This window comes from Oryza sativa, chromosome 7 (assembly GCF_034140825.1).
Source record: "Oryza sativa Japonica Group chromosome 7, ASM3414082v1".
Classification (NCBI taxonomy): Eukaryota; Viridiplantae; Streptophyta; class Magnoliopsida; order Poales; family Poaceae; genus Oryza; species Oryza sativa.
This window is the reverse complement of record NC_089041.1, coordinates 5,088,674-5,223,203: the sequence shown is the minus strand read 5'-3', so window position 1 is coordinate 5,223,203 and position 134,530 is coordinate 5,088,674. Positions and strand designations below refer to the sequence as shown.

The window sequence follows — 134,530 nt, the reverse complement described above, 5'->3', positions numbered from 1 at the left end:
TCGGAATCTCAAAAAAGGATATCATAAACATAGCTAAACTCGAAAGTACAGAATTAATCAAAACCAATCTCCTCCAACAGACATATGTTTTGCTTTCCAACTACTAAACTTCTTCTCAATTCTTTGTTCAATAAGTTTCCAATCATTGTTACTAAGTTTTCTAAAATGCATTGGAATACCGAGATATTTAACAGGTAAGGAACCTAATTTACAACAAAAAATATTAGAATATTGATCATAATAATCCCCTGCATGACCAAAATAAAATAATTCACTTTTGTGAAAATTAATTTTCAGGCCAGACAGTTTTTCAAAAACAGATAAAGTTAGTTTCAGATTCTTAGCTTGTTGTAAATCATGCTCAAAAAAACAATGATATCATCCACATATTGCAATATTGATAAACCATCATCTACTAAATGAGGGATAACCCCTTTAAGATACCAACATCTTTAGCCCTCTTAGTTAGTAAAGTAAGCATATCAGTCACTATGTCTTAATTAGTAAAGTAAACATATCAGTCACCCTTAGGCTGTGTTCGGATAGTAGGGATGGGAACCCAATCTCCCCGCACGGAAAACGGAGCGGTCCATTAGCGCGTGATTAATTAAGAATCGGCTAATTTCTTTTTAAAAAATGGATTAATTTGAATTTTTTAAGCAACTTTTGTATAGAAACTTTTTACAAAAAATACACCGTTTAGCAGTTTGAAAAGCGTGCGCGCGGAAAACGAGGGAGAGGGGTTGGGAACTTGGAGTTCCAAACACAGCCTTAAGGTTGTGTTCCATAGGATGGATTGGGAACCCATCCCCTCCGTACGGAAAACTGAGCAGTTTATTAATGCGTGATTAATTAAGTATTAGTTATTTTTTAAAAAAATAGATTAATTTGACTTTTTTAAGCAACTTTTGTAAAGAAACTTTTTGTAAAAAACGTACCGTTTGGTAGTTTGAAAAACGTGCGAGCGGAAAATGACAGAGCCTAAGTTTTTGAATGTTACATATATTGGTGATGCAGTTCACTTGAACGAACAGAAAAGGGTGTAATATAAGCTTACATTAATTTACTACATTAAGTGGAATTTGCTTAGGCTTAATCTCAAACAGATCTATCGTCTTCCTGCCTTCTGGTCCTACCTGCTTCGTTCCCTACTTCCGTAGTGCCATTATTAGCAAACAGAAAGAGTCAAACAGAGAGCATCTTTCTTTTTTTTCCTAAAAAAATGAACAATAAAAAAGAAAGAAACAGAGTTGAGTATTGAAACTTAATTTGTTGGTTTATTTTAAGTTTTTCATTGTAATTCATTTTCAGCCTTTGCTTTAAATTACTAACAACACATATATGAGTATAAAAGTTTATAAACAATATTTTTTTTGTTATTAATAAGTTGTTACGGCATAGCGCAATACCAATGTTTATTGCCGAACATCCTATGCCAGTTGGTCAGTTGTTAAAGTTCTACGTGGATAATAGATGTGGGCACATTTACAAATAAAAAAGACTCCAAATTAAATCAATATTTTACTAGGTGGGGAGTGAATGGAACATAGGGAGAGGAGAGATTCTTAGATTTTTTTTATTCACTTATGGTCGATCCTAATCTTATGGTTGTTTTTCTTTTTCAATGTCATAATAGTTATGGTTCACCTTAATGTTATTTTTTACAACGTTATCGTTGTTTTTATAATCAGTATAAGTAACACCCAAAGTAGTCTAGCAACCTATACACCATCTAATAGCTAGTCATGGAGGTTACCCAACCCCTAGCGCCTAATAGCGGAGTACAATTCCGGTCAAAAAAAAAATAGCGGAGTACAATTGCAGGCTACCAATTAGCTATAAGCATATGTAGAGAAGAAAAGAGAAGAGAGAGAAAAAAAGCGGACTTGTAGTTAGCTGTAACACAACACAGACTCTAAAATATTGTGTGCGTATGAAAGGTGTGACCATATGTTAATGGTGTAATATATATTTATAGTTAACTATTGTATGAATGGACTATTAAATTGGTTATATATAATTAGAGCTAGTAGTTGGCTATACTACTCCCTTCATCCCATAATATAAGGGATTTTGGTGGGATGAGACACATCTTAGTACTATGAATTTGGACAGAGAGGTGTCTAGATTCATAATACTAGAATGTGTCACATTCCACTAAAATTCCTTATATCGCCCCATAATATAAGGAATTTTGTTGGGATATGACACATTTTAGTACTACGAATCTGGATAGAGAGGTGTCTAGATTCATATTACTCGTGTCACATCCCACTAAAATCTCTTATATTATGGAACAGAGGGAGTATTAAACTTGCTAACTTAGGCAGCCCCTAACACTTTTGAATAGAGGGAGTAGTTTATAAATTTGTATATTTTAGCACAGGTTGTATTTTAGCACACAGTTTGTAGAACTGATCAGCATTTCTTCTATGTTAGCATGATTTCGTACTTTAATAACTATAGAGTTTTATGCATCTACAAGTCCCTGTTCGAGATTTTGCTCGAGCTCTCACCATCACCTATATTGGTTTTTAATAGTAATAATGATTGCCGTAGCAATTGAATTAGACGAGCCATAGTTGACAACTTGCCATCTAAAATTTAGCGATCAAAAGGGTCAATACTTGTCAAGTTCTCTTTTTGGGTGGGAAAACGGTGAAACAAATTTAGGGAAATTTTGTCTTGCTGAATAGAATTGCACGCACTAATCGTTTAACTCAAATTTATTCTGACAAGAAAAGAGGGGCATTCTTCCTCGTGTGAATCCCCCTTTATGAATAAAATTAGAATTCAAATATTTTAATTCATTTTACCCAAGATTCAAGCCTGCGACATTTGGCTCTAAAAGTTATTGCATATGCAAATGCAATGCACCAGCCAATTTTCGCCGCTGAAAAACCGATTAGTTCAGTGTCCTTCAACACATTTTCTCAGCAACAGTTATGTTAATCACCGGTACACCAATGAATTAGCATTCTCTTTGTTCACAGTTTCAGAGATTTTGGCACAAGATCAGCATCCATCTCGTACACACAGACTTTGCACAGGTAGTAGCAACATAATTAAGTGCGCCAATTAGAGCGTATTCTTCTTGAATTGGCTGTCAACTGAACATTTAACACCCCCAGTTGAATCGAATCACATGGCGTCTTGTCACATCTTGCAACAGTTGTACTCCAGTACGAGTGAAAACTGTAGAGGAGGAGGTTGTACACAGCTGAAGTATAGTAGAAGTGCAGGGAACTACGTGAGACCTGATATGCACTTGCACGTGAGCCAGGGAGAAAAACAAGATTTTGCACGATGCACTTTTCATAATCCCATTGACTTGTAATGTTCCTGAGAAAAAAATCACTGGTTAAGATAGGCGCTTTATAAATCTATTAATTCAAGAATGGATTTCGAGGGCTATTTTGGTTTGAACCCCAATTTCTACCAATGAAATGCAGTACCAAATCTTACAATATGGTAGTGCCAAGATTTTTGCACTACCAAATTTGTTGTAGTAGAATTTGTATTAATAAAAGGTTAATTTGCACTATCAAATACCCCATATTAATTTTAACCTACTAATTAAAATAAAATATTGATAGTGCTAAAATCTTGGCACTACCAAATTTGTTATAGTAGAATTTGTATTAGTGTGAGCAAAATTTAGCATCCAATCAAACATCCATACAATACTGTTGAAGACAATCTTCTTTGCCTTCTCTTAAAAAAAATACTATTGAAGTTGCCAAAAAAATAGTAGGATAAAAAATGGCTTTCATCAAAACATGTCTAAGGCTGAATTGAGTTCTAAGGTGGTGTTTGGGTGGGCTAATCCCTCGTTTACCGTGAGTATGCTTTCTAAATCGCTAAATAGTGTGTTCGTGCAAAAACTTTCCATATAGAGGTTACTTTAAAAAATGACAGAATTTATTTTTCAAGTTTATAATAGTTAATATATAATGAATCATTGTTCATCTCGTTTTTCGTGGCACTAAATAGTTAAGCCTACAACTATTTCAAACCCACAAAATAAATCTAACAATTTGGCAGTTAACCTTACAAAATTTAATAATATATAAATTATTATTGGTTAAAGTCTGAACAATAGAATTGACACCACATGGAGAAAGGATTCCATCTGGTTGGATGTAAATACTTGATGTTTCTAGGATAAGATTCAGCCAAACTTGACCAACAGTTTTATATTAGAACATATTCATACTATCTAATAAGGCAGCGTTCGAGAGGGTGAGAGAGTGAGTTTGTTTGTTTCGTTTTCCGTGCGCACGTTTCCAAACTACTAAACGGTGCGTTTTTTGTAAAAATTTCTATAGGAAAGTTGCTTTAAAAAATCATATTAATTTATTTTTGAAATTTAAAATAGTTAATACTCAATTAATGATGAGCTAATAGCTCACCTCGTTTTGCGTATCTTCCCAATCTCCTCAATCCCCTTCTCCTCAAACACACCCTAAGTGTACCAAACTTCTTCTTAGCTGTGTTCGCTCATCCAAGTTCCCAACAGGAACAGTACGCGTGGAAAACGGAGTGGTCCATTAGCACGTGATTACTTAAGTACTAGCTATTTTTTTAAAAAAAGGATTAATTTATTTTTTTAAGCAACTTTCGTATAGAAACTTTTTGCAAAAAACGCACCGTTTAGCATTTTGAAAAGTATGCGCGTGGAAAACGGGGGAGAGGGGTTGGGAAAAGGGGTGCTGAACACCCCCTTCTTCTGGTTTCAAATAACTGCCACCATTGATCAATATAATTTTATCTTTGACCATCAAATACTTTTAAAATGATTAGACCATGACTTACAAAAGAATTAATGAATATATGTAGGATGTAAAACACTTCGTTAAAAATATAATACTTTTAAGTACTTATATTTTTTCTAAAAAAACGATGAGTGGTCAAAAGTTCAAAGATGAATTGTATCCAGTGACAAGTATTTGAAGACAAAGGCAAATATATGTATACAACTTCTTCTTACTAAGCATATATATAAAAATTATTGGCGAACGGAGTATTAAAATGTAACTAAATTTTATTCTAAATTTTAAGTTTTTTTTACAGTGAGAGTATTTGTTTTAGGTGTTTCCTAAGAAAGATTCATTCTTTTGTATGCACATAGATAAGTATTAGTCCAGATGCATAGTTACAAATGATGCATAATTAGAAATAAAATTATTTTAGGATGGAGGTAAGCACTTGCTAATGCTTTCCATAAATTCATCTGCCGTTACTACCTTCAGCTGAGTCACAAATGAAGAAACTCCTGCTATTACTAATAAGGGCGTTTAAAGTTGGTGTTTTTAGCAGGAAATTTATTGTATGAAATTCAAGAAAGAAGCATCAAATTCACATTTCGAAATGAAACGAAATGCCTCAAAAGGAAAAAGTTTATCGTTTCCTTATGCTGGCATGCATGGCTCCAATTCCTGGGGGCAGACACAATTTCAGTTACAAACATCATCATGGATTAAAAACTGCTTGAGCTATCTATAAAAGGAAGTTATTAAGACAATAATAAACAATTGAACATAATACCAAATTAGAGAGGTTCAGATATCCTTATCTCGAAAGAGTTCAGTGTATCTTTGTCATGTGCATCACGCTACAAAATCCAAAATTTTGTGGGACGAAAAAGTCATATACAAATTATACTTGAAGAAATCGTTTTTTAAATTACTTTAGGGGGTTTACTTCCATAGGAATATACTCTCTTCGTTTTATAATGTAAGTCATTTTAGCATTTCCCACATTCATATCGATGTTAATGAATCTAGATATATATCTATCTATATTCATTAACATCGATATAAATGTGGAAAATGCTAAAATGACTTACATTGTGAAACGGAGGAAGTACTCCACAATCAACATCACACAAGTGCTTCTAAAGTAATTGGTGATAGCTACCAATACATATCAAAATCGGGAAAAAAAATTTGAGTTTACCTATGGTCAAACCACCTCCAAATTGGACCACACCGTCCCCCACCACAGAGGATCCACGTCACCCCCTGAAACAACAGTCAGACTGACACCACCTGGCCCATCTCGATCCACGTGTCCCCCCGCCTCTCTCTCCGCGCCCTCCATGGACCGGGTGTACGAGGACTACCCACTGACACGTGGGCCCCACTTCCGCATCTTCTCCGGAATCCTCATGCACCGAGTCTACGGACGAGTCCGGAAATCCCCCGCTAATTACATTCCTAATTACATTCCCTTCACGCGCTCTGCGCCACCGCAGTAGTAAACAAATTGTGTTTTTTCTTTTTTTTTTTCAAAAAGTAATCTCAACCTTTTGGCCAAAGGAATGTGATTTAGATTATGTTAATTAACGGATTAGGGTGTTAATTAATTACTCGAGGCGCTCCTCTTCTTCCTCTTCTTCCCCCATATCGCCATTGGCCCTCGCCTCCTCCTCCTCCTCCTGCGAAGCCAGTGCACGGCCCACTTCCGCCGCGCCCGCGCCCGCGCGCTGCGTCGGGGTAGGCCTAGGGTGGGAGGCGGCGCAATGCGGAGGCCTTCGTCGGCGTCGGCGTCGGCGGCGGCGGGGGCGTCGTGCCGCCGGCGCGCGATCGAGGTGCTCGCCGCGGTGCTCGTCCTGTACGCGGTGCTCGTGTTCGTCCTCGAGTCGCCGCTCGTGTCGACGTCTCTGTCGGGTGGTGGGGGAGGTGGAGGGGGAGGTGGTGGTGGCGCGAGGTATCTGCGGCTGGCCGGGGGCGGGGTGCGGGCGGCCCCGGCGCGCCCGGCGAAGGAGCCCCGCCTGGCGGCGTCCGCGTCGGTCTCGGGGCCCTCCGCACGAGGGCGGCGCCTCTCGGGGATGGTCTCTGGTCTCGACCTCGGCCTCCTCAACTCGTCCCGCGCCGGCCCGCTCCGCCGCCCGATTGCCGGCGCCGTCGAGACGGGCGCCCGCGTGTTCGCGGAACTCGAGGACCTCGACACCGCCGCCTTCGAGTCGCCGTCCGCCGAGGGGGAGGCGGAGGCGGCCAAGTGCCCGCAGTCGGTCATGCGCTCCGCCGACGAGTTCCATGGGAGGGGCCGCGTGGTGGAGCTCCCGTGCGGGCTGACGCTGGGGTCCCACATCACCGTGGTCGCGACGCCACGGCCGGCGCACGCCGAGGGTGACCCTAAGATCGCCGTGCTGAAGGAGGGGGAGCAGCCGATCATGGTGTCGCAGTTCATGATGGAGCTTCAGGGGCTAAAGACCGTCGACGGCGAGGACCCGCCGCGCATCCTCCACTTCAACCCACGCCTCCGCGGCGACTGGAGCGGCAAGCCGGTGATTGAGCAGAACACCTGCTACCGAATGCAGTGGGGCACCCCGCTCCGCTGTGAGGGCTGGAAGTCCAACTCTGATGAGGAGACCGGTTGGGGACCCCTGCAATTCCATTTTGATTATGTTAGTTCAGGTGAATTCTGTGGAAATTTGTTGATCGAGTGAATAATTTTTTGTGCAGTGGATGGGTTCGTGAAGTGTGAGAACTGGATTCTGAACGCGGATGAACGGTCCAAGGAATCGACGACAACCTGGCTGAACCGGCTGATCGGACAGAAGAAGGAGATGAATTTTGATTGGCCTTATCCTTTTGTGGAGGGCCGATTGTTTGTTCTTACTATCAGCGCTGGGTTGGAGGGGTACCATGTGAACGTCGACGGGCGACATGTGACTTCTTTTCCATACCGTCCTGTAAGTACATTTGTTCCTCCATTTATCTTGTGTCCAAGATCGAAATTGTGGTGAATGACTTGCATAATGAATGATAGAACACTATGATTTACGGTAGTTCAAACATCAGTGCTGGGCAACAGTTGCCTTAAGTTTATTTTTGTTTTGCTTTGGCTCCTGCAGGGATTTGTTCTTGAGGATGCTACAGGTTTAGCATTGAGTGGGGACCTTGATGTGCAATCAGTGTTTGCGGGGTCTTTACCCACAACACACCCAAGCTTTTCACCACAGAGTTACCTGGATATGTCAACTGTTTGGCAGTCGTCTCCTCTGCCTAACGAACCTGTTGACATTTTCATTGGCATCCTGTCATCTGGCAATCATTTTGCTGAGCGTATGGGTGTGAGGAAGACATGGATGTCTGCTGTCAGAAACTCACCAAATGTGGTAGCTCGTTTCTTTGTTGCACTGGTAATTCTTGAGAATTAACTTGATAGATTTCCTTGCTTCATGTCTTCCGTAAACCTGAGCTGATGAACTTTCTTTATTCCAGCATGGCAGAAAGGAAGTGAATGTGGAGTTGAAAAAGGAAGCAGAATTTTTTGGGGACATCGTTTTTGTGCCGTTCCTGGACAACTATGATTTAGTTGTTTTGAAGACTCTTGCAATATGTGAATATGGGGTATGCCAACAATTTTCTTGCTCAAACTGATTCTTATTTAATGATCTATAAACTGTAGCTGTTATTTTCGTATTTTCTGACTGGTTGACTTGTCTGCTCAGGTTCATGTTGTCTCTGCTAGGTATGTAATGAAGTGCGATGATGATACTTTTGTCAGACTTGATTCAATAATAACTGAAGTCAACAAGGTACAAAGTGGCAGAAGCTTCTACATAGGGAATATCAACATCCATCACAGGCCGCTACGCCATGGGAAATGGGCTGTAACTTATGAGGTAAAGCATATGTATTTTGTTTGATGGTGGTTGTTAGATAATATTGCGTATGCACCTTTTGTCATCGTTTCTTCTATTTGCTTGAAGTGAGCAAGCTAATTACTTTAGTCATGAGTGATAGACTCCATTAGAAGAACTTGGTTATGGATATGTACTACTAATGTTACTCTCGAAGTCCAAACATTGTTCACAGTAAAAAAGCTGAAAATATGTGTTTTATGGATGCTTATTATAGTTGCAATTGATATATGCAACTTTTTTTCTCTGTTTTTGCTGTGTGCTGTCTCAGAACTTCCTGTTATGTTTAAAGTTTTGAAGACTGAAACCATGCCTTTGTAGATATCAAAATCTGATTAATAACTTGATTCATTCTTTGCATAAGTTTTTTTTCACTGTTTTATACAAACCAGTGTGAAGAACAATTACTTCCTGCAAGTGATGAAAGGTCCTTTCAAGGTGTACATAATCGAAGATCTGAGATATCAATCTTTGTTGATTATTATTAACATCCTTAGTTATCTGTGTTGTCCAGTAGAATTGTTTTGCAATCAGTTAGGCATTTAGGCTGTCTTGTTTGAGTTTTTTTTTCCCTAGCAACTCTACTAGACTGGATAATTCTCATCTTGCTTATCAACATCGCAGGAGTGGCCGGAGGAGGTCTATCCACCCTATGCAAATGGTCCTGGATATGTTATATCTTCTGATATTGCTGGTGCCATCGTGTCGGAATTCAGAGACCAAAAACTGAGGGTACTATCTTATAGTTTTCTGTAATAAAATTTCCGTCACTCTGCGCATTAACTGTCCTCCTTTTATTAGTACATCAGTAGGGGCCTGCCCTCCTGTTTTCCCCTAAAAAGGAGAATACCTTAACTATCACTTTGAACAGTTGGTTTAGAAACATAAAAAAATATATAGGATGAAAGAGACAATAGATTAACTTCACCAAACGAACTATATATGATTCTTACATGACAATTTAGTAATGAAAAATAAGAACCTTCCCTTATTTGGTATCTTGTTTTCGCACTGGTTTAAACTGGTAGATTGATTACTACATAAGTCTGGCAGAAATTTCCTAATCATAATCCACGTTGAAGAAGAAACTTATTTAATTTATAATTGCTTTCTGTGCAGCTCTTCAAAATGGAAGATGTGAGCATGGGTTTGTGGGTTGAGCAGTTCAACAGAACAAGGCCTGTTGAATTTGTTCACAGTACCAAGTTTTGTCAGTTTGGATGCGTAGATGATTATTATACTGCACATTATCAATCACCAAGGCTGATGTTATGTCTGTGGCAGAAGTTGCTAGATGGAAAACCACAATGTTGCAATATGAGATGACAATAGTTTAACTGGTAGCAATTGAATCATACCGTACTGGCAATCTTCATTTAATCAACAAAAGGGATGGATTTGCTGATGTCCTTCAGTAGCCATTTATCACTAACTATATCTTTGATGGTAAATTAAGACTGCTTGAGACTGACATGTAGAAATTGATTTCCTAGATTACTTGAGAGTAGCCAGCTTAGTTTCAACATTTGATAAGCCAGTGCACTATTACTCTCTTTTCTTAAAAAAAATGGGTACAAGTTTTTAGGTACTGTAGAAATGAATGAGCATCATTCCTGAACATGAAGAAGTGGCAATTCAGTTAAGTTACTTCTACTTCTAATACGACTCACTACAACGTGGCGGTTGTTCACAGCTTATCTGGTGTGGTGAGAGCTTGAAGTATAGGTTGATTTTGTCCTGCAACCTGTCATGTAATTTAGTCGCTACCTGAATGAACTAGTCTTTTTCTCCTTGACTAATCAAATATGTACTCTTAACTCTTCTATTTTTTATGTCTACAACAAAGTATGGTCTGGGAAATTTCATGTGATGCGACATCTTTAAAACTGCAAGCTTTCGCTGTTGCTTTAGTTCTTACATGAAAGTCGTACCTTCACAAATCGAAGGTGCTTATGTAATGGTTTGCTGTTTCTGATGCCTTTAATAAATATACTTTTTTCCACTATATCCTTCATGCGTGCAAATCATTCATCATAGTTTTGTCTAGTAAAAGAAAACCTTGTATTTCGGTTGTTCATGTATTCTAGTTGTCTGCTCGATGAATGTGCTGTTATCATCATAACGATTTCCCTATTGATTTATGTGCAAAATGCTTGCTACTGAACACTTGCGATGAAGGAAATGTTGTATTTTTTTCCCCTTCCCAAACAGCAAGGCTCCTATTGTGAATTTGTGATTGCTGAATAATTGAAAATGCCACTAAGATGTAAAGCTTGTACAGCTACTGTTTATTCATGCGTGGGCAGTGACTGTATTTCTACGAAAGTGCTCTCTGTCTCAGTGGTGGCAATGACACCATGTTTAGAAAGTTGCAAATGCTTTGCTGAGAGAATATTCATCATGGTGTAGCTGGCAAGCATAGTTCACATCTTTTTATGCTCTGATTTGCTGCTTTCTTTACGGGCATGGCACTGGCACGAAGATATGTGTTCTCATGTTCCTACACCTTTTGAGCTTTCCTCCCCTCTCCATGGTTTACGAGGTAAGCAATCTGAACTAATCCATTGTTATACAGTAACATCGATTCTAATGCAGTTTAATGGTTTGTTTGTGCATGCAAAAGCAGGTTTACTGGCTTACTGCTATGTAAAGTTCTTCAGATTATGGTAGCTGATTTGTCTCTTGATTTTGTTTTCAGGAACCTGAGCTATCTGCCAGCTGACCAAGAAATACTTATTTCATCATTAAAAAAACTGACCAAGAAAAAAAAATTACTCCATTGTCTAAAAAAAAATTGACCAGAAGTAGTCAGGTCAACCTCAGCATGTGCTGCAGATGAGGTAGGTTTTTACCAGGTCGACCTGGATAATATATTGTATAACTTGCTGCTCAGAAAGAAAGCTCTGTTGTTGATACGCTGTTCGTTTCAGTAGTTATCGCTGTTGTGTTGGCATTTGTCTTGCCAAAATTCTCTAGTCCCAACTGGGCGTGATGAGCGATTCAACACTCAACAGCTATATTACACTAATGCAGTTGTGATGGTCAGATGGTGTCATTCTTACTTCTTTTTTGTCCATCATCATATGGATTATCGAAATCGTCGCAAAACAAGATGGATTTATCGAAAATAATTGGGATAATATTTGATGCTGCTCTTGTAATATGAGCTAGCGCTTTGTTGGCGAGTTGGACACTTTGGATTGGTCTAAGAGCCATTGTCAGCTATGGCACGTGCATTCTTTTCAGCATCTCGTGTTTTTCTGTCAAAAAAAAAAAAAACTGGAGAATTGGTCCAGAGTGGCATGTATTCCAGACCAAGATTCTGTGGCCGCGTCAAACCAAAATCAACTCTGGAAACCTCCATGATTGGAACCCAACAATTTTGGACGAAACAAAAAAAAGAACTTTAATTCAAAACCAGCAAAGGATTGAGAGAAGGCGAAAAATAAATGGTATCCCGGGAGCAACTGTTCTTGAAAGCTATGGTTCCTTTTGAACTAATGAATTTCGTGGAATTTTTATAGGAATTTCACTGGATAATTACCACAGATTATTTGTTTTGCACCTCTAATAAAGCATTTTCTTAACTTTTCTTAATTAAATTTTTTTTCTTCTACTGCATTGCTTCAACCACTTATCTTAAGCTATATCTTAGATTTATTTGTTAAAATATTCAATTTATGCCTATAAAATAAATAAATAATCCGCGACAATGATCACAGGAATACCATCTCCGGCCTATTTGCCACTCATAGCCAGAGTGAGCAACTGATTGGTAGGCAATCATATGGGATATGGGATAGTGATATAACATATTTCAACTAAAATAGATATTCCTGATTTGGCAATTATGAAATGTTGGGCAACCAAAAGACACAGTACCAAAATACCATTTGAACTAAAATAGATATTCCTGATTTATAGGGCAGACGAAGTACTTACTTGCATCATATAAATTTCATAGAATTTTCATATCAATTGCACACAAAAACAGCTCAATGATTTTGTGCAACATCCCAAATAAACTAGAACTAAAATAAAAGAGTACTGCTATACGTACGACCCAATTGTATAATTCATGTACAACTAAAAACATATAATCATATATCAATAAAAAAAGAGCATGTTCATACGCCCTGCATCCGTTAACAACACTTACCAAAATTTAGTCGCACATGAGTCGGACAGTTGGAACGTATGTATAGCAATTTCCAAAACAAAATTAAAACACCGCGGGAATACAAATACAGCTCTGAGTAGCACCTAAAATCCCGAGTTCAAATCTCTATATGAGCGAATTTCAGGTCGGGTTATTTGCAGGGCTAAGTTCTAAATTTAGTGTCTGAATATAACCGACTGGATGTAGAGGCCGAGTAAAAAAATATCATTCTCTAAAAAAAAATACAGCTCTACTTCTTCTCCTAACCTCCTTTGATCGTTCGTTGGTTTGTTTTTTTTTTCTTTTCTCGCGTACAGCTGGACGCTTCGTTTGCTTCTCCCGTTCCGTCTCTTCTCCTCTCCTCTTCTTCTCCCCTCTCCTCTCTCCACTTCTACTCTCACCTCTCGCTACCAAACACGCGCACACGCAGCCGAGATCGAGAGCGAGCTACTTGCCCTAGCAGCAGCAGCAGCGAGGAGCGCGAGGGGGCGGCGGCGGCGGCGTGCATGGCGGGGGCTCCGTCGAGGTCGCGCGGCGACTTCGACCACCTCATCAAGCTCCTCCTCATCGGCGACAGCGGCAAGTTTTACACCTCCTCCTCCTCCCCGCCTCACAAATCAGAGCTCTGTCCCGTGCTGTTTCGGATTCCTCTATGGCTTTTTAGTTGCTTGCTCGCTCGATTCCTGGTTGTACTGCGCTTTCTCCCTCTCTTCTGCTGATTCGTGTGGTGGTAGTACTAGTACTAGTACTTTTCGCATCTCTTAATGGGTCCGTGGCCGTGGGGGGAGCTCGGGGGAGGAGCAGTACGAGGGGTTCTTGTTGCCGAGGATTTAAGGGATGGGATTTCCGTGTATTGGTTTAATTGTTGGAGTGGTACGTACTACGTAGCAGTAATTGGGAGCTTTCTTGGAGGACTGATTAGCTGCTGATTTGGGTTTTGGTCGGTTGCTAATCTTGTCGGGGAACATTCTCCAATGAGGAGTGAGAACCATGCTAGTATGTGTTGCATCCATAAGTAGCTATGGATAGGGATTTCTGTACCGATTGGAGGTTGGTCATGTCGCAATTGGACAAGGACTTGTGAAGTAATTTGCCGAGATTAGCCTGCGAAAATGTTTCGTAGGTGTGCAATGTCTGTGTGCGATATTGTTCGGATCATAGGTGATTGTGTTGTGGTTGTGCACTCCTCTTTGATCTTCTGTTTATTGCGGTTTTCGTTGAGGCAGTGGGTTCCTGGGGATTTTCACGAATTTTGCTCTCCAGTAGTTTATTAGACTAGGATGATAGTAATTGTTTTGGTTTGATAGGTCGATATAGAAATGGAACAAAATGGGTTATAACTAACATGGGAATCCCCAAAAGGTGCTCTAGTGGTCATAAAAGTTGAGTAGGTCTTAGATTTTCAGCATTTCACCATGGTTGACATATTTTGTTAGTCTAAAATAGGTAGGAATAGAGATTAGGACTTGAAGCTATATTGGAGCCAAAAGTCATTAATTGGAAGGGTCCTTTAAATCCAACTTGTACCAGCTCAGACACCATTACTGTTTCAGACTAGTAGTGAAAATGAATCATCACCTCATCCTCATTTATTTGTTCAGATGCTGAAGTTTTGGCCTTGTTTCACAGTCGTGCCAGAATTGTTCCTCATCCTACTTTACCAAAAGTGCTGAAATTACTCATCATTAAAATAGGACTAGGTGTTTTTAGAAAGAACCTTCATGCTTGTCCAGTCCTTCATTGGATTGAAATTGAAAATTGTTAGTTGATCATCCCTTTGTAGTGATATTGCAATTCCTCAAGGCACATCTGACTATCTGTTATCAAATTTATCGGATGACCACATGATTGATTTGGTATATCTGATGGGTCTCCAACTCCCCATTTTCTCATTGTGGTGTTTGACAGTTTTGTTCTGTCTTTATTATCTTCAGTTCGTGTGATGTCTAGTGGCATTTTCTTTCTCAGATAATTATGTTATCATTCTTATTTGGCACTTATTTGTTTAATGGGTTAATCTGCAGGAGTAGGAAAGAGTTGCTTGCTTCTGAGGTTCTCAGATGACACTTTCACTACAAGTTTTATCACCACCATTGGGTATTCACACAACCATTAATTCTTCTATTTTTGGGCATTCACTTATGGAAGCCAATATTCTAAATATGTTTATTTTTCTTTATGTAAAGCATTGATTTCAAGGTTCGGACAGTTGAGCTTGATGGAAAGCGTGTAAAATTGCAGATTTGGGATACTGCTGGTCAAGAACGTTTCCGGACAATTACAACTGGTATATTTTTCACTTCCTTTTCTGCTAATGACTCACATATGGTAATATGGGGCAAATTATGAAAGGCGACAAATTCCTGATATATGACCTAAGGCTTGAACACTGACAGAAATTTGTCGTCGAAACGAATATGAACATGAACAATTGTCAAACTGATGCAATTTCAACCAAACAATATGATATATTCTTTTAGATTCAAATCTTTATTTTTTTTGGAATAGCACATAAAGTTACCCTTTTCTATGTGCTCCAATGAGGAAGAAATGCATAATAAAAATGTCCCTCTTTGCAAATGTATTTTGCTTGGTTTCTGAAGCTGTAGACATTCAATATGCATATTCATATGCCCAATTTTTATTGGTCATCTGGAAACCTTTAATTGATGACGACATATATAACCTGTGAATTAGAGAATGGGCATTTATATAAGCATGATGGCAGTTTCTCATATATATCCTCATGTACTTACTGAAAATCTGGCACTATAATGACCCGAGCTATTCAGATTTACCCATTGATTGCTAAGCAAGATTTCTGCACCTTATTTGATCCTTTTCCTTTCTGCAGCCTACTATAGAGGTGCTATGGGCATTCTGCTTGTTTATGATGTTACAGACGAGTCATCCTTCAACAGTATCCATCATACTTGTGCATCCCATTTGTTGACAGAGTGCAAATATATATATTTTTTTCTTAACTGATGTGTAGACATTAGAAATTGGATCCGCAACATAGAACAACATGCATCTGATAATGTCAACAAGATTTTGGTGGGCAACAAGGTTGATATGGATACAAAGCGGGTAAATGTTTCAAAAAGTTCCTTAATGTTAGACATTCATGGCGCAGTTTCTTACGCCTATTACAAAATGGTGTTCGGTTAATAGGTGGTGTCCACAGCTCAAGGACAAAAGCTCGCAGATGAGTATGGAATGAAATTTTTTGAGACGGTAAGATTTCATAGTATAAGCAAAGTAAACTTACATGTCAAGTTGCTGTCCAACTTTTTGTCACATAACTAGTTGTATTCCTACTTTCCAAGATGATCAGAGACATGTTTAAATACTATTTTCAGAGTGCAAAAACAAATCAGAACGTGGAGCAGGTATTCTTTACCATTGCAAGGGACATAAAGCAAAGATTGACCGAAACTGTTGCTGCAGCAGCTGAGGTAGATACTCTTGCATTCCGTTCCCATCCCCTGTGCATTATTTGTCACTTGGAGTTCTAACCTGTACATCATTCACGCAGCCCCCAACTATTCAAATCAGTAGGCAAGAACCAGATCAGGCAGCTGCCTCGTCAAGATGGTCAGCCTGCTGTAACACCTGATCAACGCTGCGGCGCACTGCACGGCTTGTCCTGTTCGCAGCTTGCCTATGACAGCAAATTTACCACTCCCATCTTCCGTGTATTCAATGCCAAGATGTATATTTCGCCCAGTTGATATCTAGGTCAAAAGATCTTTTACCTGACCATTCTGGTGTTGTGATTCCTCAATGAGGTGTAAGGGTGTTTGCCTGTGTTCTAGCTCTGTTGTTAGTTCTGAATTATGCTTCAAAACTCTTCTTTTTTAGCTCTGTGTTCGTCAGATAAGCTGATGGATTTGCTCCTGTCATGTAAACAAACCTTCTAAGAGACAGCAGTATCTGATTGTCTGAATTCATGATTGTGCATTACTGAAGATTTGTCCTATTTCCCCCCATGTGCTTCACTCAAGATTCCCAGATTATCTTTGTTTGATTATATGCTAGTACTACTATTATTCGTGAGAAGACTGGAGTATGTTCCGTTGTGAAATTGAAATGGGATTCACGGGAAAAACAAGATTCTGAATTCAAATATGTGGTGGTGTAAGGACAATAACTGACGACAATCAATGTGGTACAGAATCAAATGGAAATAGGACTCACCAGTACCGCTGCAGAGAGCGTACAGAAATGTGATACTACAGTACTACTCGATCCGTAAAAAAAAAAAAAAAAGACAAACCCTGAGTTTTCGTGTCCTACGTTTGACTATCCGTCTTATATAAATTTTTTTTATAATTAGTATTTTCATTGTTATTAGATGATAAAACATAAATAATAATTTATGCGTGACTTATGTTTTTAATTTTTTTAGAGTAAAGTCCATCACCGGTCCTTAAACTTATACCGTTGTGTCATCCCGGTCCCTAAACTCGCAAATCGATCGTTCAGATCCTCAAACTTATTCGACTGTATCATCCCGGTCTCTAAACTTGCAGATCACTTGTTTAGGTCCTCCAACTTATTCAGTTGTGTCACCTCGGTCCATAAACAGGACGGTCTAAAAACTTTATATTAAAAATAATTCATAACCTTTTCATGTGAACTCTAATGATGACAAACTTTATATCAAAATTGTAGCCCTCGACGCAGCCTACAACTTTGTAGTTGAAAAGTTTTTGAATTAAAACTGTTTAGGGTCCCAAAATATTGTTGCATGTTTATAGATTTTGAAATTTTAATTTTAAAATTACATTTTGGGACAAAAAATGACTTAAAATAAAAAAAATCAACTACAAAGTTGTAGATCGCGTCGAGGGTTACAAGTTTGATATAAAGTTTGTCTTTATTAGAGTTCACATGAAAAAGTTATGAATTATTTTAAAATATAAAGTCTTTAGACCGTCCTATTTGACCCAGATGATATTCAAATTCAAGTTTAGAGACCGGGGTGACACAACTGAATAAGTTGAAGGATCTAAATGAGTGATTTGTAAGTTTAGGGACCGGGATGACACAGCGGTACAAGTTTAGGGACCGGTGATGGACTTTACTCTTTTTTTTATATTTTTTTCAAATAAGACGGACGGTTAAACGTTGAACACGGAAACTCAGGTTTATCTTTTTTTTTAGACGGAGGGAGGAGTACACCATGAAGCGGTTCTGGCCCGAATGGCCAAATGATTGAGCTCAATATTGTTCTAAGGCTGTGTTTAGTTCACGCTAAAATTGGAAGTTGGTTGAAATTGGAACGATGTGACGGAAAAGTTAAGTTTGTGTGTGTAGAAAAGTGTTGATGTGATGGAAAAGTTAAAAGTTTGAAGAAGAAGTTTGGAACTAAACTCGGCCTAAATTTCGATAAATCATTCGGAATAATCAGCTAGATTGTAACCATGTGCAGCTAAAAACTGTTCTATCCACAAATCATGCCTAATACTAGTCAGTTATCCCATCATCAAATAACTAACGGATCATTTCTCTACCATCTTAAAAACGAGGTCATCCTCCTTTCGACCTCTTCCCATATCATCCACTCCTTCACACGTACGTAACCACCGTGTTTTATCTTTAATCTATCTACCCAGCCAATCGAGTCTGACCCATTGAACAACATATCAATCACTAATCATATATGGATCTAGTTCGTTGTAAAGCACGAACATGTTACTAATCAAAAGGAACATGATAGTCACCGGATATGGAGGTGCAAAATGGTGGACAAGAAAACTAGAAAACAGATATGTATTGATACTTGGAACATAGGAATTGGGTTAATAAATCAAGAGTGGTTCCTTCGTCCCATGGAGATTTTCCCCTTGAATTTGGGATGCATTTTTTTTCTTCCATTTCATCTTTCATAAATTTCCATTTGAAAAGTAACCGAGCAAAACTGCGAAATAATTTATGGAGGAATAACTGCCAAATTCATTTCATTACAAACGCTAAGACGGGTGAAAAGAAATCCACGACTTCTCATTCATCTGAAATTCCCTGAACTTACCGATCAAACGAAATGATGGTTCTTGTATCACTCTTTTTCTTTAAGAACTTGTGGGTGTGTTTTGGTCATGTATATTGTAGTTAGGTAGAGATCAGGAACACTATCAGTATGTTGTATCAGCTTGATGTAATTAACATACTTCAGGCAAACTTCTATTCCATCTGTTACATATTATAAGGTTTATGTTCGACAACAGCGGATTGGGAGAAAAAAACTCCCTCCTCTGCGCACGTGTTTCCCGAATCGCTAAACAATACGTTTTTAAAAAAAATTTCATAGTAAAGTTACTTAAAAATCATATTAATTATAAATTTAAAGCAAGTATTACATAATTAATCATGTTAATGACTCATTTGTTTTTGCGTATCATCCTAATCTTCTCCTTTTCTCTTGTCATCGCTTTGACTTCTTTTCTAATCAATTTTTTTTAAGTTTGATAAAGTTTATAGAAAAATATAGTAGTATTTTTTGACACAAAACAAACATATTATGCTATATTTAATGAAACTAATTTGACGGTTTAGATGTTGCTAAATTTTTTGTTAGGAAAAAAGTTAAAGCTATTTATAATATAAAACAGAGGAAATTATATATGCCACACTGTTGACAACAAAGAACAAACAAGACGGAAATTCAAATATAAAATTCAGCGGAGCTTAGGCCCCCACCATTAACTTATTGCATCCCATCACTACGCAAAGTTGAATGCACTTTGATTAATGATAATGTCACACCCTAATGTCCGGCCACCGGCCAATTAAAAGGAGATGAAGAGGAATAAAAAGGATGCAATCCCAACTGGCGACAGCCTTCCAAATGGCCCCAGCTAATTAATCAAGAACAAGGATCACCACAACACAAAACCTTCCGATTCTGATTCGCCATGCCATGCCAACATGAATCCAATCAACCATAATCTCAATTTTCTTTTCGCACAATAGTATAGTTAAACCAAATCTAATCATAGCCTCTTTTGATTAATTTAGTGTCTATGATTAATTTATTTCTTTTCATGCCATTATCCTAATATGATCCCATGCATGCTGTTTGTTGTCTGGTGAGAGCTAGCCTGCTGCTGGTGTGTTTTGGCAAAGGCAAATGTGCTGTTGCTAGGGCATTGCCACCCTGTCTCTTAGAGCATTTTGTGGCGTCCTGCTAAGCTGAAAAGGAAGGGGATATATAAAAAACAGACAAACTCATCATGGGCTGGCTAAATGCCATTGCTGGGTTAATAACTTAACAGTACTACATGATAAAAAAAAGAATTAAAATGTTTGTGAATTAGATTGGTGATGTGTCAGAGGCACTTTCTTTTTTGTTTTCATCTGATTTTCATACGATGGTTTAATTTTAAGCAGATTTTCTTTATAGGTATCGAAGAGATTGCAGGAGCTTCTTCTTGTTTTCTTCTCAGAGATGTTTCGCTCAGAGAATTGGATTACAATTTAGCTCAGGGGCACCACCACACCATGTGATGTGCAGCAGTGCAGTTTGAATTTAACGCGGCAGGCCACAAAGACCTTGTTCAGATTGTTGCGTAAATAATCATATCAATGTTCGATAATATCAAATGATATAGTTTTGTGCTATTAAATTTTGGTAGAGTTAGGGTTTTGTTGCCAAAATCAACCTTACCATTTGTTGGTAAAGCTAAATTTTGGACAAGTTGAAAATGTAAAGGTAATGTTTACCTTATCAAATATTGGCATTATTTTATGAGGAGAAGTTTCTAGAATCTTGCTAAATTCTATGGGCATTACCAATATTTGGTAGCAAACCAAATGAAGCCAAATTTTGGCAACTTGCGAAATAATGGTTCAAAATGACAACAATCTGAACGGCCCTTAGATGTATTGGGTTTGAAGCCTCACCAAGTTTTGATACCGTTTTAGTGAAAGTTTCTAGAATTAATTATCAAATCTTGTTAAATTAGTATATTTTTTATTTGTTATCCATTAAATTTTGGTATTGTTAACATTTAGTTAAGTGAAAGTGACAATAAACTGAAAGTGCCCTAAATTAGATTAAAAGGGGGGGGGGGGTCAATTTTAAGGTGGGAGAATATTAAAAGAGACAAATCAAGGGTAGCTGGTAAACAAACTGGAGAAGCACCAGGAAATTACGTGTTTCTTACTACAAGCGAAGCGAGGTCAGCACTCAACTATTTGATCAGACATGTGGCGTTCATGCATGGATGGATCATGGATGGAAGGTGCTAGTGTTGACCGTTGAGTCAATGCGCTACCTTTCTAGAAGGAGAACGGACATGGACGCCTGCATGTGTGGAATGTCCTCGCTAAAACAGCTTATTTTAACAAAATAAAAACTAACTTATAAGTAAAACTTATATATATTACGTAGTGACTTAAAAGCTACTCCCTCTGTCTCATAAAAACTTTATTTTTAGATTTATATGTCCAACGTTTGACCGTCAATTTTATTTTAAAAAAATTATGAAAAAAATATTAACGCATAAAGTACTTTTTATGTTTCTAGAAATAAAAAATATTAATCATAGAAAACTCTTAAATAAAACGAATAGTCAAATGTCATATCCAAAAATTGAAAAATAAAGTCTTTGTGTGATGGAGGAAGTAATGCTGAAAAAAAAACTACGATAAAAATATCTTAAAACCAACATCTAAATTGAGTTCAAAATTTAAAATTTTGACTTTACCTTTGTCTTATTAGGGTAACTAATGAGGCTCGGAAAACACAAATCACTCATCTTTCGACCAACTTTTTTAGAAAAAGAAACTGAATTTTGAACTTTTCGATAAAATTTAGTCGGGTTTAATCGGTTTATCAACAAATTTCGCAGAATCCGATGATATTGCTCGTGAGCGTATTTTGATCCGGTCCCTGGTCTAGGTATACAGTGGAAGAATTTTATTATTATTATTTACAAAACATAACTTTTCAAGAGACGTGGAAGGGGCCGCGCTAACACACGGAGAGAGCCCTCGCGAGATGAGTGAGGCATCATCCATCCGTTCGTTGAGGAGAATGGAGGGCGCAGGGCGGACATGTTTGGTTTGGTACCTTATTGTCCTACTAATTTCTTGGTAACTTTAATAGTAGAAAATACATGTTTGGTTTGCTACTAAATTTTTATCACAATAGTTTAAATTCATTACTCCCTCTTTCCCTAAATGTTTGACGCCGTTGACTTTTTTAAACATGTTTAACCGTTCGTCTTATTCAAAAACTTTTGTGAAATATGTAAAACTATATGCATAAAAGTATATTTAACAATGAATCAAATGATAGGAAAATAATTAATAATTACTTAAATTTTTTTATAAGACGAACAGTTAAACATATTTAAAAAAGTCAATGGCGTCAAATATTTTGGGATGAAGGGAGTACTAACCAGTTTGATAGTGGCCAAACTTGGCAAGGCAAAAATTGACATCAAACCAAACAAACCCGGCGTCTTAACGAAGGAACGCGGCAGCCATGCACCGCCACCACCTGGCGATTGAAACAGGAGAAGGCAAAAAAAAAAAAATCTCTCTCACACACACACACACCACCGCGTGCCCCACCGGCTGCCGTTGCGAGTCCAGTATGTGTGTGTGTACGTGTGATGCGCTGGGTCGATGACCTTCTTTCTTGCTTGCTTCTCCGCGTTGATTACACCACACGTGGGCGCACAGCGCACTCGGCAGTCGGCACCCAGGCCAATACCAGGATTCATCAAACCGTTTTAAAGGCTATGGCCTTGTTTGCATCCTTCGAGCTATTAAATAGCCCTTTAAAATCTTGCTATTTAGAAGTATTAAACGTAGATTACCGATAAAACCGATTCCATAATCCCTAGTCTATTTTGCGAGACGAATCTAATGATGTATATTAATCCATAATTAGCGGCTAATTACTGTAGCAAATTATGGATTAATATAACTCGTTAGATTCGTCTCACAAAATAGCCTAGGGGTTATGAAATGGGTTTTCTCAGTAATCTACGTTTAATACACCTAAATAGTAAGATTTCGGAGGGCTATTTAATATATAGCCCTCCGGATCCAAACAGGGCCTATGTTCCGGAGTACTCCGGTTCTCTAGCATGTAGAACGGAGCAGTGTTTATATGATTAATTAAATATTAGTTAAAATAATTTTTAAAAATAGATTAATATAATCTTTTAAAGTAACTTTTACGTAGAATTTTTTTTAAAAAATACACCGTCAGTTTTAAAAGCTTGCGCGCGAAAAACTAGGAGGGTGAGCTGGAAAATTAGACATAAGAACTCAGCATAAATAGGGTTACCATCACCCTATGATTTGACGTAGGACTATCGTATTGGATAACCCGTACCATATCCAATTTTACTTATCCCCATCACAAAAATATTATCCATACCTAAATTAAGTGGGTATTGCTCAATGGGTTGGATAACCCAATAGATATAAGAGAAGAGACATATGTGGGTTTCACCCGTAGAAATGGATCAAAAATTATACTCCCTCCGTCCCATAATATAAGGGATTTTGACAATTTGCTTGCACTGTTTGATCACTCGTCTTATTCAAAAAAATTATGCAAATATAAAAAAACGAAAAATTGTGCTTAAAGTACTTTGGATAATAAAGTAAGTCAAAAAAATAATTCTATTTTTAAGTAAGATGAATGGTCAAACGGTGCAAGTAAAATGTCAAAATCCCTTATATTAGGGAACGGAAGGAGTACAAAATTGCTCTTAATATATAATAAATCATCCCTCCAAATTTCAGTTAAATTTGATAAGATTTTCTAATGTGAACGCGAGTTTAAAAATTTTAGGTTCAAATTTTACACGCAGCAAATGGGTATGGACGAAGTGGGTAAAATGGATAATACCTTCCCCAAATCTAAAGTTTAAATGGTAAACTTTTTCACCTATACGCTACCCAAATACTACCTCCATCCCAAAATATTTGACGCCGTTGACTTTTTTAAAAATATTTGACCGTTCGTCTTATTTAAAAAATTTAAGTAATTGTTAATTCTTTTTCTACCATTTGATTTATTGTTAAATATACTTTTATGTATACATATAGTTTTACACATATCACAAAAGTTTTTGAATAAAACGAACGGTCAAACATATTTAAAAAAGTCAACAGTGTCAAACATTTAGGAAAGGAGGGAGTATGTGGGTATGGATATGGGGTTGGGTAATGAATGCCCAGTGGAATGCTTAAATTTGTAAGCATGAGGTATACCATGGTTTTAAAAACTGACGAGATTAAGATTACGTACGATGTTGTAAACTCTGTAAACTCTACCCAACACCCATCGCCTCGTACTGTACCACCGGCGTAAAGGACGGATGCCAAAACTTAGAGGCTAGAGAGTAGAGTAGACTAATTATTAAGCCAATAGAATTAACCTTTTTTTTCGTGAGATTTCATTTTCTTGGAAACTTTTATTTAACCTTTTCAAATAAAGTATGATGCCTTTTTAATCGTACGAAATATTCGCTACGAATGCCTCGATACATGTCGAGCAAAGTTGGCAGGAGCGCCTTAATCATCTCCAAAATTATCTTTTAACCTATCTCTCATCTAATTTATGTGAAATTCCAACGACTTATTTAAACGGTCATCGTTGTGTTTTTTTTTCTACTTCTCCATTTTACATATGTATTTCATATAAAATCATGTGTTTATATTTATTTCCGTGTTTAACATATGGTTTCATTTTAAGTAACTTGGAGTACAGCGAGCGAAGAACCCTGTAATTAAATTTTGGGGAAATTCCCAGTTGAATATATATTTCGTTTTAAGTATCTATCTATCACTTTCTTACTTTTACCATGTTTTTGTAAATATCATACGCTAAATTATTTCTCGTTCCGTTCGTCACTTGTCTTCACCCTTCGTCCACGGGTCGAGTCTACTTCATTTAGGTATTACTTCAATGGACCTTTATAGCTACTTGTAGTTAATTAATTAGTTTTCTTCATTAACTTATGGAGTAATATTTTTGCCTAGAGTTAATCAACATGAGTGACGGGTTTGTTAGCTTGGACGTGTACAACCGTACGTGTGATCGACACTACTATAAAGTTGGTTTTTCATGGCGATACCATTTTTTTTTTTTGCTGGCAGTTTTGTGCAAAAACCGCTAGCGAAATTGTAATGAAGGGTGAGGAGCTAAGAACCGCCAGCGAAAATAGATTTTCGCAGGCGGTTGAGCTATATAGTCCGCCAGCGAAAATAGTATATTTTCACTAGCGGCCCTTATAAACAACCGCCAGCAAAAATCATTTTTTCGCTGGCGGTAGTTAAGGAGACCCAACTGAGGAGAGAAATTCCTTATATAAAAATTTCGCACAGGCCGCCTCCCACTCCAACTCCCACCGGTCTTATCTCCTTCCTCCCTCCTCCTCCTACGCCCCTAGCCTCCTCCTCCTTCTCTGCGCTCCTTCCTCCTCCTCCACCTATCGACGTCGGCAACGAAGACCCCGGCGAACTGGCGACGACGACGGCGGCGACCACGACGGGCGGGAGGGGGGCGGCGCGGGTCTCGCGGATCCACCGCCGAGAGGGGCGCAGGCCGTCGATCCCCGGCCGGGAGGGGCGCAGGCGCGGTGGATCTGGCCGCCGGAGGGCCGTGGGCGGCGGATCGGGCCACCGGAGGGCCGCGGGCGGCAAATCGAGCCACCGGAGGGCCGCGGTCCTTCCCCTCCCCTCCAAGCGACGGTGGCTCCGATCTGCGTGGGCGGCGTGGTGGGCGACTCCATGTGCACGTCGATGACGGCGAGCACCTCCCCCCCCCCCCTCTCCGCGGCGTCGGGAGGTGGGCATGCGGCGACGGCGACGGGAGGCGGGTGTGCAGCTACAACAAGAGGCGGGCGTGCGGCGACAGCGATGGGAGGCGGGCGCAGAGCTCCGACGGGAGGAGGGCATGCGGCAACGGCGGCGGGAGGCGGGCCGCGGGCGCTTCTTCTCCTTCTCCTCCTCCCCCTCCCCCTCCCACAGTCTCGCCACCAACACCTCCTCGCCGGCGGCTGGGGTTCCCAGATTCAGTGTCTCCCCCATCGGATCGAGCTCGGCTGCTGCTCGGTCGGCGACGACGACCTCCTTCCTATCTCCTGCCCAGATCGATGGCGCTCCTCTAGCTGCTGTTGATGATGTTTTTTTCCATGTTCTACCATTGTTCAAAATGCTTGTATGCCTGTTCACTTGCATGTTAATTGAATCTAATGAACTCTCTGGGATGAGGATTTGAATCGTTTCCTGGAAATTTGGATGTGGATTTGAATCTAAACATGCTGCAAGTTGGGATTGTGATTGGGGATTTGGGACAAAGATTTGGGATTGTGATTATTTGGCACAATGATTTGGAATTTGTGATACTATTTTGGACCTGGATTTTCATTGTTTTTCGCTCAAAAAAGTTTTCGCTGGCGGGTCTCTTAATATTGCCACCAGAGAAAACCGATTTTCGTTGGTAGCCGTCTTACTGTTGCCGCCAGAGAAAACCCATTTTCGTTGGCGGCCTTCTTAGTATGGCCGCCAGCGAAAACTCATTTTCGCTGGCGGTTGGCTGTCCGCCTGTGCAAATGCATTATTTTTACTGGCCTTTTGTTACTGGCGGCACGCCAACGAAAACCTAATTTGGCCGCTAGCAAAAATCATTTTCCTAGTAGTGCGATGTATGTTAATTAGCACATAATTACATACTTAATTTTGCTAATACTGAGTTAGGAGAGGGACAAGCTAGAGATATGATGCGAGCCATGTACATGGAGAAAGCAACTCATGAAAATTTCAACTTCCAAATTAACTCCAATGCAAACAGAAAATGAATATGAAAAATAGTAGGATATCTTTTATACTCCATATAGCATCGTTTCTAAAAGTCAAGATTTTCGAACAAATGGAGGGAACATTACAAATTCCATTTCTAATCATGAACGCGTGTTTGAGAAAAGCTGGGAACAATCCAATAATTCAGTGTAGCACGTTGATCAACAGGATGACCAAACCGGAAGTCTAACGTTGCCAGTCTCGTGTCAACATTAGATGGTGTAGTGGTGTACTCTTCATAATAGCATTTTTCTTGGGAAATGTTTTCATATACACCATAACTAAAGGGCTCATTTAAAGAAAATCTTGACAACCAACAAATGCCTTACAATACATTTCTTTTATTGAAGAAATCTAGCTACGAATACACTTGCCTTTGGACCAATCTCCTTATTCCAAAATGCTCCCCTTCTCTCGCGTGAATAAATGGTTGTTACTTCAGCGCGTACGACGAAACATGTTATACTCCCCCTACCTAAATATATTGATTTTATTAAATATGTTTGACCATTCGTTTTATTCAAAAACTTTTGTGAAATATGTAAAACTATATGTATACATAAAAGTATATTTAACAATACATTAAATGATAGGAAAATAATTAATAATTACTTAAATTTTTTTAATAAGACAAACGGTCAAATATATTTTAAAAAGTCAATGGTATCAAATATTTAGGGTCGGGTGGAGTATTAGTTTTTCAAAAGTAGAGTAAGATGGAATTATTTACTCATGATCTAATTGCTTAGCTTTAACATATGATCACCAATTCTAAGATTAATGTGGAATTTGGATGATTAAAACTGACCGGATTAAGACTATATATTCCAAGTAACTACAACTATACGTTTGATAACTTATCCTATGCTATCTACGTATTGTATACGGAACTTATTAGTTAGATAAACAATTGTTTGAGTACTCATTGAATATCAAAGCTAAAAATAGAATTCAATAACCTGTAACAAATTATCTGTCTTTAACCGTTATTAATTCCTCCGAGCAGAAAAAGAGACGGTTTCTCCGATAACATGTAAAACCCCATAACATCTACTCCCTCCGTTCCATAATATAAGGCACAACTATTTTTTTTAAATGTTCCATAATATAAGGCATGCATGCATACATATAATTAATTAGGACCTTTTCTCCATTAAATTATTACTTTTTTAAATCCTCCATACTCAAGATCTCTAATTCTATTGGATGCATGCATTATATTTATTAGAGTGATCCAAACTAGGAGATGATAATAATTGTTTCTTGGTCTTTAGGTTAAGGGTGGTTGTGCTTTATATTTTGGAATGGATGGAGTATCTATTTAGTAATTGCTTTAACCAACACAACAACGCTTACCTCCTCCCATTCGAGTCTCCTGTGTCACTCAACGCGCGTCATTGATGTAAAAGGTCGTTTTTTAATGAGTTTGTGACAACTGCAGCTTTAATTCTTCAAGCAGTTGAGTTTTTTTTATCCTGATTTTGAGAAGTTATAGTTGTAAAATTCAGAAAACGAACTCAAGACATCTAGATTCTCAGAAGCTCATATAAAGTGTTGTTTAGAGGAGTTTCTAGCTGCTATATCTTCTCATAAATCCCCATCTCCACTAAATAGTTTTGATTCTTAGAATCTATAGTTACATAGAATTCATAGAATGAATTAGAAGCTTAGAAACTGAAAAATTCATCTTCTCATTCTAAAAGTTGATTACCAACTATCCGTTTCTCATAATCTTAGGAAGTGTTTATATGCAGGGCTGTAAAGTTTTAGCGTGTCACATCGGGTATTATATAGGGTGTCGTATGGGGCGTTCGGACACTAATAAAAAACTAACATCAGTAAACCACGAGATGAATTTATTAAGCCTAATTAATCCGTCACTGGTATATGTTTACTGCAGCATCACATTGTCAAATTACGGAGCAATTATGTTTAAAAGATTCGTCTTGCAAATTAATCATAATTTGTACAATTAGTTATTTTTTAGCCTAGTAGTGCTTAATAATTCATACTGGTGTTCAAACGTTCGATGTGACAGGGTGAAAAATTTTAGAGTGGGATCACCTTAATAAGCTTTAAAAGCGTGCGTGTGGTTGTAGAGCTCACAATTCACATGTGCTGCCATTGCGGAGTTGCGGTGTTTGGTGTTCCACCCGCCGCAGCTCACCACCGCTAGCGCCAGCCTCCCAACACACAACGGTCAGGTCCCCCGATCCCCGTTAAGTCCAATCCCCGACAGGTATTAGTACCACCCCGCATCTCCCCCTCCTCCACTCGAAACGGCTACTTCCTCCCCTTCCTCCCCCTCCACCACCTTCTAGAACCTTCCACGATGCCGCCGCCGCCGCGGAAGCGCCTCGGCCGCGCGGCCCTGCTCCTCGCCGCCGCCGCCTACCTCGCCTTCCTCCTCCTCTTCGAGCTCCCCTCCCTCGACCTCTTCCCCTCCTCCGACGCCGCGGCGGGCGCGGCGATGCCCACCCACCGCCCACGCCGCCGCGAGCTCGAGGCCTCGTCGTCGTCTTCGGCGTTCGCTTCCCCCGTCCTCCGCCGCCCCGCCACGGCGGTGTCTCCCGCGCCGGCTTCTGCTGCTGCCGCGGCGGCTGGGGCGCTCCCGATCTTCTCGTCGCTGCTCCTCCTCCCCCGGCCCAACGCGACGGCCACCCCGTTCGACGGGACCGCCGCGGAGGCGTTCGCCGCGGCGAGGCCGCACCTCGACCACCTCAGGACTGCTGCTGCTGCGGCGGCGGAGGAAGCTTCGTCGTCGTCGACGGCGCCGACGTGCCCGACCTCGATCTCGGTGCACGCGGACGGGTTGCCCGGGGACGGGGTGAGGACGGTGGAGCTGCCGTGCGGGCTCGCGGTGGGGTCGCACGTGACGGTGGTGGCGCGGCCGAGGGCGGCGCGGCCGGAGTACGACCCGAAGATCGCCGAGAGGAAGTCCGGGCAGGAGCCGCTCATGGTGTCGCAGTTCATGGTGGAGCTGGTCGGGACCAAGGCCGTGGACGGGGAGGCCCCGCCCAGGATACTCCACTTCAACCCCAGGATCCGCGGCGACTACTCCGGCAAGCCGGTCATCGAGATGAACAGCTGCTACCGGATGCAGTGGGGGCAGTCGCAGCGCTGCGAGGGCTACGCCTCCCGCCCTGCCGACGAGACAGGTGAGCTCGCAGCGCGGAGATCGAGCTCTTCTGATTCATTCCATTTTACTAATTTCATTCGGTTCGATTTGATTTGATTTGATTTGATTGGATTGGATTCGGATTTGCTTCAATCAGATCGTCTGGTGGTGTGATTCCATGATTGCATTCCGTTAGTTTAGAATCGGCAAATTCGATGTTGATGATCTGGAGTTAGGTGTGAAGGGGGCGGTTTGTTAGTTAGGAAAAATTAGAGGCGTCAACTTCAGTGGTCTAAATTGCGTGGAATAGCTTTGCTTGGTGGAAATTGGCCAGAAAGGTTCAGCCTTTGGCAAGAAATTTCTAGAGAAGGGCTGGGTTTGTTTACCAATTTCTGGAGAATATTTTGATGGTGATTGTGTTTGACCTGAAACCGTGTCTGTTGCCTGAATGTCGAGTTTGACTTGATAACGTGCTGCGGTGTCGGTGGGAAGTGTTAACTTATTATTCTTCTCTTTTTCTTCCTCAATTAGAGGGAGCTCAACGGGTTGATTGCTTAGTTTGGCTTGTAATAGCCTAAACGTCAAATTGGTTGCAATTAATCTAATTTAGCAAATATTGTGGGAGTGTAGAAGCTTCCAACTTGCAAGCATGCTTGATAACAGTAGGTCTATTTTTTGAATGAGCTATACCAGAGTTTGTTCTAAAAAAAGAGAGCTATACGAGAGTTGCAGCGAGCATCTTAAAGCTTGCAGCATCTCATAACTGGGCATTCTTCAAGACAAAGTTGGAACATCATTTTTTGCAGCAGATCTAGTTTCTTGTGATACAGGAAAAAGACTTGTACTTACAATTAAAGTTACACTGAAGATCTCTTCTACTTTAAGAGTGTAGCGACTTTGCTTCATGGTGATGTCTTTGGTCTTTCAGTTGATGGCCAACTTAAGTGTGAGAAATGGATTCGTGACGACGACAAGAAGTCTGAGGAATCGAAGATGAAGTGGTGGGTAAAGCGTCTAATTGGTAGGCCAAAGGATGTGCACATCAGTTGGCCATACCCCTTCGCAGAAGGCAAGCTGTTTGTTTTGACTCTAACAGCTGGTTTGGAAGGTTACCATGTCAATGTTGATGGGCGGCATGTTACTTCCTTTCCTTATCGCACTGTAGGTTTTTCTTAAAGCATCAAAAAGTCATTCAGTTGCATGAGTTCTTGAGCACCATCCTGAGATCTCCATAACTAATTTTGCCCAACTAATGGTCTCTGCAGGGTTACACTCTTGAGGATGCAACCGGCTTATCTCTGAATGGAGACATCGATATCGAATCCATTTTTGCTAGTTCCCTGCCCAATTCGCATCCTAGTTTTGCCCCAGAGAGATACCTTGAAATGTCTGAACAGTGGAGGGCACCACCACTACCAACTGAGCCTGTTGAGCTTTTTATTGGTATTCTTTCAGCAGCCAGCCATTTTGCTGAGCGGATGGCTGTACGGAAGTCGTGGATGATGTATACAAGGAAATCGACTAATATAGTAGCTCGGTTCTTTGTGGCTCTGGTAACTATCGATTGACTTAATGGTTTTACTACTCTTTTGAGTAAATTCATAATCTAACCAATTAAAGTAAATTTACAGAATGGGAAAAAGGAGGTTAATGCAGAGCTGAAAAGGGAAGCAGAGTTCTTTCAAGACATTGTTATAGTTCCTTTCATGGATAGCTATGACCTTGTTGTTTTGAAGACCATTGCTATTGCTGAGTATGGGGTAAGTGAATTGAACATGTAGGACTGTTTTGTTATTAGACATTAGCTGCTATCCCATCTCACATGCTTCTCTGCGTTCCAATTTATCCATATTTATGCTCATTTAATTTGGTCTGTTTATGCAGGTGCGAGTCATACCCGCAAAATACATCATGAAATGTGATGATGATACATTTGTTAGAATTGACTCAGTACTGGATCAAGTGAAGAAAGTTCGAAGTGATAAGAGTGTGTACGTAGGAAGCATGAACTACTTCCATAGGCCACTAAGATCTGGCAAGTGGGCTGTAACTTATGAGGTAAATTGTTCTTTCCCTTATTTTAAAGCAACTACTATGAATATCACATTAGACAAGTGCAACTTGAAAGGATATTGTGTTGTGAAACATGCAATACCCTATTTGCCTTGCAGTTGTGTTTTCATATGCTTGCTAGCCAATCATTAGATATTCACCAACTAGCACATGTTGTTCTTATTTTCTCTTCTTCTTTTGATGAAATCGTCGACATGCATACCATTGTTCATGTTTCCCCTTTTATATGACTATGAACCATTAGCCGTGCCACTAAATTATATTCAAATATATAGTATCTTCACATATTTAAAATCCATGTTAGCTTGGCCCTTTGAACAAGGCAAACATGCCGGTTGTTCAAATTGTACATATCTCATGAAAAAGCTGGCGCTCAATCTTCTGCACTGTCCTTAGCTGTCAGCTTTTAGCATAAGAAATGGATGAGACCTCTTCTTGTCATCATATTGGATAGCTTCTTTTATTTTTGCAATAGTAATATTCTAATGTTGCAATGATAACTCCTCTTGGCAGGCATCATATTAGATAGTTTTTTTTTTTGGCAATTGTAATATTCTAATGTTGCAATTCTGATTCTATTTTCAGGAATGGCCAGAGGAGGCATATCCAAATTATGCCAATGGACCTGGCTATGTAATTTCAGCCGATATTGCACGCTACATTGTATCTGAATTTGACAATCAGACACTTCGGGTAAGCATCAACTGGACCTAGTATGTCCTACCGTACATCCTGCTGTAACTTGAACTAAACTGTAGTGTATTTCTGTTTCAGCTATTTAAGATGGAAGATGTAAACATGGGCATGTGGGTCGAGAAGTTCAACAACACGCTTCGGCCGGTCGAATACCGGCACGATGTCAGGTTCTACCAGTCTGGCTGCTTCGACGGCTACTTCACGGCTCACTATCAGTCCCCTCAGCACATGATCTGCCTCTGGAGAAAACTGCAGTCCGGAAGCTCACGGTGCTGCAACGTGAGATGACAATGGCAGCAAAAATTAGCCGTATTTTGGAGCAAATAGAGACGATGTTAACTCGTAAGCTCAGCTCGCTGTTGGAACACCAGAAAATCATCAGCATTCAGCGATGCTGACGGTTCGGAGGAGCGCTCATCTTCTGGACTGGACCTGATATATGATTCGTTCATTCTTTTGGTCGGTGGCTCCGTTTCAAGCTGCTGATTTCTGACACCTGATCAATGATGTTCTTGCCTTCTTGGGGATTCTTTCGCCTGTTGATATTTATACTCGCGTCAAATTTATTTGACCTAGGAATTTTTGAGGCTGGTGGTGGTGGTGGTGGCGGCGGTGGTATGCCGGCGGCATGTTTTGTGTATAAAAAGGATTTTATGAGTTTTACTGTTTGTGAGTATATATTCGGTGGACTCCTATTGGCTGACACTCTTACCATTACTGTTTTTATGAGTTATTTTTAGCTGGGGAGTGTTATTAGAGAGATCCTTTTGAACGGGCAGTACATTCGTGAGGGAATTCAATATATAAAAATATAATTTATGCTTAAAATACTCTTAATAATAAAATAAATCATGACAGAATAAATCATATACATGTAATTTATTTAAATATGATGAATGGTAAAACTTAATTAAAAAAAATCAATGGCATTAAACATTTAAGAGATGAGGGAGATGAGGGAGTATGTTTGATGAATGTAGTCCCTATGCTTAATTCATTGCTATGTCAAAATACGTCCAATTTTTTTTATTATGACAGCAAGTTGTAACCCTTTCTATTATTTAATAAAGAGTAAATTGCACTTATGGTACAACAACTTGACATGTGAGTGTGATATAGTAGAGAATTGAATGTCTGGGTGCAACAACTTAACAAGTAGCGCGTTATAGCATAAGAACTTTGACAATTTAGTATTTTGGTGCATCAACTTGGCTAAGTATATGCTAGGTAAATTTTTTTCACCATGTCAATATGCTATGTAATCCTACGGATATTATCATATTACCTTATAATATTGAATTTAATCTTTAAGAATTATACTGCACATACAATTTACATCCAATTACCTTTTAATTTTTTTTTATTTTCTTCACCTTCTCAAATATCAATCGAAATATAATAATTTCTACATCAGTTTAATTGACTTTTAGGAAAAAAAATATAAATATGCTTATACAAATACACTACTGTATATTGTCAAAGTACTTAAAAATTGAATCTATATAAAAAATGCTCTAAATAATTAAGTTGCCGCATAACTTGTTAATTTATTGTATCAAAATTATAGCTATCTTGCAAGTTGTCGTATTTATATGATCACTTATAAAGTTATTGTACTAAATTACATCTACATATCAAGTTTTTGCACTAGAACACTCATTTCTTAAGTTTTTGCACTAAATTGCACCCACCTGCTAAGTTGATGTACCGTGGGTACAATTTACTCTAAAGAATAAATCTATTCTGTTTCGATAAAAAGAAACTCCTATTCTGAGTTGTTTCAGAATTCTGTTTGTTGATATCAATTGAATCTTTTTATATTTTATTCTCTCCCCAAAATTTTTTTTTGTATAGTTTAGCCGAATTTAACTTCAGTGGAATGGATTTTCCAAAAAGGTTCAACGGAAGGGAGTGAAAAATAACGAAGCAGCACGCATGGTATCATATGATGAGTTGCACTACTCTTCTCAGTTCAGACTTCGGACTGCATATAACATGGACTGGGCTGGACAACATACTCGGCTTGGTAGCTCACTTGGCTTGTGAACAGCTCGGCTCGTTGAGAAATGCTAACAAGCTGAGCAAGGATTGATTTTTTTTATTTTAAATTTTATTTATTAAAATATTAAAAACACAAATTTTTTAAAAAAGGTTTACAAATCTACACCCTAACTCTCCTTGAGAGGGCTTTTTTAAAAACGCACTTCCAGAGAGCATTTTTTATAACGTGCACACATGCATTGGTGTGGTCCAACGGTTGCGTAAATATTTTACAGATGACCCTTGCAACTCTCTAGGAGGGCGGCAAGGGGTCCGCCTGTAAATGGCCAACCACGATTGTTTTGCAGGTGGCTCTCTTTATAACCCTTTGGGAGGGCAGCACCGCGGCAAGGAGGTTGCCTGCAAAATGACCGGCGACCCTCCATGTGGCCATTAGAATACACTAACGGACGTGTGCCACGTCACAAAAACATCCTCAGGAAGGGTGGCATTAGGGGTGTAGATTTGTAAAACTTTTAAAAAATATATTTTAAAAATATTTTAATAAATAAATTTAAAAATTTAAAATTCAGATTTAGCTCGGTGGCTATAACGAGCTAGCTCGCAAACTGTTGACGAGCCCAATGAGCCAGAGAAACATTAGGGGAATAAGTTCACTTTCGGCCTCTCTATTTGTCGCCCAGTTCGATTTTCATCCCTAGACCACAAAATTGGGTACGACCCGTCCCCCAACTTACGAAAACCGGGCAAACGAGATCCCTCGGCGGTTTTGGCTGACGTGGCGCCTATGTGGCTTGTTTGACTAGGTCTCCATCCCACGTGGCATTGATGTGGCGCTTACGTGGCAATTATATCTCGAAAAAATAATAAAAACCGTGGGCCCACCGGTCAGCTACACACAGAAGAATAATTTAAAAATAGTGGGGCCCACGTGGGCCCACATGTCAGCGACAAAAAAATAAATATGGGCCCCACAGATCATCCCACGTGGCGGGATCTCCGCGGGCGCACCACCCCGCTCCAGCACCAGCACGCGGCCGCCGCCAGGACCGGCCAGCGTTGCGGCGAGCGGGCACCCGCCATAGGGGAGCCATTGGGGAGCTGGAGTGGGCACCCGCCGTGCTGCCCCCTGAGGAGTGGACCAACCTCACCGCCGCTGTCGCGCACGAGGGCTCCGGCTTCTACGTCCTCGCCGTCCTCCGCCGTGAGCGCCGCGGCGGTCGCTCCTGCCGTTCTCTGCCATGAGCGCACGCGACGATGGTGGTGGAGGTGGGTTACGGTGGAGGGTGTGTGCCGCTCCCTCCTCTCCCGCCGGCGCCGCTCCCTCCTCTCCCACCACTGACGCCGCCGCACGTCGCTCCCTCTTCTCCCGCCGGCGGCCATCGGGGAGAAGGGCGGCGGACGGCTAGGCGAGCTCCCTAGCCTACCGGTGAGCGCGCGTGTGCCGTTCCTTTTTCTCCTGCTGCTAGCTATCAGGGAGGAGGGCGGCGGACAGCTAAGCGAGCTCCCTGGCCTACCGGCAAGCACGTGGAAGAGAGAGATGGCTGGCGGCCACTCTTCTCCATTTCTACCGCCGTCGTTGTCGCCGGCCGCATCCCCTCCCCCCAACGCAAGAAAGATGAAGAGGGGAGAAGGGAGAGAGGAAGCAGAAGAGGAGGGGTGAGTTAGACTGACATGTGGGCCCACATGGGCCCCGCTATTTTTAAATTATTCTTTTGTGGGTAGCTGACAGGTGGGCCCACAGTTTTTATTATTTTTTCGAGATATAATTGCCATGTAAGCGCCACGTCAATGCCACCTGGGACGGAGAACTGTTCAAACAAGCCACGTAGGCGACACGTCAGCCAAAACCATCGAGGGACCTCGTTTGCCCGATTTTCATAAGTTGGGGGACGGGTCGTACTTGGTTTTACGGTCAAGAGACGAAAATCAGAGTAGGCGACAAATAAAGGAACCCAAAGTGAACTTATTCCAACAGTAGGAGTCCAGGACCAGGGCCCAAGCAAGAAAAGCCCATTAGTGAGGTGGAGTCAGGTCAGCCGAGCAGCCCCTTTCAAATCAGCTTTGTTTGTCCTTATGCCTTTGATATTTATATACTTGTATTTAATGAACTAATGCTAATTTTTAAACTCTTTCTATAGGAGGTAGATGATGAAAATCATTGAGTTTGTGGAGTTCCCACATTGTGTTGTGGCAAGCAGCTAGTAATTCTGTGATGGTCTTGATGCTGAGGAGGATGGTGTTGTCTTCAACTCTTGGTGTTGCTTGATGGAAGGGAGATGTTACTTGCTTGTTTTGGTGTTGAAGTTGGCAACTTGGCATGTAACTTGTGTGATTCTATGATGGTCTGATGGACCTGAAGTTCTGGATTGTAATATAGTACTATCTAATCTAGTTGCATGGCAACTTGCATTGTGGCATATTTGCATGGACCATGGACATGTTATTATGTTAACCATGGACTTGAAGTTTTCCCTATTACATATTGGATGGACATGTAATCTGCGCACAAATGTTGATATGGCTGACGAGCTAAAGGAGCTGGCTGCTGAGCCGAGCCGAGCTAACTCGATATCCACCACCCCTATATATGATCAAATGCATGCTAACTGCTAATGACTGTTTGAGTGGTACATATTCAGTTAAGCGCTCATTCTGTTGAGGGAATAGTAACATTTTTCTAATATTAATCAATTAGTAACGTCCAATTAAGCACAGCAGCGTAGAATTGTTGATAAGGAAACTCTGGTTTTGTTTTTGTGTGTGTAGGTGGGTACGGAGTAACTAATAAATGGAGGCCCAAATGATCCATTTGATGGATTGAGATCTGCCTGTAGCCTACCATTTCAAGCCCATTGCACGTGAGAGTTCTGACCACTTAATTGTTTGATTTCTATCCTCATACGACGCCTCCAACTGAAAGTAAAAGTTTACTTCACAAATTGTGCCAGCCATTTGGTTCATCTCCTCCTGCGTGGCAACCACAAATATGCAAGCCTCCTTCGTCACCGACAGTACATCTTCAGAGAGAATCTGAGTTTTCATGGTTTTGTCATGGAAGCCTCAACCTCCAAGCGGAGGCCCTTTTGAGTATACTTCCTTGCGTTTTCATCTGCAGTTACTCTTGGTTTTTTCGTCACCATTGCAGCCATGGATCTAGCTTGCTATCTTGTGGAGAAGAGAAGGACTTGATTGAATTTTCTAGTTTCTTAGGAGTCCTTCCTAGCAAATTTCAGGAGCTTATGTTAATTTGGCTATCTTCGTGGGGCCCTTTTGCAAAACTGGTTGTACTTGCAATTGATTTTCCGCTGGGGATAAGTCATGTGATATGTACTTAGTTATCTATAATCAATAAAATGCATGAGTTTTTTTTTAAAAAAAATGTTCTCCTTAATAGTTAAAAAGTTAAACGGTTCATTCTGCCTCCTTCGTGATTTTCTACGCTGATTTTATCTTACATGATATCGTTGGCTTTATCCACTTTTCATGGACAGAGCAGAAATATAAGGCCCATCTATTAATGAGCCCTTCGTTCTCTTCCATTTCCATTTCCATCTCCCTCTCTTCTCCCTCCAGCAAAATCCTGCTAATACCGACCTCCACCACCGCATCGGGGCTAGAGACAAGGCCGACCGTTGGCTTACGACGTGCACCCATGGCTCCTTAGCTCACGTAGCGGTGGGACACAAGAGCAAGACAAGTACATTGACCTCGTCCACCCACATATGGACTCAACGACGTTGAACTCACGAAGCGATCTTGGCGTTGTCTGCCACCTCTCCTTCTCGAGCTCTGGCAGATCGATGTTGTGAGAGAGGAGTGAGGATGAGGGAGAGCATGATACGTGGGCCAATACGATATTTTTAATTTTGCTAGGAGACTTAGGCTTTAGTTCTTTTTTCCAACTCGAAACTTCAACTTCCTCAATTTCCGTTAGCACGCTTTTTAAACTGTTAAATACTCCCTCCATTTCAAATTGATCATCATATAATTTTTTTGAAAATATTCCTAAATGATCATAATATTTGTGTTCACTCATTAAGTCTATTCGTTATTTGTGCATTGGGGTAAATGAGCATTGATGTATACATCCATACACACAAGTGTTTTGATTTGCTATTGGCTAAGAAATAGTGGGGATTGTGCATGTATCAAGTTTATTGCTAAAGTAAATGTAGCATGAGAGAGTTATTATATTTTTTTGGTCTTGTGCGCTCATGTAATATGAAGATCAATTAGGAATGGAGGGAGTAATGTGTTTTTTTGCAAAAAATTTCCATATAGAAATTATTTAAAAATCAAATAAATTTATTTTTCATGTTTATAATAATTACTCCCTCCGTCCCATAATATAAGAGATTTTGAGTTTTTGCTTTTAACGTTTGACCACTCGTCTTATTCAAAATTTTTTGAAATTATTATTTATTTTATTTGTGACTTACTTTATTATCTACAGTATTTAAAGCATAACTTTTTGTTTTTTACATTTGCAAAAAAAAAATTGAATAAGACGAGTGGTCAAACGTTGCAAGCAAAAACTTAAAATCCCTTATATTGTGGGACGGAGGGAGTAATACTTTATACTAATGAGCTTTCTCGTTCTGTGCTCGCTAAACATCTCTCTCCAAAAGGTGAGAACGAATGCAACCATATGTGGTCATATATACTTTTTATTTTTTAAAGTAAATTTCACAAAACTATAGAAATATTAACCAAATTATCTCAAAACTATATATTTAAAATATTGTATCACAAAACTAAGTTTTTTTTAACATTAAATATACCACAAAACTATAAATTTAGTAACAAAGTTATCACAAAACTATGGGTTTAGCACTAATTTAATTAGAAAAATTGGACGTTTATAACTCAATCATACTATTAGTGCTAAACATTTAAACCCTAAAGATGTGATTTTTATGATAATTTTATTATTAAATCTTTAGTTTTGTGATACTTAGCCTTAAATTTGTAGTCTTGTGATAAATCTATTGTTAAATATGTAGTTTTATAATACATCAACTTAAATATATAGTTTTGTGATAATTTGATCAAAGTATTCGTAGTTTTGTGAAATTTACTTTTTTTTTTAGCTAGAATGCCACATAGCCGTTACGTTACATAAAAGACCAGATTAAAGTGTCACTTAGATATCACATATAACAAAACCACCATCTCAAAAGTATACAAGGAGATAAATTAATCCGATTTTACCAGTTGTGGAAGCCTTTATAGCCGATAGTACGGTTTGTGAACGTGGATCAAACTAACCACATAGTTTAAGGACGCAAAATAAACCTTTTCCAACGGGAAACTCTCTGATACATCGATGGAACACGCAGTTGAGACTTCAGGGACATATGAAGGAGTTCACCGGAGGTCCCTCAACTTAACAACGAGATTTTTTTAAAGATCCCTTAAACATAAAATCAGAAATGTGTACCCCTAAACTCACACAAACCATGCACTCAAGATTCTATGGTAGTATATATGGGTGGTTTCGCTGACGTGGCTCCTAGTCAGCAAAAAAATTAAAGAGTAAATTGCATCTCCGGTACACGAACTTGTTAGGTGAGTGCAATTCAGTGTACAAACTTGTAAAATGCTCGTTTTGGTACATGAACTTGTCTGCTGCGTGCGGAGGAAGGCGAAAAGGATACTACATAGCTAATCTTATTGATTTAGGGGTTGATTAGGATACTAGTAAACATATATCTGAGAAGGTTGATATTGACATACACCTCTTCAATGAAAAATAGAATAGGATATAGTGATAGTATAAAAAGTTTAAAAAAACTGAGCAATAATATAAGGGTTAGAAATGTATGAAAGTCATCATTTCCATGATAAAGGATACAATTGAGACCAAAATTATAAATATTGCATGTCTTATGCATACTCACTACACGTATGCATGTCACATCCTAATCAACATCAGCTTATTTTGGTCCTTGTTCGCATGAACTAGACAAGTTCATGTAATGAAACAAGTATTTTATAAATTTATGTACTAAATTGCACCTACCTAACAAATTTGTGTACCACCAATGCAATTTACTCAAAATTAAAAAAAGTACATAACGCCCACATGTCAGCTGCACATATTTTTTTTCTTCTCTTTTCTTCTCTTTTCTCTCTTCTCTCTTCTCTTCTTCAAGCCGGCGGTGGGCGAGCGCCGCGGCGGAGCGCTGCTGCAGAGCAGCAGGGAGCGAGTGCGGCAGCGAAGCGGTGGCGGGCTGCGGGCGGAGCACACGGCGGACGAGCGCGACGGCGGCGAGGAGGCTCGCACGACGACATCGGGCGTCACTGAGATGCGCGCAGCTATGGAGTCGGCAAGCTCGTCGGCTGGTGCGGCCTTCCCGCGGCAGATCGGGCACGAGGCGTGGGACGAGAGCCACATGTCGATGCACTCCTGGTGGAGCTGCCTCACCATCTCCCCCTCGTCGACAGCGCTGAGGCAAACCGCGCACTCGACCGACGCCGCCGTGTCCGAGATCTCGCCGTTGTCATGGGCTCGCACGTACGGGAACGACGGGAGGCACGCGATGGTGGCGGCGTCTAGGCCGAACCTCGGCGGCGTCGGCCGCTGCTGCTCCTGCTCCATGACAAGTGGACGATCACGCCGACGACGGGCAATGCGGAGAGCTCGAGAGCAGATGAAGATGGTGATGAGGAAGAAGCTCAGGGCGAATGACACGGCCAAGGCGCCGAACAACATCGTGGTGCTGTAGCATCCGGAGGCGCCCGCCGCCGAGCTCACCTGCTGTCCGCTCCGCCCGTAGCCCACCGCCGCATCACTGTCGCACTTGTCCACTGCTACTCTGCCGCCGCGGCGCTCGCCCGCCGCCGGCCTGAAGAAGAGAAGAGAGAAGAGAGAAAAGAGAAGAAAAAAATAGGTGCAGCTGATATGTGGGCCCCATATATTTTTTTTAATTCTTTTTGCTAACTAGATTCCACGTCAGCAAAACCACACATATATACTGCCATAGGACCTTGAGTGCACAGTTTGTGTGAGTTTAAGGGTACAAATTTTTGGTTTTATGGTTAATGGACCTCAAAAAATCTCGTTGTTAAGTTGAGGGACCTCCGGTGAACTTATTCCACATATAAATACATTCCATAACATGCATATGACCTTCCACAATACTTCAAATCTAGGCATTTCTTTCGATTGAAGAAATTTTAAAGGATTTTCCTTAGGAAATAAACTAATTTATATCAAATTTATGTAAAATTCATGCGGTTTAAAGGATTTGAAAATGGAGCTCTCAACTCAAATAAACAAACCATTTTCTAAAGAAAAAAAGAAAAAAAATGAGCATATGAACAAACTCATGCAAAATTGATGCTCTTAACACAAATTAGACAATCGCAAAAAAAGAAAAACACACAAATTAGGCGATCTACTCCGGTCATCAGGTCAATGCCCCTGATGCCAACGCAAAGTCCACGAACCAGTTAAAATCCACAAATTTCACTGCCTCCATGTCAGTAGAAAAAAAGGATAAAAGAAAGCTTCGAGTCAACTCCCTTTATCCTGCTTTGTTTCCTTAAGTTTCCGCCATGCGAGCCTAAAACCATACGCATATGTATATAACCTTCCAACCTAAATTCAAATCTAGATCTTCGGCCGAGTTTAGTTCCAAACTTTTTCTTCAAACTTCCAGCTTTTTCATCACATCAAAACTTTCTTACACACACAAACTTTCAACTTTTCCATTACATCGTTTCAATTTCAACCAAACTTCTAATTTTAGCGTGAACTAGACACACCCTTCTTTAGATTGGAGAAACTTTATGGGACTTTCGAACAAATTAGACTAATTTATATGAAATTTATGTAAAATTCATGCATTTTAAAGGAGGAAAAAAGTCAGCATAGGAACAAACTCATGTAAAATCGATACTCCTAACACAAATTAGACAATCTACTCCGGTCAACGCATGTCAGTAGAAAGAGGATTAAAAGCTTGGAGTCAACCCCCTTTACCCCGCCCGTTTCCTCTTGTTTCCGCCATGCCGTGGGCTCAAACCGCCGGCGCCGCCGCGCGCCGGCGACCAAAACCACCGGAAAAAGAAAGTCAGAAAAAAAAAGTAAGGCTCAAATCCACCGTCGCCGCGCGCCACCACCCCGCGGGCGCCTCCGTCTCCGGATTTCACCCGGTATAAATCTATGACCGAGCCGACGCGAGCTTTCTTGCGTGTTGTAGCTGGAGTGTTCGAAGGAATTACTGGCTGGCACGCACGCGCGCACGGGCATGGTGGCGGTGGTGATGATGGCGATGAGGAAGAGGATGCGCGGCGCGCTGCTGGCGCTCGCGCTGCTGCTCACCGCGACGGCCGTCGTGCCGCTGCTCCTCCTCGGAGAGGCCGGGGACGACGGCGTCGGGGCCGTCGCCGCCGCGCCGCCGTTCAACGCGTCCCGCGTCAGGGCGGTGTCGTGGAGGCCCAGGGTCTTCGTCTACAAGGGGTTCCTCTCCGACGACGAGTGCGACCACCTCGTCAAGCTGGTCAGCACCTGCTGCAATCATAGATGCCACCACCATGGCTGAATCCTATCTGCGTCTCGATTGATTGGTGTGTGTGGTTGGAGCAGGGGAAGAGGAAGATGCAGAGGTCGATGGTGGCGGACAACAAGTCCGGCAAGAGCGTCATGAGCGAGGTGCGGACCAGCTCCGGCATGTTCCTCGACAAGCGCCAGGTACTACATTTTTGGCTATATATCTGGACGCCATAAATGCTTATATTTTAGGACAAAGGCAATAGTATGTCTTTTGCTACAAATGACAATGATCTTTTAGATATTGTGTTGTACCATGTTCATATAGTTTGTGGGAAATTAGTATTTTTGGTGGCCACAAATTGCCATATTAATTGGGTTACAAACAATTTTTGAAAAGAATTTAAAATGGTTGCACAATTGCAGCGAAAACCGATAATGCATTTGTATTGTGGGGAGACAAGTCTGCCAGATTAACAGCTACAGTTGCAGTGAATTGATTTCTAGTTAATCTTCACGAGTTACTACTGCTTAAAAGATAGTATTTGAACTGAACAAAAAACTATTTTTTTTGTGTGAAATTCACTGTTAAATGGACCTCATCATTGCAACTAGGTTCTGACTTGCTGACATCTCTCCTGCACACAACGGTCCATTTCCCTGCATTTCTTCTCCAACTTTTGTCTCTAAATTCATCCCATCCAATCGCAATTACTGGCAACTGTTCAGATCAACATGTTCACAGGATCAATGCAATTCCTGTTGCGATGCAATGCCGCAATTACTGAACACATTTAGATCACCATCAGTGGTCTGCTGTACTAATACTGAACCTGGGTATCCGGCAACCGGTGAACATACAGGCCGGCGTCAGTTACTGGACCACTGGCTCTCCTCTGAGCAGCAGTTACTAAGGATGCAGATATCAGTAGCATCCATCCATCCATCTATTGCTGCAGGAACTGATACTTTCTGGCTTAGCTAGCATTAGCAATTGGAATAGTAGGGACCAGATTTGGTAGTAACAGTAGTTAGGAGATTTGGTAATAACAATGGTTTGATATGCAGTAATTTGTTTTGTTGCTTGCTCTCGTACTTTCTAATGGATTCTGTCATTCTGGGGTGTAATGTAATGGAAATGCGTTTCTTGTTTTGTGAAGGATCCAGTGGTGAGCAGGATTGAAAAAAGAATTGCAGCATGGACCTTTCTTCCTGAAGGTAACTCTTCTGGGCTTCCTCAGATTGTCTCATTGTTTGGTTCTATTGATTGTTCAAGTAGCAAGGTTTTCCAAGTTAATGTTACTGCTATTTTTTTTCATCAGAAAATGCTGAGAACATTCAGATACTCCGATACGAGCATGGGCAGAAGTATGAGCCGCACTTTGATTATTTCCATGACAAGGTCAATCAAGCACTGGGAGGCCACCGTTACGCGACGGTGCTCATGTATTTGTCCACTGTCGAGAAGGGAGGCGAGACTGTGTTCCCCAATGCTGAGGTAAATTTCAAATATCACGTCCTTCACTTTTCCAAATCCAAATGATGTATGAGTTTTTGTAACATTGCTGGTGCTAATCAATTTAGGGGTGGGAAAATCAGCCCAAGGATGACACTTTCTCTGAATGTGCACAAAAAGGATTGGCAGGTAATGGTTACCTTTTGAAGTGTTTTAAATGTGACACCTCTCTAGGCTCTAGTTTCTCTTCAAAAACTGAAACATAACACACTTGGAATATAACCAGGCTAGTTTAATTGCAGTGAAACCAGTTAAAGGCGACACGGTGCTCTTCTTTAGCCTTCATATCGATGGCGTACCGGACCCGCTCAGCCTCCATGGGAGCTGCCCAGTGATAGAAGGTGAAAAATGGTCTGCACCAAAGTGGATCCGTATCAGGTCCTATGAGCATCCTCCTGTCTCAAAGGTGACAGAAGGATGCTCCGACAACAGTGCACGTTGCGCGAAATGGGCTGAAGCTGGAGAATGCGAGAAGAACCCGGTATACATGGTAGGTGCCGAGGGTTTGCCCGGCAATTGTCGGAAGAGTTGTGGCGTTTGTGATTCCTAGGATGTGTTTATTTTCCTAAATCTGATGTTTGTGTCACTTGCTGAACACTTGATTTGTACATACTTAGAGCATTTTCAGATGAAATAGGTAGCATTTGAATTTTCAGACAGTGAACAGTAGCATACTATTTCTTCAAAAACAACGGCTTACATCCTTTGCACATGGTTTTGAAATCTCAAGTTTACTTCTAGTGGAGGTGAAGACTGTGAAGTAAGTTTTGGTATTTTACTGATGCAGAAATGGAATCTGTCCTTCTGGCAACAATGCTACTGCCTGTTCCACTTTAATTTTGTTGGCTTGCATAACAGTGGATTTCAGTACAGCAGTGTGTCAGGCTGTCTCAAAAATAACAAACTCCTTTGGCCCTTTCCACAATATAGAAGTTCTATGGTCTTTATCTCCTGCATCAGCCTGGCTTTTAGACAAGGAAACTTTGTTTGTTGCTACCTCAAAACATGTTTCTAATCCACAGAGAACAAGTTTAGATCCTAACAAAAGTTTTGTTCTACTGCATGCGAAAAATCGTCGAATTAGTGTACATTTTCAACAGTAGACTGAAAATGTCCTTGCAACGATCATGTAATCCATGTAGGGCTTATGAGAACAGTGTGATCCATGTAGTCACAATCTAATAATAAGGACAGTGACATATCACCTGAAAGTGGTAGATGTGTGTATTTCTTCAGGGTGCTTCACACTTTGAAGGATCTGCTTTTGGACCTTGCTTTACCAGAGCAATCTCTCATGTGTCATGCCTCCTCCTAGATTTACTCAAACTTTACCTTAAACACTTTTGTGTAAACTAAATTATCCTCTAACTTGGTTTTGCTCCAAGGGTAACTAAGTAATCCCTGATGGTCCATCAGACAGCATTTTCGGTTTGCCATCTTAAAACTCCAATTGGCTCTTTTTACCAATCAAGATCTAAGAGAAAGAAAAATGAAACAAAAGAAGGAAAACAACATAACTCAAAAAGCAAAGGACAAAAGCAAGCATGGCCTCACCTCCTTTGATTTCTACCATGCCTCTTCATTAGCTAGGCCCTTCAAAAGCACATCAGAGCCAGCAGCTCAAGGAAGAAAGAAGCTGAGAAGAAAACCAGAAGCAAGAAACACATACCACTGCCTCCACAACAATATAATGTGCTGAGACAAGAGAGAAGAAGCCTCACATTTGAGGGGGGGCTTTCCTCACTTGCACCACTCTATGAGATGCTCATAGAGGGGTGGTGGTGGTGGTGACAATACCCCAAGATATAGAAATTAGGGTATTATGAGCAGGTTTGCCAGGTCAGCGAGGCGGGTATCAGCGACAACATTGGCCATCCTATTTGGAGGCCTCATTTTGGTGTCATTGTTGGTGGAGACAAGCGCGAAACCGCCGTCTCCGGGGAGTAGTGTTCTTGGTGTTGGGGGTAGAAGGATGATGATCAATGGAGGACTAGTTCACAGTCACAGGAGCTTGGAAGATTTCAATGCTGGTGATGCTTTCAGCAGCATGAAGAGGAGGGTGCCAAATGGACCAGATCCAATCCACAACAGGTAACTTTTATAGCGTGCAAACATGAGATGTACTGCTCTTTTTCTTGTTCCTCTTCTCCTTTTTTCTGTTTCACCAAATTTAGTCAGAATGTTAGCTTGAGATGTGTCAACTACAAGTTTTTTTAATGGCCTTTTAACTAACCTTCCATGGATCTCTGGAAATTCTTATTGATAATAAAAGATTAATATAGCAGAAAAGTATTGTCGATGCCTAATCGTGTTATCTGAGGTGCGGTCTTGTTCAAGAACACCTTAAGTTTTATACTGAAATCTTTCTATCCCACTTCAGTCTAATTTAAAGAGCATATATGTTTCAAATTATGTTCATGCTTTTTGTTTCATCTTGCTGAGTATAAGCTGGATTGGCTTTTGAAATCTCTATTTGTTCAATATAAAATGAACTATATCTATGTCATTCCATAATATGACTTCTTTATGGAATTAAGCTTGCTTGCCATATCGAAATTTAATACTGTACAAGTTTGAAAGGCATGACTTAAATTTGATTGCACAATGAAAACAATGTATAAGATGGTCACACTATTTGTATTCACTACACAAACAGTGCTCATGATGATGTATGCTAACCTTTTAATAAAGGAAAACAATTACTCCACCCAATGAACACCCTGCATGAACCTTATCATATCTGAAATGATTAGCCAACATGCATCTAGCACCCTTAACGAACTACTACTCATCAATCAGAGCAATATATGTGTGTCACCTTGAACATTATACTTGCAGGCTTTCAATTCCTTCCTTTATTTACTCTGGTTTTCTAATGGTCTTCACCTTGAATTCTTCAGAGGAACTGGAGAATCAGGAAGATCACCAGGCCGAGCGTAGGTAGCACGCGCCCCGATCGATGGAAGCTTCCGAAGCACTTCTGTGGATTAGATCATTGTGTTGGAAGAAAGGGAGGGAAAAACAGGAGTTCAGCATTTGTGGTGGGTCTCTTGCAGGATGCTGGTGTAACTAGGGGAAGGTGGCCTATGCTGTTCTAAGCACTGGTATTTAAGACAATTTTAGGCATAAAACTTTAGCTTTCTTGAAAACAAAAGCTATCCTACTGATTGGGTTTTTAAAGAGAGCAACATCAAGCTTCCATCTCACAAAATTCAGCATCAAAGGTTCTTGGCAAAGGGATATGGGCAAGAGCTCCTTTCTTTCAGTAGTGACTTTGCACATGTTTGTAGTAGTGTTGATTCTTCTTTTTCTTTTAAGTCTCATTTTTGTTGTATTGATTAGAAAAGCACATTGCAAGTTTGCTATAGAGGAAAAGGTAAAGATAAGATGAGCAATAATTTCCTGGCTTTGTTTCTTATCTTGTGATGAGATGTGAAATCCATTGTAGTTTGTGCCCTAGAACCAAAGCAAGGTAGACCCACTTACTAAAGATGCTTTTGGTTTGCCAATTAGCATGCTCCACCTGCAAATAGCATTATCACTTGAGAGCAACTGGAATTGTCTGCACAATATACGAACAAGATTATAAAATTAGGTATATTTCAATTTTACATTACTTAATTGCTAGTTGATTTCCTCAAAATATCTTTTCAAGATACATCTCCTTTTCATTCTTCATATCCATATTTTGTAATTTCTCTAGTTCTACATCAAGCACTTCCAACAAAATTACTGTGGTAAAAACAGCAAGAAGCATTGGTAGAAGCCAAGATGCCAAGCTAAAGAAGAGAAAAGAACATCCAAGCTGCCAAAGTAACCATGGATTCTCTCCAATGCACATTTTCTTTTCTTTCCCTTCCTCTGTTTTCTCTCTTCTTTTCTTGCAGGAGTGTAGCTTTGAACAGCCAAAGTTGCACCCTGAATGTGGCCTAAAAGCAAAGCTTGTGTGACAGTGTGAGGAAGACTGATAAGAAACTCTGTCCTTGGTTAAAAGATGAACCTTCTTCTTCTTGGGGCTAATCTATTCTTTTCTTGACCAGTCTTCTTGTGTACTGCATCTGGGAGAATAAGATGTGTACCAAGTGCCTTTCTCTGTATCAGATGCATACTAAAGTGGGGACAAAAGTGTGTGCAGTTTGTACTGCATTTTACAGCCAGCTTAGGGAAAAGTTTAGTTACTCTCTTGATCCAATTACTTACTATACTTGGATCCAAGAAATAGTGGGGATTTTCAGAATTTTTGGGGAGTTGATGAATCTACTAAAATTTGAAAATAATAAAACCAAGCAAGTACCCAAGGCTATTAAACATCCTGTAATCTTGTAATGTTGTGTTTACCTTGTGACAAGGAGCAAGCCACAAAATTTCTTCTTCTTAAGAAAAGAAATACTACATTTCATCCCATATTTATTGTATATTAGTTTTCACCATGAGGACTTTCACATATTTGAACTAAATCTTACAAAATCCCTATAAAACTCCTGGAGTTCCAAACAAACCTTAAAATCCAAACCATATATACTCACATTTCCCTTACATAGACCAATGCTTTCATCCTCCCTGGCAGTTCTGAGTTCCTTGTTGGCACAATATCATTTATTGTGCAGCATAGACCCCACGTCCCCACCTGTCAATGAAAAATATCACAAGAATCCTCTATATCATCAATTTTTTAAGAGACCTTTTACCATGTGCAGCTTCTAGCAAAATTTTCCGCTCTCTAAACAGATTACGTTCTCACCTAAACTTTGAGAATATGTGATTATAGAATGAAAAAGTAAATCAGAAATCAGAAACTAAAAAACTTAGCTTTTAAAAAACTCTCACCAACCAATTACTTAGCGGTTACTTATTAGAATCTAGATCTCTTCGGGGAAGCATGAGAGGTATGGTGAAGTCGTGGTGCATGACTCCACCCACCAGGGTTTAAATCCTAGTGCCCACGAATATTACGCACATGTAGGTAGGTTTTCAACGGAACTTTAGTGAGATAAGGAATGCGCCGTTGGTTTCCGTCTCTCAAAGCATATGTTAGGGAATACATTCGCGGGAGTGTGAGTGTAGTGTTACATGTGTAGTGGTGTGTGTTCGTGTGCGTCTGTCGTGTAATCTCAGAAAAAGAGTCTAAGATCTCTTCAAACAAGACCAAAATTTCCATGTACAAATTAAATTAAGAGCTATGGCTACTGCGCCATCGATCGCGTGAATGCCCCAAAAAAACAAAAAAGAAAAAGAGAAAAAGAAAAGTGCAGCCCGTGAGTAAACCTGTACTATGCCTTTTGACCTGGATACCAACGACGGCAGGTGACAACTAATTTCACATGGCTCTTAAATTTGCAGCTACTCCAGACGATCAGACGTTAGAAAATTAAATTTTGGTGTAGATTTCAGTTAGTTTGCTTATATGTATGGTGTAGATTTGCAGTTGGAATTCACATTTAGTTAACGAGATTAGTAAATTTTCACTTTACATGCATGCAATCATCTCAATTTTTTTCTCTCCTGTGATGTTTTTTTATGTTGGTTGTAGATGGAAAATCTAATTAATAACACGCACAGTGGAATTCTCCTTTTGTGTGTGTGTGTTAGTGATTGTATTTGTAGGCCTTCATGCTTGCAATAGAAGTTTAATTGCAACTTGCCAGCAAATCGGCGATGATATTACTAACTAAATTCTCTTGCTGCAGTGAATCATAGATCTAACAGCCAATCTTTTTTATGAGAAAAAAAAAAGAACAGCTAGCATTTTGTGGGGCCGCGCTAGATCAAACCAAGACCAGATGCATATAACACATCTATTGCAGATAGTATTGAAATTAATAGCTGACACGATTTTTCTTTGAAAAAAATAGAATTGCAATCATCCTCCTACCGTCCCCTTTTCACCGTGCGCATGAGGTGTCCACTCATTCACAGGTACGTCACTGTAGGATACAGTATTTTATTCCCAATCCATCCACCAAGTCAATCTCTAATTATATGGATCTAGCCAATACTTTATTTTTAATTCACGTACCTAGTTAGTCCTCAATTATTTAGGCTTGGTCCGTTGCAAAACACGAATATATTACTAGACACTGAAAGAAAAAGAGTTATAATATTTAATTCACAAAAATATACGTACAGTTGTGATGCAAACCAGGTTTTGAAAACCTGTTTCAAAATTTCCTAAATTGCGGGTAATTTACCAACGTGTCCAGAGAGGAAACACCTTTGGCCTGAAAATTCGAATTTGTCTGAATTTAGACACTGTAACTGTTTGAATTCAGTGAAAATACGTTCAAATCTCACAAACAGTATCCTAACCTTTTTGCATTGCGAAAAGAAAAATCCTGATCCAAACAGCAAAAAAGCAAGGCAAAATTTAGAAACAACTTTTGAATTCAGCGAAATTCTGTTCAAATATCATGAGCTGTCCGGATTTTCTTTTGCATTGTGAAATGCAAAACTCTGAATCGAACATGACAAATTTAAGGCGAAATTGGGGAAGCACCAAGTGGTGGAATCCTAGATGCATGCATGACTTCATCCAACATATTTAAATGATGCCCACAAATACTATGCATATATAAGCATATTTTATATATAACAAGATTTTAGTGGGATATCTCATTGGTTTTCGTCTATCTAAACATGTGTTAGCCAGGGGACGTATTTGCGGTGGTGTAATCATTGGTCCTGTTTGGATCCTCCGGGCTATTAAATAGCCCTCCAGAATCTTGCTATTTAAGAGTATTAAACGTAGATTACTGACAAAACTCATTCCATAACCCCTAAGCTATTTTGCGAGACGAATCTAACGAGGTATATTAATCCATGATTTGCTACCGTGATGCTACAGTAATCAGCCGCTAATTATGGATTAATATACATCATTAGATTCGTCTCGCAAAATAGCCTAGGGGTTATGGAATCGGTTTTGTCGGTAATATACGTTTAATAATCCTAAATAGTAAGATTCTTGAGGGCTATTTAATAGCCCGAAGGATCCAAACAAGGCCATTGTGTTGCGTGTGCAGTGACATGTAATCGGGAAAAAAAATTTAAGACTAAAATTTTGAACTAGTAGTATGAAGCTACAGTGCCTTCTTCCTGCAGCTAGCTACTACCTCCGTTCCAAAATAAGTGCAGTCATGGATATCCATGCCCAGCGTTTAACCATCCATCTTATTTCAAAAAATTGTGAAAAATTTGAAAATATTTAGTCACATATAAAGTATCATTCATGTTTTATCATCTAATAGCAATAAAAATACTAATCATAAAAAAATTTTAAATAAGACGAATGGTCAAATGTTGAATGTGAATAGTGTAAAACTGCACTTATTTTGGGACAGAGGGAGTAGATGCAATGGCAGAGATGATCTCGCATTAACTAACTTCCCCCCTCCATGGATCGATCTCATCTACCCCCTCTTCCCCTCCCATTTATTGCAACCCCATGTCGATCGCCATGGCAGCAGCAGCAGCAACGAACCACTTGCTCCCGCCATTAATCGCTTCCTCCAACTCCCCATCGTCTCTCCTCCTCCCCTTTAAACCCCCTCTCCTCTCGCCTCCCGCTCCACCACCATCGATCGATCTCCACCTCGCCGGAGTTGAGAGAGACGACGCTGCAGGGATCGAGATCGAGATCAGAGAGGTTGGCAATGGCGGCGCGCGTGGCGGTTGTCCTCCTGCTACTGTTCGGCCTCGCCGCCGTGGCGGTGACGGCGGCGAGGATCATGCCCGACGACGACTGCGGCGACACGGCGAACGCCGCCGGCGCCGCCGGCGTGGGGGAAGCCAAGACGGCGTTCGGCGGGAGCGACGGCCGCGGGGGGCTCTTCGGCGGGTACACCGGCCCGCTCGGCGGCGGCGCCGCCGGGTTCGGCCCCTTCGGCGGGTTCGGCGCCGGCGGCGGGCCGTTCGGCGGGTTCGGCGGCGGAGTTGGCCTCGGCGGCGGCGGCGGAGGATTCCGGCCGTAAGACGATGACTCGTAGGACGACGTGTGCGCATGCGTATAGTAGTATAGTGCAATTAATGTGATTCCACGTGTATAACGTTGTGGGTTAATTGTGCCACGTCAGATATATGTACTAATGTACGGTGAGATGTATCTACCGTACGCTGGAGTTTGTACGGCTATCGTTGATTAGAGATTTCTCTTGTGTTGCTTAAGTGTTTGTGTGTGTGTTCATTGAGTTGTTTTGTGTTGTAATTTGCTAAACTTTCAAGTGCTTATCTATGATTGACAGAGGTAAGATTCATGTGGCTGACTATTTGGGCCCACCAGTCAGCCAGTGGAAGGGCTGATGGTTGGGCTCAGCCAATTGAATGTTGACACGTAAGCAGATGCAGCCTCCTAAGTCATACCTCCGTGTTCAACTTATATGCAAAATTTGCCACGGGACACGCAAAAAATGTGTAATTGGCTGGAAGACACCACGAAAACGTTATACGGCTGATGGACACTAAAAAAATGTGAAATTTGCTGTAGAACACCGGTCGCATTATTTTATTATTTCCGGTCAAAAGAGGTGAGATATTTTTCTAAGTGTCCAGATTACCCTTCTCTTTCCTTCCTTTTCTCCTACTCTTTCCTTCTTTTCCCCTTCTTGTTGATTTCGCTGGGAACGGCATAGCAACCTCAAAGCAGCAGTGGGGCGAGGTCGGCGCGGCGTGGTGTGGCATCACCAGCGGCCGGGGCGGTCAACGGCATGGGCGACCATGGAGGCGCGGTGTTCGACCAGATCGATAGCGGGCAGGCGACGACACTGCTGGTGCAGCGGGGCGCGGCCGGGAGGCAGCACCAAGCGCAGGCGGGGAGGCTACGATTGGTCCCGGCGTCACCACTGCTACGATGGCCAGTGCCCTCGCTCCCTTCGGTGCGCTTGATGAGTGCCGACGACGGCGGCGGGTTCAGATCGGCGCCGACGAAGAAGGGGTGTGATCTCCCTCTCCGGTGCACCATTTTTCGGGGTCCTTGAGGGGAGATGGAGAGGAGGATGAAGCGAAGATGCTGGTGCAACAGCTTGGCCCGGCTTGGTCCAGATAAGTGGGAACGGCGATAATGTTGCTGCGCGGTGCACAGAGCGCGCTCCAGAGCTCCGGTGGGCACGACAGCGTTCCCGTCGATTGGCTACACGAATCGAGAGGTTGTCAAAGCAAGATTTGATTGGCATGGAGAGAAGATAATAGAACATGAATTAGATAGGAACGGAGACGGCTCGTTGGTGATCGGCAGTGTCCTCCTTCTCAGCGGCTGACAACGAAAGATAGGTGGAGAGGGAGAGCTGGAGCTCTCTTCCTAGGTTCGCTCTGTGTGGAAATGAAGTGGAGTAGATGGCGATGCAGCAGGGACGAGATGAAGACTTGCCTCGGCATTTTGAGGCATTGACACGTCGTGCACACGCGTCGAACTCAGCCGACGCCGATCTCTCTCTCGGTTGTCTCTGGTCGATCTCTCTCACGTCGCGTGCTAGCTCATGTCGCTTGGCCCAACCTCCCCCAAACACGACGAGCTGAGGAGGCTATTCTCCAGGTTCGGCAAGATCGAGAGGGAAAAGAAGATAAGGGCAAAACTATCATTTTACGTTGTTTCTCTCTCATCAATTGACCGAGTATTATATTTTAATGTGTCCAGTGTTCTGCAGCAAATTATCACATTTTTGGAGTGTCTTTGGGCAAATTCACGTCTTTAGGGTGTTCCAGCTAATTACACATTTTTTTTGAGTGTCCTGTAGCAAATTTTACCAACTTATATATACATCATCTGTGCCATAAAAAATCAATATGTGTAGATTCATTATACTAAAATGTGTTAAATTACATATACTGTGCCATAAAAAACTAACATGTCAAGATTCGTTATAGAATGTGTCACGTCCGATCCTAAGTTGTTATTTTGGGACGAAGGGAGTACATCACAGTAATGTATAAAATTTACTGCAAGTACCGTGTATGACATGACTTTAGATGAGATGTTTGATATTTTAACATTTCATAAAGCGGGTTTCGATTATTTAACATAGTAGGCATAGATAAAAGGAGACAATCTAAATTGATAAATCCTGACGGATTTAATTAGTATATATTTGTATAAGTTCATCTCATAGTGTTATATGTATTTTTCTTTAATTTTTCCCTCTCATACATGCTAGCTTTTCCTTTCACTAAAAACAAAAGGAAAAGAGGGATAACCTAATATTTCCTCAGATTATTTCTTCCTTGGAGGAGACTGTTAATTTCTACCGCCTCAGTTAATTGCTCTCAACTTGGAGCTTAACTCTGAGCATATGTTGAGGTATTGAAGCTGTGGGCCAGAAAGCCTCTTCAGATCCATCAGGTAATTCCCTTCCCCTTCTGACTTGTACAGCTACAATAAGCACAAGAGGTAAAATTTTTATCATGGGTAAAAAAAAATTAAAGGAACGGTTAAACACATGTTTTTTTTTGCAAGTATTAAGATTTGGAGGGAGTAATAATTGTCAAGGGGAGAAACACTATCAGTCTCATTGTTTGGCTTATTCGAGGAACAAGCCAAATGATATATTTAAAAATGAAAAATATTTTTTTAATAAAGTTCTTATATACATGTTCTTAACGATATAAATGAAAAGACTAAAAAATAAACTACGATGAAAAACTTTAAAATCACCTCTAAATTTAAAGTTAAATATTTAAACTTTAACTGATAAATATAAATATAAGCGAAAAGATGAGGTTACGAGAGTGTATGAATGATGCGCTTGAGGAGAATACCTGAATTTCAAAGAACACAGCCGCAGACAAGCTCTCGAGGACAGCATCATCGACGGGAGCTCCACCGCCATGGCCAGCCTCACCTCTGCCACTGCCACCACCGGCGGAGGAGGAAGAGGAGGGCGCGTCGTCGGTGGCGGCGAGGTAGCTGCGGATGATGCGGCGGACGCCGGCGGCGCCGGCGAAGCGTGCGCAGAGCAGCTTGCCGTAGCGGCCGCGGTCGTCGTCGTCGTGCGCGTAGACGACGCCGGTCTCGCGCAGCGCCGCCGCGATGGCGCGCATCGCCTCGCGGGGGCACTCGTGGAACTCCACCCCTCCCAGCGCCCATCCGTTGTTGCGTCCGTCGTCTTCTCCGGCGACGGCGACCGGCGGCTCTCCGGCAGCACTGCTGCCAGTTGCTTCTGCTGCTCCCTGTCCAGAGCAAATAGGTGTATGATGGTGTTGAATCAGTTGATCCAATACAGTGTTAGATTTTTTAAAAAAAAGGAAAATCCACTTTGTTTAGTACAAAGAAATTTCTTGATCATTATTGTGCAAATAAAACATTTTTGTCTATAAACATTACTCCAGGTTGATTATACTTATTGTTTTGGATAAGAGTATTGTCAAACTTTAAAAACTTTTAATTATAAATAACATCTAAAATGTTTGTCTTAGAAATGTGGTGACCATATATATAGATTGGTCTTAAAAGTGCTCCAACAAAATCATATATTTATCTATACATATTTTAATAGAAAATAGTGGTCAATGTTGTTTTTTTTGAAGACCGTATACTTTTTAAAACGATAGGTATTATCAGTCTAGATGGATGGAGTACTGAATTAGAAATTATTCAACATTAATTCTAGATTGGTAAAATTGAACATCGTGAATATACTTTTATGTGCTCAAATAAGAATTTTATGGAAAACTTTTACTGTCATACTCAAAAGAAAACAATCCACCAGAGTCATATGTTTGAACTTTGAAGTGCATGTCCAATTGCACATATCCAAGATATTTGTCCTTGGACATGGGAATTTTAGTATTGCCATGAATGAAGATTTATTTTCTGCAGAACTAGTTAGTTTCTATACGTACCGTGGTGTTACTTTGTCCAGCTTCTTGATAGACGTCAATTGTCCAAACATAACGTGTTGGGGCATCGAACTTCTTATTGAGGATCAGGTTGTAGGCGACCGTCGCCTACAAACAAATCCATACATGCATATTTTGAACCACAAGTGAATTGCAATTGCATCGATCCATCTGTATGTATATGTTGCCAACATGTCATGAGTGGCATGTCATTAACCTTTCTATGTACCAATACTCTTATAGTTGTTACTTTCAAAATGTATGATGACGTTGACTTTTCACAAAGTTTGACCATTCATCTTATTCATTTATTTTTGTTATGATTTGTTTTATTATCAAATAAAATACAATCATAACATATAATTTTATATATGCATACTAAATTTGTGAATAAAACGAATGGTTAAACGTTATGCGAAAAGTTAATGGCGTCATATATTTTAAAAATGAGGTAGTACATTACATACCTCGTTTTCGACTCTGTTCTCAAGTGATTCAACCAAGTACCTCCTTTCAAAGCCATGGCCGACTACCTTGTCGACAGTCTCAGCATCAATCTAGCACAAGATATAAACACAATTAATCAAAAAAATGCGTAATCAATTAAAATTAAGCACCCAAATAGCACATAATTAATCAAAAGTAATTAATTAAGCAACACTTGCCCTGGTGATCTGTGTGCGAGCGTTGAGAGGAGGCATTGCGAGGTAGCGAGGGATGGAGTGCTGCAGCCAACGGTGCGTCCTGACCTCGGTGATGGTGAGGCGCTTGTCAGGTCTCACGATCAGCATGCTGGAGATGAGATCCCTCGCGTCGTCAGGCACGTACGGTGGGATACTGAACTCTCCTCTCTGCAACGCAATACGAAGAGAGGAAGAAGAAAAAAACAGATCAGCTGTTTCTCAATCTCATTGGGATTTTCAGTTTTGACCACTGATAACTTCTTCTTCCATTTGCTTGTCTACAGTTGTTCAGCAGCTGAATAATATATTTTTTTGTCATATGTTTTACAGTTGGAATTTTATACCTTCTTTTATTTGCTGGTCTAGAGTAATTCAGCTGAATAATATATTTTTTTCAGATGTTTTACAATTCACAGTTTATAACTTCTTATTATACCGTATTTGTTGGCCGGTCTACAGTCATTCGGTCGAATAATTTATTGTCAGCTGTTTTACAATTGACATTTTAGTATCCATGATGTTGAACTTCTAATTCAGATTTTTTTTTAGATAAGGGTATTTTTTTACCCGGCCTCTATATCCAACCGGATATATACGGCCATTGAAATAGGGAACTTAGCCCCGAAAACAACCCAATCTGAAATTCGCTCCATAGAAGATTTGAACTCAGGACCTTGGGGTACTACTCAGGTCACTGTAACTACTAGGCTATATACTACAAGATTTGAACTCAGGAACTTCTAATTCAGATAACTTCATATACGTTGTTTATGTTTATATCAAAGTCATTCTTTTTGTTAATATTAACACGGTTAATTAGATATTGTAACTATTGTGATTAGAATTCGAAGAGTAATTTCCTACCTTGATGATCCTGTGCAGCTCTGATACATCGGCGCTGTCAAAGGGCAAGCGTCCACAGAAGAGGATGTAAAGGATTACTCCACAGCTCCAAACATCCACAGGTGGACCAACATATTTTCTACCCGCGAGTAGCTACAATACAAATTACAATAAGCAACATAAACATCTCACATATGAATTTCAATACATTCCCCAAGTTACTATATGATCGACGACGACATGTAACTCCTTTTTTTTAACACTTAAATTTCTTCTAATTACTAGGCGTATTGACATTGAACTATGTATTCTCTCCGGTCCGTTCCAAAATATAAGCATTTCCGTCTATGTATTTTGGAATGGTTAGGAATATTTCATATGAGAAAAAGAATATTTGTGAATTTGTGGCTGACCTCGGGAGCGGCATATTCTCGGCTTCCGCATGACGCGCTGAGCACCTTGTTGTGCCTGAAGAACTTGCTGAAACCGAAGTCGACGATCTTGACGTTCATCTCTGAATCCATCAGGATGTTCTCCAGTTTCAGGTCACGGTGGACGACCATGTTGTGGTGGCAGTATTCGGCGCCTGATATAATCTGCCTCCATCGAATTGACCAATTAAAAAAAATGCATTCGTTGTTGCATCATCAAATTAACAACATTTCATTAAAATGTTTATGTCGTCTGACTTTCTTTCTCCTCTTTCTCAGAGTAAAATTTTTCAAAGTTTGGAACATGGAAATCGGCGTTCATCAAACCATAAAAAAATCTCGTAGACTAACACAAATCATTGTCGAAATTTCAGTTCAAAATGGGGAGCAATAAATCGGTGCAAAAATGCAGAGTTCTTCTTCTTTTTTGTTAACTCTGAACTTGTGAAGAGCTGAAGAAAGCAGGGTTTTCAACCTGCTGGAAGATCCTGCGAGCGTCATCCTCGCGGAGGCGGCCGAGCTGGGTGACGTAATCGTAGAGCTGCCCCTGCGTCGCGAGCTCCATCACGATGTACACGTGGCCGCCGCCGTCGCCGCCGGCGATCGCCTCGTGGAACCGCACGATGTGCGGGTGGTTCAGCAGCCTCATCACCGCGATCTCCCTCTCCACTGCCGCCGCCGCCGCCGATCGAAAATTCAGGAGAGAAAGAAAATCAAGAATTCAAGATGAGAGACGGATCGCTCGAGCTCGACGATCGGAGAGGAAGAAGAAGAAGAAGACGAAGGCGGTGGCTGCTTGCCTTTGCGGATGGGGATGCCGCTGGCGAGAAGTCCGGCGAGGTTGAGGATCTTGACGGCGACGCTGAGGCCGGTGCGGCGGTGGCGAGCCTCCCACACCTGCGCGAAGCTACCGCGCCCCCGCACCCGCACCAGCTCGTACCGCTCGAGCAGCTCCCGGTGCTGCTGCGTCGCCGCCGCCGCCGCCGCCGCCGCCGCCGACGCCGCGCCGCCGCCGCCCTGCATCCTCGATCGCCTCACTGAGCGTGTGTGTGTGTCAAGTAGTAGTAGTAATTAGTATGTGAAACTATGGGTAGCTTAAGCTACTAGTACTAGGATTATGGATGTATTAGTAAAGCTAATTAGGTAGTGATTATTGCGAGATTAAGAACGAGATTATATGCAAAGTAGTACTCCCTCCGTCTCATAAAAAATAAATCTACAACTAGATGTAACATATTCTAGTACGATGAATCTGTACATATATATCTAGATTCGTAATATTAGGATGTGTCATACCCGGTATTAGGTTGGTTTTTTATGGGACGGATGGAGTACGTAGCATCACTATGTGGCGTCTACATTATGTGCATTGGAATCACCGGAGGAAGAATCAATTCTAAGACGGTGAAATCAACAAGGTAATAAGGTAATTAAAATTGAAATTAAACTTGCCAGTGAAAGCAACACACTAAGCTGGGGGACAAGGGGGTGCATATAGCCAGACAGGCAAATAAACATCTTTCGATGTCATAGAACCAAATGGTTTTCTCAAATATGTCGACAGTATTGTGAGACAGGTTTTACCTTATTCGTCGATGTCATTTACGCCGGCCTAAATTTAACTCGGTAATTTGTTGCAAGCCAGCCAATCTTAATATTTTTTAAAGAAAATATATACAGCAATTTGGCTGTGCTTCTTTGGTTTCTCATGGGTGATGTTGGCTAGCTAGCTTGATAGCCCCATGTATGCTGCTTTGCTTTCTCATGGCTGACGTTAGCTAGCTTGTCCAGCTTCAAGTACTTGGAACTTTCAAACTTTCAGTTCAGTTTCAGCTTAGTTTTTTTTCTCTTTTTTTTTTGCGGGTACCACATGTATATACTTTGCATCTGCATCACAATATATTGCACTTTCATATATTCACATAGTTACACATGTGCAACCATATATGGCCGGGCCGGGGTATCATCGATTGTTGAAATTGACATTTTAGGGCTCCTTCGGAACAAAGGATCACCAGAGGATTTCGATCCTATGGAAAATTCTTCCTATATGGTTACCTGAATCAAAGGAATAGCTATCAAAAAATCTTATGAATTTTCTTTGGATTAGCTCAAAACATAGGAATTTTAAAGGAATTCTAACATGAGTTCCAACCTCTTAAAAAAAATCTTGGTGTCTATCTATCTTATATAATTCCTGTATTTTTTCCTATGCTACATCCAAACGGCCATTCTTGCAGTTTTCTTGTGTTTTTTCAATTCATGGAATTTGAGGTGTTAGAGCACTTCAATCCAATATTATTTCCTTCCCTAGTGTATTGAGAATCATGCGTTCATTTCCACCTGGAACTGTTATAGTACTGCAAGGATCATCATATTTATGTCAAAAAAATACGAATATATTGGTTTTTTTTAACGAAAGGCAAAGCTTACCTATTCATTGAATATAGAGGGTAAATTTAGAGCTAACGAAAAAATATTTACAGCATCACGGTTGGGGTCTACGGTAACATCTCTGCTAGGCGTTTGGCTCCCGCCATAGCCCAAGATTTTGCCTCTTCCTTAATCTTCGAGATTAGGGCCACCATGGTTAGTTCCTTGTTTCGGAAAATTCGTTGGTTTCGCTCCTTTCAAATTTCCCAAGAGATTAGAAGGATTAGGAATCGAGTCCCATGCTTGGGTGCACCTTGACGTGTTGCAAGCGATTCCCACCAGTAGTGTACCGTGGTTGATTGCGCCCAGTTTATCGGCTTGATGGGTTCACAGGCAACCCAGGTAGCAATTGCATCCTAGATTTTCCTTGAATATATTGGTATAATTTGTATGCACTAAGCTTATTTTAAATTTCGCTTATTATTGGCAAAACTCTACAGTGTTTACCATTTCGGAATCACAGTTAGCTAGCTGAGTTTGAGAGAGGGGAGATAGAGAAGATTAGGGAGATACGCAAAACGAAGTAAACCATTAGTGTATAATTAATTGAGTATTAACTATTTTAAATTTCAAAAATGGACTAATATGATTTTTTAAAGCAATTTTTCTATAGAAAATTTTAAAAAAACGTACCGTTTAATAGTTTGGGAAGCGTGCGCGTGGAAAACGAGTTAGAGTCTCCCCAATCTCTCCCCAATGTCCTTTGAAAGAACGCCGCCAGTATTCCTTGCTCCTTAATACTGCTCCCTATAACTAGGATACCTTCGCAGCCAAAATAGCATCTACACACTAGAGAGTCACAATCCCTGGGGTTAAGTGCTTGACCATTTTCAAAACGTACAGTCAGCACTCAGCATCTAAATAATTGGACAGCTAGTAAGCAGCACCGACCTTTTGCAGCTGGAGCTTGCGAAGAAATAGAATGTGATCCTACCACTGAATCGTGGAAAGCAGTAGCAAAAGAGCAAATCCGAGTCACAAGGAGGGTTTTAGATGCTAGTGTTGGCATATACTGGTAGAAAGGTTAAATTAAAGGTTGCCATCTCTCTAAACTTGGACGGCAGCTGCAAGGGGAAGAGAATGACATGAAGAAAGGTAATGCAACGCAGAGTTTACGATTCCTGATCAATTTCGTGAAACGGCTAGAGAAGTACCCTCTCCGCAAAAAAAAAAAAAACAAAACAAAACAAAAACAAACAAACAAACCAACCTAGGACAAGAACATCAAATCTCGTTTTATGTAGAGTACGTTGGTTTGGTTTTTTATGAAATGGAAGGAGTAGTCTAACGGAAGGAGTAGTCTGTTTTCCTATGTTTACACTTCGAAAAACGTAAAGGTTACGCCCTTTGCAACGTCAGTGTCACTAACTCACCATAGCGTACGCGTGTTGCCATATTAGCTTAATGTGATCAAAGGCATCTCTTGTTCTCTACTGGTGTCGTCTAATGGAAATCCTGTAAACCAGGGGCAAATTCACAAAACCAGCCACGAATTCTAGATGCAAAAGAACTGCCTGGCCTTAAAATAAGTTAGACAAATCAAGAAAGTGGTCCATCTTCAGGAGCAATTTCCTTGATGGACCTGCAACCAGAACTACCATCGATCTTCAAGGTCATCGAGTAATAATCTCTCCAAAATCAAAATTATTTATGAAGATCACAGGTTTGAAAATGCAAGTTGTTCCTTCTTACTAAGATTTAGCTGTGGAGTAAGAGAAGATATAAAGTGGGGGAACAAACGTAGTAACACCTACTACTCATATAGCAGAGCGAAAAGAGGGTAGCATACAGGCTATACATGAATAGCGTCCAAAAATACACGGGACTCCGACCCATAAACCCAGTCACTATCCGACACCAATCAAGCGCGACATCAGGGACACTCGAACACCCAAGAATCGGGGCAGGACTCATGACTAACAGAACAAAAAAAAACATATGGTCTTTTTTTTCGCCAGGAATAGGCGGTATTATGGGGGGCAAGGTGAATGTGGAGGACTGGGAAGCCAACACCCTCACTTGCACTTGAAGCCATGGCACACGGACAGGATGATGATGAGGATGAGCGCGATGATGATGCCCAGGACGATCAGCTTGATCTTCATGTTTTGTAACCACATCTTTCGCCGCACCTTTGTACCCTGCTGTCTGAAATCTTGTGCCTGCAACCCATAGTTTTGATTTAAGAACGAAGAAAGCTATGTGCATTTCCAAAATGCCAAGACAGAATAAAGTGCATAATCCATAAGTGCCACCATTCATTGGTTTTCTTTAACAGTATCATCCAAAGCATCTATATTGTGTCTCACACTGTTTAATCCAGTTAATTTCAACAGCTGCTACTTCCCATCGCTCATAGGAGCTAAATAAGCAAAGCTCAGATAGTTGCATATCATTACAAGCATCTCCAACCACTACAAGCATCTCATTGTGCATCAAATTATTCAGCTTGAACAGTATAATAGATGGTAAGAAGGAATCTATATGCTTGTTGTAGCATAGTAATAATGTATTATACATCAAAAGTTGCTGAGTTAATTAATGAGTTAAAATAGTTCATAATTTCCTTCTGCCTAGCCGGGTGCACATCAGTTATAACAGCAGATGGTGTGGAGGATTACTACATGTCAGTCGCAGCACAGTAATAATGCTATACCATATCAACAGTAAGCCAGATCACCTTTGGAACCATAATGCGGTACTTCTACATATGTACACCAGCATCGACATGGAAGCTTTCTAGTCAGCTCAAAACAGAAATACATAGGCTAAAACAGACCACGAGATATCTTGTTCTTTAGGGCAATCTTGTATCTTGGCATATATGTTCCAAAAATTCTGAAAAATTATTCTAGAGATGATAACATTTCAACTACCATAGAAGTCCAGTAATATTGATGTTTCAATTAATGAAACCATCCCTTCCCTACTAACAATGATGCTTCAACTAACAAAGCCATCAAAATTCTAGTAACAATGCTTTGGATGCATTGAGTAAAAGAGACTAGATTTGTCCTACTTAAATCTTATTCAGAATGTTTTTATTATAATGCACTAAATTCTAGAACATACCATTACCATACTCCATACTCTCATGCGATCTACACTAACATGTATCAGTAATTTCTCCATAGCAATCCATTGTATAAAGATTCCTGAGTTCTATAAGATGATTTGCAGTTCTAAATTCTCTGTGTTACACAACAGTAACTTCAAAGATAAAGAAACTAGTACAGCACATCATGAAGGAAAACGTTAATACCTGAGATCTCAGGTTTTCAGTCTTGTCGACAAGCAGTTCAATCTTCTCACCACGGTCAAGAACCTGAATTTCATAATTGTAATATAGAATCAGCAACAACCTTTGAAGAGCATCATGGTTTTTAAAGAACATAATGTGCAGACCATTGGATGATTTAAGAATGAACCTTCTCAATGTTTTCCATCATAACTCCTTTGACCTCTGAGACTTGTGCTTTGACCTTTGCAAGCTTGCTGATTTCCTCAGGGTGGTCCACACAATACTGCATGTGCTCCTTAAGTTTTGATCTTTAAATAGTAGAGACAAACAAATATCAGTCAAAAGAAAGAAAGCCCACACCATGCTCGAATATCACATAAAAGCAAAATGAACATACCCGAATTCTCGGTTGAGGCTGTTTGCTGCAGCAGTAGCTGCTTTCCCACCACCATATCTTTTGGTGAAATCTTCCTTGACTCTGTCAAGGAAAGCAATGGGGATTTGTCGCCCAACTGATTCAACAGCAACTACACAGTATGCTGCACAAAGGGGGGGAAATGGAAATGATAATTAATCTCAATGCACATCATGAGTTTGTGTTAGAAAGTGAAAACATCAAAGTACCAAAAGATCAAAATAATGAAAATAGTTGTTTTAGGGTGACCAAGCAATTTAGAATGGTTCCAAAAAATAGATGACGCAAGTTTGCAAACCAATTTAGACTGTTTAAATTGTGTAACATATTCAATTTACCATAAAAGGGTGGGTGCTACCTTAACAGTTTGCCTGTGGGGGAAAAAAAAACTTTCTAACCACCCATCTTCCTGCTTTTTTTGTTATCCTTCATAACCTTCCACTAATTACTCAATCATGCACGCCACAGCCTAATACAAGATAACAGTTATGAATCTTCCCTTGACTACGTAATGTTAGCCCCACATCCAATTCCTCTTGCACTATGAAACCATGTCTTGCCTTAATTGTTTATTTGTTCAAAAACAATGCAAACAATTGGATTGGGAACTTGCATCCTACCTAAAACTAAACAGCATTTATTCCATAATAATATACTGCAACCTATTCAATGAAGTACCAAATGAAATTTGAAGTAGCCTTTTGATGTCATTTTCACATTACCATAATAATGGAAATATGGTCACCCAGTTTGAACATAAGAAAAGGCAAAATATGCTAGACTGCCCCGATACAATACTTGTGCCCGCAAGAATGACACAATTTTAATGCCTCTTCTGATCATCACAAAGTAGAATATGAAAGATAAGTATCACACCATTTTGATTTGATAAGTTAGTTAGATATGTCCATGAATCGTCCAGAAATGCAAAATCGAAAAACGCACCAATCACCTAATCCCTGAATCCCCAGTATGCCGATGCGGTTAGAGCCTAAAAAATATTTGATATAGTCAAATAACACATTCAAAACGCAAACACGTCTATAAATTTCCTGATTCTAGCATGCAATCACACATGGAAACACCCGAGCCTCCTCTAAATATAGCCAATTCCCAACACCTAGCCTCCCTCTCTAGCATTCGTCAACTCAAACCGAAGCACAAGCAGCACACGCTAGATAGCACTAGCACGCCCCGCAAGTCAGCTCGGAGTCCAAGCGGATCCAACCACTCGAGGCCCCAGGCCTACCGAAACAGATCGAACAAACCCCGCGAGATCTACACGCATGGAGAACCCCAAATCGAGCACGCAACGTTGCGGATCCGAGGCAGATCGGCGTCCGCGCGGCCTCGCCGAGGAGGGAGACCGATCGATCATTGGATCGAGGAGGAGGAGGAGGAACTCACTGAATCCGTCCTCGACGAGGTAGTTGAAGGTGTGGCCGTCGCAGTTGTAGGTGAACTTGTTGTTGCTCGCGGGGAGCTTCTGGAGGCACTGCGCCGCGATGGTGGTGAAGTTGCCGGTGAACTCCGTGTACTCGGCGAGCACCACCGTGCCCCTCGCCACGAACGCGTAGATCAGCGACTGCTGCCCCATCGCTGGCGGTCACCTCCCCCGCTTTCCTCCCTCGCGCTCTCCGCCGCCGCCGCAACCTCCCTCGCTGGTGAATCCGACGGCGCCGACGAGGATGAGGTCGTCGGCGGTGAGGTGGTTGGGGGGGGGGGGTGGAGGAGAAGGGAAAAGGGGATGAGGATGGTGAGCGAGCGAAGGTGGGCGTGGAAAAAGGGGAGAAAGAAATCGAATTCGAGGTGGGGTTTTGCACTTTGGTCCTTGGGAGGGGGTATATTTATGTACTGTATAACTGTTGCTTTGACTGGTGTCCCTAATCTTTGACGACAAATCAGGGCTATTTGATTTGAAGAAAAAAACATATAAATTTTGAAGGATTTCTAGTTTTATAGAAACTTTTTTATGAATGTCTTTTGAAACAAAGGATTGGGTCATTTTATATCCTTTGAAATTCCTATGGAATGGAAAATTCTATAGAGATTTTGGAGAAAAATTAGCAAGAGCTTCAATCTTTTGAAAATCTTCCTTTGAGTATAACTCTCTCATACGATTCTTATATTTTTTTTCATGCGGTCCAATCAAACGTTTTTCATGTGTTCTGTAATTCTTTGTTTACACTTGCATTTCTATCATAATCCTAATTTTCCCTATTTTTTGTTTTTTTATTCCTACGAATCAAGGGGCTCTTGAAGTTTTAGCATATTGGAACATTTCAATGCTGCTTAGGGTCTGATTTTTAATCTCCAACTTAATTTAGATTTTCAGGGGCACATAAAATAAGATAAACCATTAGCACATAAATCATTAGTGTTAATTATTACAAACCTTAAATAATGGGTTTATTTGAATTTTAAAGAAACTTTATATAAAAAGCTTTTGTAAAAAATACGTCATTTAACCATTTGAAAAATGTGCTAACAAAAAATAAGGATGGAGTTGACAAAAAGAACAAGGCATAAGGTAATGCTCTTTTTAATTATGCACCGAATTATTGAAATGTATTATTCTGCTCTCTAATTAAAAATACATTTAAGAAAATCTTCTGTTGTATTGCTTAGATAGCTTGTTTTGAAGTTTACTTTTTAAATATTTAATTTATCCATATAATAATAAAGATAATATATGATAATAATCCGTTCGATAATCTAAATCAAACGGAAGCTTGTGTCATGGTTGCGAGGACGTCTCTACCTCTGTCTTGATAATTATATTTTTTTAATGGAGTTATTTTTGTGCGAACTGAATAATTGTTTGACTCGGTACAAAATTATAATAGTGAAATAATGATACAAACTACAAACTCTCAAGTAGGCATTAATTTTCCATTCATTTTAAGATACTTTATACTTTATATACTAAGATATTGAAGATTAGTTATAACAACCATGTTGCCTACATCAGTATCTAGGTGTTTTAAAACAATACTAGTAGTATTATTCAAGTGATAACATAATTAGTAGAGCTTTAGACGGGTTGTCCCTTGTGGTTTCTACTTTCTAGTTGCACCAACTGATGCTCAACCTTGGAGGGTACCTGTTTGTGATGGAGCCATAATTGCAGGGTGTTAGGTCCCATCTGGAGCCAACAAATTGGATTGCCGGATCATGAAGCAAGATGATCAGAAAAACGAGCAGATGACTCGTCAATTTAAATCGCAAAGGAATTCACACAGTGACACAGAAGGGAACACACATCGCTGGTCGGTACCAACTTAATTAATTTTTTATGGGAAAGGAAAAAGGGTATAATGGAAAAATGAGATACTGGTGTTCTTTTAATTCTGAACCTCCGCATACTGTGATATTGCAGATGACACCTTGATGATGGGATTTTGGGGTTAATCTCGCTAGCTCTCTCTGCGATGATTCCTACGATTCGGGAATAGAAACGAGGCTTAAACACGGGTGCTAAATAGTTTGATAAGATTGGCATTGGTGCCAGCAAATTTTTGGTGGTGTTTGAATCTCCTAAGGATGAAGATTAAGTATTTCACGCAAAACGAGGTGGTAATAACAAGTGATTAATTGAGTTTTAATTATTACAAACTTAAAAAATGAATTAATCTGATATTTTAGAACAACTTTCATATAGAAAGTTTTCGCACGAAACGCACCGTTTAGCAATTTGAAAAGCGTGCCATTTTAATCCAAAATTTAATCCACTCTTTCCAGTGGATTCGAACGGGGTACATGTACCGTTCTCTTTTTTTTAAAGAATTACGCAGTACATGTACCGTTATTGTTAAAAATTCGTTTGACCAAGATTTTAAAATTAAAATTAAATTAAATTTTGCAAGGAAACTTCAAATTGATTGAGCTTCCATGATCCATCTTGTTTGGGACTACTTCTAGATTCTCTTTTTGCAATGTAAGATACTCATCTCCCTCCGTTTCACCATTATAAGATGGTTTGATCTATTCATCTATCGTCTGGATTTACTTAGATCAATATAACTTTGGACATATTTGTATATAAATCTAGTCAAAACCGAAAACTTCTCACAACATAAAACATAGGAAGTAGTAATATGCTCAAGACAATACCTAAGAGGTCCTTTGTTGCATGAACTGTTATTATTTACATACTGAATATTCTATAAAAATTCATGCCTTCCAAAAAAGCTAAAAAAGATAATACAGTTGGCAAACACTGGTTAATAGTGATTTTTTTCATTGTTTATAATAAGACAAATTTTGCTACATAACATTCAAAACTTGTGTAATTTGCTAATGCACATTGAATAATGTGTCACGACTGAAAGACATCCTAAAAATTGGTAATTTGCTAGAGAACACTTTCGGCTCAATTGGAGAAATTCTTAAGAACGACGAGAATGCTCTTAACATACATGCTTCAAACATAACGTTAGAGTAAAATTTAGAAATTATGCAAATATAAATTTACCATCACCCCAGTACATCACTATACATCATAATCCATCTTCACTCTAGCCTAGCTCAAAAGCTTTTTGACCGGCATTCTTTTTTTTAATAATTTCTCTCTACAATGACGAGTGTCCTCCAGCAAATTATCAATTTTGTAATTGTCTTTCAGCCCTAACATGTTTTTATGATGTCTCCCAACAAATTATATAAATTTTTGAGTATCTTGTAGCAAATTTTGCCTTATATTTAAGGTTAGATCCATGTTTCATCCTTAAACCTTTGATAAAATCCATTTTCATCCGGAACTATATATAGAACTGATTTCCTTTTCATCCTTGCTTTTCAACACCGGTTATATCGGGTCTGTTTGGCACAGCTCCAGCTCCAGCTCCACCCCTCCTGGAGCTAGAGCTCAGCCAAACAGTTTCAGCTCCACCAAAACTGGAAGTGGAGTTGGGTGGAGCTCTCTCACAAGATGTACTAGAGTTGTGTAGCTAGGTTTAGGCAGCTCCACAACTCCACTCCAGACTCAACTCCTGGAGTAATATTTAGGAGCTGGAGCTGTACCAAACAGCCCCATCGTCTAGAGTAAAAATGGAATCCGTGAAAAGTTTCGAGGGTGAAAATAAAAGACTACTGCTTTAGAACTGCAAGCAGGAGAGGAATAATAGATTGGGCAAACAAATGCTAGGGCTAGTGATATTAGAATTAGTATAGAGATAATGTATTATATAGATTATCTTAAAATTATGAGTATGTGATATGGATAAAATTAGAGGTAGCAACCGTAAAAGTAGCTCTTGGAATTATACCTTGATTCACGAGACTAATCAAAGACTGGCCGGCCGACCTTAGCAAACTTTAGGGTAGTGTTTGGTTGGTGGGATGGAACGGGATGAGTTGGGTCGATCCCATTTTTCCAGTTGTTTGGATGGAGGGATGGGTGGGATGGAATGATTCTAGATGGGAATATTCTCTCCAGATCCGGGATGAAGTGATCCGCCAAAATCGGCCGGACCAATCGATCCCACTTGGATGGAGAGAACGGCGTCACTCGCTCCAGCCACCTCCCGCTCGGTTCTGTCGTGGCGCCGCCCGTACCCTGCCGCCGCTCGTCCCCCAGCGCCGCTCCTCCGCCTGGACGCCGGTCGTCTACCTCGACGTCGGTCGCGCTCCTCCGCCTGGACGCCGGTCGTCTACCTCAACGTCGGTCGCCGCCGCTACTCCGCACGCTGCTCCTCCGCCGAGTCGCCGCCGGTGAAGCTGCGCATGCTCGTGCCCGCTGAATCGCCTATCGGCGACGCTCCTTCGCCCGCTCGCCGAGTCGCCGTCCGCTCGCCGAGTCGCGCCGCCCACTCGCGAAGCTCTGCGTGCTCGCCCCTGCCGAGTCGCTTGCCGGCGCTGCTCCTTCGCCGGCCCGCCGAGTCACCGGCTCCTCTACCTGCTCGCTGCCGTCCTGCTCGTCGAGGCGAGCTCCTTCGTCGGCCTGCTCCTCCGTCCGGGCTCAGCAGCGGCGGATCCGGGGATGGGGAGTGCTGCGGCGGCGGATCCGGAGATGGGGAGGGCTGCGGCGACGGATCCGGCCTCTCCCTCTCCGCCGCGGACCTCGCCGATGCCGTCGTCGCCGAGCCACGGCTGCTCGCAGTGAAGGCCGACACCATTGCCCGCCGCAGATCGGCAGCTCCCTCCTGTCTGGCGGCGCGACGCATCTCGGTGGTGGAGAGGGAGGTGAGGGCAGAGGCGGAGGTGGCCATGGTTATTGCAAACGGCGTCGTCAGTGGTTGCAAACGGTATTCATCCCATTCCTCCCTCGTCCCTTCAACCAAACAAAAAACTGGGATCGTCCTATTCAACAAACCAAACACACAGGTGGAATCGTCCCAACCCCAAAATCAGGAATGGTTTCATCCCATCCCACCTTGTCCTAGAACCAAACACACGCTAGGAGAACGAACGCGTTTCAGACTCTTCGATCCAGTGTTGTTTCCTCCTGTAGAATGTACGACGGTCACAGTAAATACGAATGGATCAACAAGCAAGCGCGTGCCGGCGTGCGTACATGTGTACACCACTTGTGCGAGTCGTAGTACGATTTCTAATAAGTCGCGCAAGTGTACATGCGCCGTGAGAGGATGATGAGATGAGAGGAGGCGAGCGAGGCGACGGGTTGCTTTCGCCGCCCGCGTAAATCGTATGACGCCGTTCACTTTTTATTTAACGTTTGACCATTCGTTTTATTCAAAAAATTTATGTAATTATCATTTATTTTATTATGACTTGATTCGTCATCAAATGTTTTTTAAGCATGACATAAATATTTATATTTACATAAAAATTTTAAATAAAATGAATGGTCAAACGTTGGTCGAAAAGTCAACGGCGTCATTAAAATATGTGAGGGAGTGTAATTAATTAAAGCTAGACATCTTGCTAAATACGGCACCTGCCTCAGAATCAGATAATTAAACACGCTCGTGAATCAGAACAGAGACAGTATGATACTTCCTCTATTTCATATTATTAGTCATTTTAACCTCTTTTATTGAACTTATTAAGTTTAATTAAATTTATAGAAAAATAGAGTGATATTTTTTTACATAAACGAAACTAATTTACTATTTTATATGTGACTATTTTTTTCTATAAATATAATTAAAATTTAAACAATTTAATTAGAAAAACACAGAGAAAATATCACGTACTCCCTCCATACTTGTAAAAGAAGTCGTTTAGGACAATATTTAAGTTAAACATTGGGAATATAAATTATAAATAACTCTCAATTTAATCATTTTTTAATAAATATTTTTATATAAATAAGAAGCCAAAGCTGTGTTTTGGACCGTGTCACTGTATAAAACGACTTTCGTAAGTACAGAGGGAGTATACGTACGCTGGCCAAGCCATTTCTCGTCTGGGTCGGTCAATCGAAAGAGATGGAGACAACCGGGAAATGCATGAGCACGCTTTCCGTGCTCGGCCGCTTGATAGCCGGCGACCAACAGGGGTGGCTGTCCCATTTGCTCTCTCTAGATGGAACGGCATGTCAGTTTACTTTTACTACTCCCTAGGTTCCATAATTCGTGATGTTTTAGATAATAACACGGACTTAAAAATACATACTTAACTATAATTTTTTAATATAATATATATACAATAAATAAATAAATTTTTATTTTTGTTATAGTACTTTGTAAGATAAAACAATATGTATGTTGTTATAGGTTTTTTAAATTAAATATTTTTAAAGTTATTAATAGTCAAAGTTATAAAAGTTTAACCTCAATCTTATCTAAAATATTAAGAATTATGGAACCAGAGAGAGTACTCCTTTTCATATTTTAATTATTTGTGAGAAACACGCGGGGTTTTTTGGCTAGCTCCATAAGATAGTGGGCTAAACGATCTGGGTTTGAAGCCTCACCTCTTATAATTATTTGATATTAGGTCATTTCCTAATATTCACGTTTTTATATTTTAACTAGCATGGTGACCCGTGCAGATTGCGCGGCTAGCATCATTATATTTTCTCTCATATAATAGCATATATGTTTTCTCATTATATTATTCAAATATATTAAAATGACAACATAATTTTAAATTTTGCAATAACTTTACAAAATTACAAATGTGTAATATTCATATTGTATTTTATATACGTGTTAGTTATTAATTATTTTTAATATCAAATTTTAGTTATTTGTAAATTATATATATTCCTATATAGACTCTATGATCTTCTTCCAATATTATTTATTTTTATTTCTGAATTTTTATTATTTATAATTGTATTTTTATGTGGACTCTAAACTCATATTTCAATATTCTTTAATTTTTAATTTCGAATTTCAGTTACTTCTAAATTATATTCCTATATTAACTTTAAACTCTTCTTCCCATTTTTTTTTCTTAATTTTAAATTTTAGTTATTTGTAAATTATTTTTTATACGGACTCTAAACTCTACTTTTAATTTTATTATGTTTATTCCAAATTTTAGTTAGATTTAAACTCTTATATGGACTCTATACTCTACTTCTAATATTCCTTATTTTTTTAATTCCCAATTTCTATTTTTTTTTCTTAATTGTATTTCTTTATGGAATCTATACTCTACTTCTAATATTCCTTATTTTTAATTCCCAATTATAGTTATTTCCTAATTGTATTTATATATGGATTCTATACTCTACTTCTAATATTCCTTATTTTTAATTCTGAATTTCAGTTGTTTCCTAATTGTAGTTCTATATGGACTCTATACTCTACTGCTAATATTCCTTATTTTTAATTCCGAATTTCAGTTATTTCCTAATTGTATTTCTATATGGACTCTAGTCTCCTCTTCTAATATTCCTTATTTTTTAGTTCCGAATTTCATCTATTTCTAAATTATATTTCCATATGGACTCTAGTCTCATCTTCTAATATTCCTTATATTTTAATTCCGAATTTCAGCTATTCCTAAATTGTATTTCTATATGGACTCTACTTTTTCTTTTTTCTCCGATTAATGTGAGAATTTCTAGGCCATGAGAGTGAACGTGGAGGTTACTTATAAATTGTATTCCTATATTGACTTTAAACTCTTCTTCCCATTTTTTTCTTAATTTCAAATATTAGTTATTTGTAAATTGTATTTTTATACGGACTCTAATATCTAGTTTTAATTTTATTATGTTTATTCCAAATTTTAGTTAGTTTTAAACTCCTATATGGACTCTATACTCTACTTTTAATATTCCTTATTTTTTAATTCCCAATTTCTATTTTTTTTCTTAATTGTATTTCTATACGGACTCTATACTCTACTTCTAATATTCCTTATTTTTAATTTCAAATTTCAGTTATTTCCTAAGTGTATTTCTATATGGACTCTAGTCTCCTCTTCTAATATTCCTTATTTTTTAATTCTGAATTTCATCTATTTCTAAATTGTATTTCCATTTGGACTCTAGTCTCCTCTTTTAATATTTATTATTTTTTAATTCCGAATTTCAGATATTTCTAAATTGTATTTCTATATGGACTCTGCTTTTTCTTTTTTCTCCGATTAATGTGAGAATTTCTAGGCCATGAGAGTGAACGTGGAGGCTCATTTTTCTATTCCTTTAATAATATAATAGATTACTTGTGATATGCTCATGTGTTACAACGAGATTTAAGAAGTTTGATTTCATCCGAAAAATATTTATAGCCATGTTTTTTTTCTTGATTTTGATCAAATATTTATAGCCCTGTTTTTTTTTCTCGATTTTTCTCACAATGTTTTCTTATAGGTGGGGATGAAAGTGTTTTTATAGAGAAGGAATGTTTTTTTTAATACGTGGAGGGTGGGATAAAAAAGGGAAGGAAAACGAATCTGCTTTTATACTAAACGTCTACTTTAAAAAGAACTTTATTATCTTAAATAATGAGTAAAGTATGTTGGCGGTTCTTAAACTTGTAGGGTTGTGTCATATATGTCCCTAAACTCTCAAAATGCATATCCAGGTCCCAGAACTTGTCAAAGTGTATCATCTAGGTCCCAAATTGATACATCCCCTCTAGGATCCTACGTGGCGCTGATGTGGCAATGCCACATGGATGTGACGTATCCTTTTCTTTTTTTTCTTCTTCTTTTCTTTTTCTTTTCCGTTTTCTTCTCATTCTTCTTTTTTTTTCGAATCTTCTGCACGGATCACAGAGAAAGGAGAAGAAATGGGAAAAAAGAGAAGAAAAAAAGAAAAAAAAGAAAAAATTAAATGGGTCCCATTTGTCAGTCAAAATAATGCCGCGTCATGTCCGTGTGGCATGCCATATCAGCGCCACGTAGGATCCTGTAGGGGTTATGGCGATTTGGGACCTAGATGACACACTATGACAAGTTCTAGGATTTGGATATGTATTTTGAGAGTTTAGGGACCTAGATGACACACCCTTACAAGTTTAAGGACCGCCAGTACACTTTACTCTTAAATAATTATACTAAGATGATACGGTTAATCTAAGATTACTTCCTACCTACGTAATTATAATGCACACATCGTATCATCATTAAAAAGCGAAAAAAAAAGGAGAACGACATAATAACAAATACTTTAGGCAGTAATGAGCTACAACCACAAACGATCTTCATCCTCATGCTTTACCGTAGTGACGCTTGGATAACTGATGTAACATACTCTTCATGCTTTGATGTTTTATTTTTGTTTTGTTTGTAGTATATGAGTTAGAAATTATGGTATAATGTGATACTTATTTTTGTACATACTCCCTCCGCACTCACGTAAAGGAAGTCATTTAGGACAATGTTTAAGTCAAACCTTGGAAATATAAATCATGAATAACTCTAAATTTGTTGAGTTTTAAAATGTAAAAATTATATGAATATATTTGTTTTGAATAATACTTTCATAAAAGTATACATATATCACTTTTCAATAAATATTTTTATAGAAACAAGAAGTCAAAGTTGTGTTTTGGAGACCGTGTCACTGTTCTAAACGACTTCCTTTACGAGTACGAAGGGATTACTTCCATAAAGTAGTGCACAGTTTGGAATACTTCTAAACCCATAATAGTGGTCAAAGTTTGTACTACAACTCATGATATTTGTTTTTGGTTTTTAATATGCAGCGAGAGTGCACGGTGAAATTGATTTTTAAGGATGTTTAATTAAAGTCTTCAGGATCAAAAGTAGGTTACCTTGAAAGCAGACATACTGTGTGTGAGTAATACTAAGAGCAAGTTTAATAATATAGCCCACTACTAGCTCCAATTTATCTATAGCCAATCTAATAGCTAATTCATATAATAGTTGTTTACTATACTATTAATATATGGTCACACTTGTCATACACACACTGTGTTTTGGAGTCCATGCTGCAGCTAGCTACAGATTTATAGTCCGCTTCTCTTCTCTCTCATCTTTTATCTCATTAAAATATGTTTATAGCTGGCTAATAGTCTGCTATTGTACCTGCTCTAAAGCAGTAGGGTGCAATAGTGCAGATCCAAGCGTGCAAAGCCGCTACTTTCCTACTATACCCGGTCCCTCCTTTCTTTTTTAGGGTGTGTTTAGTGCACGCTAAAATTGGAAGTTTGGTTAAAATTGAAACGATGTGATGGAAAAGTTGAAAGTTTGTGTATAGAAAAATTTTGATGTGATGAAAAAGTTAGAAGTTTAAAGAAAAAGTTTTAACTAAACTCGGCCTTTGTCCATGTAGACACCAAGTCCCTAATTACTCCATGCAAATTAAGCGATCCCTAATTACTCCATGCAAATTAAGTGACTTTTTCATCATGATAGTACATTTTCCGTTCAATAGCCATAAGCTTATTAAGCCGCTATTATAGAATTATTAGCTAATAACTTCCCTACCAATATTGCTCCTGTTTGATAACTGCAGCCAGTAACTGGTTTTATTCAGCTGCAATAGAGTTGTGCGGCTTTTCTGCAGCTGCACTGCTGCAGCCAGCACAAACGATGAAGGCCCTTCTCGTTTTCTTTTCTCCATGGCATAGTGACATGCATTTTCCTAGTGCAATGTTTTCTCGGGTAGGTGAGTAAAATCGAAAATAGATGGTTCCTCGGTCACCGCGTTGTTCATGGATGGTTGCGCATTGCATTTCGAGGAGACTCTCAACAACTATATTTAGCTTAATCCTACAGTCCAGCCCTTGAAATTGGAATTCCTTGTTATAAAAAAGCACTATCATATTAATCAAAGCAAATGGGTTTTATACAATACTCCATTCGTTTTTTAATAGATGACACCATTGACTTTTAAACACATATTTGACCATTCATCTTATTCAAAAAATTAAGACGAATGGTCAAACATGTAATAAAAAATCAACAGTATCCTATGTTAAAAGGTGAAAAGCAATCGATCTTACAGCATATAATAAGGTGGTGATAAATAGATTTCGAGCAAAGTTCATAGTACCAAAAAATGACTTTACCCTAAAATTTAAACCGGCCCACAGGTCCAGCCCATCAAAGTGCTGGGCCCAACCCCCAATAACCTCCACCAATCTCTTTCCAAATCCAAAAGGCCCCACTATTTTTAAATTATTATTTTTCCTCTTCTCTCTCATCACAGCTCTTCTTCTCCCCCGTGCACTTCACTGACCGACCACCTCCGCCTCGCCGCCACATCGCCGCCGCCGCCGCCGCCGCAGGCGAGCTCGCGAAACCCTAGGCCCCTCCCCTCTCCTCCCGCGCCGCCCAGGCGGCGAATGGACCCGGCCCCCTCGCTCGCGGCGGAGCTCTGGCGGCCGCATCACCACCGCCACCACTTCGAGGCGTCGTCCGTCGTCACCGACCAGGGGAGCGGAAGCCGCGGCGGAGGAGGAAGCGGGCGCAGGAGGCCGCGGAGCGACGCGGGGCCCGAGGACGACGACTTGTCCAAGGTCGTCTCCACCTCCGCCGCCTCCGGCGGCGGCGGCGGCGGCGGGCAGGACTCGGTAAGGCCGTGGGGGAACCGCATTGGGCGCGATCTGTGTTGGGGTTGGTGGGTTTCGGGGTTGGGGGTTGCAAAGCAAGGGGGGAAGCTGTGGAATCGTGGTTTTTGATGGCCCTGTTCGCCGTGATCTGCTTGTCCATGTGGATGCACATGCGCTGCTGCTACTGTAGCTATGGCAGTAGCAGCGTGGGGAGCAGTTTAGCTTCAGTGCTTGAGCAGCGCCAAACCTAGTTAACACAGATCAAAATCTTCCAAATGCCAAGTCCATGCCAGTGTCCAATACTGATAAATGATTTTGAAATGCTCAATACTGGTCAGTGCCTTGTAGAGTGGGAATCAGATATGCGGGCATGTCAGTTCATTTGGGTTCATTGGCATCCTAGCCTTAGTCTAGGATGTTGCTAACTTTCTGAAGCTGTAGCATGACAGTTGAAGTATGAATTTATTTTGTTGGTGCTTGAGCCTTTGCATATTCAAAGCTGTCATATATTGATGGCACCATCACTCCATCAGACCTTGGGTAATTCAAGCATATTGTTAGTTTAGTTGAGACACTGTATTTGCTGGACTGTTCCGTTGTTCCTTGGGTTAGTCACACATCACCAAAACGATTTCGGGAGTATATGTGATGTTGTTCTTTTTGTCATTTCAAGAACTTGTAGTTGACCCGCAAATTAGTGCTGCTTAATTTATAAAACCTTGAATTCTTTGTACTGTACAAATCCTCCGTTTCTTATTTATGATTGAATTTCATTTGTATTTTAAAAATGTAAAGTAAATTTATAGGTGGTTCACTTCAGTGTGGATGATATATCTGGATACTTGTGTTTATACTTCATCGACTATCTACATGGATATTCAAATCAACTGAAAGTCACCACCCTACTTTCCAGGATGCTCCAGAAGCAAAACGTTTGAAACCAATGAAATCTAGTGATAAGAATGATAGTTTAAGGACAGAAGCTGGAACCGATTCAGGAAACAGCAGTAAGGCTGCTGATAAAAATGCTACACCACCAGAGCCACCAAAACAAGACTACATTCATGTGAGGGCAAGAAGAGGTCAAGCAACCGATAGCCATAGCCTTGCGGAGCGGGTAAGCTCTTACACAATATTTTTTTTCCCTAATTTTCGGTTTTCATTTTAACTATACAAGTTATAATATTCTCTCACAAGATTATAACAGAGTGACAACCAACTCATCACAGAAAATGTAATGTTCAGATATTGCTCAAGGTGGATTGCGGGTAGTAACATGATAATCATATCAGCTTAATATTTGTTTATTGACAGGCACGGCGAGAGAAGATAAGTGAACGGATGAAAATTCTTCAAGATCTTGTCCCTGGATGCAATAAGGTGCACTTTGAATACCATCATGTTTTCAAGTTTTTGTTACTTTAAAGCTCTTTGTTCTCTCAAAATTCTATTATGAGTAAATGGTTCTCTTTTATAATATTTACTTTTCAATTCCTCAGGTCATTGGGAAAGCATCAGTCCTTGATGAAATAATAAATTACATCCAGTCTTTACAGCATCAAGTTGAGGTATTACATTTTCTCAATCATGCTTGGCATGGAGTTGTCTTCTAGTTTATGTTTAAGTACCTAATTGAGCTGTTTCTGCAGTTTTTGTCCATGAAGCTTGAAGCAGTTAATAGTCACATGATTAACGGAATTGTTGCTTTTCCATCTAAAGATGTAAGTTTAGTTTTGAACAACTATTTATTGAGCTTACAAGATTCTTGATTATTATCTCAGCTTCAGCTCTTAACATTTCAAATTGACCTGACTTGTTTGCTGAGCTTATTATTTTACTCAGTGTGTATTTGTTTCCTGAATCTCCATTTTACGCTCTACATTTACATTATTTTCAATTCATTGGACATGGAGCAATTAAAATGTTATGGATTAAGTCTACTTTTCATCCTTAAACTCTTATTTTGTCCAATTTTCATCCCTCAACTCTAAATGAAAGTAGACAATACCATCCTTTGGAAACAAATGGCTTGAGAGATCAGTATTTTCTACTGATGTTTCAGTTACATAGATGATTGCACAGGAATCTTGTTTTGCACATAGATATAACTTTCAACATGCAAAACAATTCATAGACTTTTAAAACGGCTTTGCTAAGTTACTGGATCTTTTCTAATGGTGATGAATAATATCTATACTTGCAAATAATGACAGGTCACCTCCTGTCTAGGCCAAATGACACATTGTTTATGTAGCATTTGTTCCTCCTGAAATGAGGTCTTAAAATGTTCATACAGGGTTCAAAAAGATTAACTAGTGCCTGTGGTCTTGCAGTTTGGTGCTCAGCCATATAACACAGCTGCTGGTTTGACATTTGATCCACAAACAACAAGGGAATTTGCCCAGGGTTCAACATCAGAGTGGCTTCACATGCAGATTGGAAATGCATATGAAAGAGTGACATGAATAAAGCAAGCAAAACCATAAAACATAATTCCTTGTAGTGGCAATAAAGTGTACTGGGATCGATCAAGCCTGTGGTCCTAGGATTATTTTTTTTTCTCAACAATTTCTTCTCATTATCATGTCACCAAGTTATTTTTTTGTTCCTAATTTGGTCCATGATGCCATAGATACATTCATCTTGACCTGTTGATACTCAACGGTCTATCTGCTTTGCTTGTATCCCATGGTCTTTGTAGCTCGGATTTGAATAGGGAAAGAAGAGGATGAAAAAAAAAAACAGTTGTATTGCATAGCTTGAGCCTACAGTTGTACTAAGAGCTGCCATCCTGGCGTGTCGGGGGGGAACAACTTTTATTTCTTTGCAAGGACTGGCTTGTCGATTTTTCGGAATATGTCCTATAATATGCTTTTGGTTTTATTGCGGGAGTTGCATATGAATATTCGACACCTAACTACCTAAGTTTTCTGCCAGGTTCATACGAAAGATCAAAATCATGACAGGATTGCAAAGTAAAGTCCCTTTTCTCCATATTGGTTTCCTTTCTTTTTGACTAAAATGAAATGGGCATCTATACATGTCATTTTCGTTGGCGCTGCACGCCTGCACCTGTTTTTCCTGATGGAAATTCAAAGGAAGAGACAGCCATGATGGATCCAATATCTGAATTTCGTGGACCTTGCAACGATATTGTGCCCATGTACAGTCCAAATCTTGATGTGGCGAACTGCAGGTTCAGGACCCCTAAACTGATGCTTTTATAGCTGTGTTACCACTTTGCAGCTCAGAAGATCAGAGTTGCAGCTTGTGATTCTGGGGCAGTTCTCTGTACCCTTTGAACCAACCAGCGTTTTATTTGGGTTGACACACTGCAAAGGCAAAATGTTAATTACCAACTGATATAAGGAAACATATACTGTGCACACACATTTCTCATACACATCAACTAATTAAATGTCACCGAAAAATCTATAAAATTTTATGCATATACTTTCGATGGTATTACACATGCGTGTAAAATCTTAACCTCAAATTCTTTATATTTTAGCCGTAAAATAAAAAAAGCAATCTGGCTGCTTTAAGGCTATAACTCTATTAGAATTTTGTATTTTTTTCTCTTTATGTAGGATGAATTTGAATAAGATACTTTACACGTAGATGTACTATTGTTGAAGTACATATACAATTTTTTCTAGAATTTTTAGTGATATTGTTTGTTAATTGGTGTGTATGGTGTGTACGCGTGAAGATTTAAGTGCACAGGATACATTCCCTACATAATTTTGGATGTGTGTATGCAGGAGACTACTTTTTGAGGCTACGAGCTTTTCCTGAGACAAAGTTAGGTTAGAATAAGCATTAGAGGCTAAGACTAGAGAAACTGACATTAAGTTAGTTATTAGTCTATCGATCGAGAGGGTTAGATGCAATACTAATTTGTTTGTGATACGGAGAATATAGAAACTACTATCTTTGTTCTAAAATAAGTTTATTTTTCATTCATGCTATACATATAATAAAAAATAGAATATCCACACTTTATTAAATTTCAATTATTATTTCTCTATTTATCTACTCTTAACATATTTATTTATCCTCTACTTTTACACGCTCTGATGTAATGATAACTTAGAAATAAACTTATTTTATGATAGATGAGAGTAGCTAAAAGTAAACTTATTATGATATGAAGGGAGTACAAATAATGTTAGCATTGGGACTAAGGTGGAAAATAACTCAAAACTCATGAGCTAACTCGACGTGCGTACTTAGCTTGCTTGACTGGACTTGGTTGCTTAAGTGCTTAACCAGCCAGCTCAAGCTTACTCGCGAATTAATTGCTTCATTTGTGTTAGTATCACCTCTATCCTAAAATATAATATATTTTGATTAGATGGGACACGTCCTAATACCACAAATCTGAATAGTACTAGGATGTGTCATGTTTAACAAAAATCCCTTATATTTTGGAACGGATGGACTAATGTGTTGAATTACAAACCATTGTTTATATGCTGCAAATGTACCATAAGGTCATGATTTCCTATCATAAGTTCATAATTGTCCATGGCAACTCAATTTTGTGAGTCATGATACATAACATGAGCCATAGCTCTTAATATATGAGCCTACGGGGGGGTGATTGGTTGGTTGCCTCACTTTGCTACACCACACTTTAATCATATCATAGTTTCTTATGTATGTGTTTGTTTCGCTACTACAATTGTGTTATGCCATACTTTTTTACTCTTGGGATCCACATGTTATACTCTCAAATTTATAACCGAACCATATCACACTTATGGCCAATTATTTCTTAGCCACACTATGTCCCTATCCTACAACTCGCCTAATCTTAGTTACGATAAGTTTAGGCATCAACCAAACAGCCCCTAAATATACCACATAAAAATTTAAAACCATGTAATAATGAGTTCAACGGCCTATGAGGTTGTGTATTTAAAATGTGAAAGGTACCATTTTTTTTCCTTTTAACAGCTGCGTGAGGTTGTGCATATTATCGGTTTGGTCCATCAAAGGAGGGATGAGGGAGCCATGCCTAGATAGATGGGTTTATTTGCTTCTTGGGTTAATTTCGACCTCTTTTTCATATTTTTTTTTGTCATACCCATGCGTTGCATATACTTTTTTTAAAAAAAAGTCTTGAGTTTCTTTTTAACTTGTTACATTAACAAGTCAAGTACTCAAGTGGAGAAGCTCATTAACTTAATTGAGTTTCTACGAGTCAAAGGCTCTTTTCAAATCTACTCCCTCCGTCCAAAAAAAAACTCTCGTACTGTATGTTGACATATTCTAGTACTACAAATCTATACCTGAGTATGAGTATGTCAACATCTAGTATGCGGTTTAGTTTTTTAGGGTAGAGAGAGTAAGGGTGTGTTTAAATCAATGGTTAAAAACTCCTTTTCTCCATGGAAAATAAGGTAGCTCATTAACGCATGATTAATTAAGTATTAGTTAAAAAACTTAAAAAATAGATTACTATGATTTTTTTAAAGCAATTTTTCTATATTTTTTTAAAAAATAAACACATTATTTAGCAGCGGGAAACATGCACGTAGAAGATGATGGAGTAGAAGTTGAAAAAGTGTAATTCCAAACACAACTCACATAGGATTTAGCTACTAGCCTACTATCTTATTATCTTATTTTTGCATGCTATGTTCCCTTGACTGGTATTATTTTGTAATTTTTTTATAAAAGTTTTTTTAAAAAACAAATTGAATAAATATATTTTTTATATCTGTTGGTGATATGACATGAGACCCTTCGACCAGACCTGCCGAAACCATGCAACCAGTGAGGGTTCAAGCCCGAGACGTCAAGATCGTTGGGGCGAAGCCCCCACAGCGAAGACTATGAAGCAAAGAGGGCGAAGGGCGGAGAATCGCGCTAGTACTTCACAAGGATAAAGGCATCTTGGGCGAATACTATAAGGCGAAGAGTATATGACGAAGGAGGGTGACTTCGCCATAACGAGTTCGGCTTCGAGAAGGCTCAGGAGGCTATCCCAGCCTCTCAAGCCTGGTGGCCATTGGGCCAACATTCGCCAGACGGCCCATTAGAAACCCATGTACCTCAATTAAACTGTATACCCATGTAAATGTCCCTTTCATAAGGCAACTATGTAAATTCACATGTATAACCTAAACCCTAGTAGTAAGAACCTGTAATGGGGCTATAAATAGCCCCCTAGGGCCATGTAATAGGGGGAACCGAAGAAAATTTCTCAATTTAATACACTTTACTATTTTCCAACCACTGTTGAGTAACCACGTCTTCCGATGTATGCGGTTGTCGTTTCGACAACAATATCTATAATAATAAATACTTTATTAACCGTACGTTAATAAATTTCTATAGTTAAACGTAATATCTTTAGTTGAGTTAATTTGTTAGCTACTCATTCCGTCACATAAAAAACCAACATAGTACTGGAAGTGACATATTTCAGTACTACGAATCTAGACATAACTTTTTTTAGATTCGTTGTATGTACCACATCCAATTCTAAGTTTATTTTTTTGGATGGAGGGAGTATCATGTACGTACAATCATACATATGCATTACCACATTAGTATCCAAATCCCTGCCTAGGAATAATTAACTATTTGTCACTTTTGCAAGTGGTGATAAATGATTTGCCAGTTGATCTACATATCATAGATACATGAGGACTCACGAGCCATAGACTACTAGTGGTAATAAATCATTAATTACCAATTCTAAAAAGTGACAAAAAAAAAAGGTTAAATGTCCCCCTTGCCCAACCTGACCGGGGGAGACACGCCCGGACGCCCGCGGTGGCCGGTGCCGTCCGAGTCCGGTTCGGGCGCTTGCTTTCCACGAGTCTAGTCTACGACGGCGACCCGCCCGACCCCGTGGTTGCGAATTTTACCGTATTGCCCCTCTCCCTCTCCATCCCCTACGCGGAATCCCACTTTTACCCCTCCTCCTCCACTCCCCCTCCCCCACCATGGCCGCCTCCCCCTCCTCCTCCTCCTCGCCTCCCGCTTCCCCCTCCCACCCAAACCCTAGCCCTCCCCCCCACGCAGATCCCCGATCTGCTCCCCCCATGCCCTCCTCCGCCGACGCCGACGCCCCCTCCTCCCCGCCGCCTCCGCAGCAGGAGGCGGCGGCGGAGGGGGAGGAGGAGGAGGAGAAGAAGCAGCAGCGGGAGGAGGAGGAGGAGGCCCCGGCTCCGGCTCCGGCTCCGGCGCCGGAGCCGGCCCCGAGGAAGGCGCGGCTGCCGCGGGCGTGCAACAGCAAGCCGAAGCCGCCCCCGCCGCCGCCGCCGGAGCGGCCGCGGCGGCGCGCCGCGGCGGGCGGCGGGGCCGGGGGCGCGGAGGAGTCGCCGCAATGCCGCGTGGTGACGCCGCTCGTGTCGGAGCCCGAGGCCCCCGCGGAGATGCCGCGGTGGCGGCTCCGCTGCATGTGGGAGCTCGCCTCCGTCCTCAACTTCCTCCACGTGCGTGCTTCACCTTCCCCTGTGCTAGCTGGTCCACTGTGCCCGGCAGCTTACCTGCTGCTGGTTTAGCTTTCGTAGGTTGAGCTTGGAAGAAGCTAGGGTTAGGGTTTGATTGGGCTGTTGCGCTGTTTTCTTCGTGGTTGCAGGTGTACCGCCCTTTGCTGAACATCTCGGGGGAGTTCACGGCGGAGGACCTCGAGGAGGCGCTTATCACTCCCAATAGTACTCTAGATGATGTGCACATGCCACTCCTAAAGGTGAGTGAGCCCTCGGGCTGTTAAGTTCATGTCGAATTTGTTGCTGCTCTATAGGCTGGAATACTCTGTCTGTAGTTCTACCTCCACGTGGTTCATTGGTTCATCATCAGAGAGAGGATAGAAGTTGTGTCCTTGTGCTTGCAAGAAGTAATAATTATAATTTTTTTGGGTTCTTTGTGACTTTGAGTTTTAGCGCTGTTGCCAGTTATAGTGACGTTTTTGCTGATTTTTACATTTAATGTATGAGAAAATGCCATAATAGCAGCTACATGTTGTTCTTGGGCTTATGCTTACTCTGCCATAACTCGAATATACCTCGTTAACATTTCTGTGTATATTTGTATTTGATCATGTTGTTTGTAACTCCTATTTTGATGTCTTCTTAGACAATACACGCTATTCGATTAGAGCTATCAGATAGACTCTGCATTATGCATCTGTATGTTAGTAGATATTTTATGCTCAAATAAAAATGTAATAGTATGTGAAAGTTCTCCATGGAATCTCATGATTTTTATTGCACACGCAGTCAATTCCTCCAGTAACCCGCATGGCTATGGGACGTGGAACCTGGGTGACCGTCCTATGTAGAAAGCTAAGGGATTGGTGGCATTGGGTATATGATTAATATTCTATGTTTCAGACAACTTTGATAAATAATGGTTGCAGATTCCATTCAATTGGTGAGGTATTAACTGTCTGAACTGCAGGTTGCAGAAGGTGATATACCAATTGTTGCATCACATGGGTTAGTTTAGCTCACAAGAAATCATTGTGTAATCTCCTGCTACAAATGTATATTTTTTTCCTCAGCATTGTTTTCCCAACTGTTTCATCTTCCACAGAACTGAAATTGAAGCATACAAGGTTCTAGAACCGGCGACTCGTTTAATTATCTTGAAAGCAATATGCGATATACGTGTCGAGGTACGTGCTTATTTTTCTTGTCCTTTCCTAGTATAAAACCGAAGGAAGTTTGTCTAAATGACTTGATTTTTTGAAATTTTCTAATACGCGCTGTAGTATATTGTTATAATCATGTTGACATTCTTCTGAATAAAATCTCATCCCTTGTCATTTGTATCCCGTTATCCCACATTCGTGTCCTTGCAATGTTGAAAACAACACTTGAATATGATGACTGGTATTTCATCCACTAATCCGCTTCTGCATAATATTGTTGAAACATTTTCATCGACCTGTACAATTCTGGTGCCAAAGGAAATTCTTCATCAATTCATTAAAAAGGGAACAATAATACCCTTTGTCTATTCCTGCATATGAACCTGCCAGAAGTTAAAGATACATTGTTGCTAAACGATTATTCCTTTGAAAAATGAAAGCAGCTGTTACTTTTCTATGATGTGCATTCTGTGTAAGGGATAACTACTAGTTCCAATTAAAATTGTAGAATTTCTTTTTCAAGATACACTTCCTCTTTTATACATATGTGTAGGATATTGCCTATTGTCCCTTTCTCCTTGCACAACTGTAGAGTAGAGGATTCTGCATTAACCCTGATGCTTCATAGTAGAAAAATAAAATTGAAGATGATTTGAACTACTTCCTGAAGTTTAATAAAAATACATGCTTGATAGTTGATAGTGAACACATAATTTGCCTGCTCTCTTGGGCAATTAAATAAAGTGGAGCAAGAGAGGCATGAGCACAAGTCTGTTGAAATCTTAACTCACCAAGGTATGCAAAAATATTAAAATTTTATATGTGAAAAAAACAGAGGTACTATCTGCAGGGGACATGCTCGTAATAGCTAGGTTGGGATTATTGTTGTTTTGGATATATCTGGAAAAAAGAGAGAGGCAATTTTAGGTTTTGAATCGCATGAGCTTAACTAGATGACTGATTCTTAAGCATATATTTTGCAGCAAGAGGATATCCGGAATTTCATTGACAGTTCCCTAAAGCATGGCTATGACCTTTCTACCTTTCGTAAAGAACGAATAGGGGGTGATGCCTATGGAATCTCATACTGGTGGGTATTTTTTCCTAGTTGCTATTTTTGAATGGACTGTCCTGGAAGTTTCTTGTTCCGATCCCATTAAGGGGTGTGCTGATCAAGTCTTTCAGAACAGGTATGAAGATGATCCGATTCTCGGGCATAGATTATATCGTGAAATTAGACGAGTGGAACAGCTGAAGAAAGAGCCAGGAAAAAGATCTAGGGGGAAAGGAGGGTCTATAATTCTTCCAGTTGTGTCCTACCAGTGGGAAACTGTCGCATCCAACTTTGACGAGTTTGATGATGTTGCAGTAAGTTGAGTTCCTCATATGTGGTGTAGAAAGTGAGTTGTAGTGTTTTTCCTGAAGACTTATCTTTCGACAAGGGTAAAATGCTATGTAACCTCAAGTGTAAAATGAGCATCGTTATTAGAAAAAATGAGGCAAGAGTAAATGCTCCACTATCTTATAATATGGATATCTTAACTTGCACAGGGTTATAGCCTATATGATTAACTTGGTTACCTACACACCAGCCATGAGAATTAAGTATGTAATTCGAAATATAAATTTGTAATCTCGTCAAATTGAATTAAAAAAAATCTAGTAAGGCATTTACTGGTAAGAATACAAAAAATTGGAACTCCATGTTTATCCAGGTAATCTGGCTGCATGTGGTAACCAGTCAGGCCAAGTGCCTAGGTTTCTTTGGTAAACTGGCTTTTGAAACCTTTGCTTATATGCATCTTTTCATTCTCCCATACTGTGCTGCCATCTAGTGTTTAATGGTTGATCACATGTTTTCAAAAGTATGTTGATAGTAGATAGTGGTGTAACCAAGTCGACTTAATTATAATCCCCAACCAATAGATTAGTACCTAAATAATGTTCAAAAACTTTCTTGGGTCAGAACGGAGTTCATTTGGAATAAGTGCTGATATGAACCATTCAACTAAAGCTACTTTGGACTGTTATTGTTAACCTTGTGGCTTGTGCTTATATTTATTAAGTGTAGTGACATCTAATGATATTATATACTTCTGCCTTAGGAAAAACTCTTTTCAAGTCGGAACAGGACAGAGGCCAACCTTGGCAAGAAGTTGAAGATTGAATATCTTCCAGATATTGAAAAGATACATAAAGTATGTAGCGTGTTTAACCCAGCCTGTTTTGCCAGTGAAAGCTGTTTCAAGCTTGTTAATTAATGATTTACCTATTTTCTTATTGCAGAAGAAGGAGAGGTTGCTCAAAAAGCAACAAAGAGAAGCCCTTCTCATTGATAGCTTCTTGGCTCCAGATGGATTTACCACTGGTCGCTCTCTTCGTGATAGAAAGCCAGTAACATACACTTTTGGTAAGCACCAAGAGTCTAAGGCTGAACCTCGGTATAGTTATGAAGATATCCCAGAATGGAAATACCATCGGTGTGGTTCTGTCATGTGGTCCAGAGGTCCCCACTTGTCAGTCTCATGCTAGATGGTATTATCCAATCATATATCTTTGTGATGCTACTTTGTTAATTTTTCTTTATTTTGATAGCAGCGATGCTTTGTTGCAAATGCTTCACAATTATTAAACTCTCTCATTTATTTCCTTCACATTTTAGATATCCAGGTGATCTACGTCACTTGCTCACTGTTTTATTTCCCTACGCATTGATATATGCCAGTAAAAAGTCTTATTTATTCTCAGCAGCAAATTACTGATGGAATTATAACATAACTCCTGAAAATTTTAAATTGAAGTGAATCTATGTTGGCTAGTTTAATACAGATTTATCTGACTTCCAGCTGTAAGATAATATAGTCAGTAAACTTCCAAAATAAAGGCTGATTGTTAAATAGAGGTTGCTAATTGATAGCCAGTACCATGTGGTGGAACTGATCTAGCTTCCACATTTTGCATTCACTATCTATCATTCCTCCATTCATGTCCATGACAACTGGAGTATGTTATATCTATTTCATTACTTCTGTTCAGTTAACTTCATTGATTCAAATTAAATGTTTTGACTCTACGTATGGTGCAGATGAATATGACCGCTCAATAAGTGAGGCCATAAAAATAACGAAGTAGGTGGATCGCATCTATTGCTCAGTAATTTTCACTTGGAATAAAAAAAACTTTTTTAGAGACACCAACAGTTTAGCATACTTATGTGCCCCTTTCATGTGCAGGAAAGGAGAAAACTCTGCTGAGCCTGCTGCTCCAGCCAATAGAAGGATCCTTACGCCAAGACCGGAGGCATCGAGCAATGGCAAGGTGAATGGCCTCTCACCGACTACCAATGAATATGATGGAAATTCTTCAAAGTCAGATGACTACCGAGATAGTGATGGTGAAGAAGAAAGTGAGACACTTGATCGGAGGTACATCTTTCATAGCATTTGGCATTTATCACTTGCCCCATTGGAATATATGTGTTGATGAGCATCCATGGTTTGTATTGTAGCAACCGCCGGAGGAGGAGATCTCAGAGATATACACGGGACTTTGTCGAGGCTGTCTCAGATATTGACCCGAACTTTGACAGTGACGATGAAATCATGGGGGAGGCAGTCTATGATGAGGAATATCTGAGAACTCGAAAACAGCAGAAGACATCAAGTGCTTCTGAAGAGGATGAAGAGTTCCGATTAGAAGAAGATGATGATGAAGAGGAAGAGGAATATTCTTTGAGTACCAGTGAGGATTTAGAGGAGCCACAACAGCGCAAGAAACTGCAAACTCGTGGCCGGCGAGGGGCCAAGCTTAGATCTGTTGATGAAATCCAAACAGGTCTTAGGCGCAGCAAGCGTTCTTCTCGTCAACGCATTAATTACCAACAGTATGATTATTCGGACACAGACACAGAGGGAGGAAAGGAAGGAAAATCCGATGCATCAGATCCTGATGCTGGTTTTGATGCAGAAAATGATACGGAACTCTCGACATCGAGTCAAGAGCAAGAGGAAGATGAGGATGATGGCCCTGAGGAACAAAAGGACAATAGCGACGACAATAAAATGGATGAGGATCATGTAATGGTGGAAAATAAAGAAGAGCAGGAGGAGCAGCCGCAGCCACCTCCACTGCCACCACAGCAGCCTGTGGAAAAAATGGAAGCTCCTAGTAGAGAGATTGAAACTGTAGGGAGAACATTTCTAGATTTAAATGAGCTTGCACCTGGAGGTGGCTTTGACGATGGGCCAAGCCTGACTATGAAAGATGAGGATATGGATAACAGTTAGGAAATAAGTTTTGTAATACAATCGAGTTTAGTAGGCGCTGCTTGGAGCAAGGTGTAACTGCGTGAAGTCGTGGGCCATTGCCATAGATGAATGGTCCACTAGTAAGATGACACAGCAATATCTGAACAGTTTTAGATGATTGCTGTTACATCGATTTACAGTGACAAAAGAGGCGAGGTTCCACCGAGGTTGTGGTGAAAAGAGCTTCAAATGTAACAGATTGCTTGTTTGATACTTGGGGGCCATCCAAAGGGAGTTTTTCATTCTATTGTTGTACACTACACGAAGGGCGCGCATCGGTCGCTGCTGTATTATGTCCAGACTGATTGATGCTGTGTTGCTGCCAGATACAAACTTGTAGCCTCCATTTGTTTAGCTCTAGGCGCGATACTGTTGTCGGGAAATTCTTGCAACATTCATATGGTGGAAACTTGTAATACACCTAAGTGCTGCTCTTCTCGGCATTTCTTACGGCTATATTCCACTTGTAGAATGTAGTTTTTGAGTCTAAGTAAGGCCTGTAGCTCTTGTATTTATATCTGTCAACCTGATTAGATTGGTACATCTGTGTGCAGTTGATGACCTGATACTACTGAGCTAGTAGGATTTCTCCAGCTAAGGGTGGTTTGTTTGGAAGTCGCCTTTGCGTTTATTTCTGCCTGAGAAGAACGGAAGATGCAGCTGAAGACTCTTTGGAGTTTGGGATTACCTTCCCAAGGGATTTCTAGAGATTCTTGTTTGGATTCCGAAAATTTTTCATATTCGTACACTAACTAAATAGTTTCCTACAATACTCCTGTGAAATTCCCTTGTTTCAAACGGATATATAAATTTATTCCTTCTAATTCTGACCACATAGACAAACAATTAATAATAATTATATATTATTAAAAATTGAAGATGTTTCCGTGGCCTGTCATTCGTGTTTGAGTCGGTTATAAAAATTAAAGATGTTTTCGCGGTTCGTCATCTGTGTTTAAGTCGGTTTTAATCTAATGTTTTGGTTTTAATCTATATCTCTTCTCTTCTATATCTATACTATTATAAAAATTGAAAATGTTTTTATTATATTTTGGTACGTCATCTGTATATGAGTCGGTTTTTAAGTTCGTTTGTTTGTTTTTGGAAATACAGGAGCAAGCTTGTAGTAATTTTGCAAGCATACGGTATACTGCTTCGCGCGGAACAAATGGAGGAAACACACACGCACACACAACAGAACATAAGCAAGAACAAGCAAATCATGGGTGAATCAAACATATTTACGATGGAGCTTGCACACACACACAAGCTAGCAGTACCGGAAATCAGTGATAAATGGATGGAAAGATGGAGAAGAATGTAGACTTCTTGTTAGCTGCCGTTCTTTTGCTTTAGTTCGACATCCGTGTATGAGTCGGTTTTTAAATTGGAAATACATATCTGTATTTGAGTCGGTTTTTAAGATTGTTCACTTTTGGTAATACATAAGGAATCATATAAGAAATCTGTTAAAATATCTCACATGCTAACTTGAGACGATCGGACTCCTAACTGCAGCTCATGATTTTCTTAAAAATATATATATCCAAACGAACTCCCACAGTGCATTTCATCTTAATTAAACCATATAACAATAATAAGATTAAACTAGACTTCACCCGTTACAACGCACAAACATTTTTTCTAGTTCTAACTACATAAAACAAACACATAATTAGTGACAAATAATTATGCCTTATTTGGAAGGCACCAATATTTTGTAGAAACTACTCTATCATCTTAAAATATAATAACAGTTAGCTTTCAGAGTTTGTTCTAAAATATAACAGAACTTTTCTACTAACATTTTCTTCCTAAACAAATATAACCATACATCATTCAATTTTTTAACGTAACTTCACTTCTTATCCAATCACACTCCTTTTCATTTAATTTTATATATTTTCTTAATAACCGTAATAGAGGTTGTAGTTCATTGCTCAATTTCATCAGGAAACAATCACATTTTCAAAGAATGTGACAAAAACAGTCACGAAAAATATTACCTCTATCCCAAAATACTTGTCATTTTGAGTTTTTGTTTGTAACATTTGACTATTCGTCTTATACAAAAGATTATGGAATTATTATTTATTTTGTTTGTGACTTGCTTTATTGTTTGCTCATTCATCCTTTTTAATATTTTATTTTATTTAATATTTTTATTTATTTTATTTTGTTTGTAACATTATTCATCCTTTTGAATATTTTCTCTAACTTTTTAAATAAGACGAATGGTCAAATATTGTAAGAAAAAAAGTCAAAACGACATCTAATTTGGGACGGAGGTAATATTAATACTAGTATCAACCGCAATTATTGAGCAGCTGATACTAATACACTTAATTAATCACAAAATACTACTCTATCCATTCCAAAATATAAGGCACAACCACTCTTAACCCAAAGACTAAGAAATAATTATTATCATCTCATAGTCTGGATTACCCTAATAAATAGAATGCATGCAACCAATAAAATTAGATATCTGATGATGAACGATGTAAATAATACGGAGTAATATTTTAGTGGAAACGATATGATAGTTAATGATATGTATGCACGCCTTATATTATGAAATAACTTTAAAAAGTAGTTGTGCCTTATATTATGGAATGAAGAGAGTACTCAAATATGTTGGGATTAATTGCTTTTGTGATTTTTAATTGGTCATAATGGCACGTAGAAGTTAGAACACCTCCTTGCCCAGTATGTGTCACGACGGCCCGGAGTGCAGGCTCCGATGGTGATGACCAGGTACGCCGGCCACCGCTCCGTGGGGAGGGCGGTGAGGTAGACGGAGGTCATGAGGGAGACGATCATGGCGAGGCAGGCGGTGGCTCCACGTGAGCTTGAACTTGACGGGATCCCTCCACCCCCAGATGAAGCAGAAGACGACCACGATGGAGCTGCACATGGCGGCGGTGTGGGACACGACGAAGTTGCGACAAACCAACAAAGAATTAAACCATAACTAATTGGGAAATCTAAATATCGAGAGCGTTCTTGGTTTTGCCTTATTGCGCAACACATCCGACAGCCGTCGAGATTGCTACCTGGTGATCGATCGCCAGGAGCGATCAGGATTCGATCCCTCCTTCCCTCCACCCGATTTCCTTTCTTGGCACCGTATTACTTTTCTATTTTAGTAAATTTATACACCTTAAATTTACATAGTTTAGAGACCCAAAGTTTATAAATCAAAATTTTATATATCCGATTCAAATTTTATAAATCAAAATTTTATATATCCGATTCAAATTTGAATTTGAATTCAAATATTTTTTATATATAGTATTTCTATACATCTAAAGTTTATACACCTAAAGTTTATAGACCTAAAGTTTATAAGTCAAAAGTTTACATACCCGATTCAAATTTGAATTTGGATTCAAATATTTTTTATATATAGTATTTCTATACATCTAAAGTTTATACAGTTTATAGACTCAAAGTTTATAAGTCAAAAGTTTACATACCCGATTTAAATTTGAATTTAAATTCAAATATTAGTTTATAGACCAAAGTTTATAGGTCAAAAGTTTACATACCCGTTTTAAATTTGAATTTAAATTTAAATTTTTTATATATAGTATTTCTATACATAATTTTTTTCAACTTTGTGTTTTTTATTTTTTAAAAATTTATGGTGTAGTAAGAAGAGAAGAAGGGAAATAGAAAGGAAGAGAGTACCTATATAGGGGATGAGCGATCATCCGCCCATTAGCCGCCCCCGACAGCCGTCCATCCGCGTCTACGTGCTATCGAAAAGACAAGAAGCCTTCCACTTCAATGGCATCAAAGCGAGGAACCTGCACACCACCAACCATCAAAATTAAAGATAGGTTACACTATCCTAATCTTTCTTTTTAACAATACATTTGATGACTTATATATTTTAAACCATACATTATTTTTCACTTTCATTTGTACCATTATTCTCTACTCAAAAAATACGATAAAACGAGTCTAACATTAAATATATTCAAATATTTAAATTAATTTACTTAAATCGTAGAAATAAGTTAGTTCTGCAACAGAAGTAACTACCTATAGCATTAAAAGTAGTTATACTTATGTTGATGCGAAAAACACACATTGGGTCTGGGAGAACTGCTTAGCTCCAGTGCAGGTCCAAATCTTGATGAGGTGTGGGCGTGCTAGTCAGTTTGATCCAGTAACTGATAAGATATGTAAACAGCAGAGCCGATCGGCTGTCAAGCCGATGGAGTAGTTCTAGCCGATGCCGATGCCGATGCCAGCCGATAGCGATAGGGTTTTGAGCTATCGGCAATATGTCCAGTGTAAATAATGATATAAAGGCAGTCAGCTGGTGATAATAAGATATAAAAATAATATAATCCAGTAGAAATCAATCGGCTAACAATATGATATGATATAACAAGTACTAATCCTATGGTCAAAGCATACAATATTAGATAAATCAATGAAACCTTTGTTGCCATCGGCTAAATCCAACTTATATGTATATGCAATCCTTATAAGCCGATGCAACGTCCAGATAACTTATCGGCTAGCACCCCGATAAAACATTAGCATGAACCTATCGGCTTAACAAGATTTATATTATCAACAAAAATCTAGTAGGTCGAACTTAACCGATGCAGCATGAGATTGTATATGATAATCTAATACTCGATGAGCCAATAGATCTGTCTAATGTGATGGATATAACAAATCTATTTACAACAACATTGTGATTGTAGAGATATATCGGCTAAGACAGAAGATCGGATCTAACCGAGACAGTTCCAACTAAACCGATGCTTCTCTAAACACAATGCAATTATAGATAGAATTGAGATATCAGGTAGGCAAATATATCAACCAAACCAGAGCGATCCAAGAGATCGAAGCGATGTAGCCTTGAACAACACTAACGTAGCCGATAGATTCACCAGGGCCGGCGGAACGTAGGATTTATCCCTTCGCTGGAGATCGAACCATCAACAGAACTGAACCGATGCAGCCCCATGTCAGGTGCCAAATTACGCCGGTTGATAAGTAAAACCACAGAAAAGAGGGTGGCGATGCTCCGAGAGTAGTTGTATTGATCGAGAGATATTTTACAGTGACCCCAGGTGTACATATTTATACCCATAGGGAGATACTAGTCCTTGTCGAACAAGAAAGAAACTTTTCTAAAGATAAAAGGAAAACATAAAGTCCTTATTGGACACTAAATACATTTTCCTAAAGATAAAAGGAAACTAACAAATACTGCCTAATTAATAGATAAACTGCCATGCCGCATCCTCCTTGAACTCGGTCACTTCTGGATAAACTTTCTTTAATAGATTAATTTTCTTAATCGAATATAACAAGAATCCGGCTATTGGCGACTTGATAATTCTCATTGGCCGATTCCAGGACTCTAAAGCCGATACTGACTTTAGGCCGATAATAACTTCGGGCTTACCAAATTTTGGCGTTAACAACTGACCGATTAGTTGATGATAGCTGAGATACGAAAACGTGTATGTTGTACTGACCAAGAGACAGAGAAATGAGACCACTTACCAGGAAAAAAGGATAACATATTATCTGTTAGTTATCATGTGATTCACGTCAAGTGCATGTTGCTGAGGCTAAGATGTCGTTACACTACTATATTTTCTTTTTTCTTATAGAATCTATGATGACCTATATTTTTTAGACTCTATATTATTTTAAAGATCCACTTGAACCATCATACTCTACTTAAAATATGTGATAAAATAAGTCTAATATCAAATATATTTAAGTTATTTATTTTTTAACTCTAAAAGCATAGTTACTTCCAATAATGTGAAGAGTTACTTCCTTACAGCAATATAGTTACTTCTAGGCAAAATTTGTTACAGACATCCAAAAAAACATGTAATTAGCCGAGGGATATCGTAAGATCGTGAAACGGCTAAGAGACACTCTAAAAAATGTGTAATTAGCTGTTGGACACTTTCACCATTATTTTATTATTTTTGGGCTGAATGGAGAGAGAAACAATTCAAAAGGACCAGATTACCCTCAGGGCTGACAGGCAGACATAGCTTTGAGGGAGGTGGCGACGACTTCCACGGCAATGGCCTTGACCGGTGGCGAACAATAGCGGAAGGCGGTGGACTCTCAAGCCATGTCGCTGAACAACAACGAGTAGTTGTCGTCTGCGGTGGTGACGAGCACCGGCATGCATTCGATGATGATGGCTCCCTCGATGCAATGGATCACCACGGTCGTGCGCTCGTGCCCGCTATGCGTGCTGCTGCTGGTGCAGGTCACACACTGGCCCAATGGCGATAAGGAACTTCTTCACAGGCGAGACGTGAAATACAGCCTCACTAAGGCGCTTGTGGCGTTCTACCCGTTCGCCGGCCAGCTTGGCGTCGATGGAGCTGGCCACATCCAAATCGACTATACCGGTGAGGGTTTGTGCCGTGCCGCGCCACGCCGTGAGCTACACGACTTGTTCGCCGACGCCAGACTTGCCATGCGTGCTGAACTGCTGATGCTGGTTCAGGTCATGTACCTCCGAGGCTCCGATGTGGCGGCGTAGTGCTCAGCCTGGCGAGCATTGCCCGTGCCTCCGCCGAGGCGCTGTTGCCGCCGACGGAGACGCCGCACCTGTATCGGGACTCGGATGTGCTTCGACCACAAGCTGCTCACCACATGTGCCACGTGTATTATGCTAGGTCGCTAGGACCACTCAAGCAGCGCCGCTGGCATATGCGGTGATCACGTTAAGCAAGCAGCAGCTAGCAACCAGCAGGTGCAAGCAAATCATCATCATGCTAAACAAGCAGCAGGAACAAGGGTGAAGAAGTGAAAAAAGAGAAGGGCAAAATTGGCACTTCACATGACTTCTCTCTCCTCAACCCGATGTATATATTATTTTATTGCTTATAGTGTCCACTAGCAAATTACACCTTCTTTGAGTGTCTTTTAGCCGTTTCACAATCTTGTTATATTCCTTAGCTAATTACACATTTTTTGAATGTCCTGTAGCAAATTTTGCCCTTCTAACGCCATGTGGAGTTAATTCGCTACAGTACAATTACTTCTAATATCTTGAAGAATTATTTCTATTTCTATTTATATTTACTTCCCTCTAGGAGTGTATTTCCTTTTAATATTACGAAGAGTGACTTCTATTTCTTTAAAAGTTACTTCCCTCCGGTAGTGCAATTATTTTTAATATCGTGAAGAGTTATTTTCTATATGACGCAAGATTTTATTTTTTAAAAAATAATATAGTGATTACTTTAAATAAATACTATGTATTTACTTGAAAATCTTCTCTACACTTATGGATTTACTCCACTTAATTTCTTATTTTCAACTCGTCGTAATGTAATTACGTCTAATGCTATAAAGAGTTAATTCTATTGTATAGCTAAGTTATTTTTATGATTTAATAAATTACTTTTAGATTAAATTGAATTATATTTAAAATTGAATCTTTTTTGTCACATATTTTGAGCGAAGTACAATGGTGAAAAAGATCTTAAAAATAATATACGGTTTAAAACATATAAGTCATCAAATAGATTTAAAAGAAAGATACGTCAGTGACCAATCTATATAAGTGCTTGTTGCTATTTTAAGGTGGTAAAGGAGGATTTATACGTCACGTGGGATGAAGTTGTCTGTGGTTTAGCCAAACCAGCGACCGTGCACAGTGTAATCGTGTCCATAACTAATATAGATACATGTGCTCATAGCTATCCTATCTTTCTATAAAGTTAAGGCCCACTAAATTCTAAAGTTCAACATGCGAATATATCACATCATCCACTAATAATTATGACATCTCAAATCTCATGCAAGCATGCTAATTTATTAACTTCCAGAGCTTTAAAATGTAAACATGTTAATTAAATTATCAACCCACATAATCACATAATATTTCAATATATATCTCTATTATTTTTTTATAATATCCTCTGTATAGTTCATCCTCACTTAAATTTTAGAGCTTTAAAAATCCAAGCATGTTAAATCATCATTCTACATAATTCCCAATATATTTCGATATATTTTTCCATAATTTTTTATAATATCTATATTACTACACAATTCATCCTCACCTAATTAATGTTACTTCTCTCTTCTCTCATTAAGCCATACCACCTCAATTGTTTCTAACCATCAAATGATTAACCTACGGTGGGAATTATCTCTCTCATTTTCTTATCTCATAAAGCCACATTATATTACTTTTACATTTAGATCATCATTTTATATACTATTTAAATTATGATAAACCACATCAACTTATACAAGTTTCTATATATCGTCTAACTGTCTTACATATTATTTCTATTTATTATTATCATACCAAACTTCTGCAGCAACGCGTAGGGGTTTCATCTAGTATTTATTATTTTTGTTACAACTTGTATGAGTCAAACCGTGTATTATTTGTCAAATTTTCGTGTAACTGTGACATGTAAGAAATAAGGTGACATCGATCTGTCGAGTGATTGCATGAGTCCCATTAATTAATTCCTATATCTGTATGTCTCCATTACTGTTGTGAGACTTGACGTCAACCGGTAGCAGTGTCTTCTGAACAAACGGTATGTAGAAAGCCTCCTTCCCTAATATGAGTATCACGACGACCGGAGTGCAGGCGCCGATGGTGATCACCAGGTACGCCGGCCACCTCTTGGTAGACGGAGGTCATGAGGGAGACGATCATGGCAAGGCAGGCTATGACGGTGAGCATGTGTACCCACCTCAGGTGTTCGAGGTTGAACTTGACGGGGTCGCGCCACGCCCAGATGAAGCAGAAGACGACGGTGATGGAGCTGCACATGGCGACGGTGTTGGAGACAAGGAAGATGTCGAACGCCGCGCGGTCGGCGTGGATGGCGAGGCCGGAGGTCTGGTTGTAGCCGCCGGGCATGGTGAAGGTGGCGGCGAAGGTGACGGTGGCGATGAGAGTGGCCACGAGGGTGTAGGTGCCGACGCCGAGCTCGAAGTAGTCACCGTTGCCGGAGCCAGCTGACCTGTGGCTGCGCCTGCGCAGCGACTGGTACGTCGCCACCGGCGGGAGGTGCTGCAGGTTCTTGCACCGGGACTCCTCTTGCTTCTTGAGCTTCTCCCAGAGGTAGACGACGTAGGCGTCCATCTCGCCGACGGCGAGACGCTCCTCGACGAGGCTGCGCGCGGTGTGGCCGTCCCGGTTGAGGAGGCAGGGGTTGACGCGGGGGTCCTTGAGCAGCGTCAGCGTTGACTGGACGTGCGCCATCTTGGCGGCGAGGTGCAGCGGCGTGTTGCCGGCGCTGTCCCCCTGGTTGATCACCTCCGCCGGGCCGATCACCTTGAGGAGGCCCCTGAGCGTGTCCACATTGGACACGGCGACATGGACCGCGTTCCTCCCGTCCTTGTCCTTACTCTCCGCCGCATCGGGGCTGTGCTGCAGTATCTCCGTCGCCGCCGCGATCGAGCCGTTTACGGCGGCGACGTGCAGCGCCGACTGCTGCCGGTCGTTGGGCCGGCTGGCCAGTTCAGGCTTGAGGTCGAGCAGCATACTCACCATGCGCGTGTCGTTCTTCTGCGCGGCGTAGTGCAGCGCCGTGCTGCCGGCCGAGTCCGTGATGTCGATCAGATCCGGCGCCGTCCTTATCAGCAATATCTCCACCACCCCTGCTCCACATGTGTGTATATATATATATCCAAGGCTTAAATTTTCTCCAAGTTTGGTTTAAATTCAGCATTTGTTTGTTCACATGTATGCATGAGGATCACAATGCCAAATAAAACCACACATTTTCTAAAAGAAGCTAACCCGGGAAAAGAAGAATATATATTAAGGCCTCCTTTGAACGGTAAATTAAAAAATGGGGGAAAAAACGTAGGAATAAGATATCCTATTGAAATGTTCACTGTTCATTCATTTGGCTTGCGCAGAATTGGAGCAGACGAGAAGCATACGAAAATTTCCTTCCCCTATGTTAATTTTCAAAAGGAATTTCACAGTTTTGCTAAAAAAAGGAATTTCATTGGAGAAAAAAAGGCCTAAAAAGCTATTTTTCTATTCCTACCGTAGAATCGAGGCAAGTACTCAGGCCCCGTTTGGCACAGCTCCAGCTCTCAACTCCAACTTACCTGGAACTGGAGTTGTGCCAAACATTCCAGATCCTCCGTTTTTAGGAGCGGAGTTGGGAGAGCTGCTCCACAAAATTATACTACGGGGTGGAGCTGGGTTTTTACTGCTCCACAGCTCCACTCCACCCCAAAAGACCCACTGCCCTTTAATTTTTTAGTGTATTTACATAAAAATGCCATTAAACTACACCTACCCACCTCCTCTCCTCCCGTTCTCTCTCCTCCCCCATCTTTCTCCCGAGTCCCAATAGCTGCGGCGGGCGGTGGTGGGCGGCGTCGGCCACGACGGCGGAGGAGGAAGAGGGATTGGGGGCGATGGCGTCGGTTGCCGCGGTGGAGGGCGTGGCGGTGGCACTCCGGTCGGTGCTATCCCGCGGCGGGACGACGCGCGGGCGGCGGGCGGCGAGCTAGCAGGCGGCGGCGGCGGCGGCAGGCACACGGCGGTAGCAGGGCGACAGGACGACACGCGGGCGGTGGTCAGCGAGCTAGCGGGCAGCGGCCGTCGGGCAGTGGGCGGCACGCGCTGCGACGACGCGCGGGAGGCGTCCGGCCGGCGGCGGGCGGGGCACGCGGTGACGACGCGCGGGAGGCGCCGGCCATCGACGGGCGGGGCACGCGGCGACGACGCGCCACCGTCGGCGGGCGACGCCCTGGGATTGGGCTGCCGGCGGCTAGGTTTCCTTTTTTTTTTCAACTCTTTTTGCAATTTATTTTTTTTTTCAATTTTTTTTCAGATCTAGAGCTGAAAACTAGCCAAACACTTCTCAACGAGTCTCCAACTCCAATAAGAGCTAGCTCCCACTAGAGTAGGAGTTTGGAGTTAGGAGTTGGAGTTTGAAGCCCTACCAAACGGGGCCTCAATGTAGACATCCCTTTTAGAGTAAAATTTCATAAAACTCTAAGTTCTGAGGCATTTGTAACGTAAATCCCTAGGTATTGCAATTTGTTTCATTAAACCCTGAGTTTTGAGGCAAAAATGTTACGTAGAATCCTGATTACAAGCTTATATCGTCTGTTTGACAAATATATTTATTCATATTAATGGTAATAAAATTTCTTTTAAGTACATATACACATTAGCTGGTACATTTTTAACAAGTGTTGGTTATCGATAGTTTGATTATTTGTGTGTATTAACTAGTTAATGTGTCATTATCGGTAGGGAATTATGTTGAGCTTTTTCAATAGTGTAATGCAAAAAGTGAGAAATAAAATAAAGTACATAAGAGGGACTTGTACTTTGAATCTACTAATATGAATTTGTTTTGCAAATATCATGTATAACAATGGAATATGAGCTTTTTTTTTACATAAATATGGGGCATCTTGAAATATTTTGCCCTAAAATATGGGATTTTTGAAACAAATCCAATATATGGGCTATTACGTTACGGATATCTCGAAACCTTGGGCTTTATGAAATTTAGTGATTTTACTAATTACTCCACTAACATTATTAACAACTATTACCTTTTAATTCTAAGGCAAATAAATTTTCTTTATTATTATATAAGCCAATAGATTACATCAACTATGTCCAAACAAACTTGAGCACCTTATAAAAAAGAGTAAATTTAATAGAATCCTAGGTTTTGGGGCATGCATAACGTAAAATCCCATGTATTACGATTTGTTTCACGAAGCCTTATGTTTTGAGGCAAAATGTTTTAATGAACCCTACGTTCAAGCTTACATTGTCTATTTGGCTAATATATTTATGCATAATAAATTGTGAAAAAATAGTATGTGGTATTTTTAAGTGTACATACACAGTAGCCACTGTTTCAACATATGTGAGTTATGAATAGTATAACCTTTTTTTTAATTAGGCAACTAGTTGACCTACCATTTATATTGAGGATTGTGTTGACTTTTTGCAATCATGCATAGTGGGTGAGGAAATAGATAAACTGGGGTGGGAGGGATGCACATTTTGAGCACACTTAGAACATATAATTTAAAGTACTATATATTATATGTAAAATGAGTAATTTACATAAATGGGGTTCCTTGAAATATTTTGTCCCAAAATGTTGGGTTTCTTGAAATAAATCACAATATTTTGGGTTTTGCGTTACACATGCCTCGAAACCTTAGGTTTTGTGAAATTTACTCTTTAAAATATATATAGTGTACATATTATGTTTTAGATTCTAAATGGTAAATTTAGAATAAAATCTAAATTGTATTTTTTAAAAATAAAATCAGAATAAAATGCAATTTTCAAATCAGATATGAAAACATCAGCATAGAGACAAAAAAAAGCCAATTTGTACTTTTTAAATTAAATTTCTGCAGAAGAGTTTTTGTGATGCTTGATGTTTGAATGTATTTTCGGGTGGTTTCATATACTGTCACAACTTTGAAATTAAATTGGTATGCATGTCTCCATTACTCCATATAAAACAAATTAGCACCATAATTTCTAGCTAGCATGTGTGCATGCCTACATGCATGCATTATTAAGTTTGGAAGGGTAATTATGACATTTAATCATATTTCCTCATATGCTGTGATATATTAATATCAATGAGAAAATATTTTTGTTTCGAAAAAAAATGAATAATCAACTGTTAAAATCTATTGTATCATCTTAGCTCTTTGGAGGTAAGAAGGAGCACCATAAAAGGATCTTTGCTCGTGAAATGCTTCGAGTTGCATGGATTAAACTACAAGTATGAGTTTTATCGCTAACTTATACTCCCTCCGTTTCACAATGTAAGTCATTTTAGTATTTTCCACATTCATATTGATGTTAATGAATCTAGACATATATATCTATTTAGATTCATTAATATCAATATGAATGTGGAAAATGATAGAATAACTTACATTGTGAAACGGAGGAAGTACTCAATATTTTTATGTTTCATACCAATCAGGCACCATTTTTATATGTCCCAGTTGTTTTTAAATCCTCATTTTGCACACACATTACTGTTCAAAGCTATCATATTTTTCTATTCATATGTTTAATTTTCATTATATTCACGAAAGAATTCCCCTATGCCCATGAAAGTTTAGCCGATCCCTTCTACGTCCCTCGAGTTTTGCTCACTCTCTTATAGCTCTTGAATTTTGGTTTTGATCCATTTCATACCCATTCTCTTAGTTGTCTAGTTAGTTCTTATAGAAAGATCCACCCTTAGGCATAAAGGAAATGTGGAATTTTGTAGACTATATTGTTGGATATGGAACTTAATTACTCCCTCTGTCCCAGAATATAAGAAGTTTTAGGGTTAGACACGGTTATTAAGAAAGTAGATAGAAGTGAGTGGTGGAGGGTTGTGATTGGATGATTAGTGGAGGTAGGTGGGAAAAGTGAATGGTGGAGGGTTGTGATTGGTTGGGAAGAAAATATTGGTGGAGAAGTTGTTATATTTTGGTACAAATCTTGAGGGCTAAAAATTATTATATTTTGAGACGGAGGGAGTATATAAGACTATTGTATTTATGACTTTATTGTACAAAGGTATTAGTATTCAGAAAGTTAACTTTTACATAATGACAAAATATATTTTATTTATTTATCCATAGAGTATATGTAGCATAATTTTATGACAGAACTGCAACAGATATGTCCACCTTTGTACTCCCTCCATCTACTTTTAATAGTCATATTTCTAAATTTAAAAAAATTATTTTTGATAGGTATATTTGAATCCAACAACCTATCATCTTAATGACTTTCTCGCATTTAATGCGTGACTCTCTATTCTTCCACACAAGATTGGATACATAGGCATCGAGAAATGTAAATATTAATGAATCGTTTGTTTACAAGGAATGACTAGTAGCATGTTTAAATGGATGATAAGTAGAATTACTTATCCTTGATCTGTGTACTAAGATGAAATATGACTATCAAGAGTAGATAGAGAGAGTATATATTATATAAAGGAATGCTAACCAAAACAATGTTTACATGCTACACACACTTTAATATATATTAAAATTTCTATGCATCATACTTCCCATACAACAAGCATATGAATATCATAGTGTCACACAACAAATTACTACATTTCTAACAATAGATTTAACAAACTTCTGCATATTCCTTGCACATCTAATGGCAAAAGTAACTTCTTTTACACCGCGGTTAAGTATGAAAGGAATCAAAATTAAAATTCAGGGTTATGCAAGAGAGTGATGAAAATTGAGGGGCATAGAAGGAAACAACTACAAATTTTAAAGGCATAGAAGAAAATTTTCTCTATATTTATAGGTCCCAAAGAACCATATGTGTGCGATCGGGAAAGGAGGTTGAGAACTTCTCTCCCGCGCACGGCTATCGGGAAAGGAGGTTGAGAACTTCTCTCCCGCGCACGCAAAACAGAGTATCTGATTAGCATATTATTAATTAAATATTAGCTAAAATTTTTAAAAAATAGATTAATATGATTTTTAAAAACAGCTTTTCTATAATATTTTTTTTTAAAAATGGACTGTTTAGTTGTTCGGGAACTGAAAAATGAGAAAATAAAAGTTGAAAAAATGGGAAAAAGAACACAAACCAAAGGAGTTCTTACGGGTGTGGCCACCAAGGACGGCCTGGTGTAGGGCGGTGCCGCGGACGTTGGCTGTGGCGACGAACTTCTCGGGGACCCATGGGATGTCGAGGATCTTTTCGACGACGTCGGTGAGGCCCTCCCGGGCGGCGATGTGCAGCGGCGTCTGCATGTCCACGTTGGGCGTGTGCCCGCAGTTGGGCTCCACCTCCAGCAGCCGCAGCGCCACCGCGCTCCGCCGCTGCTTCACCGCCTCATGTAGCGGCGTATTGCATTCACTGTTCATCATCATCAGTTGGTCCTCCTGCGTGGATGTGTATAATTAATAATAAGTTTAGGTAAATATTACATGTGAGAAAAGTCTATTCATCCCTCGAGGGATGTCCCTTCGTTTTTCATGCCACCTAAAAAGTATTTTTTTCTTGAAAAACAGTAAGATAGTTAAATATGTGATATGCAATTTCACCAGCATGCAAAATTAAATTCAGTTTATATAAGAAGAAACAAAATAAAAATTTCCTTTAAATAGAACGCGTAATTTTTATTCAGATTTATTGTTTTTGTTTTAAATTGTATAGGTTGAATTTGAACTTACATATTTGTGGAATAGCATATCACATACTCTCTCTATTTTAAAATATAAATATGTTTAGCTATGAATCTGGACAAACACATTCATAATCATAGCTAAAAATTACTCACTTCATTTTATATTATAAGTCGTTTTAACTTTTTTTCATTAGTCATTTTTAAGTTTAAGTAACTTTATAAAAAAATATAGTAACATTTTCGATACAAAACAAACATATTATCAGAATATAGTGAATGTTAGTTTTGGTTAAACTAATTTGGTGTTATAGATGTTGCTAAATTTTTCGATAAACTTAGGCAAACATATTTAGTTAGAGATAATCCAAGAAATGTCATTGACAAGCATCCAAATTTAAGAAATGCCATCGATAAGTATGAATTCTAAGAAATGCCACTGTACAAACGATTTTATTTCAGAAATGACATCACCATTAGGGTTACGTCCATTCCGTGCCGTTAAGTGCTATAGGATGAACAATGTATTTGACGGCGCTGTCAGGGTTATGGATACCACATACCTAATAGTAGTTGACTACATCTCGGCAGGACCCACCACATACCATGTCCTATACGGAAACAACCTTCGGATATAGGAGGAGTTCCGATAAGGAAAGACAACAAAAGTTCTTCATGGAAACGACAAGGACTACTCGGATTGTATCCATATTGGTTTCCCTAGTTCTACTTAGACAAGGGGACACCTATGGGTATAAATACAAGACCCCCTAGGAGGGGAAGAGGGCGGACACCCACCAGGGAGAACCAACGCGATCAACACGGTCACCACGATCGAGACCCCCCATGAGACAATCAACTCCCAACACAATCAACATAGAAGCCTATATACGCCAAGACAAGCCGCCGGATATCGACATCAGAGATACGCCTAGATCGACCCTATCCGGTACCTTCAGAGGCCGGTCGTAGGGATCTAGCACTGTCTCTGATTCCGTCGGCCGCGAGCTCGAGGAGAAAGGCTACCCTGTTGTCGACTACGAGTCAGACCTTCAGACCGCCATGTCGACAACAGTTAGATAGACTACCCCACATATTGTACTTGTGTGATTATGGTGAATAAAAAGCAACATCGGCTCCGGCCAACAGGATGTAGGGCTATTAGCTGATTGCTCAGGGGCCCAAACCTGTATAAAAATCCCTGTCTCCATCTCTTTTACCTCAGTCTCGCGTATATCCTAGCACCGACGATCCCCATACTGTTCAAATACCGTAGTCGAGACATCAAACGTCGACAGTGGCGCGCCAGGTAGGGGGATTTTGGTGCTTCAGGATTTCGACAAGATAGGTTTAAGAGATGGATTCTTCGACAACAAGCTACTCGACGACTTCGGCTGTGAGGAGATCCACCCGGCCAGAATACATCTCTCCCGACGAGACTGGATAATCGTCATCAACTATTTGATCCGGCGAGATCGGACAAGCTCCAAAATACAGTCGCCGTGAAGGATAATGATTCAATATCGTCAGATACGGGACTTCGGTTCGTGCTGACTACACGGTGAACTGACTTCCGTCGCCAAAAATCGACTACTGATACGACCAGGTTTACCGTTCTAATTTTAATTTTACTCATATCGGTATTATTTCTTTTGGCTACTAATTGTATGTTCGACTGGTGTTTTCCTGTTTATGAATGCACTGCTGCTGACTGAGTCCGAGTCATGATCACTAGTTACGCATACATATATGTGGAATCCGAACACCTATAGTCAGATCAATAATTTATTATGTTTATCTAGAGCATGTTTTTTATACAATATCTATTGCGCGGATGTTTCCGACGTTAAACCAACTACGGTCTAACGCTGGGGGCTCGCTCTGTTATCTTCTGTATAAATCATGCTTGTTTACGGTTTACATAATGCCCTGATATTTACATCTGCTCGTTATATCCTGATAATGCTAGAAGATCCATGCAGTTTTTGAGTACATACTCGATATTATCTGCTATATGTCTTGTCTTCTAGAAAATAATTTTCAGGAACAACTGAGCACTCGAGTAGGTTGTGGTCGAGTACGCTCCATTATCAAGAACATTCTCGACAAATGCGGAGTTATCGCACCCAACCTACCAACGAAGACCGACGACCTATCTCATAGCACCGGCCATGGCTGGACTAGTCGAGAAAAGGTTGTTAACGGATAATTCCTCGCGAACGTCGTCAGCTTGATCACCCGACATGATTGCGAACGGACATCTGGATATGCTATAAGTTGGGTACGTGAGTCATGCTGGCCACATGAGATACACATGCAATAAACCAACTCTAGCACTTCCATTGGTGTTCGAGAGATAATTCCGCTCGCTCACTGGTTTTCGCACCAATACGTAGCAATCTCTCGCACCGCAACTTCCATTGGTGTTTGAGAGATAATTCCGCTCGCTCACTGGTTCTCGCTTAACTTCAGATGGTCAAGGTACGACTACAACAGCGTAGCGGTCCTCGCACCATGACTTCAGATGGTTGAGGAACAGCTACGACTGGTCTTTGACCGGCAGCGTAGCGGTCCTCGTACCACGACTCCAAATGATCGAGGGACACCTACTCACCGGTTCTCAACCAGTTGATCGTAGTGATCTCTCGTACATTTGCTTCAAGTGGTCGGCTACTTCCACTTTAAGTGGTCGAGTTACGACTACAGCCTGGTCCTCGACCAGCGATGTAGCGTCTCTCCGACTACTTCCACTTTAAGTGGTCGAGTTACGACTACTGCCTGGTCCTCGACCAGCGATGTAGCGTTTCTCCGGCTACTTCCACCTTGAGTGGTCGAGTTACGACTACTGCCTGGTCCTCGACCAGCGATGTAGCGTTTCTCCGGCTACTTCCACCTTGAGTGGTCGAGTTACGACTACTGCCTGGTCCTCGACCAGCGATGTAGCGTTTCTCCGGCTACTTCCACTTTAAGTGGTCGAGTTACGACTACTGTCTGGTACTCGACCAGCGATGTAGCGTTTCTCCCACTATTTCCACTTCAAGTGGTCGAGTTATGACTACTGCCTGGTCCTCGACCAGTGATGCAGCGTTTCTCCCACTACTTCCACTTTAAGTGGTCGAGTTACGACTACTGCTTGATTCTCGACTAGCGATGTAGCGTTTCTCCCACTATTTCCACTTCTAGTGGTCGAGTTACGACTACTGCCTGGTCCTCGACCAGCGGTGTAGCGACTCTCCTACTACCTCTATTTCAACAAAGTTGATAGCAGGTACACAATATCGCTAAGTGTTTTACCCAGAGATCCCTTACCACGACGACACCTAGTGTTGAAACCTATCCTACTGTCCCTTTACGCCCTCTTGACAAGGCCTCCGAGGAACCTAAGGGAACTTCGGCTGGGGATGCTCAGAGCCGATAAGGCCTTGTCGGATCCTGTAGAGACAAAAGACCATGTAAGATCTGGTCGTGTAAGAGTTCTCGCCGTGCGTATTAACCAAGCCGTGTAATCGGAAATTGACTTTTCCAACTTCACGGCTGGGGGTTAGGATCAGTGCTTATTCAACCAAGGCAGGTCAAGGGTCCAAGAGCCTTATCCTCCGAGAACGATTCTCCGACGACAAGGCTGGGGGCTAGGGAGAGTGTATGACTCTACAAACTGACTGATCGAAGTCAGTAAGAGAGAAGACGCTCATACACAAAACATTGGTCGGTAAATTTAATTCATTTTCAATTTACCATACATATTATAACATGTCACCCTTTGGGCATTCGCTCGGGGGCTATTTCTATTTGATATTCTTTTCTGAGTATTGATTTCAGGAAAATTCTATTCGACATTGACGAACACTCCATGTCTCTATGGTTCTACACCAAGACAAAGCTCCTTCGCAGACTCTACGCCTTCTCGATCGCTCGAGAACGGTTGCTGGATCTCGACAAGGAATACGGAATGAAGAGATGGTGTACCCGCCGAGATAGAATTTCTTGACTTCAATCCAAATTCTCGATTACAGCAAGACATGAGACTTAGTCGTACACTCTGTACTTTCTTGGTTGACATCAGAGATTGACTAAGACAAACCCTTTAGGTACCCGCACGAGGCTGACAAAGGAAGTCTAACGTTATCTCTGAACTCACCGAGAACGGTCACATGAGCTAGATAACAGTTACTCCAAGGTCTGCGCGTGGTTGAGAATATGAATTCGTTCATTTGCATTGAAGTCGGGGGTTACTGTCAGGGTTATGGATACAAAATACCTAATAGTAGTTGACTACATCTCGGCAGGACCCACCACATACCATGTCCTATACGGAAACAACCTTCGGATATAGGAGGAGTTATGATAAGGAAAGACAACCAGAGTTCTTCATGGAAACGACAAGGACTATTCGGATTGTATCCATATTGGTTTCCCTAGTTCTACTTGGACAAGGGGACACCTATGGGTATAAATACAAGACCCCCTAGGAGGGGAAGAGGGCGGACACTTACCAGGGAGAACCAACACAATCAACACGGTCACCACGATCGAGACCCACCACGAGACAATCAACTCCCAACACAATCAACATAGAAGCCTACATACGCCAAGACAAGCCGCCGGATATCGACATCAGAGATACGCCTAGATCGACCCTATCCGGTACCTTCAGAGGCCGGTCGTAGGGATCTAGCACTGTCTCTGATTCCGTCGGCCGCGAGCTCGAGGAGAAAGGCTACCCTGTTGTCGACTACGAGTCAGACCTTCAGACCGCCATGTCGACAACAGTTAGATAGACTACCCCACATATTGTACTTGTGTGATTATGGTGAATAAAAAGCAACATCGGCTCCGGCCAACAGGATGTAGGGCTATTAGCTGATTGCTCAGGGGCCCAAACCTGTATAAAAATCCCTGTCTCCATCTCTTTTACCTCAGTCTCGCGTATATCCTAGCACCGACGATCCCCATACTGTTCAAATACCGTAGTCGAGACATCAAACGTCGACAGTGGCGCGCCAGGTAGGGGGATTTTGGTGCTTCAGGATTTCGACAAGATAGGTTTAAGAGATGGATTCTTCGACAACAAGCTACTCGACGACTTCGGCTGTGAGGAGATCCACCCGGCCAGAATACATCTCTCCCGACGAGACTGGATAATCGTCATCAACTATTTGATCCGGCGAGATCGGACAAGCTCCAAAATACAGTCGCCGTGAAGGATAATGATTCAATATCGTCAGATACGGGACTTCGGTTCGTGCTGACTACACGGTGAACTGACTTCCGTCGCCAAAAATCGACTACTGATACGACCAGGTTTACCGTTCTAATTTTAATTTTACTCATATCGGTATTATTTCTTTTGGCTACTAATTGTATGTTCGACTGGTGTTTTCCTGTTTATGAATGCACTGCTGCTGACTGAGTCCGAGTCATGATCACTAGTTACGCATACATATATGTGGAATCCGAACACCTATAGTCAGATCAATAATTTATTATGTTTATCTAGAGCATGTTTTTTATACAATATCTATTGCGCGGATGTTTCCGACGTTAAACCAACTACGGTCTAACGCTGGGGGCTCGCTCTGTTATCTTCTGTATAAATCATGCTTGTTTACGGTTTACATAATGCCCTGATATTTACATCTGCTCGTTATATCCTGATAATGCTAGAAGATCCATGCAGTTTTTGAGTACATACTCGATATTATCTGCTATATGTCTTGTCTTCTAGAAAATAATTTTCAGGAACAACTGAGCACTCGAGTAGGTTGTGGTCGAGTACGCTCCATTATCAAGAACATTCTCGACAAATGCGGAGTTATCGCACCCAACCTACCAACGAAGACCGACGACCTATCTCATAGCACCGGCCATGGCTGGACTAGTCGAGAAAAGGTTGTTAACGGATAATTCCTCGCGAACGTCGTCAGCTTGATCACCCGACATGATTGCGAACGGACATCTGGATATGCTATAAGTTGGGTACGTGAGTCATGCTGGCCACATGAGATACACATGCAATAAACCAACTCTAGCACTTCCATTGGTGTTCGAGAGATAATTCCGCTCGCTCACTGGTTTTCGCACCAATACGTAGCAATCTCTCGCACCGCAACTTCCATTGGTGTTTGAGAGATAATTCCGCTCGCTCACTGGTTCTCGCTTAACTTCAGATGGTCAAGGTACGACTACAACAGCGTAGCGGTCCTCGCACCATGACTTCAGATGGTTGAGGAACAGCTACGACTGGTCTTTGACCGGCAGCGTAGCGGTCCTCGTACCACGACTCCAAATGATCGAGGGACACCTACTCACCGGTTCTCAACCAGTTGATCGTAGTGATCTCTCGTACATTTGCTTCAAGTGGTCGGCTACTTCCACTTTAAGTGGTCGAGTTACGACTACAGCCTGGTCCTCGACCAGCGATGTAGCGTCTCTCCGACTACTTCCACTTTAAGTGGTCGAGTTACGACTACTGCCTGGTCCTCGACCAGCGATGTAGCGTTTCTCCGGCTACTTCCACCTTGAGTGGTCGAGTTACGACTACTGCCTGGTCCTCGACCAGCGATGTAGCGTTTCTCCGGCTACTTCCACCTTGAGTGGTCGAGTTACGACTACTGCCTGGTCCTCGACCAGCGATGTAGCGTTTCTCCGGCTACTTCCACTTTAAGTGGTCGAGTTACGACTACTGTCTGGTACTCGACCAGCGATGTAGCGTTTCTCCCACTATTTCCACTTCAAGTGGTCGAGTTATGACTACTGCCTGGTCCTCGACCAGTGATGCAGCGTTTCTCCCACTACTTCCACTTTAAGTGGTCGAGTTACGACTACTGCTTGATTCTCGACTAGCGATGTAGCGTTTCTCCCACTATTTCCACTTCTAGTGGTCGAGTTACGACTACTGCCTGGTCCTCGACCAGCGGTGTAGCGACTCTCCTACTACCTCTATTTCAACAAAGTTGATAGCAGGTACACAATATCGCTAAGTGTTTTACCCAGAGATCCCTTACCACGACGACACCTAGTGTTGAAACCTATCCTACTGTCCCTTTACGCCCTCTTGACAAGGCCTCCGAGGAACCTAAGGGAACTTCGGCTGGGGATGCTCAGAGCCGATAAGGCCTTGTCGGATCCTGTAGAGACAAAAGACCATGTAAGATCTGGTCGTGTAAGAGTTCTCGCCGTGCGTATTAACCAAGCCGTGTAATCGGAAATTGACTTTTCCAACTTCACGGCTGGGGGTTAGGATCAGTGCTTATTCAACCAAGGCAGGTCAAGGGTCCAAGAGCCTTATCCTCCGAGAACGATTCTCCGACGACAAGGCTGGGGGCTAGGGAGAGTGTATGACTCTACAAACTGACTGATCGAAGTCAGTAAGAGAGAAGACGCTCATACACAAAACATTGGTCGGTAAATTTAATTCATTTTCAATTTACCATACATATTATAACATGTCACCCTTTGGGCATTCGCTCGGGGGCTATTTCTATTTGATATTCTTTTCTGAGTATTGATTTCAGGAAAATTCTATTCGACATTGACGAACACTCCATGTCTCTATGGTTCTACACCAAGACAAAGCTCCTTCGCAGACTCTACGCCTTCTCGATCGCTCGAGAACGGTTGCTGGATCTCGACAAGGAATACGGAATGAAGAGATGGTGTACCCGCCGAGATAGAATTTCTTGACTTCAATCCAAATTCTCGATTACAGCAAGACATGAGACTTAGTCGTACACTCTGTACTTTCTTGGTTGACATCAGAGATTGACTCAGACAAACCCTTTAGGTACCCGCACGAGGCTGACAAAGGAAGTCTAACGTTATCTCTGAACTCACCGAGAACGGTCACATGAGCTAGATAACAGTTACTCCAAGGTCTGCGCGTGGTTGAGAATATGAATTCGTTCATTTGCATTGAAGTCGGGGGTTACTGTCAGGGTTATGGATACAAAATACCTAATAGTAGTTGACTACATCTCGGCAGGACCCACCACATACCATGTCCTATACGGAAACAACCTTCGGATATAGGAGGAGTTATGATAAGGAAAGACAACCAGAGTTCTTCATGGAAACGACAAGGACTATTCGGATTGTATCCATATTGGTTTCCCTAGTTCTACTTGGACAAGGGGACACCTATGGGTATAAATACAAGACCCCCTAGGAGGGGAAGAGGGCGGACACCTACCAGGGAGAACCAACACAATCAACACGGTCACCACGATCGAGACCCACCACGAGACAATCAACTCCCAACACAATCAACATAGAAGCCTACATACGCCAAGACAAGCCGCCGGATATCGACATCAGAGATACGCCTAGATCGACCCTATCCGGTACCTTCAGAGGCCGGCCGTAGGGATCTAGCACTATCTCTGATTCCGTCGGGCGCGAGCTTGAGGAGGAAGGCTACCCTGTTGTCGACTACGAGTCAGACCTTCAGACCGCCATGTCGACAACAGTTAGATAGACTACCCCACATATTATACTGGTGTGATTATGGTGAATAAAAAGCAACATCGGCTCCGGCCAACAGGATGTAGCGCTATTACCTGATTGCTCAGGGGCCCAAACCTGTATAAAAATCCCTGTCTCCATCTCTTTTACCTCAGTCTCGCGTATACCCTAGCACCGACGATCCCCATACTGTCCAAATACCGTAGTCGAGACATCAAACGTCAACAGGCGCAGATTGGACGGAACCCTAATGACGATGGCATTTTTTGGACACACACTTGTCAATAGCATTTCTTGGATTTTGACATTTGTCAATTGCATTTCTTGGATTATCACATTTAATTAAGTTTGACCAGGAAAAAAATCAAAGTGACATAGAGTATTATATTTTAGGATGGACGTAGCATTAATCTATCTTACTAATGATTTTTTGGACGACAATAATCCATCTCCGAGGTATGTGACCTGGTGCCAGTCAGCCGGTTTAGCTTAATATGTTCAGCCCCCACCTCCTCCCCACCCACACAAACTTTTCTATTTTATTGTTGGATCCGCCTCTGTAGCTACTGAAGTGTAACAGCAGCAGCACTAGGCCAGGATGCCACTGAACAGCTGCAGCGCCGGTGGCAGTGTCGATGTAATATGTGTTCCCTTCGTCTTGAAAAAACAACATTGATAATAATTATAGGACATAAACGAATATGGATATGAGCCATATTCAGATTCACTCATATCTAGTTTTGATGTACTAAGTTATATTCCATCCTTACCAAGAATAGTTTTCACTTTTCTTTGACGGAGGGAGTACTCCGGAGCCAGAGCTGCACCAGTACACGATAGATTTTCGTGGACGCTATCCCCTTTTGTTTCCATGCGATTCGTAAGTGGAACCGCACGAAAAAATAGGGGAACTGGCGCCTGGCTGTCGCCCACACGGGAAAATCAATTTTCTCGTGCGGTCCTCCTAAACGGACCGCACAGAAAAATGAGCCGATTTTCCAGTGCGGATCTATTAAGAGAGCCGCACGCGAAAATAGTATTCCCTCTTTTCCCTCTCACCCACTTCAAAATTTTTCCTCATTTATCTCTTTTAATTTCTCCTCACACCCCTCCCCTCTTATCTCTCTTCTCTCTCCCCCTCTCTCTGTCACACCTCTCCTCTCGTCTCCTTTCGGCACGCGGGGACAGTGGCGGCGCGGCGGCGGCCTCAGCTCCACACGGCGGCGGTGGAGGTACGGGATCCGGCGGGCGGCGGCCGTCCCCGCACGGATCCGGTGGCCGGCCGGCGTTCCCCCACGCGGGATCCGCTCCCCTCCCCAGATCCGGCGGAGGGGAAGGGCGTCGGTGGCGGTGCGGCCGGAGGGGAGGGTGGATCCGGCGGGCAGCGGAGGCGGGCGGCGCGAAGGGGAGCATAGATCCGTCGGGAGGCGGGCGGCGCAGATCCAGCGGGCGGCGACGCAGAGGCCGCCACCGATGAGGAGGAGGAGGAGGAGGCGGCGGCGGCGCCGCCAATTCTAGATATTTTATTTTCTTGAAATTTTATTTTTTTTCGGTTTTTTTCCCGTGCGGGTGTCATAAGCGGCACACACGAAAATCGGATTTTTGCGTGCGGGACCGCACGCAAAAATCACGATTTTCCCAAACATCTGGGTGCGTACAGGCCGTCCATCCATACACAAAAATCATTTTAGCCGCATGCAAAAATCGGTCATGTAGTAGTGCTGGAGGCACCCACAACTAGAGATTCATCGTGCATGGGTGAGGTGTGTGTGCACCTATGTGTGAGCATTATTTTTTTTTTCAACGAGTGATCCGACTGGAAGAAGGGTTATGCGAGGACTTTGAGATCAACAGATTTCGCTTTGGTCAACCCTTATTTACTAAATTTTCACATTGGATTAGAGTTAGACTTATATTTTCACTTAAAACCATATATAGTTACCATCATTTACACTTTGGACCGGGTTTCACAAATTACACATACACATAGTACAATGATTGTAGATCTGATCTCATTTCTTTTTTGTGTTAGAAAACTTAGAATTCAATAATTTGTACTAACACTACAGTTGGATATTGTAAAACATGTAATATCTTTTCTAGAAAAATAGTTCTTAAACTTAATATTTCTTCATTTTTTTCTCTAGTATAAGGGCTGTGAATGTTCATATGTAGTAGTAATGAAGTCCCATTAGTCTGATAGTCTATCATATAACATGTTGCAATCTTGTTCTTGTGCTAAGCATAGTTGCAACGGAAACTTTTCTAGGAGAAGTTCGAATCTGTTCCGTTCGGATATTGATCGGTCTTGGTTTGACATGGTTTACGCGTTACTGGTTCTCGGAAGAGTCAATTTCTCCATTAGCTATACCCTTTCTTACCCTACCTTTGGACTTGGCAAATTTCCATACCATTGTCTCTTGTAAAATGCTAAGCACCTAGACAACAGCTGGTGTGATGGTACCTATAAAATCCGGTCCAAAGTGTAAAAAACAGTAATTATACGTGGTGTTAATTGAAAATATGAACCTAGCTATTACCCAATGTAAAACTTTGATCAATAAAGATGGTCCAAAATAAAATTTACTCATATAGAGTAAATTATTATATCAATTTAGTTAACCGGTCTGGGAGGTTGTTTTATTTAGTCTATGTTTTTTTAACGGATTTAGTCTACGTTTTCAACTTTACCTCCCTTGTTTTTCACGTGCATGCTTCCTATACACTGCTAAACTGTATATTTTTAAAAAAAAATCTATAAAAAGTTGCTTTAAAATTATATTATTTTAATTTTAAGTTTTAAGCTAATATTTGTTGGATAGTATAGGGAGAGAAATATTGTGTAATGTGGCTTAACTTGTATTAAGTATCAGGGGGACCGGTATATATGGAAGTACATGGAAGAGGAGATAAGGAATGATTACAGATATGGAAGGTATCCACATAAATCAATCATATCCTAATATACTAATCTAAAGCTAGCAGTGTTTGCCAGCTTTGATTGGGCCACGTGGCAGTCTTTTTCTTTCAAAATAAATCCTAGAATTATGTGAAAGAAAAAAAAGGAAAAAAGGGCTTGAGCGTTGCTGCATTGAAGCTCTCCTGTTATGAGGTGCTAGATCTCTTATAGGAATAACTAGCGATTAATCTAGAAGAATCCAGGGCATCTAAAATATTTTGAACTAAGGACCAAATATACCAAGAGCCTAACCACAAGTTGATCCGAGTACTACTCTCTATACCAAGAGCCTAACCAAAAGTTGCTTTAAAATCCCGCCGCCTTGTGCAGCCGTGGATCCATCATATATTACTACTCTCTATACGTACACTAGCTAGAGCGCACAATTGAACTCTCCCTTTGAATTGCCGCAGTGTGGCAGCCAGCGATTTGTACGAGTAGAAATGTAGCGGTTGGTTGGATTCGTTGCTTGTGTTGCTGGGTATATATGTACCTCTCCTGTCCTGCAAGCTACGTGCACTGGTATATATTCGTTGCTTGGGAACATCCCCCCCCCCCCCCACACACACACCAAGTGTTACCAACCGGGACTAAAGATGGCTCAGCCGGTTTAGCCATCTTTAGTCCCGGTTGGTGTTACCAACCGGGACTAAAGATAGAGCTGACCTTTTTTTTTTTGCATGCCCCTGTTGCTGCATGGTTTATATATATATATATATATATATATATATATATATATATATATATATATATATATATAAACCATGCATATATATGTTTCAATACATATATATGCATACATATATATATATATATGTATTTATACATATATATGTTATGCAAATGCATATGTATATAGGTATATATATGAACAAAATATATTTATATTATAGAAAATGTGTACACATGCATATAGAAACATATGTAGTCATGTATTAATTACAATCCATTATATGTCCTAGCTAGCTACGATTTCGACGTAGTAGTACTCGCTGCTAGCTCAGAAGCTAAGGACCGGTGAATTGTGTTTCCGTCGTAGTAGAATTCACCCTTGGGATCAAGGATTTCTTCGTTGATGAATCCCATGAGTTGTTCTTGAACCGCCGCGATAAATTCCTTGTGTGTGGTCAGGTTATCCCTCATGCGAATAAACTATATGAATGTATGAAATTGATTAGTAATTAAACAAGAAATCGCTACGTAATGAAAATTTGAATTTATTTGTACGTACATCGAGCTCTCTTGTGGTGATGATTTGGTCTGCAAGGCAGTGGCAATACTCGCACACGTAATAGCCGCACAAGTTAGTTCCCTGCTTTTGCTTTGCGCACTACAAATAAATGACAAACAACGAGAGATCTAATTAATATACACTTGTATGTATTTGAATCGGAGAAATATAAATGTAGAGCATGTGTACTCACAGGAAATTTGAACTTCCGCCTAAGTCTTTCTCTCCATTTGCCGCGGACCAAATGACGGAACCGATACCAAGCCCTACATGGAGTTTAAAGCTATGATTCGTAGTAGCAATTAACATAACAAGATTTTCTTAATTAACAAAGGAACTTATGACGGTATCTGTCTATAAGTTCGAAAACCTTGTCAAACGTAGACTCTTTTTTATCCATTGAGTCATATATGTTGACGGTGCAGGCCTCCAGGTCGATGAGTAAAAGCACCCAGTGGAATCTGCAATGTGCGTGGGATGCATTACATATGAAACACTTAGCAAGTTCGTACGGGAATGAAATTTGGTATGTAGGAAGACAGTAAAATTAAACTAACTCTGTGTTGTATGGCAACAGTATGAACGTCTTGTAATGCTGCGCCTTCAGGAGATGGACGAGATTGTCCTCTGTTTCTTGTGGATATTGGTCGAGCATTGCGACGTTTACTTTCCGAGGGTCGATGAATCCAGTATCGAAAACCCTCCGCCGTCGGGCCCTTTGAATCTCCATTCTACAACGATAAAAGGGAGTATATTATTTTCTATGGTCTACTTATATACAAGGACCTAATTAATTAAAGGAGACGTATAGTAAGAAATCTAACTGAACGATATACTTACAAAATCCAGCAACTCATAATACAGACGTCGAGGGCGTCCAGCTGGTATAGTTCGTAGATTCCCCTGAAATTGATCCAGAGAATGTCATCTCCTTGCAAGAAGTCCGTGTCCCTGATCCTCGCTCCGATCATCTCTCTACCGGTGGCGCTCATCTCCATGTACAGCTGATGGAACTTGTACATTTGTGTGGGTAGGGACTGCAGCAGCTCAGGCTTGACAAGCGGTTTACCGAGTTCGTACATGTATTTCACTTCCGCCTTTTCGATTGGTGCGACTCCTAGCAATTGATCCGTAGTTAGACCGGTGTCAGTAATAAATTGTTCTATCGTCATTTCTTTACCGGTCACCAACGGCTCGATCTCCTGGTTTGGTTGCTCTCCAAGCTGAGGGACTGGTTTGGACTTTCCAGAAGATGCTTTCTTCAGCGTTCGCTCATAGTCCGATAGCTTGATGGCCTCCTTGACAGATGCAGACATACCCCTGAAGAAGTTCCTGACACTGGGGTCTATAGAAATCTTCTTTTCTGGACTTCGAGGCTTGAATTGTCTCTTGACTTCTGATGCAACGTAAGCGTCAAGCTCCTCTTGCGTGCAATCGTACCCCGGGTCCTTGTTCTTGACGGCGTCAACTTTCGCCTTCTTTGTTGCCCTTGTGTGGGCAAGCGGTGGAGCTGGGGGGGCCCTTGACTTTGAAGGTGCCGGAAGAGGAGCTTGCGGGGGAGTAGGTGTAGGAGCACGAGGAGGAGTCGGTGCAGGATCCTGAGGAGTCGATGCTGGAGCCTGAGGTGGAGACGGTGCTGGCGGAGCATGAGGAGGAGACGGTGCAGGATCCTGAGGAGGAGATGGCGGAGCCGGAGGAGATGGTGCACGAGACGCCGCTTGTCGCCCAGGGAGGATGATGTACCGCCTGCGCCATAGAATAATGGCATGGCATGTGTCTCGTAGATGCGTACATCCATTGCCGATCCATCTACATGAGTCAAAAAAACCGCACACAAATAATTATTCTTACAATAATGACAGTCATACAATAATTATAAGATATCTTTATTCATACAAAAATCATAAAATATCACACCAAATAATTCTTAAAAACTATTTGTAAAGTTTTAAACTAATTTTAATGTGTTTTACTTCTTTTAATTTTTATTTTAGTTTGTTTTCTATTATTTAATATTAACTTTCACTAGAGTTTTCCTTCTCAACTATTTTATAAAACCTTGTTTAGCAAATGAACTAAATTTCTATATATTCTTTCTTCCCCACACACATTTTCTCTCTCATCAACTTACAACTAAATTTTGGAGACAAAAAAAGTGTGCAAAACATAGGTGCAAATGTAGTATGACAAAAAAAACATTGGAGGATGAAGTTGCAAACCTTTTAGGCACCTCCGATTTGTATGTAATCACCAAAATAAATTCAATAGAAATTTTGGCATGACCTCCCCTCTTTTTTGAAGAAATTTTGAAGCTTGCTCGGGCAGCTGGAGGAGGAAGAAGACATATATATAGGGGTGGGACTTTAGTCCCGGTTGGTAGCACCAACCGGGGCTAAAGATCACCGGGATCTTTAGCCCCGGTTGGTATTACCAACCGGGACTAAAGTTAAGATCTTTAGTCCCGGTTGGTAGCACCAACCGGGGCTAAAGATCACCGGGATCTTTAGTCCCGGTTGGTATTACCAACCGGGACTAAAGTTAAGATCTTTAGTCCCGGTTGGTGCTACCAACCGAGACTAAAGGTCCCGGGGGGGCCTGACAGGTCCTGACAGCATTCGAACCGGGACTAAAGATGATCTTTAGTCCCGGTTGGTAACACAAACCGGGACTAAAGATCAAATATGCCCGTTACCCTTTTGAACCGGGACTAAAGATCATCTTTAGCCCCGGTTTTTATTGCATCCGGGACTATTGTGGAAATCGGCCGACCGACGAAAGATGGTTTCTCTACCAGTGCTGGTATATATTCGTTGCTTGGGAACATCCCCCCCCCCCCCACACACACACCAAATGCATGGTACATAAAGAACAAAACCAATCACAATTAATCTTCCCTTATTTAATTCTACGTATTTTCTTAATAATCGTGTTTAACTCTTAAACTTTTTATATTCTGAGATGAATGTAGTAATATTTACGAGTTATCAAACACATTTCATTTGCATATCGGTAGTTCCACGACTTTTCTCAAACTAATAATGTTGCCAAAAAAATCGTTAAAAATTTAACAAGATAGATCGATAAATGGTATATCACTATACAAATATAATATATATATATATATATATATATATATATATATATATATATATATATATATATATATATATATATATATATATATATATATATATATATATATATATATATATATATATATATATATATATATATATATATATATATCGATCCAATGAGCTGGGAAAAGGGATTTATCTATCCGGTTTTCCGATTACCGTGGGTTAATTAAGATTACGTTTTTTTTTCTCGTTAAAAATGAAAACGGGTCCGTTCTGTGAATCCGTTAATGGGCTTCATCGGGGTGGCTACGATGGACGGTAGATTTCCATCTCATATATATATATATATATATATATATATATATATATATATATATATATATATATATATATATATATATATATATATATATATATATATATATATATATATATATATATATGTATGTACCCGAGCTCAAATCTGTTCATCGTAGCCACTCCGATTTTAAATCTGTGTTAAAAATTTAACAAGATAGATCGATAAGGGAGATGGAAAATCTGCACGCGAGTGCACATATACCCTTGACCCCCGATAGACACCTGTCCCCGGTAGTGTAATGGTTTCGTGTAATTGATCATTAAAACGTAGAGTGGTCTTGTACATCTCGATGGCGCATATGGCGAATGAGTGGTAGGTGTCAGCACAGAGCGATGTGGTTTTGACATTTTTACCCTTCAGCGCTTGAAGGTGTAATGATCACCACGCCGCTTCTTGTGTTGTTTCCACAGTGCATCCACTCAGATAGCTAAAGGCCCACAACAAGTGTTGTTTTTTTATGCCCCATCGATGCCATCACCTAACATTACTATAACTCAGCAATGCGCGCCTGACGCCATGCATCGTGTCAGCCATATATGCGAATTTTTTTCAGAGAACATGGATCCGTCTCACTCGGATGGATGGGTCACAATGGCTCCTGCTGATGTATCTGCACACAGGATACATCACTCCATTGACAAGATAGATCAAGGCTCCCTCCATCCTAAAATATAAAGCTCAACCACTCATAACACAAAACCAAGAAAACATTTAATCACCTTTTTGGTTGGATCACCTTGATACATGCAAGCAATATGATTGAAAGGTTTGATGGTATAGGATTTAAAACAAATCAATTCTATTGGACCAAGAGGTGTTAATTAATGTATGTATACATGTACGTCTTATATTATGAGACATAAGAGAAAAGTGGCTGTACCTTATAGTTCATACTCCCTCGGATGGGATAGGACATCTCATCCTAGATTAGTTTTTTTGACGGAGAAAGTATACTAATTTGAGTTTTCTGTGTTATTTTTGTTATAATTTATACAAGTTAAATTTTAACTTGCATATTTGTGAAGTGATATATTACATAGAAGTATTCATCTATCACATGTGCTTTTTTTGCTCAGAGCCAGCGGAAAATAGACTACTGCTTGATGACAAATCTGTGAGCTAGATCGATCACGATACCATCAATGTCATCGCTGTTACCTGGCTGCCCACTCAAGGGCATCTGGAAAAGGTTGCACGTGAAAGTCAATTCTTGATGACAGTATTTTTGTGCAGCGACTTACTACCTCCGTCCAAAATATAAGTATTTTTAGAAAATACAGATTTGCACTCGGGTTCATATGTACCTACAATCTACACCGTTGATGTGTTCCAAGATTCATGCTGCAAAATGTACCTAACCTTAACCAAATGAATATAGGGAGAAAAATATTAGGATTAGGTTGGTTCACAATATGTATAACATGTATGTTGCATTTTTTACCAAATAATTTTTTTCAATAACAATCATATATGACATTTATATATATAGTGCATTGTATTTCTCTAACCCTTATTTTGTTTATAACATGATATTTAGTCAAAATGAGAAAACAATATATCTACAATATCACCAAATTGTCATCTTGCAAAAATGATACTTCCAAAATGATATATATATCCTACCATCAAAAACTACAAAAACAAGGTAATTTATATAAACAAGGTAAACTACATAAACAAGTTTTACATACAAGAAATACAAAAATTACATAAACAAGGTATTTTACACTTGTAAAAAATATAGTATAACGTAAACATCATGCATCTTACATTTTGTTAGCACCTAATATACTTGCCTTAAGATTCGCACAAGCTACATATAGGGTGTAGATTGTGGGTACATGTGAACTCGCGTGTAAAAAATCCAACTCCTACGGAGGTAGTACCTCCCAATTTATCATACTCCCTCCATCCCAAAATATAAGTAACAACTACTCATAACATAAAGAACAAGAAAAAATTTAATCACCTTATTAATTAAATTACATCCATACATGCAAGCAATGTAATTGGGAGACTTAATGGTACATGAAATAAAATAAACCAAATTTAAAGGACCAAGAGATGATAATTAATGTATACATGTATACACGCCTTATATTATAATATAAGACATAGAGAAAAACTGATTGTGACTTATATTTGGATAGATGGAGTATCATCCTTGCTCTTCCTGGAATCGAGCTTAAAAGCCTGCTACACTTTAAGAACAAAAAAAAAAGTAATAAGGGATCAAAAAATTTTGCCTAACACCACCCTACATCTTGATAGACCGTGCAGACATATTTATGCAGAAGTACGTTGTCGTGTACTGCCTAGTAAATAAACACATCTTATCCACTACTATGTCAGTCCCAAAATACTTATCATTTTGAGTTTTTATTTGTAATCATTCGTTTTATTTAAAAAAATTATAAAATTATTATTTATTTTGTTTGTGATTTGTTTTGTTATCAAAAAGTACTTTAAGTATAACTTATCTTTTTTTATATTTATACTAATTTTTTAAATAAAACGAATGCTAAAACATTGCAAAGAAAAAATCACATTGACAACAAAACTGTGGGATGGAGGATACGTGCTGCTGGCTTCCTACAGACGCACTTAAAAGTGCCATCTGCTGTCTTGGTGTCCCACTGACTCTCAGAGAATCGGCCATTGAAGAGGAATAGCTCCTATCTATTGCCGCCTGTACTAATATGAATGGCGCTTGCTCCCGCAGCACCAAGGGCAAAACAGGAATTCTCGCTCTCGGTACCTGTGTAGCAATACGTACAAGGTACTACATGCTCTATGTTTAACACTGCCTGCCGTAGTACTAACAAGCCATCCACCATCATTCTTGTGACCCCTACATCACGAATCTCCGAGCATCTGACGGCAAGGATAGTGGGTACATATGTACCCGAGCTCAAATCTATGTGTGTGTGTGTGTGTGTGTGTGTGTATATATATATATATATATATATATATATATATATATATATATATATATATATATATATATATATATATATATGTTTGTAGGGGTGATATACTGATATATCACATATAGATATATCTTGTTCTTTTTTGTTTCCAAATTTGTTGATAACATTTTAAATGCTATGAAAAACAATGGTATATCCTCTCGAGAGACAAATAGACTTCCTCCCCATATACACAAGGAATCAAGACATGAATTGTCAAAACTTTTTCTCCTTTTTGAGGCTATAATAAAGTTATAACCCACTAACTCCTAAAGTTTATAATGCAAAGATGCCACATCATTAGCCACTAACAATCATTATATTTAAACATCATGCAAAAATGCTATATCTATTAACTTATTAAAGAAATAGAAAAAAAAAAGGAGCCTCCACGTTCACTCTTACGGTCTAGAAATTCTTATATTAATCGGAGAAAAGAAAAACAGAGTCCATATAGAAATAAAATTTAGAAATAGTTGAAATTCGGAATTAAAAAATGAGGAATATTAGAAGAGGAGACTATAGTCCATATATAAATATAATTTAGAAATAACCAAAATTCAGAATTAAAAAATAAACATTATCAGAAGAAGAGTATAGAGTCCATATAAAAATACAATTAAGAAATAATAGAAAATTGGAATTAAAAATAAGGAATATTAGAAGTAGAGTATAGAGTATATATATAAATTTAAAACTAAGTAAAATTAGGAATAAACATAATAAAATTAAAAGTAGAGTTTAGATGTCCATATAAAAATACAATTTACAAATTACTAAAATTCGAAATTAAAAAAAACATGGGAAGAAGAGTCTTAATACAATATAGGAATTCAATTTAGAAGTAACTGAAATTCGAAATTAAAAATAAAAGAATATTGAAAGATGAGTTTAGAGTCCACGTAGAAATACAATTAGAAATAATAAAATTTCAGAATTAAAAATAAATAATATTAGAAGAAGAGCCTAGAGTCTATATAGAAATACAATTTATAGTTAACGAAAATTCGGAATTAAAAAAATAAGAAATATTGAAAGACGAGATTAGAGTCCATATAGGAATATAATTTAGAAATAACGGAAATTTGATATTAAAAATAATTAATAACTAACACATATATAAAATATAATATGAATTACACATTAGTAGTTTCATAAAGTTAGTACAAAATTTAAAATTATGTTGTCATTTTAATATATTTTAATAATAAATTGTGAAAACATATATGCTATTATATGAGAGAAAATATAATGATGCTAGCCGCGCAATCTGCGCGGGCCACCATGCTAGTTATCTATAATTTTATAATTGATTATACTATAAAGTTATAACCCATTAACTCCTAAAGCTTAACATGCAAAGATATCACATCATCATCCACTAATAATCATTACATTTAAACATCATGCAAACATGCTATATTATCTATAACTTTATAATTTATTATACTATAAAGTTATAACACATTAACTCCTAACGCTTAACATGCAAAGATACCACATCATCATCCACTAACAATTATTATATTTAAACATCATGTAAACATGCTATATTATTTATAATTTTATAGTTTATTAAATTTTTAGAGCTCTTGAAATGCAAGCATGTTAAATCATCATCCCACAAAATCCACAAAATATTTCAATATATATCTCCCTTATTTTTTTATAATATTCTATGTACATATATTTCATTCTCACTTAGTTAATGTTATTTCTTTCTTCTCTCATTAAGCTCTACCACATCAATTGTTTTTAGTGCTAAATGGTTAATCTATGGCCCAAATTATCTCTATCATTTTCTTTTCTCATTAAGCCATATCAACTCAATTATTTTTAGTTTTTAGATGATTAATATACGGTCCAAACTATCTCCCTATATTTATTCTCTCGTAAAATCATATCACCTTATTTTTACATTTAAATTATCATTCAATATACTATTTAAATTAAAATTATCATAAACAACGTTAACTTATGTAATCTTAGTTATCTAGCTATGTTACACATTATTTTTATTTATTGTTGTCATACTAAACTCCTGTAGCAACGCACAAGGTTTCACCTAGTGTGTTTAAATATATGCTCCCATCATTGTAAAATGTAAAGAATTTTGGTCGAATATGATACATAATAGTAATACGAATCTGATCTAAAATATAAGGGATTTTGATCAGCATTGTTTAGAAGGATAGTCGTCCTTCTGTTCCCTCCCCTCAAGTCCATGCATGCATGCATGCAGCGCAGAAGCACAACTCCCTTTGTGAAAATCAGAAAAACAAGAGGTTTGTTAACGAAATCCACGCTCTTACAGCGTATTCTGGTCGGACGGGCAAGTTGCAGTACGCAGGTATGAGTAGGACAAAATCTCTCTCGAAGGCAAATACTACATATATAGCTGAAGCCTTCCTTGAGTTTCCTTCATAAGGATTTGCAGAGATGCTCTTGTTCTACACATCACATTTGCGTCCCGCACTAAGAGCATCTCTAATAGAGACCATAGACTCAGTCCTAATCAATTTTCGAGGGTTAAGATATAAAAACTAGATTCAACACCGACCCTAGTACCCTACTAAAGCTCCCAAAGTGAGAAGACCCCCCGATCCTCCTCCCAAGCCCCTAGTCCTGGGGCTCCGAGTACGGCCCCCATCGACTTATTTTTCTAGCGTGAACCAAAATTTCACTTCGCGTGATCTAGTCTCACCCGCACGGCACTATGACCTGGATCTCCTCCGGCAATCGCCGTTGACTCCCCCCACCCACCTCCGCCAAGATCGCCCCAAAAAGGTGAGGTTTTTCCTACCTTTGTTGCAGTCGTCTACAGGGCCTCCGCTTGCACGCCTGGCCTCCGCCTGCATGCTGGTCGTTCACACGCTCGGCCATCGTCCACCTGGCCACACGCCGCCCGCCCGCCCACACGCTGGTCGCTGGTCGTTCTTATATAAATTTCAAATGCACAAACTGCACAAAGATTTTGCATAAAATAGTTTATTGAGGAAACTCTATTCATTCCTTAAGGGGATGTCCCTTCGTTTTTACACATTGCTTAAAAAGTTATAAAAAATTAGTAGGATCAATATGTGATATGTCACTCCACAAACATGTATGTTCAAATTTAACTTATACAATTAGGAAAAAAATTCATAGAAACGCGTAATTCGTGGTTAAATTTATTATTTTTGTTTTGAGTTGTACAAGTCGAATTTTAATTTACGTGTTTGTGAAAAGAATATATCTATCTTAGAATGTTTTTATTTTTTATGACATTTTAAACGTCATGCACAGTATGAGAGGATGCCCCTTCGAGGGGGGAAATAATTTACTTCCAGTTCATTGCTCAATTTCATCGGCAAGCAATCTCACTTTCAAAGAATGACAGTCACAAAAATATTGCTACTAGTAACAACCGCAATTACTGAGCAGCTGACAATACATACAGTTAATTAATCACAAAATACTACAAATAGAAGCATAAATATGCGGGGGTTAATATAACTAATTAACTTGTGGGATTAATTAATTGCTTTTCTATGGATTGGGAACCTATCCTCTAAGCACGAAAAACGGAACAATCCATTAGCACGTGATTAATTAAATATTAGCTAATTTTTTTAAAAAAATGGATCAATGTGATTTTTTTAAACAACTTTCGTATAAAAACTTTTTTAAAAAGCGCACCTTGAAAAACGTGCACGCGGAACACGAGAGAGATGAGTTGGGAAGACTGAACAAAGAACACAGCCCTAGTGATATTTGTGATCGATCACAATGGCACGTAGAACACCTCCCAGCGCAGTATGAGTATGACGACGGCCGGAGTGCAGGCTCCGATGGCGATGACCAGGTACGCCAGCCACCGCTCCGTGGGGAGGACGGTGAGGTAGACGGACGTCATGAGGGAGACGATCATGGCGAGGCAGGCGACGACGGTGAGGCGGTGTCCCCAGGTGAGCTGGTCGAGCTTGAACTTGACGGGGTCCCTCCACGCCCAGATGAAGCAGAAGACGACGACGATGGCGCTGCACATGGCGACGGTGTTGGACACCACGAAGATCTTGAACGGCGCCCTGTCGGCGTGGATGGCGAGCCCCGTGTTCTGGTTGTAGCCGCCGGGCATGGTGAATGTGGCGGCGAAGGTGACGGTGGCGATGAGGGTGGCCACGAGGGTGTAGGTGCCGACGCTGAGCTCGAAGTACTCGTCGTTGCTGCCGGAGCCCGGCCGCCGGCTGCGCAGCGACTGGTACGTCGCCACCGGCGGCAGCTGCTGGTTCTTGCACCGCCGCGACTCGTACTTCTTGAGCTTCTCCCAGAGGTAGACGACGTAGGCGTCCATCTCGCCGCCGGCGACGCGCTCCTCCACGAGGCTGCGCGCCGAGTGGCCTTCGCGGTTGAGGAGGCAGGGGTCGACGCGGGGGTCCCTGAGCAGCATCAGCGCCGACTTGATGCGGGCCATCTTCGCGGCGAGGTGGAGCGGCGTGTCGCCGGAGTTGTCGCCGCGGTTCACCACCTCGGCGGGGCGGACGCGGCCGAGGAGGCACCGGAGCGCGTCCACCTTGCCGCTCGACACCGCGACGTGCACGGCGTTCCGGCCCTCCCGGTCCAGCATCTCCGCCGCGTCGGGGCTGTGCCGGAGCAGCTCCGCCGCCGCTGCCGTCGAGCCGTAGTAGGCCGCGACGTGGAGCGCCGACTGCTGCCGCTCGTTGCGGCGGTGGGCGAGGTCGGGCTTGTGGTCGAGCAGCATCCGCACCATGCGCTTGTCGTTCTTCTGCGCCGCGAAGTGCAGCGCCGTGTTGCCGACGGCGTCCGTCAGGTCGATCAGCCCCGGCGCCGTCTTCATCAGCAATATCTCCACCACCCCTGCTCCACACACAAACACACTCAAATCTCTTCAAATTTGATTCAAATGCCTCAAAAATCTATTCACCTTTTTTTTTAAAAGTATCCATATACCCCTCTAAACTAACGATGGAAGACGGTGATCTAACACTTTAAAACTGGACTTTCAATCCCAAACTTTGTAATATCATTCATTATTTACCGCTAAGATAGTTTTGAAAATCGCAAGCTTAAACAATTACTCCCAGTATCCCATAATATAGCAACTAGCAATCTAGGATAGGATGTGACGTTTCATATAATGAATCTGGACAGGCCTCCTGACTGATTCATTAGACCATAAAACTAATTATCCGGTTCTAGGTTGCTAATATTAAAGGACGGAGGGAGTATGTAGTTTTTGAATAATTAATAAAACATATTTACATATCATCAATCATTGGTTATTAAATTTATACTTATATAATGATGTTATGTGTAAGAGCGTAAGCATGGTAAGAAAGCAAAGTTTAAGTGAAGGTTTGAACATATAAATGTTACTCCCTCCGTTTCATCATGTAGGTCATTCTAACATTTACCACATTCATATTGAGATATATGTCTAGATTCATTAACATTCAGGGGTTGGATGTGGAAAAAAAAATATTGAGTACTGGAATTCATCAAAAAGAGTACTCTTTGAATTAATTTGAGCAAAATTTCTTCTTACGGGTGTGGCCGCCGAGGACGGCCTGGTGGAGGGCGGTGCCGCTGACGTTGTCGGCGGTGACGAACTTCTCGGGGACCCATGGCTGGTCGAGGATCTTGTCGACGACGTCGGCGAGGCCCTCGCGGGCGGCGATGTGCAGCGGCGTCTGCATGTCCACGTTGGGCGTGTGCCCGCAGTTGGGCTCCGCCTCCAGCAGCCGCAGCGCCACCGCGCTCCGCCGCTGCTTCACCGCCTCGTGCAGCGGCGTGTTCCGTGTCTTGTTCATCATCATCAGTGGCTCCTCCTACATACATACATGACGTACATTTTTCGCATAAATATTATAGTCTTAAATCTTAATCCAAAATTGTATGGTCAAAATATACTTTATATTTCCCTACACGGAGGGAGAGTAACGTAATTATCAACTCGCAAAGCACTCGTAGGAGCAAGAATGTATTTATTTGAAAAGAATATACTTCATTCGTCTTGAAATATAAGGCTCTATAGCTCTGTAAAAAAGGGAATCGACATTTGTACAACTAAAATGACAAAATATATGGTATTACTAAATTCATTTTTTGAAAGAATTTTCACACCATGTTAATTTTATGGTTGTTTATATTTTTAAACAGATAAAAGTATATCACAATGAGTGATGTCTTTTAGTGATTACCAAAAGGTACTAACACACATTATAATGCTGAATTTGACAGCTCTCGATTTCTTACATATGAGATTTATAAAAAGTATCAAATTCTACATTGCAAAAAAATGGCAACTCTCTTGTCACAATTATATACCGGATGGTCGAATTTCTTATATTCAACCAGGGTTCAAAATTCTAAAACGAAATTTCTGAAACTTCGAGTCTATTGGACCCCACACCTAGAAAACTATTTGGCCTAAAATTTTCAGGTTATTTACAATTTTTTTTTGTGAATTTAGAAAATTTTATTTATATTTGACAAATCGTTGTGCAAATTTTAAATAGTGTCAAAACGAAATACCCGAAATTTCAGTTGTATCGGTACCCAACAGAAATAGCCTAACTGAAATAGTATCAAACCCTGTATTCAACCGGTGACGACGAATTAAAGCTAGAAGAAAGAAAACGGACGGATACCTCCGGCCAACAAGGCCCAGCCATGGTGATGAAGGTGATGAGCATGTCGGCGACGGCCATCTTGCCGGCCCTGGCGGCGAGGTGCAGCGGCGTGTCCCCCTGGTCGTTCCTGGCGACGAGGAGGTCGCCGTGCTCGGCGGCGGCGGCCTCGGCGAACGCGACGCGCCCGAGCCCGGCGGCGATGTGCAGCGCCGTGTTCCCCTGCGGCGTCGTCGAGTTGAGGATCTTGCCGCCGCCCTGCTCCTCCCCCAGCAGCGCCGCCAGGCTCGCCGTGTTCCCCTGCACCGCCGCCTTGTGCAGCCGTGGATCCATATATGCTTCTTATTTCCTCTACCTTCTACCTACCTTAGCTACCTAGCTAGAGCTAGCCTCTGTACAGTACAGTGATCACTCCTCTCTCTGAATGTCTGAATGTCTCGTGTATTCTTCTGTCAGTGTGTGTATGATGAGATCGATCATGGAGGTGATGGTGATGCAGCAATGGCGATGCTGATCGAGTAGTTGTAACTTGTATGTACTCCATGTACTATGTAGGAGTAGTGTGGATGGATTCTTTGCTTGTTTGTGGTGGGCTTGTGCAGTTGTGCCCTACCCTGCCATGGAAGCTAGGTTCATGGTGCTTTACTTGCTAAACCGAATGTGCTAAATGCTCCATTAGAAAATATATATGCAGTCTGATGTGCTCTGTCTCCAGCTCCTGCCACAGCATGCTTTACTGGCCGTCATGCATGTAGCACAAGGAATCAAAGCTTTAAGATGGATGTGGATATATATTACAATGTTTGATTACTCTAATTTCCTCCTGAAATTATAAAGCCATGCGATAGGTTTGGAGGCAGCTTTGCCAACCATATGATCCGCATTGGTGATGACGACAAAATCATTGAAGAATTAATTTTGATTTTTCAACTATCCATATAAAGAGGATACGAGATTGAGAGAGAAGTAAAATGCAATTAACTTAGTAGTAGTTGTTAACTGACTTCAGTTAGAGAGAATCACAACTTTGTCTCAAGGGTCAAGCGTCATGTGGACATGGCAACGACCTCTGCCTCGCTGGCCTTGACGCTTTGTGCATGACTTCATGTCGCTTTGTTGGTGGGTTAATTATGTGATTGTGCAAGAGTGGATAAGTGGGTTTTACGGGTTTTACTTTGTTGAGGTATAGGAAATCAATTAAATAGCCAACAAAATAACCAATTTATCAATGCATACGGCCACATCCTAATCTTTTTGCGAAACTTTTTGATATGCCGGTGCACACCCGGAACCCCTGGGTCTATCTTTGCTCGATGAGATCCCATGGACAGAAGAAAATACAAGAGAAGAGTCTTATATACAATATTATTTCCATGGTGTTGTTCATATAAATCGTTACAGTATCATACGGGGATTTACCCAACCATGCCGTCTTGATATTTCATGTGGTTGATTACCGTTTTCAGTAATTGACAACTAATTCAGTGATTCAAGTGGTTGAGTAAACCATTTTTCTACTAATAAAAATAGAAGGGTTTTTTCTTCCGTCGACAAGTAAATATAACACGGTACCATATGATCTAATACTAATACTAGTAGAAACTTGATATATCTATCGATAGGTAAGACAAATTTGTCTATCAATAGTGGATCTCAGCTCCTTTGGAACACAAGGTTTTGTTGAGTTTTTTTTTTAAAAAAAATCATCTAATTAAAGTTCACCCTTTTTAGAGGAGTCGAGGCCGGAACTTCTTGGTAACTCGTAATAGTAATTATAACACGATACCATATGTTCTAATACTAACAGTAGTAGGTACCTGTTATATGGATCAATAGATAACACAAATGAACACAACAAACGTGGATCTTGGTTCCTTTGGAACATAAGATTTTGTTCGTTTTTACAAAAATCCTCTAAAACCTATCCTTTCCAAAGGAGGCGAGCCCAAGGATTGCAACTAGAGATGGCAATGGTGAATTCACCGTCAGAGATCATGCCTGCGTCCCCGTCACCGCGGTGAAAATATTTCACCGTCCCCGCCCCCGTCAACCACGACGGAGCTATAATTTCTCCAGCCCCGATCACCACGCGGTGAATTTTTCTCCGTGGTGAACCCGTCCCCGGTTAAACAGCATATTCACAGCCATGGTCGGTAGATGGTGGCGGCGACAGCGGCTCCCGGTGGCGCAGCGACGACGGTTGCTGCAGGCGCGGCGACGACGGCTGCTGCAGGCTAGCGGCGCGTCAACGGCGGCTCCCGGTGAAGACGGCTGCAGGCGCCGCGCCGGCCCGGCGGCTCGTCGACGAAGGCGGCCGGCAACGGCGGCTTCAGTCTCCCGGCGAACGGCGGTGCGGCGAACGGTGGCTCCCGGGCTGCCGGCGGACTGGCGAATGGCGGCGGCGCGGCATGCGTGACTCGGGTGGAGGGCTGGAGGCTGCTGTGGATCTAGATGGGTGGAGGATTTGGCTTTGACCTGTTGACTTAGGGTTAGATTATATATATATGCCTACTAAATGGGCTTCAATATTATGGGCCAATACATCTAAAAAGTCTAGAATTCCTCCCTTGTACATTACAGTCGGGTCACCGTGGGGGCCGGGGACGGGGAATGGTTCACCGTCCCCGCCCCCGTCATCCCCGATGGTGAGAGGTTTTTAACCATTCTATTCCCCATGGTGAGTAGATATTAACCATCCCCGTCACCTAATAGGTGAATTCACCACGGGGAAACGGTGAACGGGTCCCCATTGCCATCTCTAATTGCAACTCCAGTTCAAAATTTTGGACCCCCGGGGGGGGCAAGTGATTATTTTGGCTAAAATTTTCGGTTTTTCTCGATTTTTTTAATTTGATCAAAATTTAGTCAAATTCAGTAAAATTAGGCTAAAATTTCAAAAAAATCTGTCCAAAAAGTGTTGAAAATCCTGAAATTTTCGGTAGAAACGAAATGAGCGAAATTTCGGACATACTAGCTTGCTAAGATACTATGCCACAAAAGTTATAAGGTTTATTATGGTTGAAACAGTGGTGTTTTAGCAAACTATGAATTCATTTGTATGGAACTCCAGTAACATACATACCCTCTTTTGAGCATTCCATAGAATTCCTTTCACACACATGTGCAGCTTGACTAGTAACGTGTACAACTCCGTATTAATTGCACACTGAACATTGTGGAATACTCCACTATATTTCATCAGGACAAAGGTGTGTATAATACTGTTTTGTTATCACAAAACAAAGAAAATTTAATACCTAATTAAAAAGTCCTATCTTGTTAATTTACATGATCTTTTGATTCCCATAAACACGTACGGATCATAACCCCCAAAATTATCCAAATTATCCCAAGAACAAAAGCTGCACAAACAAGATCAAATATATCACATCACAAATCCATAAATAATTAAAAACGAGCTGACAAATTCCCAGAAGCAATTTTTCCT

The 134,530-nt window shown here is 40.4% G+C and overlaps 13 protein-coding genes across 14 annotated transcripts in view; 8 read left to right on the top strand and 5 right to left on the bottom strand.

Annotated features, from left to right (window-relative positions):
• The first annotated feature begins 6,412 nt into the window (after positions 1 to 6,412).
• LOC4342645 (hydroxyproline O-galactosyltransferase GALT6) lies at positions 6,413 to 10,658 on the top strand. The gene is made up of 7 exons (XM_015791834.3): positions 6,413 to 7,379; positions 7,470 to 7,699; positions 7,862 to 8,149; positions 8,232 to 8,360; positions 8,462 to 8,635; positions 9,278 to 9,385; positions 9,773 to 10,658. The coding sequence occupies exons 1-7, from the start codon at positions 6,524 to 6,526 to the stop codon at positions 9,977 to 9,979; spliced, it is 1,992 nt and encodes a 663-aa protein (XP_015647320.1). The 5' UTR covers positions 6,413 to 6,523; the 3' UTR covers positions 9,980 to 10,658.
• A 2,541-nt stretch (positions 10,659 to 13,199) lies between these two features.
• LOC4342644 (ras-related protein RABE1d) lies at positions 13,200 to 16,794 on the top strand. Of its 2 annotated transcripts, none has more exons than XM_066312154.1 (8): positions 13,200 to 13,391; positions 14,837 to 14,909; positions 15,054 to 15,099; positions 15,667 to 15,732; positions 15,808 to 15,902; positions 15,987 to 16,049; positions 16,175 to 16,270; positions 16,351 to 16,794. In XM_066312154.1, exons 4-8 carry the CDS (start codon positions 15,684 to 15,686, stop codon positions 16,429 to 16,431), a joined length of 384 nt encoding a protein of 127 aa, XP_066168251.1. In that variant the 5' UTR covers positions 13,200 to 13,391; positions 14,837 to 14,909; positions 15,054 to 15,099; positions 15,667 to 15,683; the 3' UTR covers positions 16,432 to 16,794. The 2 variants fall into 2 exon arrangements, with proteins under 2 accessions (XP_066168251.1, XP_015647321.1); XM_015791835.3 differs by having other exon boundaries at positions 14,999 to 15,099.
• Positions 16,795 to 28,924: 12,130 nt separating this feature from the next.
• On the top strand, positions 28,925 to 33,268 carry LOC4342643 (hydroxyproline O-galactosyltransferase GALT6). The gene is made up of 7 exons (XM_015789197.3): positions 28,925 to 29,806; positions 30,695 to 30,927; positions 31,032 to 31,319; positions 31,398 to 31,526; positions 31,651 to 31,824; positions 32,425 to 32,532; positions 32,614 to 33,268. Exons 1-7 carry the CDS (start codon positions 28,981 to 28,983, stop codon positions 32,821 to 32,823), a joined length of 1,968 nt encoding a protein of 655 aa, XP_015644683.1. The 5' UTR covers positions 28,925 to 28,980; the 3' UTR covers positions 32,824 to 33,268.
• A 9,467-nt stretch (positions 33,269 to 42,735) lies between these two features.
• On the top strand, positions 42,736 to 45,224 carry LOC4342642 (probable prolyl 4-hydroxylase 6). Its single transcript, XM_015789486.3, has 6 exons — positions 42,736 to 43,046; positions 43,133 to 43,237; positions 44,197 to 44,254; positions 44,359 to 44,534; positions 44,621 to 44,681; positions 44,795 to 45,224. The coding sequence occupies exons 1-6, from the start codon at positions 42,795 to 42,797 to the stop codon at positions 45,100 to 45,102; spliced, it is 960 nt and encodes a 319-aa protein (XP_015644972.1). The 5' UTR covers positions 42,736 to 42,794; the 3' UTR covers positions 45,103 to 45,224.
• A 150-nt stretch (positions 45,225 to 45,374) lies between these two features.
• On the top strand, positions 45,375 to 47,962 carry LOC9267482 (uncharacterized). Its single transcript, XM_066312153.1, has 2 exons — positions 45,375 to 46,643; positions 47,453 to 47,962. The coding sequence occupies exons 1-2, from the start codon at positions 46,375 to 46,377 to the stop codon at positions 47,490 to 47,492; spliced, it is 309 nt and encodes a 102-aa protein (XP_066168250.1). The 5' UTR covers positions 45,375 to 46,374; the 3' UTR covers positions 47,493 to 47,962.
• Positions 47,963 to 52,201: 4,239 nt separating this feature from the next.
• On the top strand, positions 52,202 to 52,519 carry LOC4342640 (glycine-rich cell wall structural protein 1). Its single transcript, XM_015790396.1, has one exon. The coding sequence runs from the start codon at positions 52,202 to 52,204 to the stop codon at positions 52,517 to 52,519; it is 318 nt and encodes a 105-aa protein (XP_015645882.1).
• A 2,075-nt stretch (positions 52,520 to 54,594) lies between these two features.
• On the bottom strand, positions 54,595 to 59,410 carry LOC4342639 (serine/threonine protein kinase OSK4). Its single transcript, XM_015789927.3, has 9 exons — positions 59,133 to 59,410; positions 58,808 to 59,001; positions 58,315 to 58,497; positions 57,923 to 58,054; positions 57,041 to 57,226; positions 56,843 to 56,932; positions 56,379 to 56,483; positions 55,296 to 55,706; positions 54,595 to 54,909 (listed from the first exon to the last, which is right to left on the bottom strand). The coding sequence occupies exons 1-9, from the start codon at positions 59,353 to 59,355 to the stop codon at positions 54,790 to 54,792; spliced, it is 1,644 nt and encodes a 547-aa protein (XP_015645413.1). The 5' UTR covers positions 59,356 to 59,410; the 3' UTR covers positions 54,595 to 54,789.
• A 3,082-nt stretch (positions 59,411 to 62,492) lies between these two features.
• Positions 62,493 to 66,242, bottom strand: LOC4342638 (vesicle-associated membrane protein 721). Its single transcript, XM_015792223.3, has 5 exons — positions 65,829 to 66,242; positions 64,404 to 64,545; positions 64,194 to 64,314; positions 64,028 to 64,090; positions 62,493 to 62,927 (listed from the first exon to the last, which is right to left on the bottom strand). Exons 1-5 carry the CDS (start codon positions 66,016 to 66,018, stop codon positions 62,781 to 62,783), a joined length of 663 nt encoding a protein of 220 aa, XP_015647709.1. The 5' UTR covers positions 66,019 to 66,242; the 3' UTR covers positions 62,493 to 62,780.
• Positions 66,243 to 76,955: 10,713 nt separating this feature from the next.
• Positions 76,956 to 80,194, top strand: LOC4342637 (transcription factor BHLH094-like). The gene is made up of 6 exons (XM_015790337.3): positions 76,956 to 77,326; positions 78,219 to 78,422; positions 78,620 to 78,685; positions 78,805 to 78,873; positions 78,955 to 79,026; positions 79,639 to 80,194. Exons 1-6 carry the CDS (start codon positions 77,099 to 77,101, stop codon positions 79,768 to 79,770), a joined length of 771 nt encoding a protein of 256 aa, XP_015645823.1. The 5' UTR covers positions 76,956 to 77,098; the 3' UTR covers positions 79,771 to 80,194.
• A 4,051-nt stretch (positions 80,195 to 84,245) lies between these two features.
• On the top strand, positions 84,246 to 90,767 carry LOC4342635 (DDT domain-containing protein DDR4). The gene is made up of 12 exons (XM_015791930.2): positions 84,246 to 84,759; positions 84,906 to 85,016; positions 85,546 to 85,632; positions 85,727 to 85,764; positions 85,862 to 85,943; positions 86,903 to 87,009; positions 87,110 to 87,287; positions 88,025 to 88,117; positions 88,206 to 88,329; positions 89,005 to 89,047; positions 89,153 to 89,344; positions 89,428 to 90,767. Exons 1-12 carry the CDS (start codon positions 84,268 to 84,270, stop codon positions 90,203 to 90,205), a joined length of 2,325 nt encoding a protein of 774 aa, XP_015647416.2. The 5' UTR covers positions 84,246 to 84,267; the 3' UTR covers positions 90,206 to 90,767.
• An 8,004-nt stretch (positions 90,768 to 98,771) lies between these two features.
• On the bottom strand, positions 98,772 to 105,136 carry LOC112939640 (ankyrin repeat-containing protein At5g02620). Its single transcript, XM_026026997.1, has 2 exons — positions 104,869 to 105,136; positions 98,772 to 99,874 (listed from the first exon to the last, which is right to left on the bottom strand). Exons 1-2 carry the CDS (start codon positions 105,134 to 105,136, stop codon positions 98,772 to 98,774), a joined length of 1,371 nt encoding a protein of 456 aa, XP_025882782.1.
• Positions 105,137 to 127,859: 22,723 nt separating this feature from the next.
• LOC112939604 (ankyrin repeat-containing protein At5g02620) lies at positions 127,860 to 131,585 on the bottom strand. Its single transcript, XM_026026867.2, has 3 exons — positions 131,104 to 131,585; positions 129,999 to 130,281; positions 127,860 to 129,310 (listed from the first exon to the last, which is right to left on the bottom strand). The coding sequence occupies exons 1-3, from the start codon at positions 131,413 to 131,415 to the stop codon at positions 128,217 to 128,219; spliced, it is 1,689 nt and encodes a 562-aa protein (XP_025882652.1). The 5' UTR covers positions 131,416 to 131,585; the 3' UTR covers positions 127,860 to 128,216.
• Positions 131,586 to 134,241: 2,656 nt separating this feature from the next.
• LOC4342633 (HIPL1 protein) overlaps positions 134,242 to 134,530 on the bottom strand; it is a 4,154-nt gene continuing 3,865 nt past the window's right edge. Inside the window, exon 6 of the mRNA XM_015789886.3 lies at positions 134,242 to 134,530. This exon is cut by the window's right edge and continues 677 nt beyond it. The gene's annotated coding sequence lies outside the window, so the exon portion shown is untranslated.

What these genes read in the sequence shown, in the direction of transcription:
- LOC4342645 (XM_015791834.3), top strand. Translation starts at nt 6,524, where the DNA reads ATGCGGAGGCCTTCGTCGGCGTCGGCGTCGGCGGCGGCGGGGGCGTCG. An exon ending in CTCGTTTCTTTGTTGCACTG is followed by an intron (nt 8,150 to 8,231) that starts GTAATTCTTGAG and finishes TCTTTATTCCAG; the next exon opens with CATGGCAGAAAGGAAGTGAA. An exon ending in TCAGAGACCAAAAACTGAGG is followed by an intron (nt 9,386 to 9,772) that starts GTACTATCTTAT and finishes CTTTCTGTGCAG; the next exon opens with CTCTTCAAAATGGAAGATGT.
- LOC4342644 (XM_015791835.3), top strand. Translation starts at nt 13,319, where the DNA reads ATGGCGGGGGCTCCGTCGAGGTCGCGCGGCGACTTCGACCACCTCATC. An exon ending in AGTTTTATCACCACCATTGG is followed by an intron (nt 14,910 to 14,998) that starts GTATTCACACAA and finishes CTTTATGTAAAG; the next exon opens with CATTGATTTCAAGGTTCGGA. An exon ending in CTGTTGCTGCAGCAGCTGAG is followed by an intron (nt 16,271 to 16,350) that starts GTAGATACTCTT and finishes TCATTCACGCAG; the next exon opens with CCCCCAACTATTCAAATCAG.
- LOC4342643 (XM_015789197.3), top strand. Translation starts at nt 28,981, where the DNA reads ATGCCGCCGCCGCCGCGGAAGCGCCTCGGCCGCGCGGCCCTGCTCCTC. An exon ending in CTTCCTTTCCTTATCGCACT is followed by an intron (nt 30,928 to 31,031) that starts GTAGGTTTTTCT and finishes TGGTCTCTGCAG; the next exon opens with GGTTACACTCTTGAGGATGC. An exon ending in CTCGGTTCTTTGTGGCTCTG is followed by an intron (nt 31,320 to 31,397) that starts GTAACTATCGAT and finishes GTAAATTTACAG; the next exon opens with AATGGGAAAAAGGAGGTTAA.
- LOC4342642 (XM_015789486.3), top strand. Translation starts at nt 42,795, where the DNA reads ATGGTGGCGGTGGTGATGATGGCGATGAGGAAGAGGATGCGCGGCGCG. An exon ending in GCGACCACCTCGTCAAGCTG is followed by an intron (nt 43,047 to 43,132) that starts GTCAGCACCTGC and finishes TGGTTGGAGCAG; the next exon opens with GGGAAGAGGAAGATGCAGAG. An exon ending in ATGGACCTTTCTTCCTGAAG is followed by an intron (nt 44,255 to 44,358) that starts GTAACTCTTCTG and finishes TTTTTTCATCAG; the next exon opens with AAAATGCTGAGAACATTCAG.
- LOC9267482 (XM_066312153.1), top strand. Translation starts at nt 46,375, where the DNA reads ATGAGCAGGTTTGCCAGGTCAGCGAGGCGGGTATCAGCGACAACATTG. An exon ending in CCAGATCCAATCCACAACAG is followed by an intron (nt 46,644 to 47,452) that starts GTAACTTTTATA and finishes TGAATTCTTCAG; the next exon opens with AGGAACTGGAGAATCAGGAA.
- LOC4342640 (XM_015790396.1), top strand. Translation starts at nt 52,202, where the DNA reads ATGGCGGCGCGCGTGGCGGTTGTCCTCCTGCTACTGTTCGGCCTCGCC.
- LOC4342639 (XM_015789927.3), bottom strand. Translation starts at nt 59,355, where the DNA reads ATGCAGGGCGGCGGCGGCGCGGCGTCGGCGGCGGCGGCGGCGGCGGCG. An exon ending in CTCGCACACAGATCACCAGG is followed by an intron (nt 56,933 to 57,040) that starts GCAAGTGTTGCT and finishes ATCTTGTGCTAG; the next exon opens with ATTGATGCTGAGACTGTCGA. An exon ending in AGAACAGAGTCGAAAACGAG is followed by an intron (nt 56,484 to 56,842) that starts GTATGTAATGTA and finishes ATTTGTTTGTAG; the next exon opens with GCGACGGTCGCCTACAACCT.
- LOC4342638 (XM_015792223.3), bottom strand. Translation starts at nt 66,018, where the DNA reads ATGGGGCAGCAGTCGCTGATCTACGCGTTCGTGGCGAGGGGCACGGTG. An exon ending in TGATGGAAAACATTGAGAAG is followed by an intron (nt 64,091 to 64,193) that starts GTTCATTCTTAA and finishes TATGAAATTCAG; the next exon opens with GTTCTTGACCGTGGTGAGAA. An exon ending in CTGAAAACCTGAGATCTCAG is followed by an intron (nt 62,928 to 64,027) that starts GTATTAACGTTT and finishes TATGGGTTGCAG; the next exon opens with GCACAAGATTTCAGACAGCA.
- LOC4342637 (XM_015790337.3), top strand. Translation starts at nt 77,099, where the DNA reads ATGGACCCGGCCCCCTCGCTCGCGGCGGAGCTCTGGCGGCCGCATCAC. An exon ending in GCGGCGGCGGGCAGGACTCG is followed by an intron (nt 77,327 to 78,218) that starts GTAAGGCCGTGG and finishes CCTACTTTCCAG; the next exon opens with GATGCTCCAGAAGCAAAACG. An exon ending in CTTTACAGCATCAAGTTGAG is followed by an intron (nt 78,874 to 78,954) that starts GTATTACATTTT and finishes CTGTTTCTGCAG; the next exon opens with TTTTTGTCCATGAAGCTTGA.
- LOC4342635 (XM_015791930.2), top strand. Translation starts at nt 84,268, where the DNA reads ATGGCCGCCTCCCCCTCCTCCTCCTCCTCGCCTCCCGCTTCCCCCTCC. An exon ending in CCAATTGTTGCATCACATGG is followed by an intron (nt 85,765 to 85,861) that starts GTTAGTTTAGCT and finishes CATCTTCCACAG; the next exon opens with AACTGAAATTGAAGCATACA. An exon ending in ATATTGAAAAGATACATAAA is followed by an intron (nt 88,118 to 88,205) that starts GTATGTAGCGTG and finishes TTCTTATTGCAG; the next exon opens with AAGAAGGAGAGGTTGCTCAA.
- LOC112939640 (XM_026026997.1), bottom strand. Translation starts at nt 105,136, where the DNA reads ATGATGAACAGTGAATGCAATACGCCGCTACATGAGGCGGTGAAGCAG. An exon ending in CGTCCTTGGTGGCCACACCC is followed by an intron (nt 99,875 to 104,868) that starts GTAAGAACTCCT and finishes CATGTGGAGCAG; the next exon opens with GGGTGGTGGAGATATTGCTG.
- LOC112939604 (XM_026026867.2), bottom strand. Translation starts at nt 131,415, where the DNA reads ATGGATCCACGGCTGCACAAGGCGGCGGTGCAGGGGAACACGGCGAGC. An exon ending in CTGGGCCTTGTTGGCCGGAG is followed by an intron (nt 130,282 to 131,103) that starts GTATCCGTCCGT and finishes GTATGTATGTAG; the next exon opens with GAGGAGCCACTGATGATGAT. An exon ending in CGTCCTCGGCGGCCACACCC is followed by an intron (nt 129,311 to 129,998) that starts GTAAGAAGAAAT and finishes TGTGTGGAGCAG; the next exon opens with GGGTGGTGGAGATATTGCTG.